Genomic DNA, 129,561 nt, shown 5'->3' with positions numbered 1-129,561 from the left:
TTGATTCCCTTGTGTCTTGCTGTTGGTGCTGTTGTTAGGACTATGTTGGGTATGGAGACATCGTTGTAATTTGAATCTGAACGCTGTTGTCTTCCAGTGAGTCCACGTATTATGTCATTATTGTATTTAGTCTAAAGTCTTTGATTGTCACCGTAATTCTCATGTCATAGTGAAGATATCATTTTCAACTGTTCTTTCTTTTCAAAGGAAGAAGATGAGGCGATGCCAGGGTGTAGATGGTATACAGTTGATAAGATTATAAATAGCTAGCACCTTCAAGCTGATAGGAAAAAGTGAAACCACATTGATAGGTAAGTGCATATGGTAGCGCCAATAGAATGTAGTTACTTGTGTGTTTGAGTTGTTTTCCTCATTTGAGAAGTAAGTCGTGTGTTTTGCTGTTTTTAAGGAGTTGGCTGGATCCAATAAGACATCAAAGTTCAACACTTGTGAACAATATGATTTAAGAGTTTAGGAGTCTCACTCAATAATTACAATTCTTTACAGGCCAAGATTCACTCTGAACAGATGAGTTTTCAGTCTGCGGCGATCTCTTTTTGATTATGCTTTCCTGCTAAAGATATTTTTTCCTTTGCTTCAAGAAGGAAGTCTCAAGTCCCTTCGAGCACATATTTAACATAATATCTTTGCTTCTGGTGATTGTTTAGAAGAAGGGATTAACCTTCAGTCATTTATACAAATGTCTTTCATTAGCAAGCTTGTTAGATACCTCTGTGTCTTGCTGGGCTTCCATTTGTACATGAAAGGCAATGTGAATGTAGCCTACATATAGATATAAATAAATCATTTATATTCACATCCTTCATTGAGTCAGTCAGTGAAATTATACATGAAATATAACAGTTTACACAAGTATATAAATTAATACAAGTTTTAAGATACATCTTGCACGGATCCTTCCAGATGTGGGCTGTCTAAATTAATCCTGACCGTTGTTTTCTTTTAAAACAGAGCATGAATTTAAGTTACATTGACTAAAGATATGCGTGTTCATTGGTCTTTGTTGATCAGCGTGCCTGTCTGTTGTTTTAGTACCATAGTCGAAACGTCCCAACGAAGGAAATGTATTAATCAATACAGAGCTTTTACGTTTACAATGACCTCCAAGTCATCAAAGGTATTTCTACAAACGCATTTCTACAAAGTGCCATCAAAACTATAGGCCTCCCTTGAGGTACTCACGTGAAGAATGCGGCGACAAAAGGAGTCTGATGGGTGTTGCCTTTATTATCTACACTTGTAGAAGACACCGCTCGCCCATTCAGTATTCATCCTTTGACCGCTTTCAAAGGTGAAACTTGATAATACTGTGCGACTGAAAGCCAGCTGACAACAAAATGCAAACAAAAGTGTCCTCTCCCCTTTATTATTATGACATGGACGACACCTGTTCTTTCTCCGAGGCGGAACAATGTGTAATGCATCCCGGCGGCACATTGGAGGTCCGAGCGAAGACTTAACGTTAGCAAACGCTACCATACGGGGGCGATTTTGGTTCCATGCAAATGTATCTGACTCACCAGGGCGGACTCATGCTACTTGGTGTCAATCTATTCAAACACGCACAGGGACAGTTTGGAATGAGTGTTCTCTAACCTTTTATGAATGTCCCCCTTTTCCCAAGATGAATCCCTTTCAAGTCAAATGGATGACTATGTCCTGTGCTACAGAGGACAATGTGGTTTTGCTTAGTAGTACAACTGTATATCTCTGAGCCAGGTTCCTGATTCAATTCTTAACGTCAATTAATTCCTTGATTACATTTTCTTGTGCCACACCCAAAACCGCTGTTAAACATTAAACAAACGTATCAACATTCCATCCGCTAGCCTTTTACTGCTAGGCTGTCGTGAGTTTTTTTGCACAGGTTACTCACCGATTCATAATTCATGTTGTTTCAGGATATCCAATATGTAACCAGTGCAAGGTGATTGGGAACGGGAGAGGAAATATTGATTCACTTTGCTATCTGATTACTAAATTAAGTGGTTCAACCTGTGTTTTATGCAGTAGGTGATGAAGCTTATTTCTTCGGTGTCCTGGTACCGTGGCATCGGGGCTATGCATGAATCGAAGAATGGTACAGGTCCGACATGTGGTTAACTCAGAAATCGAGGTAAACTGACAATCACTATGGAGGTGGTTCGTGCAGCATCTGCTGGCTCCAGGTAAATCACATGTCTTTTTTGGTATGGGCGGAATTTTAAAGATAACAGAAAAAGAAGTCAGATTTACCAATGTAAATCTTCAGTCTGTATCATTATGGGTGTGATGTTAAAGGTGCCAGATTAGTCAGATAAACAGATCAGATGTACCCATAATCCAATCAACACACATTAGGAACAGGTTCGTTCACAAAGAGGCAGCAAATCAAACCAAGACAGGAGTAGCAGGGTGGAGTCAAAAGTACATGGCAATCCAAAACAAACAGAAAAGCACATGACATCACCAACTGACCTACAAAATGTAAATAAAAGCACATGTTGCCGAAAAAACAGGAACTCAAATACCAGGATCCTTTACAATTTGTTGCATAGTAACTAAATCCTGCTTTCCCATGTTTCGTGTTTACTCTGGGGATAATAACGGATTGGTCTCAGAAGATCTTAGTAGTCTAGAAGGCTTATGTAGTGGAATCATATCAGTTAAATATTTTGGCCCTAAACCATTTAGGACCAAAACCCAGGTAAATCTTCAGTCTATATGTTATGGGTGGGGTTGTAAAGCTGCCACACCTATAGGCTGTACCTATGAAATGACATCACAAGTGGGCGTGTCCACCTAGATGTGCGCTGTCTACCAGCCTACCCAGTGGACTGTAGCAAACGTTTCTCATCTATCCGTCACACATCTAGGTGGACACGCCCACTCACATGGTGGCATGTCATTGGACCTTTAAGAGGGATGTTTCTTGCAACCATGGAGTATATGTATGTGTGTGTGTGTGTGTGTGTGTGTGTGTGTGTGTGTGTGTGTGTGTGTGTGTGTGTGTGTGTGTGTGTGTGGTGTGATCTGTGTGTGTGTGTGTGTGTGTGTGTGTGTGTGTGTGTGTGTGTGTGTGTGTGTGTCCGAAATGATATAATAGGTTTCATAGGTTTCAAATGTAGCCAACAAGGTGTGAGGTGTGGATATTTACACTTCAAATTTAAGGAAGATTTAAGCGATACAAAATATTTTTATGTATTCAAATATTTCCCTCCATCTCTGTTCATTTGAGAGAATGTGATACTTATCACACACACATGCAAAAACACACACACAAACATACATCCACAAACATTCCACTTTCAAAGAAATAATGTCGTAGCATGTGGTCCAATAAGCCCTTGGCGGTTTTTGATTTATGGCTATGCAAATTACTCTGACTTGACTGGACATGACACACACACACATACATGCGCGAGCACACGCGCACACACACACACACACACACACACACACACACACACACACACACACACACACACACACACACACTGGATCTCTCACTATAACGGACCCAAAGGAACTATGGCAGTAAGAGCGCCAGTTGAAAGATAATAGGGCTTCAATTCTCTGAATCACTTCCACCAACATTGGTGCTAGTGAACATCATAGCGAACATGCATTGGGTTCATGATAGTGAAGATACCAGGGAACATGCTAGTGAGTGTGCTGTGGGTTCATGATAGTGAACATACCAGGGAACCCGACAGTGAACAGGCGTTTTTCACTCTTTTTCATATCAAACCCTTGCGAGACATCCTGCGGCTAAGGGGCAGACAGCAGAGACTCCACATGCCTTGCTCCATTTCTTCAATGGGGCCTCTCGGTAACCTACTGGTTAAACAGGGACCGTTTCGGTAGGCCAGTGCCTCAGGCATGGGGTTTATCGGGTTCTCTCCCGTCACTCAAAGTGGCTTCTTCTAATCCCAGTTTAACAGCAATTGCGGGAGAGCATACTTGATTCAGATAACTCTGGTTCTCAAGCCGAATGCATGTGTGCAACCTACTGGTTAAACAGGGACTGTTTCGGTATGCCAGTGGCCTCGGGCATGGGGTTTATCGGGTTCTCTCCCGTCACTCAAAGTGGCTTCTTCCAATCATGGCTTAACAGCAATTGCGGGAGAACATACTTGATTCAGATAACTGGTTCTCAAGGCGAATGCATGTGTGTGTCGTTCACCACCGGCAAGTGCAGTAACTAGCTACTAAGAGTGTGTTTGTAGCTAGCACTTCACTTGTGTGTGCTTCTTACTGACACCTGCCATCGCATATACACAAAACATATTTTAGGAAACTGTTCCTCCTTGCACCTGCTGGGGGGAGAAGAGTAGGGCGTCTCAGGCTTTAACCTGTTGACTTATGATTTGACCCCAATCGACAGAGGTCCTCCCTTCTAGGGGACGTGAGTCCATCAGAGCCTTTCAGGAGGTGCTAAAAGAAGATGGCAATTCGAAGTCAGGTATATTCTCAAGTGACACGACCGTGATTTATATTCATGGTCAAATATTTGCTTTTGCAAATGTCTAGAGAAACAATTTTCTTGTCAAATTATATCCATGTCCGTAGTTGAAACCAAAATTGGTAAAAAAAAAAAAAAAAAGTGTACATTGCATAGAACACATAGCACTTAGGATGTGTAGCCTGTTAAATCCTAATTTCTCTGTCAGGACATTCATATGAACCACATAAGCCTCCCCGGAGCGATGAGCTGTACTTGAGCGCCTTCCAGCCGGGGCTGTATTTCCAACCCGGTATCACGCGATTGCGTGCTCCTGCGCACGAACGTTAATCTATTGAAGCGTGTTCCAGAGCACGATACTCCGACTTTTTGCGTGTAACACAGAACGAAATGTAAACCAATGCATTCTGAATGGGAGTGTTCTAAGACAATTAACGTGCTCCACAAAACGGTACGAGAGAGAGAGAAAGAGAGAGAGGGAGGGACAGAGAGAGAGAGAGGCTTCAGAAAGGGTGTGCGCAGATAGTACAGTGCACCCTAGTTATGTTTATGCCAAAACCACAAATGCTATATGTATATATATATATATATATATATATATATATATATTGCCTAATTATATATATTGCATATATATATGTATAGGCTATATATATAATTAGGCTATAATTATATTATTTAGCGTGTAATGAGACAATCTATAGCCAAATTGTCGAAGATGCCCGAGAATCTTCGGGGATATCAGCATGGGAAATCGGCGAATCAGACCCATGAACCTATAAAGAAAGACGTCATCTCAAGCGGGAGAGAACGTTTGCGGTGCTGGTTTGTGTCACGTAAGTACAGGGCTCTCATGTCTCATGCATTCGGCGTGAGACACACGCAATTCAACCCATGCACACGCTCGAACCTGTGCCGTGTTCCAATACCCGTACTGTCCGTACTTACTAGCCAAAATTTGAGTAAGATCCGGCGAAAAGAAGTATACTTCAAGGACCCGGATGCCGTACTCAAAACGGGCTAATCCTGAAGTGTGGATCGAAGGACACTCCCCGTACTCAACGGCAGCCATCTTAGCTACGTAGCGGAAGAGGCGGAGCCAGGCTGAGCCAAAGTCGGCGCATTTTCCACATAGCCTGCATTAATAGAGTCATTTTGTAGTTTTTATAGTTTTAGCTGCTAGGCGTAAAGAGTTCACCGTTCAAAGCGGGATGTTTATTGCGGGGGAGTAGCCACGGCGGCAGTCGTGATCGAAATTTCCGGTTAGTGCACCACGGAGTAGGCCTACTCGATTTGGAACAGCACTCACATCTGAAAAAATAACGTAGTAGATAGTGCGGATAGTATGCTTCCTTTAAGTATACTCATGGAAGTACGGGTATGGTCTCACGGAAATACGTGACACTGTGACGTTATTTAATCTATTGAAACGTGATCAGGGACACGTAGGCCTATTTTCTAAATTTTGTATTTCAATTGGAAGTAGGCTATTTGTCGTGTCACTAAGCATGACTTCCAAACTAAGGTTCTGTCCAGGAGCGTTCTCCCTAATGTCCCTTATGGAGCTCCGTACAGATCATTCATTGTTGAAAATTGTCTGTGATAACTAACAAATGACAGCTTTTGGCCACCCGTTTCTACTTAAAATTGTCTGTGATAACTAACAATATGACAGCTTTTGGCCACCCGTTTCTACTTTCACCTTTGATACTGAGAAATTGTGACAATACACGGATAGGCCTATATTAAATGCAGGTGCGCTGCTCTGTAGGCAAACCGCGAAGGAAAAAAGGGTAGCTGCTTCATCTGTTCTTTTTAGAATTGTATGTCTTGATGTTTATTTTATCTAGCCATCTATTCTCTTGTTTTTGGCTATGTGAATGAACGTCCGCGTCGATGCCTCGATCGCAAGTCCAGTGTCGCGAGCGGACGTTGCCATGACATCTAGAAATCATACCGTATTTAATGGGTTGCAGTGAGTGTAACATAATTCACCTACAGTATTTTGTTATGTGTTGTTCTTTCAATTGTGTTAGGCATGTCGTTTACTGTCTTGGTGGTTCAGGGATCGCTGTCCCTTTTAAGGATTACGAGCGTCTCATGACGTCAGAGCCCATGCGGGATTTGTTTACCTTCAGCACGTTTTGATTTCCCGTTTCTCTTACTAAATAAACGAGTCACACAACTGTGTGCTCAACGTGCGAAATTGTGTCTCTCACTTACGGCAATTTCCACAGGGTTATCATTAATATTGATGTGTATGGGTTGTTTATAACTCGTGAATAATATTGTTTAGACCACGGTCTGGGGGAATACTCTGATTCTGATTGGCTGCAGTGCGTGCATTAACTCCTGATATAGCCCTACAGACACCTGCTAAGTAGTTCCAGTCAGTGTTTAGATTCTCTGCCCGAGCCTGACGCGGGCCGGGTCGGGCCGATATTTCCCACCACTATACTCGGGCCGGGCCTTTGATCGAGCGTTTTTATTTTTATTTTACCATTGGTTTATTGGCCTAATCTGAGGAGAAATCTATGCCATAAACAGAAATATTATAGGCCTTTATTACACGGGTCTTCTCAATGCCGTGGAACGCTCCGTTCACTTGCATGGGTAGTAGTCATGGACATAATAAAGGATGGACCACAGACTGGAAAATGGCCGCCCATTCATTCCTATACAAACTGCTCAGTGGCGCAGGGTAACATACAGGAGCGATTTGCTTCCACGTTATGGGGCCAAGACACGTGACCTAGTCAGTGACGTCCTGGATGCAGAGATCTTCTAGTTTAGTGGAAGATCATAGTTTTTCCCCATATACCGCCACCTACTGGACTACTACACAGGAGTTTGTGACAAGGACGTTGGCAAACGATACTTTAAATCATAAAAATAAATTCAAAGAAAAAACCAAACTAACGAAACAAAATAAAACAAACTAACAAAAAGAAAATAAATAAATATATATAAGGTTAAATTCTTCTAATTAGGTTAGTATCTTTTAGCTAATTTATCAGCAATTTCATTGCCATATATTCCATGGTGGGCTGGAATCCAACAGAACTGAATAACTAAACCAAGGCTTATAATATTTAAAAGATGCTTTACCGCTATCACCAAATCTTCACGTATTGAATTATGTTATAAAACTTAGTATCTACAACCCAGCTAAGAGCGGTTATTATTATGGCCATCTCGATTGAGTATACTGATAAAGTCACCCACTCTATATCCATATCCTTTTTCAAATTCTGGAATATATATGCCAATACCACATTGTCCTTTGGGTAATCATTTACGTTTATCACACTGTTCATTCATTTCACTGTTCTTCCTCTCATTCCTTTCCTTACTTCTTCTTCTTCAGGCTACCTGTCTTTGTTTCCCCTTCCACTCTTCTGCCCCAGCCAAACAGCCAAAAAAAGTGTTTGGTTAAAATTTGGGGTGGGGGGTCTTGTAATAAAAGCTTTTTTTATTGTAACACTTGGTTCAAATCCTATTTCTTACACATGCAGCCATTTTGGACACCATTCTATGATAGCTGATAACCAAGGTACACACTGTAATACTATAATCAAGAGGACATACAGGCAGTTCAAATAAAAAGAGATAGAACTTTATTGATCTGGAAACTTCATAAATATGTAAGATTGCTCCATATAATACCATAGTAACATAGTAAACGTATGTAGGCCTACAAAATTCAGTTCAATGTTATTGCTTAAGAAACAGATTCCTTCCAACTAACTATTTACGAAAAATGCAATCAATAATTTATATAAAAGTAAATGTTTACATATCGACCAGCAACGAAGTTGGACTAGCCTACCCAAATAATGAATTGTAATACACCAACATCGTCAACTGTCATACATAGCTAACCATAACCCTGTCATACATAGCTAAACAAGCAAATGAAAACGAAATACCTACCAACGCAACTGAAATGTTAATATTAGACAATTAACAATATTATGAAAATTACGTAGGTCTCCCATAGTCATTCAGGTAATCAATACGTCCGTGCCTGTTACAGCTATTTCAATGATATGTGTGTTATATATCCGTGTTCAACGCCATTCATGTTAAGTAAAAGGACAAATCTCAGACTTTGGAAGTTAATGGAAGTTAATTCGGAATTTAGGAACAAGCCTCCATTGCCACAACCTCCAGATGGCTTACGACCTACGGCAACTCCTCGACTACTGCAAGCCAACAAATTGGCTCTTGCACACCAGACACGCATTTTGCTTTATTTTAGGTTTTCAAGCATCTTAAAATACCCAAATCGTCGCTCCAATACACAAGTCAGCTAATGGCCTACAAGGAAATGCTGAAGCTAGTGTTAGTGATGGCGATAGAAATGGACAAGCTCGCGTGTACAAATATGCAACTAGAATTGCAAGGTTCACAGCCCAGTTGCATAAGTGGTCACAACCGTTGGATTGTAAGCAAAGGTAAAAAAAAAAAAAAAAAAGGATGAATTCATAATGCGGATGAATTAAGCCAAATTGCATAAACATCCAATGATAAACAGTATACAAATGCAATCAAGGTTCTCACACTAGGCCATCTGGCCGTGACCGTCGCAACTGTGGCCTGGCCACGGTAGGCTCTTGTACATACGCCATCACGTCGCTAGCATCCAAACAATTCTACCAAACCTTAACCAACTAGTGAAAAATGGAACAAAACTTTAGCACACACCCAGTGACTAATCACCTTGTCCAGGGGTGTTCCAACGTGGTTTACCAGAGGGCCTTGTGGACTTAAAGTAAGCCACACATTTGACAGAGACAGCACGGAATGATGTTAAACTAAGCTAATCTACAGGTTACTAGTGCTAGTGCAATTACATGAGCATTTTGCACAATATTTGTACTCCAATGCTACGTAAAGCAGGCTCCTTCAGAAACCCATAGCCTGCTACATTGAAGGGCAACTGTAACAAATCCTGACCAAGACCGAAAGATGGCTCTGGAAGCCACTACGGCCCACGCAGCAGATTACTGCGTGGACCGTGGTGGCTTCCAGATCAACCCGTCGGTGGACCATTCATACACATGTATTCCGAGGATGTTTTGAAGACACTGGAGTCCCATGGCACTAGATTCCTTTGAAGACTAAGTTGGTATGGGGGGGCCCAAAGGGGGCCCCCCCATAGATCGTGTCAGTCATCTAACACCTGTTAAGAAAAAGACACACACACATCACAAGATACAAATCAGCAAAGCTAGGTTAACAAACAGCGGCGACATGCATGTCAAGGTGCAAAGAGCAGGGATACTGATGGCTTGTGTCTGAGGAGACAGCCCAAAAACATCAACATTTAATAAAGGAAAATAACTTTTACTCACTGCGGTGGTCTGTTTCGAAGTGCCATGTTGGTAGCAATATTTGTCTGGGCTGTTCAGTCAAATGCCCACAAAAACAAACACGCAACAACGCATACTTTCAGTTTGTATAAAGTGACAATAGTGATCTGCAATCTAGATCGAAAACTTTCAACCCTCACTACCTCAACCTCGATTGACACAGGCCGATGCAAAAAGTAAACCAAACCCATTGTGTTCACCTTTATAAAGGGGTGCGTCACAGGTGATCTCAATTAAGAGCTAATCAGAAAGAACACACTGATCGCCATGAGTGAGACGTTCAAAACGAGGACGAGGATTTAACGGAATTGTTACCATTCAAATTCAAATTTCTTTATTATTGGATAGGGTATGATATCAATGATTTGGGCTTTGAGTAGGCCTATATTTCTTAAATATATTTCTTAAATTTTTTCACCCCTTCGCCTTTTGAATATGAAATCTATAATCTCAGCCTCTCTATAATTTGCCCAACACATATTTTATTGTTCAAATAAAATCCCATCCTTATTTTGCCATTCATATTTATATGAATGTGAACAAATATGAACAAAACAAAACCTTTTGTTTTGTTTTGTCTTGTTTTATTTATTTCTTATTGCTTATGTTTATTTATTTATTTATTTTTTCCACAATGTCTTGTTTTTAAAAAAATGTATGATGACTATATGCTCTGTAAGGTGACCTTGGGTGTCTTGAAAGGCGCCTCTAAATGAAATGTATTATTATTATTATATTGAATCTTTACTGTCTTTCATTGTACAACACAATCATCTAATAATTATTCATAACGCACTTCCATCTCCTTGGCTGCATTAAGACGAGGCTCGGGTCAGAGCAAAGATCGGGATCCACACATGATAAGGGATAAAGTTATTTATTAGAATAAAGTAAGTATCATGAAATCTGTAAAGGGATTAGTGTAGCGTATGGAAGATTAGAAATGTGCGATGATATGGTTTAGACAGAAAACCAGTACCAAAATCACAAGGACCGACCTGAGACGTGGCCGATAGGTAATTTTTGTATTAGTATTGTATTAGTATTTATTTCAACTCATACTCTGGCTTATTATGTTAAGTGTAGGCATGTTACGATTTCCTTGACAAAAGAATAAAAAAAATTATTTTTGTAAAAAAAAAAATCTTTTTTTTTTCAAAATAGGCCTAACGACGTCCCTGCTGAACAGCAAACCAACATATGTGACCAACCAACTGAACTACTGACCAAACACACAATTCTTTCGACTAGCTTATGTATATGGGCAGTGGAAAGTGTGCTGTGGGGATGTTGAATAGTGTTAACATAAAACAAAACATGGAACCAATCCAAAGGTCCAAAACCTTAAGGAACCACCCTAAACAGAACCCAAGCCCACCTGCCTCTGTGGAAAGAGAGAGAGACTGGCTACAGCCTGCGTGGCAGACCTGCACAGGTGCACCTCATCAGCTGACAAGCCTCTCAGCCCCGCCCACTGGCTACCTGTAGCAGGTAGGCAAACACAGAGGACCCAGCAGACGAAGGAGAGAGAGAGCAGTCACAGCTGTCACATCTGTTGCCTGAAGATTCTTTGTTTGTCTCCAACAAAACCTTCCAAACAGATGAATCATTGGCTCATCCCAGAAGTGTCAAATTACTTTTGTGTGTCAAAACGGGCAGGGTGGTCGTGGACTCCTGAAAAATACTATGGTTGTTTTGTATGTAGAATAAAATGCCATTGTACATTTAAAAAAAAAAGGGAAGACTTTCACAATGCAGGATTCTGGGAATGCAGTGATGGAATCCCGATAACACCTGTTCCCTAATAAATGGGCTCAAGATTCTGAGTCTGCCTGCAAGAGGTTGTGTGTGTGTGTGTGTGTGTGCGTGTGGTTGCAACCTGGTATCACGCGATTGCGTGCTCCTGCGAACGTTAATCTATTGAAGCGTGTTCCAGAGCACGATAGTCCGACTTTTTGCGTGTTACACAGAACGAAATGTAAACCAATGCATTCTGAATGGGAGTGTTCTAAGACAATTATATCTGTACGGAGCTCCATAAGGGACATTAGGGAGAACGCTCCCGGACAGAACCTTAGTTTGGAAGTCATGCTTAGTGACACGACAAATAGCCTACTTCCAATTGAAATACAAAATTTAGAAAAAAGGCCTACGTGTCCCTGATCACGTTTCAATAGATTAAATAACGTCAGTGTCACGTATTTCCGTGAGACCATACCCGTACTTCCATGAGTATACTTAAAGGAAGTATACTATCCGCACTATCTACTACGTTATTTTTTCATATGTGAGTGCTGTTCCAAATCGAGTACTCCGTGGTGCACTAACCGGAAATTTCGATCACGACTGCCGCCGTGGCTCCTCCCCCGCAATAAACATCCCGCTTTGAACGGTGAACTCTTTACGCCTAGCAGCTATAAAAACTATAAAAACTACAAAATGACTCTATTATGTGGAAAATGCGCCGACTTTGGCTCAGCCTGGCTCCGCCTCTTCCGCTACGTAGCTAAGATGGCTGCCGTTGAGTACGGGGAGTGTCCTTCGATCCACACTTCAGGATTAGCCCGTTTTGAGTACGGCATCCGGGTCCTTGAAGTATACTTCTTTTCGCCGGATCTGAATTGGAACGTACTGCGTACTCAAATTTTGGCTAGTAAGTACGGACAGTACGGGTATTGGAACACGGCACAGGTTCGAGCGTGTGCATGGGTTGAATTGCGTGTGTCTCACGCCGAATGCATGAGACATGAGAGCCCTGTACTTATGTGACACAAACCAGCACCGCAAACGTTCTCTCCCGCTTGAGATGACGTCTTTCTTTATAGGTTCATGGGTCTGATTCGCCGATTTCCCATGCTGATATCCCCGGAGATTCTCGGGCATCTTCGACAATTTGGCTATAGATTGTCTCATTACACGCTACATAATATAATTATAGCCTAATTATATATAGCCTATACATATATATAGGCAATATATATAATTAGGCAATATATATATATACATATAGCATTTGTGGTTTTGGCATAAACATAACTAGGGTGCACTGTACTATCTGCGCACACCCTTTCTGAAGCCTCTCTCGCTCTCTCTCTTTCTCTCTCTCGTACCGTTTAGTTAATTGTCTTAGAACACTCCCATTCAGAATGCATTGGTTTACATTTCGTTCTGTGTAACACGCAAAAAGTCGGACTATCGTGCTCTGGAACACGCTTCAATAGATTAACGTTCGTGCGCAGGAGCACGCAACCGCGTGATGCCGGGTTGGTATTTCTGCAGTTGCGATCCTGATGCCTCTGGTTCCAAGCAAAATACAGATATTTGAAGTAACACTAGGACATTTAACAGCCCTGCCTGAACTTGAAATAGTTGGTTTTATTCTGAGTGACTTAACAGCATAAGTAGTGGTATTAGCCCCTTCTGTTCCCTGTGTGTGCACAGAAGACATGGCCCTGGAACACAGAACTAATCCGCCCCAGCAGTTTGGTGACCAAATAAAAACTCAAAGGCCATTCCCTAGGTGTCTGCTTGGCTTGTTTGAGTGCATGTGTGTATGTTTGCATGTGTATGGGTGTGCCAGTTGGTGCGTTCGCATGTGTGCAAATAATCAAATGCATATGCGTGCATGTGCGTTTTTGCGTGTTCGTGTGCCTGTGTCTGGATGTGTTTGTGAGTATGTGTGTGTGCATGCTCGTGTGTGTGTTTGTGTGTGTGCGTGGTCATGTGCGTGTGTGTGTGTCTGTGTGAGTGTGTGTGTCTGTGTGTGTGTGTGTGTGTGTGTGTGTGTGTGTGTGTGTGTGTGTGTGTGTGTGTGTGTGTGTGTGTGTGTGTGTGTGTGTGTGTGCTGTCCCTGACTTGAGGGGGTGGTGCTTGTGACAGGACTGTGAGGCCAACTGGGCCGAGATCCTCACATCAGATGTGGGGGAGAAGCTGGCATCTCGGCCATATTGGATTTCGGCGTGTCCATTGAGGGACACGGCAGCCTACTCTTGTTCTGAGGAACCAGTTATGTTCCTTTGCTAAGTGTCATTAAGAGGAAATTAAAGAATGACCGACTGACAATCTGTGTATCAAAGTGACACAGTAGAACTCATGAAGAGGGACACACACCACATGCAGATTTTTAGGTCATAAATACCTAACAATATACATAAATGAATACATAAACAGGAAAGGAATTGTAGTAAGAAAATGGTTTTGGGAATAAAAATGTCACACAACTTTGTGTTCGGGAATTAAAGTGGTGTGGCTCAACTGACTTTTGGTGAGCAGTTTGTTGCCAGAACTCTGAATTGTGTGTTCTTCTCACCTTGTGATTCCTATACTCGTCCACTCCTGTTTTTAGAAACCTTTTGTAGATTCTGCGATATTGATTGTTCTCAGCCTCTACCCAACCTACATGTGACTTGGAAGAATATGTCTGCCAAATAACTGTAAATGTACATCGTAAAAATAGCCCACGATAAAGCTTGGATCGTTTTGCAAGCCGTTTGTGCCTCTGCGCCCCAGTTACATACAAACTATCGAAATGGAGTATATTTCATATTCTGACTACGTTATTGTTGTTATTGAGGATCCATGCTCCACCTGACCAGTAGGTGTCCATAGACCATTCCCCTCACCTGAGTTTCCCTCTCTATCAAACCACCCGTCTATCATTCCCACATTAGTCTCTCCCAGTATACACCAGTTCACTTCCAGTGTCCTTGGGGTTCTTCAGTAGCCTCGCCAGTTCGTGGAATTAAGTTTCTTCATTAGAAGCCCTTTTGTTACATTTCCCGAGTACTAGTCTGCGTTTGGACCATATCCCTTTGGTTCCTGCTGCCCCACCAGCACTGATTGTGACAGAATCAAATCTATTTGAACTCTCATTTGGCTTGTGAGGGGGCGTTTGTGCATTTTACAAACACATAACAACCCTTATTTGTTGTGAACGGTCATAAGACACTTGTTGCTAATGTGAGTCACTAACACTGCACTGTTGTGTGTTTAGGTCAACTCTGAAAAAGTCCTTCCTTACAACGTCTGTGGGTTTCCCTTTTAATAGATGGCACTGGTTTATTAATCAAATTAGAAACATCCTTCTTTCAGAAATCTATTTAAAATATTGTCCTTGCCCATGCAGAGAACATCCATTGGCTCTACTTGGGCATTTGAATAGAGGTAACTGTAGTATAATTCTACTGTGATTATCACAAGATAGAAATTGCTCAAGAGATCACTACACAAGATCCTATTTACATATTACTTCCCATTTTAATTCTTGGGGTGTCAATGGCTGGAGCGTTGTCCACCAGACCAGAAAAATACATCAATAACTAAACAGTTAAAGTTATTTTCAATGCTCAAAAGGATGCAGATGAAAAAAAGATTTTCTGAAATATAAAATTACAATGGAGCCTAAACCACAGCATTTTGGTTATGAAATGCTTTTGTATCTTTGATTCACGTTCGCAGACTAAACTATAAATGTTATGCAACGTTATATCCGCTGCGCTAACATTGGAGCCTCTCCAGGAAACAGTTTTCCTCCATGCAGTTTACAAGAAGGATCCCGAAGAGGATATTCTAAGCCAATGCATTTGGTTTCTGTCGGCAGGAAACCCCATCTTCCTCTTTGTGCTGTGAAGGACTCTGCCTCTCACACATGTAAACAAACATATTCCTCACTAGCGTTTCCATTTCCACTTAGAGATTGTTTTTGTCACAGCTCAAGGATAAGGGATCCATTCATCAAAGTTGGTTAACTTTGGTGTAGTTGGCCAAGTATTTGCCTTAGCACATCCTGTGGGGAGATCTGCGCAATCCATTTGCTCCTTGCAGTCTGGTTGGGGTGTCTCTCCCTTTTTTCCCCTGGGCTTTGAGGAGCTTTGCTTTGCTCTTTTGAGGTCCTAGGGTTAGGACCGGGGTTGTCAGAGTGGGCCTGTGTAACCCTTTGAGATTTTATCTGTGATGAGGTGCTACACAAATAAACCTGACGTATTACCCTTGTGTTGATTTGACCAGCTTGTTCTTCTCGATGTAAGCCCTCATTGTACTTGTACTTCAAATGAAAGCTCATGGCAGGGGTTAAAGTATTGCTTAAACTATCAAATGTACAATTGACATCAGAAACCCAAATGTTTGATCAGGCCAAATCACAGGGTTTACAGAGTTAGACAATGTTGCTTTTGATCTTCAACTATATAGAAAGTGATCCTAGTAAACATCCCATAATGCTGATTCCACTCCGTCACCCCAACCAGAAATCCGTCCAAGGGTGGATCACATGACTTCCGCACCGCCGCCCTAAAAGGGTTATGGTTAGGGTTACTTCCACTGAGGAGGTGGCCTTCTCTCTGCAGATCCCACCCAAACGTGGATGTCGTTAGCCCTCTTCCAGGATATAAATTAATCCTGAGTTTGACGTTACTGTCATAACTGGTTCACAACGTCCTCGCGTCTAGTCGAGGCTGAGATGTCTAAACATTTCCGGTTGTAAACCTGGTTTATGTATGTGACGTTAATAGAGAGCATAAGCTTCTCTGGCCAGATGCATTGCATGCATTGCCTATCTAAATGTTTTAACATTGCTTTATTAAAATGGCATCAAAGGGCATTTGAATTATTTTTTCCGGTGTTCAGAGGTTATATTAATAACATTAGCATGTGTTGGCTTTGGCCACCGACGGAGAATTCCAATTCCGTCCAGACAGTTTCCAATACACATTCCAGGCACTCTGTCCAAAGCTAAAACAAAGAGTTGCTCTCAAAACTCCTTTCTAGTTCCACCCCTTGCTATTTTCCCCGGTGGTCCTGCTGAATGCAGAGATAGATATTCTAAGAAAAAAAAATAATAATCTCTGACCTGAAAACATTAAGCAAGAATTCGACATAAATGGTTTGGATAAATATCGCTTATAGATATTAATATGAACGCAGGATCAGAGAGGTGCGTATGTGTTTCCAATCTGGGGAAGGTTGCGTGTGACTTGTCATTGGCTGTGTTTGAATTGGCTCCCTTATTCCTTTGTTCTCTATTTAGTGAACACTACAAATTACACAATTTTGAGTAGAAGTGGGGAATCAAAACACTGACTATGCATCAGATGGTCACATAAGCAAGCCGGCATGTGTTTGAAGTCCACCCCTCTGACAGCTGACTTGCATACTGTAATGAACCTGTATGGGCGTAACCCTCTCTATTGGAGGTATCCCATGTCTATGAAAACCACTATGCTATCATGGGATATTGTGTGCAAATAAGGGTGCATCACTTCTTTAATGATGCATTATGGGTATTAAAAAATAAGTACACCCTAAACAGTACACAGAATAGGGCACAAGCGGACACATTTGAACAGAGCCATTGTTTTCGGGACATGGGCTTGGTATTCATACAGCCCCGCAGGCCTAAGGATGATTCTTAAAGGGCCAATGGTTGAACACCAGTTGTGATGTTAATTAGCCATTTAAAAATTCCCCTTTTAGGGACACCACACATGTGCCAACCCAAGTCTATCCATGATGGATAGATCAGCTAGCAGTCGGTGCAGTGTGATGCTGCTATGATCGATCTACCGTACATCTGGTACTCTAACATACTGGTAATCAACTCATGGTGAGTTCCACCATGAGCTGCGTTTCCTGTTTACGTGTTCAAATCATCTTCTTTCACAGCCATGCTTTTTTAAATAAACGAAAACGTTGAGAATAACTATTATGATCCTCAACTACTTTGTGGTTCGGTGTTTAGAAGACACAAGTCAGCAAAGCTGGCAGCCATCTGAAGGTCTCTCTGGAGAGAGCTCACCGTGAGAGATGGAGATCTGTCTCACAGCTGGCCTAGACGGGACACCTGCGTCGCGTTTATTCCTTCCCCTCTTTGACCGCGTTGGAAGAGCGGGGCTGCGGGGCCATTATCGCACATCAACCTGTCTTTATGTGGCCCAATTGTTTTGTTTTCTAAATACTGGAGCTAAAGGTAAACTGAGCTCGGTGACTGTGGAGTGTCCACTAGAGCCCTTATCTAATCTGGTCCGCCATCGGGTCGGTTCCCATGTGGTGAATGGATGCCGGGGAGCGACCTCAATCCACTCCTCCGGGCTAAGAATAGTGAGCCCTAAAAGACGCAGTCCAGCGCTGTCTCAGCCGTCCGAGGGGAAGCACGAAGCAGGGACGTCTCTTCCTGTTGGATCGCGGCTGGGATCCTTTTCCGCACTGAAAGGCTTAAGGAGGTCTTAACATTAGATAGGACGCATTTATTGATTTACCGAAATAATTAGGAAATGACCAATCCTAGGGTGTTTATTGACGGACAATTTCAATATGGTTTATGAGTTAGTAGGCGCTAAGCAAAGACAAAGTCCAGTGCTCACTCAGGCACCATCATTAATTCATTGATAATTTGTTAAGTTAGTATTAATTGTTATTTAATTCCTGACAGTTAGGTATTCTTCATGACAATTTATAAGTGAATCTATGAGTGAACCAAGTTTCGAATCAACATTGAGAACAAAATAAATTATGACCTGATTGGAGTAAACTATGAGTTCATTATGACCGCATTTGAGTTCATTATGATCTCATATGATTCATTTTGACCTAATATGAGTTCATTATGACCTCATTGGAGTTTATTCCTTCAGAGTTCATTATAACCTAAAATGAGCTCAGCCGGAACCCGGACATCTTCAGGGTTCACGAAGACATCTGTCACGGCTTTTAAACATGCAATGGGCATTAATGCATGAATCCGTGTCAAGGGATAGTAACCAAAGTGTATCAGGGACACAATGTCCTGATTCCGACGTTATGGTACAATGAGAAGCAGGTGATCAAAAGCAATGGGCTGTTAGTTAAAAAATAAATAAATAGAAAAGATGGAATATTATATAATTAACATTGATCGATTTAGGGGGTTACAGGGTAACAAGGCAAAATCATGCAATCATATTCTGTCGGTTTAAATCTCAGATTGTACAGCTTTACGTACAACTGTGATGCTGTGAAAGAAACGTTTAAAGACTAGAAACTTGGCTCTGTAGAGTGCATACCGTCCGCCAAGGATGGAGCCTGGTAGAAATGGCCCTGGTCTAGGGAGCCAGTTGGCTGCTCAGAATATTATGTAACTTATTAGTGGTAGAATCAGTAGTAGTGGTAATAGCAGTCATCATTTGTAGTAGTGCAACCATTTGATTTGGCCCAGAATGCCTACAGTAGAGACTTAAAAAAATCCAGCTACTTTTAGTGTGCTCTGTGTCTCATACTAACATGTTGCCTTATTTATTGGTACAGTGTTTTTGTGCTTAAGTGTTCAGATTCCGTGTTGTCTTTGTGTCCTTCTCTCCATGTTGCCGGTCCCAACATATAAAGCGTTGTCTCATAACATCGACAGCGAGGCGTATTGAAGGTCGCGTGATCAGCTATCGCTTCGAGCACAAGTCTGTGAGTGTGTTTGCTTGTGATATAAATACAAGCTGGTTCAATACTTTTCTTTCTGACTCTGAACAAACACCATTTTGTTGCGTCGGTGTTTGCGCACATGGACGGCTTCCTGTCCAGCCACAGATTTTAGTTCAATATCACGAGTATTGTATGAAAAGTTCAACACAAAAGCCCCCTCGGGTCTGTGTGTGACTGGCCCCACGGAGCTCCCTCAGGTCATCAGGGGATCGTCTCACAGTTCCCGGGGTTCCCACCTTCGGTGAAGCAGCTTTCAGTTTTGATGCACCACAGACCTGGAACTAACTTCCGGACATGTGAGGTCTGCCTCCACACTTTATAATCCAAAATCCGGGTTTAGGAGAAATTCTCTGTCGGCTGTAGCTTTTGATCAAGATTACATATCTATTTATCGTATCTTTTTATTTCAATTAAAGTATTTTATTATTTCTCTTTTTTTATATATTTCATATTTTCTTGTTTAATTCTCCTTTAATTATTGTCGTTTGACTGCGTTTACACGTGATTTCGACCTTTGTAAGGCACTATGATTGGCCGTGTGTTTGAATGTTGCTCTATATCAGATGGTAGCCTCATTTTTTTTCATTTAGATATTTTCCATGTCCCGGTTTTGCACAACCTAGAGGAGATCAGGAGCAGACTCTCTCTCTCTCTCTCTCTCTCTCTCTCTCTCTCTCTCTCTCTCTCTCTCTCTCTCTCCTCTCTCTCTCTCTCTCTCTCTCTCTCTCTCTCTCTCTCTCTCTCTCCTCTCTCTCTCTCTCTCTCCTCTCTCTCTCTCTCTCTCTCTCTCTCTCTCCTCCTCACTCTCTCCTCTCTCCTCTCTCTCTCACACACACACACACACACACACACACACACACACACAAACAAACATCAATTTCACACACTTCTTCCTTCCGCCCGCGGTCCCCATGGCGATGCAACGTCGGCCATAAAACCCCAGCCCGGCCTGTCCCACCACTGATGGATGACTCAGACGGTTGTCTGCCTGAGGGGGGGGGGGGGGGGGGCCTCAAGCTCACATTCCAAGGTGTGTGTGTGTGTGTGGTTGTGTGTGTCGGGGGGGGGGGGGTTCTTCATGTGTGTGTATGCACATAACCCTCAGGATGTGTAGCCTGTTAAATCCTAATTTCTCTGTCAGGACATTCATATGAACACATAAGCCTCCCCGGAGCGATGAGCTGTACTTGAGCGCCGTGTGTGTGTGTGTGTGTGTGTGTGTGTGTGTGTGTGTGTGTGTGTGTGTGTGTGTGTGTGTGTGTGCGCGAGTGCGAGTGCGAGTGTGAGGGCATTAATTTTTAGATTACTCTTTTAGATTTGCTAACAACCCCTCTTCATTGTCGTCAAACATAAACCTCATTCAGGAAGAAACCAGATCCAGTCCTTAAACGACTGCTCTCGGTTCTATAATGAGCTCCATTCACTTAACTAATTGCCTGCACCGCAAATCACCCAGAAACCCTGATTGAAGGCACAGAGAAGTGATAAAGGTTAGAGTGCAATAAGTAAAAATAATACATTTGAATGAAGTTACACCCATGCACACATCAGACAATTCTAATTATCTCACATATGTTGCCCTAAACAATGAAAGACTATACACACTCACACACACGCACACAGACGCACACAAGCACACACATACACGCATCCATATTTGACATAGAGAGAGTGAGAAATCCAATATGTATTCAAGAACAAGCATGAGAACGCAGTAAAAAAAAACATGTAATGTCTCCCAGCAGACTCCCAGCAGTCTCGACCCCCCCCCCCCCCCCCCCCCCCCAAACACCACTGAGTCAGCACAACCTAAAGGTCAGCTAGAGGTCATTAAGGGTTGGTCTGTGATTTCAGGCCTATCTAACGGAAATACCGGCTGTTTGAAATCGGGTTTGGCCTGAGAAAGCTCTTTGCCAATGTTGCTGTGATTAAGGGATATACTTAGAATTGGGTTGACCTTTTAACTTTTCTTTTTTTTAACTTCCATTTTTTGGGATCTTTTTAATGGTTTCCATCGTTGTTTCTGACATGGAAACGTTGTTCACTCTGTAAGAAAAAAAATATGTGGAAGAGTATAATTTTCCAATTTACATATTTTTACCCTCTTTTCTCTTGAAGTATCTAATTGTGGTGATTAAATCTGCATGGCTGTGATTGCAATAGTTTTTCCTACTGATTTGGTAGTGTGATGTAGGCCCAGCACCGAACGGGACTCTTCATCCTTCCACAGAACCCGATGCTTCGCGGCTGAACTCTTCCTCTGGGAACTTTTACTCTGTCGTGTGAAGACATGTTTCAGATCCGCTCTCTGCAGCCTTGTTTTTTTGGGTAGTAAACCACATCTGATTCAATGATAAGGTCATCAAAAATGTTTTCGCTAAAGCAATATCTGTGGCCTGAGTCACTTAGACAGCTAAACATCAAAAAGCTTTGAAGAACAGCTGCGCTGTGTGACCTGGCTGCCATTTCATTTCATTTTAATCAAATTCACTTTTTAAACGCTTTATTGATCCCAAAGGAAATTGAGGACTCTGCATTCACGCGTGCAGCGCCCGCGAGCCAACTCCAGGGCTACTGCCTAGTGCCTAGCTCAAGGGCACAGGCAGGAGTATCAAAGGTCCCATGACATGCCACCAGGTGTGAGTGTGATTAGCCTCACAAGCCGTTTGAAAACCGGCCTCTTATGACATTACAAGTGGGCATGTCCACTAGCAAGTCCCCCCCTCCCGAGGTTTGAACCAAGGACCTCCTCCTGCCACCTCCCCCCCCCCCCGTGCTCTGCCTCACGCCGAGCCACGTCAGCCGGCGTGCGGTTCCCTGCATTGGAATGATCCGCGGAGCGATGCCGAGCCCGGTCCCATGACCGCCGAGGCACCGGAGAGGGGCCTCAGGACTGCAGCGGGCAGCAGTGTGAAGCTTCCGGAGCGCCCTGGGAATCCCAAGAGGATGAATGAATCATCGGAGAACCTCCCGGCGGGAAGGCCGTCCCCAGGGGTGCTCTAAAAGCTATGTGTTTATCGAGAGCACAACATAGTCACATGAATTGATGCATAATTAATTCAGCGAATTAATTCGTTATAATCGACGCAACTCATCGCTGTGATGACCGCACAAAGCACAAACGCAAAGACAACGACTCAAACAACATGCAAGCGACGTGGTGCTAGGGGATGGCGGCGTTGATAGCAAACACCATAGCAGCACTAAGCATCTTTCAGTTTAAGTCTGTTTAAGTAACACTCAAGAAATAAATGACATTCACTGAACGACGTCTATGAAAATGAAGTTCACATTCGAAGGCCAAAACGATTCCTAAAACGATTCCAGAATAAAATAGAATGAAATAAATATCAGTTTTGGTTTTGCAGACGGTCACATGATGCACTGCTGGTTTCTTTGGCCAGCGAATGGGTGCGCTGCACCAGGGACAAAGCTCTTATTGGTTACATAGACAGACAACTTGTTCTGTCGTTCAGGTCGGTGATCACGTTGATTCTACGGATATCCTGCCTCATGGTAAGGGGATTGGTTAGCCTGAAAGGCTGTTATGTCATTTGTTTTGAAACCACAAATAAGCCTTTTCATTTTGGATCTTAATTAATCTTGACAAATGCATTTAGAGATCAGACTTTGATTTAAACAGCTTAGGGTGATTCTTAAATCCATCCAGCATGAGACTCTGAACTAGTTCACTATTCCCAAACTGTAAAGAACTCCATATTTTACATTGGTTCATCTGAACTCCATAAATTGTATGTTTGTATTTGATTTTTTCAGAAACTCATTATTTGTGACATTTTTTATCACTGCCAGCTTACCTATTTGAAACCTCATGCGCTGTTTTATATTCTTCTCATGCGATGACCCAATTCCATGCGATTCTGACCACATAACCCCATTTCAGATTTTATGACACAAGACACAAATTCGCTAACCTAATTTTACCGAACATTGGACTACCGCACGACCCGTGAAGTAATGAAGTAATTTAAATGCCACTTTTTTTTTTGTCCAACAGCTTCAATAACTTGTTTTTCCAATTTTCTTTTCCTAAACAAAATGTTTATTTTCCCAGCTCTTGGCGACATGTGCACGCACACACACACAAACTCAAACACACATACACACACACACACACACACATAAATACAGTTCCTACATGAGAAAGTAAAACATGAATGTTGTTAAAAAGTATTAGGACCTTTACATTTCTCACATGCAGGGGGGGGGGGGGGGGGGTTCAAGGAGCCGCATGGTGATGTGAGTTCTCCCCTGGAAGGGCCAAGGGAGCACCATCGACACAGTGGCAGCTTTACAGAGGAGGAGGTGAGGAGGAGTTAAAGGGTCATGTTTGTTGAAACCCTTGAAAGGGTGTTTTTCAGCTTCAGTTTCCAACACACCCAGTGTAGCACCGCCAGAATATTCCTGTCTGTTTTGTTTGGGTCGCCCAACCCCAGCCGGGTCATGAGATCTACAAAATCCAATGAAATAAAATGAATCTGATGGGCTTTGAGGCTTAAATACTGAGGTTTCCTGACCTGGACTCACCTAGAAGCAGCCTTTTCTTCTTAGATAGAACCAGAACATGAAGGGAGGGGATGTGTGCCATCTGTATTTTATTCCTTCAACATGAAGTTATTGCCATGGGTAGACCAAATCTGAAAACACTGAATGGACTGAGTGAAACGTGCTCTTGTCTTCAGTGTCGTTTGAAATCTCCCAAGGAACGGCAACCAGGCACGGGTTAAGTAGCAGGTCCGGGCCACATTTGAAGTGATCAATGATCCTTTTCTTTCTTACTTTTCTCTCTCTCTTCAAGAGAGAGAGAGAGAGAGAGACTTTGGCATTGCAAGAGGTTCGCACCGATCTGCTAAAAGGCAATCCCCAGTCCTGTTGAAAAGTTATATTATTTGGGGGAGGGGGTTTACTGGCAGCTAAAAGAATGGGTCAAGTGGGACCAATAGGGACTAAGAGATGTGATTCAAGTGGGAAGTGAGATCTGTCAATTCCCGTAATAAAAACACGTCTTGGATAACAGAGTTGTCAAACCATTCAGTATGAGAAACAATAACAGTGACCTAAACTTAAAATGCCTTCCAGGCTGCGTTCTTTGGATCACAACGCCTCACACAAACCACAGTCCTTCTTCATTTTGCGTGGGGAATTACATTTCGATAATAAGATAATAAACCGACAGACGTGCAGACGGACTTACAGGCAGGCAGACATACGGGCAGACATCCTATCAGTAACCAGATAAAGGAATCCGATACACTATCACTGTATATTGTGTTGCTATGTGCCCTTTATCCTTTCATACTGGCAAGGGCCTGTGGAGTCACAAGTTTTATTCGGGGTCATCTGACGAACTCGGTCGATATCTAGGATCATTTTATTACCAACCATTTTCCTCACAGCGTTTCTATCAAAGCGTCAATAGCAAGCTATTATGCCTGGCTCTAAGCATGCAGGGAGGGGATTCCCAGGCCATGGCCGACTGACCATTTGCACAGACTGCAAGGGTCTCCATGGTTCCCAAGTCATCGGAGGAAGACAGAGACACTTCCAGAGGGGCCCCTGGTGGCACCACAGCCCAGGACAACAAACAGGGGACACATTCCTGCCATGCAATCTCAGATCTGGTCACGGTTAGGGAAATGCCTCACCTCACGATAAATACCGTTGGAGCAATTCCCCAGAACACAGTATTGTGTTGAAATTGTGACAGAGGAGACAGAGGAGACATGGTAAAAAAAAAAAACTAAACCGAATCCAACAAGATTCAAGATAACAAGACGGCCGTTGGCAAAATACAAAGGGACCTCACCGATTAAAGGGGACGGAGTTTAGCCGTAGTTAGAAGCCCGCTTTAGGTAAAAGCTCCTGGAGCTGTCCCTTTAAGCATCCGCTTCCAGTGGTTTTTGATCTCCCACCGCCCCACTCGGCTCTTGTATTTGCCTTGTAGGATTAGCCGGAGCGAGTGTGTCAGGCCCTGTTGTGGGTCCTCATGGCTCCAGACACTGCCACCGGACAGCAGCCGGGAAGAAACCTTAGGTCAGTGGAGCCGAGATGCACAAGATGAGCGTTTTCCATACGGCGAGACGGATGGATGACTTGGTAATTACTCATTGGACGTTTTTTACTAGCGGCACACCTGTTCAACATGACAGAGGAGTAATCTGAAACATTATAAAAAGACAAATGGTGATCAGTCTGGTAGGAAGAGGTAAAAGTAGTAGAAAATATAAATAAGAAATGTGGCACTGTGCAAATTGTCGCTATATATGGGCCATCTCCTATTGGCTACTTTGAGGACCTGGGGACATGTCAGCGTGAATGACACATATATGCTTCAGATGTGTACTTTCAACATTTTATATAAGAGTTTTTCAGCTTGCATCCTTTAAAATGGGGTTCATAAAAAGTTAATGAAAAACATAACAAAAAAACGAACATGTCATCCTTCGTGGTGGTATTCCCTTAGCGGAGGTGATTTAAGCCCCTTTACTCCATGGAGTACCTCTTTGAGTTGACCATGCATACATCCTAAAGGCCTCGGCTAAACTCTCCCCTAGTAACTGCGACATCCTCCAAGTCATACAGACGGGATATCGGGATACCAAAAAAGGATAGCATGTGTGTTTATTTCCTGGATTAGGAAAGACAAAAGGCAAATATTTTAGCCGTGGCCTCAAACGAATTTCCAGGGTACTGCAAAACAGGTTATTTGTAATTGAAGCCTAACCAAGGCCAAGCGTGCGTAACTTAAGCCCAAACCAGCGTGCCAATCCGTTAAAGGAAAGATTGGAAAAGCTTCATAACGTCCTTCTCTTATCGCAGCACATTCCGGAGAGCGTTCCTACCAGGCTTATTACATTTACATTTAGGGCATTTAGCAGACGCTTTTATCCAAAGCGACTTACAATAAGTACATTTGTCATAAGAAGTGCAACAATATATCGCTGTCGGTACAGTAAGGATGTTCATAGAACCAAGTGCAAGTACAACAATCGCTGGGCCAACCAATTCCCCGTGTTACAGCCATGATAGCAGCTACTGCAGTTGCTACACAGTTAAGTACTTTGCTGGACGGCCTTTGCTAGCTCTTAGCGATGGCGGTGCCAGACGTCCAGCTGAGGTAGTTGAGCAGAGGGATCGAGCTGGGGTGTGTGGCTTTAGCAATGCTTGGAGGTAGGCAGAGGCAGTTCCATCGACTGCCTTGTATGCCAGTACTATTGTCTTAAATTTGATGCGAGCTACTACAGGGAGCCAGTGGAGGTCCCGGAAGAGGGGGGTCACATGGGAGAACTTTGGTAGGTTGAACACGAGGCGCGCTGCCGCATTCTGGATGCGCTGCCAAGGTTTAATCGCAGAGGCAGGAAGTCCAGCCAGGAGTGAGTTGCAGTAGTCGAGGCGGGAGATGACCAGTGATTGGACTAGAAGCTGAGCTGCTTCCCTTGTGAGGAAGGGCCGGATTCTGCGGATGATGTAAAGTGCAAATCTGCAGGATCGGGCCACCGCAGTCATGTTTGCGGTGCAGCATAACTGATTGTCCAATACCACCCCAAGGTTTCTGGCAGTTGGAGAAGGAGATACAGTGATGTTCTCAACGGTCTCCAAAATATGACATAGCCAAGTTAGGTTTAAACTTAATAGTCTGAAGAATGGAAGAGAGACGCAAGGTTCATCTGACACAAAAGATAATTTATTTATTTTCCTTCAATATAAAATACACAGTATAGCAAATCATGGATCCACAAGTATGCAAGTTGACTTCCTAATCTTATTTTATACCATCACAGGCTTCACAGAAAATGTCCATATCTTTGCATTCTGGGTATTACTGTTCTATATCTTTTCACTCTGGGTATTGCTGTTCTATATCTTTGCACTCAGTATTGCTGTTCTATATCTTTGCTAGGTATTTGTGTTCTATCTTTGCAAAATTCTGCTGAACAAAAACCGTTGTATGGTTGTCCCATAACTTTATGCCTTTCATTTTGGGATATGATATGATCATGTTTAATAAAAAAAAAAAAAATGATGCAGATTGACACACAGCAATTTTCCATTTCTTTATTTTAAAGTTTGAAATTCCCACAACCCACCCGGGTATTGCATTAAAAAAGATTTGTGAAATTGTAAAAAAAGAAACAAAATTAAAACAATCATTAAACATTTTTTAGTTAGACACAGGTTAATACAAGAACGCGTTTTGCACCCATTGTCGTTTCTGGCGAGTCGTACTAAATGTGGCAAACTGTAGTCAGTCAACTTTCCCAAATAAGGTACCTTGGCTTCAAACGATACTGTCAGTGGTTATATATATACTTTTTTTTTTTTTTTAAACAGTTTTTCTTGTACAGTGCATAATAACGAGATCAAACCTAAAATAAATAACATTGAATACATAGAAGCCGTGGTATATTTCACCCGACCTCTGTACCTGCCTCAAAGTACATCACCTCCTCATTTCGTCCCAAAGGGGTTTTTGTCTTAAAGGGTTAGCCCATCAGTCAAACTAACAACCCAAGGGAAAAACAAAAAATTTGCACATTTTTCAGCCAGCGCTTTACAGTGACACCCAAGAAAACAATCCTTCCCTTTTTAAGTCGGCCGTGAGAACCCCCAGAAGGCCAGATGAATCACAGGAGTGTAAACCCATCACTTCTGTGATTCATCTGGTAGGGGCCCTTACCCGACATGGCCTGCATGTAAAAAATAAAGACACCTGTTCCTAAATCAACATCCTGGCGACTTTAATGTACACTGCATAACACCGTGATGGAGTCCATCATCTAAAAAAATTTTATTGAGATTTTTTTACGTGGTCACAGCGTCGACGGGCGTTGTTCCAGCCGCTGCTCGCACCGGCCAAACTGACCGTGAAAGTAGCGCCGCTGCCGCTCACCGCCAAGTGTTTCCTGCGACAGGAAAAGGCCCGCGGAGTCCCCAAACCATAACTCATCACAAAGTTTACAGAATGCGACAAGTGGGTGCCTGTCTGTCGACGCCCGCAGTGCAAAAAGATGATTATATTAATAACACTGCGCATACCCCCCCAACACACATGACCAAATCAATTTACAATAAAAAAAAATAACCTAGAGGGTTGAACTAGTGTCAGCGCATAAAAAGGACAGGATCTGCTTTGTGCAAGTATGCTGAGAAATCACAGCTCGGGTGGTGATGGTGGTGGTGGTGATGGTGGTGGTGGTGGTGGTGGTTCTGAGGGTGGGCGGGGGGTGAGGGCCCCACAGAGCAGGCGTTGTTGATCTCTCGCCCGTGTGAGTGTCAGGGTGTATTTCCAGAGGCGTTACACACCAGCATCTCGCCCGGCGCGTGGGAAGAGGGGAAGCGCGTCACTTCCTGTCATTGTCAACGATACAATCATTCCAATTTTGTTTGGGAGGTTGAGGGGGGGGGGTGGGGGTGAGTCATGCTTTCGAAAAAAAATTAAAATATCCAGTGACTCACAGCGTCCTGGCTAAATCAATAACCCAGGAGAGGTGAAACTGCCGTTTGAACGAATGCCAACACACACACACACACGGGCATCATTTATAGGATTAAAAGTGACAGATGTCAAAGGGCCTCTGTGCCGTGCTCCCGCGCCTCGTGACTCATGTTGCCTTGTGCCGTTTTTGCGACGTGGCCGCCTCGACGAGCCGTGCCGTGCAGAGCCGACGAAACAACAAGAAGGTGACTAAGAACAACTAAAGCATGGAGCAACAAGTGTCGCCGTTACTGAACCCAGGGAACCGCGGCCTGAACCTGGTCGAGGGAGAGACGTCTGCCGACGCAGTCCTGGGAGTCACCTGGGCAGCACTCCCCCCCCCCCCCACTAAATCAGTCCCCGCTCAGTATGCGCTCTATCTCCTCCAGCCTCTGGAGGGCGGCTGCCCTCTTGGTCTCTATGTCTTTTATCTCCTCGGCGGACTTCCCTTTAGTCCGCTGTTCCGATTGGCCCACGCCCTTGAGCCGGGGCGCGGGGGATTTCCGCACATTCTTCTCCCCGGCCGACGCCGTTCCCAGGGCGGCGGCCGGGCGCTTCCCTTCCTCCCTTCCTTCGGCCTCCCCCGCCCCCGCCCCCACCCCCACCCCCGCCGTCGCCGTCGTCGTCGTCCCCCCACCCCCGGCCCCCTTCTCCTCCTGGAACGGCGCGGCGGCTCCCTCTGCCGCGCTCAGCGGCTGGCCCGCCGCGCTCATGGCCGCCATCTTGCCGCGCACGATGCTCAGGTGGCGGCGCACGTACTCCTCGTGCGGCGCCATGGCCAGCGTCTCCTCCAGGCAGCGCTCGGCGCGCGGCAGGTCGCGCTCCTCGAAGTACACCACGCACAGGTTGTGCTTGCCCTGCACGTTGCCCGGGTCCATGGCCAGGATGCGCTGGAAGCAGGCCTTGGCGCCCTGCGTGTCCTTCCTGTGGTTCATCAGGATGTCCCCCTTGAGGATCAACCCTTTGACGTGCTCGGGGTGGTAGCGGAGCAGCTCGTCCAGCACGGGCAGGGCGTCCAGCTCGCGGGCCGACTGCGAGTAGAGCAGCGCCAGGTTGAACAGGGCGCTGCGGAAGCCCGTCTGCAGGGAGATGGCGCGGCGCATCCAGCGTTCGGCCGCGGCGTTCTCGCTGGCGTCCATGGCCAGCATGCCCAGGTTGAAGTAGCCGTTGGCGTCCTCGGGCTCCTCCTCCACATACACCAGGAAGCGCCGGTTGGCCTCCGGGCGGAGCTTGGGCTCCCCTGCCGCGCGGGGGAAAACACGGGGGTTTGGTTAGCGTGGAGCCCGGTTGTTGCACCGGAGGCGTCAGTGTGGGTCGAGGCAGGGCGGTGCGATTAATCGAGTTTTGATCGCGATTTTTGCGTCAAACAATCAAAATACGAATATAATAGAGTTGAAGGGTTATTTTTTTTTATATATTTATTTATTAAATGTCAGCTGGAACAGAACAGCTGGATACATATTGATACAACCTTTTCGATTTGAACATGTTGTAATTGAACATTTAGTGTGTTTTTTTTAAGGGGAAATTTCGAAGTTCTCAGTTACAAAGAGTTTCTTTGGGGAGAAACGCTGAAAAAATGCATCATGTTTTCCAAATCTAAAATAATTGTCTGATTGCCCAAAAAATAATTAGTGATTATGATTTTTCCCCATAATCGAGCAGCCCTACGTCACAGTCGGGACCGGTTACCACGGCGCACGAGAGTGAGAGCTCTAGGGTGTCTGAAGGGTGGAGAGTCTGGCTGGAGCCAGAGCGTGTCGCTTTGCATTCCGCTCAAGCAGGCGTTATATTTTATAATGTCGGGAAGCAACGTCTGCAGGGGATTTGGGAGCGCTATGTCTTTAAATGCGTAAAGCTATGACTACTAAAACAATGCATGTCTTTGTATTTTGTATCCATTTTGGAACTGGGTGTCTCCCAACTATTCTGTCCTTGTAAATTGTAAGATGTCAAAGCCAATCAAAAACACATAAAAACGAAAAACAATAAAAAAAACACATGTATATAAATGTGAACTATATGTGAACTATAAAAAACACAGAGGGTGTGTAAGGCTTTGATAAATCCCCAACCGGACGAAACCATTGCATAAACAAGACTAATCTGTAGTAATTGGCTTCCCATAAGCTATGGAGAATAGGGCACCAACAAAGGGCGAATATCGATCATCAAACTGAATGCCTCATTGCAGATATCATCGTGTGCTTGTGTGCGGGACAACATCCCCACACACGCAGAGTAGATCCCTCACCTGCGTGATTCGGAATCGTTCGTTCTTTGATGTGACGACAAAATTAAAAAGGTTAACGTCGTGTTGACATCATTACTAAATCCTACCATCTCTCCTACTGAACCCTGGAGGCTTTTCCTTGCGTAACCCCTGAGGCGTTATAATCAGGCCTTCTGCCTGGAGCCTAACATCCACCCAACACGATGGGCCCGAGTGCGTGCCTTACAGGCCTGATCGTAACTTATGGTCCGCTCCACACAGAGATCCTGTGTATCATCTCCGGACTGATGTGCCGCGGCGCCATGTGTTTCCCCTTACGGTGAGTTCTGCTGGACGCACGGGCAGAGAGCATAGTTTGCAGGTCAGCGGCGGCGCGAGATCCTCGCTGCTTCTGCTATGCACCACATTCCAAAAAGGGAGAGGATTGGAGGGCTGGGAAACGACGGCGCGGGACAACTCTCTGACATGGTTGTTAAGAGCGGCATTCCTACCTAACGAGGGCGAGTTCACCAACATTCGGGGAAAGTTAATGATCACAGAACGCTCCGTCTGGGAGGCTTGGATAGGCCGACCCGGTGTGGGCATTCCTCCATAAAACGTTGGTTGAGAACTCTGGAACCTCGGGCGGAGCCGGTACGGGCCATTACAGGTGGTAGTCATTTTGCTTTCCACTCAAACTAAAAGCCCATTATATTTCTGTCAGGAGGCAATGCCTGCTGGGGATTTGTGAGCTATGTGTACAATAGTGAGTAAAGCAATGACGGACTACTAAATCAATGAATCTCTTTGTGTTTGGTTCAATGGTAACACCTTCCCTTTTCCATTCTAGAACTCTAGAAGTAGGATTTGATTTTGTTATTTGATTTCATGACAACGTTTCTATGTGAAGCACTTTGAGTCTGCCTCGTGTATGAAAAGTGATAAATAAAGTTGCCTTGCTAGAACAACAATCAATACCTGGGTGTCTCCCAACTACGGTGTCCGAGGAAATTGTTCCGGCATTACTTCTAGGTAGCGGGATATCGTTGGAGTGAGAGAGAGAGAGGCTCGTTTCCCCTTTTCCACGAGGGAAGAACAAGTTGTTTGCCCTGTAGCGGAGTCAATCAAAGGTGAGGGCATGAGAGAAAAACACCATGACGTGTTGAACCAAGGTTAAACCCCTCTGAGTGAATGACTCACCTTCCCTTTCTCCGACATGTTCACGGGAGCCGACGTTATGGACGGACGTGTGACAATGTTCTGTTGACATTCGACTGCTAAATGCCTCTGTGTTCACCCAGGTGCACCCGATCTAACCTTCGTCAGGAATGTGTGTCGCACACCAACGAGAAAGTGGTGTAGCGCTAAGGATTTAACTTAACAACTGATCCAACGGGGTTTCGAGGAACTAGTGAAACGCCGTGGACGTGAGTGAAGCCTTTCATTGTGTCGTTAAGGCGCGGATCGAGGGTGGTGAGTGACGGACGTTGACGTTTGAGGCCGGGGGCCACGAGGGAAAGTTATGCCATGTCAGAACCCTGTCAAACCCTAGAGGGGAATAATGAGGGCCGTCTTTGTCCCCCCCCATCCGTTGATCTCGGGGATCGCAGGTCACGGCACGACGGGCTCGCACAGAAGAAAAATAAAAAAATAACAAGCTTCTATATTATTACACGGCGGCAAAAAGACGGATGGCTTTCGCTTCGTTTTACCAACGAGTCGTTCAGTCATATGACCGGCGCTTTCATCCAAAGGGCCTCGTGGATCATGTGGCAAACGAGCAGGTTGGGGGAAAGGCGTCTTACCCAGACTACCTACCCAGACCGACCCCTTGTCTCTACAGCAGCCTTGCTTACCAGACACCTGGATCCTAATAACAGAATGCAGACTCTAGGGTCCATACCCAGGGTCGTTCAGCTGTGAGTCAGATCCCCCAAGGGCCTAGAACCATTAGACTACCTACCTCGACCGACCCCTTATCTCTACAGCGACCTTGCTTACCAGACACCTACATGAGGATCCTAATAACAGACTGCAGACACCAGGCCCGCTCTGCCTCCGGAGCTACCACCGCCCCCCCCTCGTCTCTACTGCGGCCTTGCTTACCAGACTCCTGCATGAGGAGGGCGGAGTTGAAGAGCGCCAGCTTGTGGCGCGGGTTGAGCTCCAGCGCGTGCTCAAAGTTCTTGAGGGCCTCGGTGGGCTCCTTCATCTCGATGTTGACGATGGCCAGGTTGTACCACAGGTCGGGGTTGGTGCGGTCGAGCTCCAGGGCCCGTAGGTAGGCGTCACGGGCCTCCGAGGGCTTGTTCATCTTCAGCAGGAGCTCCCCTCTGAGAAGGGGCGACAGAGGTGTGAGGGGGTGTGTTCACACTGTGAAAGGCTTTGTTATGGTTCAATGTTGACCCAACCACGCAGACGCCTCGAAGCGGTCGCAAACCCGTTTTGGTTCTGCATCGGGTTTATGTTAGCGGACCGATGTCCTCAACGCAAGGTTACACTTTTTGGGAGGCGCACGCCAGGTCCTTGCAGTGGATGCAAGGAGGGGCCGCAAGGACGTAATGGGTCGGTAAACCCCCTCGCGTTGGGTCAACGTGGAACCATAACTAAGCCTTAAGGCTGGATAACCACTGGGGAACATTCAGAGATTGTTTCAAATGTTTTTTTTTCCATTCATAATGCAGGTCTTTCCCTGCCCGAATTCAAGCTGGCCTGAGACTGCAGTTTAAAATGAACTGAACCGTTTTCCCTTCATCATTCCTACTGTGTTATCTAAAGAAGACGTAGGGACTGCTGCGTGGGCGTCAGCGGCCTTCAGGGCCACCCATTGATTGGCAGAGCTCCACTGCAGCCTTCAAGGACAGGCGCTGCTCCCCAAGGAGGGATCACACTGCCACGCTGGCTGTGACCTCTCATTTCTACGGCTGCAACCGAGGAGTGGGTGAATAAATTAATTAATATAATGGAATCAATATTATAATCATCCCAACAGGTTCGCTTCACGATATCGAAGTAGGAAGCCGGGAACGAGAACGAAACACAGATGGAGCATTGGTGTGTGTTATTACATTCTTTCGGCCGGCATTGGAAGCCGTCAACACGCTGTTTTCTGTGGTGGCTAGGATGCTGCTGAGCCACTGGCGGTTGGAATGTGGACGGAGAACAAAAGGGGATTTGCATGTAGTGTGGTGACTAATCTACCATATAATCAATCACTGATTTCAAACTGTCAACAGAGCCATGGGCCCACGGCCGCTGTTTGACTTGTGTTATTGAAGTTCTTGAGGCCTTCACGACTGTACCTATTAACAGTGTTATCCATCCATTATATTTTGTAACAATAATCACAATACTGTGCTGTTGTTATATGTTTCTGACAAACACCGAGAGGAGAGGATTGGGGGACATCACTTGGCGAGTCAGGGTGAGTTTTGCAAGTTCCCGGGTCACGGCGACACCAGCCGTTTAGAAGCCTGTTTCCTCCGATAACTTCGTTTACATCTTGCATGCCCCTATTAGGTCTGACAGAAGCCACATGTGGTACTCGTCTGCAACATGGAGAGGAAACACAGCGGTAAATGCAATCACAACACGGAAGCTTGGTTGTTTCAGCGGCCTCTAGAGCAAAGCCTCTGGATTCCAAGAGGCGGAGGCTAGAAATCCAAGCTGAGATGGCCTGTAGCTCCTTAACCCCAAAAATCCCTCTGAGGCCCAATCCCATTTCTACCACTTACCCCTTCCCCTTACCCCTCCCCCTTGTTTTGAAGGGGTAAAGGGAAGGGGTAAGGGGTAAGGGGTAGAAATGGGATTGGCCCCAGGATAAGGGGTAGAAATGGGATTGGGCCTTAGGCCTTACCCCTTCAAAACTAGGGGGAGGGGTAAGGGGAAGAGTTTTTGCGCTTTATACCTAAGGCAATAAGTAGCGATAGGGTGAATTCCCCCATTAACCCCCGATGTCCCAGCCCAGGGCCGAGCAGGTGCGATTCACCCTGCAGGGCTGGCCCAGCCAGTCCAGGAAGGCATGAGGGCACTCCTGAGGTGCCGCCAATGCAATATTAAACAAGTTCTTTCAACTGCTCCTGTCCCACCCCAATGATCTCACTGGCCACCTTCACCAGTCTACCTACTCGATTTCTGCTATTGAGAGTCAAGTTTCCAAACCAGTTTCAATAAAACAGATTAAGGATAGGCCTTGCAAAAAAGGGACATCTTAACAGTGTTGACGTCAAATCCTCTCATTTTGCGTAACACAACCACTGCTGCACCTTCTTGCAAATGGTTTCTTGGCCTCAGAAGCGTATCGTCGATTATAGTCCCATGGTAAGCGCCTAGAACCTCAGTGTCAGGGTCCCTGATAACAGGATTGTTAGCACTCCTCTCGATCACGATCAACACGCTACACTATGAGTCGGCAGACGTGCATAGAAACCGTTTACTTTAATCTGGATAGATGGATGTAGGCCCAGCTGTTGTCGGAGAGGGGTGGACCCATTAATGATCGCTCACCCTTGATAAGACTTGAAGCCTGCAGGGTCCTGGGCAGAGCGTGACCCGTTTAGCATGAGAAGAAACACCCAGATGGCCTAAGGAATAAACCATTAAGCTCAAACGAAAATAAAAAAAGTTGGCCGAGGAAATAAAACGAATCACTGAGACGACACGTCCCACAAGTGGTGGCTACAAAGAAGAAAAATGCATATTCATTTATTAATAAGGAATGAATGATGTTCCTTTACTAAATGAATAATCATCTAAAAGTGAATTTCACATTTGCCGGACGAGTTTTGTTTTTCACGATGAAGCCGCTCAATTCTGAGCTGAATCAGAGAGCAAAATGGGCTCTTTGTAGAAACCAGAGTGTCTCTATGACTGAAGCACGAGACTGACACGGTGGGCGGGGGGGGGGGGGGGGGGGGGGGGGGGTCCTTGCCTGCTGATGTAGGCCTGCTTGAAGTCAGGCCTCATGCTGATGGCCTGGCGGTAGAGCTGGTCAGCCTCCTCCAGACGCGACTCGTTGGTCCGGATCAGGTTGGCCAGGTTGATGTAGACGTTCAGGTGGTTGGGGGCCACCCGGGTGGCGTACTTCCTCCCGGGGATTACCTGAGAGAGACCAGACCGCTGATGAGATAGTACTGCAGGAAGTAAAGGACGATTTACGTAAGAGATAACAAAAACAACAATGGAACCGTGGATACCACTACCAGTTGGGCTGGTAGGCTGAAACTTCCATCAGATAAAATATTCCCTTCTGAGATTCCTGCTGCTTCTGCCACACCAAATATTTCCAAGGAAAAATGTTTTGGAGCGCGTTCTGGGAAGCGAAAGCCGCGGGACAACTGTGTTTGTTTTCGAGTACATGGTTTTTAAGAGCTGCATTCCTACCTACATTGGGGAAGTTAATGATCACAGAACGCTCTGTCTGGGAGACTTGGTTAGTCCGACTAGGTGTGGGCAAGTGCACCTCTACAACTTTACTTCAAGGTACCCACAATGAGAAATCGGGGTACAAGCGCCTGTAGGGACCACGACAGACCCCCTGGTGGCTTATTGATGATCCTTTATGGGCCATTTCAAAATCCACCCTTTAGTTATATGAGCAGGAATGTCCTACCAGATGTGTGATCAGTCAGATAGACCAGCCAACCAGTTGGTTCAGTTCACTCACTAGGCTGGTTGGTGGATTTATTTATCAAAGATCTGGATGGGAAATCAAATGTGCGTCACTAAAGGTTTGATTTTGAAATGGCTTGTCATGACGATTCAGCATGTGACCAGGTGGTAAAACAGTGGCCCTTTCACAATGTAGGTCACGCAGTGCAGTCATTATGGAGGCCTCGTCCCTGGGACGCGGATTGCGGTTACAGCTCAGAACCCTGAATACAGAAAATTACCCTTTTCATACTGATGTATGAGTACAGCTCTTCGTCAGAGATCCCTTTATCGAGAGGACCTTCCACTCTCTCACCACTTTAACCATCGAACTGAAGCAGATATCTCGCCCCGGAACGTCCCTCCCACTCGTCGGCCAATATGCGCAAATTCTCAGCCCCCCCCTCCCAGGCTTTCCGTCGGGTGTTGAGAACACATTGGAGCTAGGCTTGTGAGGTTCAGGATGACATAGTGGTTAACAGCTGACTGATTGTTTGATCCTCCAAATAGACCGCTGGCTGTCCCTTGCTAACCTGAACCAAGATCCCAGATAAAGAACGCACTCTGCTCCCTGATCAGTCCCACGTTTAAACCACACGCTCCTCTCCTTGTTTCACTGGGAAAGGGGTAGTCCAACTGCATGTCTTATCACTTAGTAGTCACAGTCAAACGGCAAAACACATTTGGCCGTTTGACTGTTTTGATCAGAAAGGGTGAACCATCAACCATAGCTGAATTTCACCTTTAATATTATACAGTTGCAGAATGGCAGAGTATCATATCGGTATGACTGTTTACTACTCACTTTTTGACTATTTTATCATCAACACCCTCAATGCAATAACACCAACAGACCAAAGACTTTGGGGCCTTACAAGAGGTTGCCAAACCCCTCCCTTCCCCTAAGGCTAGGGCTTAGTGAGGAAGGTGCATTTATTAAAAAAAAAAAGAAAAAAAAAGAAAAAAAAAAAGCTGCAGATCAATCCAAGAATGTTGACGGCTGTCAGACACCCGAGCAAGACGTTTCCTACAAAATCCTTAATTCATACTTCAGGGCTCACGGCGCACCTGGCATTCAAAAGGCGTTTTGAGGACATCTCTCCAAAAGAGTCTGTCACTCCCAGGTTAATGCTTGTTTTCTTTAAGGTTTCAGATGAAAAAGACTCAACATGACAACTAATAACAGACTTGCTGGCAGACAAGAAACTGGTTTTACTTTCCCATAAAACGATGTGCCTACCACATATATAAACAATTCTTATCCAAACAAAACGGATGCCATAACTATTCTTTGCAAACCACTGTATAGCAGGAGTGTCCTTGCAATGAACATTTAATTCCATGCCACACACACACACACACACACACACGCACACGTAGCAGGTACCTGTGGCATCAGGGATTTGGCGATCATGTAGGCTTCCTCAGCCTCTTTAGACATGTTCAGGTTCTTGTAGGTTCTCCCCACGTTCATATGGGCACCGATGTCATCTAGATGGACAACCAATCAGGAGAAAGGATAAGTATCGGATTGGAATTCAATAGATATGTGTTTGTTGACTAAATGACACCCTGTTTTACCCTCGGAATCGGATGTCACTAAAATGCGTACAACATCTAATTTACACCTGGCATTAGAATGCGCCTCCAGTGTCCACATAGGCATTCTATATGGCTCTTGCATGATAGAACTTGGTATTTTTTAAATAGGATGATGGCAGGCCCTAGTAAAATCAGAAATCATGTAGATTGACAGATCTGGTTACAAATCCGTCCTTGGTGAATTGACACCTTGAATTGTATGTTTTATGGCGACATCTGATTCATATCCGAATGGTTATATGGTTAGAGGGGCTATGAATAACCTTAAAACATGACTGTATTTCATAACGCTTGTAGTGCCTTTTGAACACAAAGTAGTCCCTTTTGAACACAAAGCGTGTCTCGAATGCAAAGCTGATGTGTGGTGATTAGAGAACCAGGAAATCCTCAATGGGAATAATGTGTTTTGATGGCGATCTCAAGGAAACAAGCAAAGAAAACCCCCTGCGTCTGAGCCATGCACAAGAGCCGGAAACTCAAGACAGAGGCTAAGCCGAGTGAACATGGGCGATGGGAAAGATTGAACCAGCTTGCCCAACCCAATTTAGAATGCATGATTCAAGTGACTGATAATCTGTGCAGTAATTCAAGAGGCCTCTCTTTTTTCAGACTCTTTCAGACTTGAATCAAGTGAATATCAACTACTCAGGGGGGAGTCATCCAACGGCCAGATTTTCAATTGATTAAATTATATATATTACATGTTATTTTGTACATTTTCATTTCATGTACTGGGAATCAGAGGGTATGTAGTAGGGATGTTGCACCAAACAGGCAAGATAGTGAGCTCACTAAAGCACACATTAGGTTCCATTATAATACTTCTCCAGTGCATACATTCTGAGAATGGGGGACTCCCAGAGGGAACTGGACCCCTAACCGCCATGTTAATCCCCAGTTCAGACGCAAATATACATAACCCTTATTCAAACTAGGGATGCACCGAAATGAAAATTCTTGGCCGAAACCGAAACCGAATATACTGAAACAGTTGGCCGAAAGCCGAAACCCAATACCGAATGTGGCTTTTACTGTTTTTCATTCATTTTGCTTTAATTTTTCACCATTGCACAAATCAAACAATTAAATGTCCTTTATAAACTTTTTTGTCTTGCTTTTCAATAAAAAAAGTCAATTACAAATTTGATACAAAATATTTATTTAATACTGAACGTTTTCTAACATTCCAGCAGACCTTATAGCAAGAATTTAAGAACAATGTACCTTTAAATAAATGAGTAAAACATTATTATTATTATTATTATTATTTTTTTATCAAAAATAAAAATGTCGGTGTATTATGTCCGGCCTTTTTACTCCTTCAGCCGAACCCAAACATTATGTTTTGGGCCATTTTCGGCCGAACATTTTCGGTGGCCGAATATTCGGTGCATCCCTAATTCAAACAGAATCTTGTGAACACCATCATCCTCTGAGGTTTAAAATGAACGAAATACCCGGGCTTCTGTTAGATTTCATTCCACCTGGTCTATTTGTTCAGCAGGGACATAAGTCAGCAGCTGAACTTTAGCCACGCAGGCAAGGAATTATATACCTCCACATGTTCCAACAACACCACCATGTTGCTGATGGGATTATTCACAGACAAAACCTATTAACCGATTAATAATTAACAATAAATTACCACTGGCAGAGGTGTTGGCGTAAAAGGCAGTTGTTAAGGTTAATATTTATTTAACAAGTGTTTGCAGAGGGAAATCTGTGCGATACACCGGATTTGGCCTAATAATTGTTTATAGCCCAGAGGATCAGATAGGATCAGTTTTCTTACCTGGCTGCACTCTGGTGGCCTGGAGGAAATAGCGGAGAGCTCTCTCGTAATTGTTTTGGTTTTCTAGTGCATGCCCAACATTGTTCCACAGTTTGGCATTGTTCTTGTTCACCTGAGGTGATAAAACAGAAGATTGTTATATTTAATCATGCGCAACGAAAACATACCTGAGGGGTATTTAATCAAGAACACAGAAATAAAGGCATATGCCTGATAACACATTTGATGAAATGACGTTTGCATGCTAACCATATCTTTTAATAAAAAATGCAACAATGTATTTTTTATTTATAATCAAATAGACCACGGTGTGCGGGTCTGTTTCTATCTTGGAACAGGGTACTGTGCCGGTCCGCCTTAGTCTTATACATTAATGGAAAACCCCGGTTCCAGTTTGGGCATTCTGGCAAGGAAGCTAAGGATCATTTAAATAAAAAATTAGCACATTTAAACTGGCGTCATTGGCCAAGTTGACTGGCGTACCTTCAGTGCAGAGGTGAACAGCGTGTACTCAGATTCCCAATCCAAGTTCCGGTTGAAGGTCTTCACGGCATGTGTGGCGAGGAGGACCCCGATGACCATCCACGACATCTTCTTCAGTTGTCTGGAGCAGAGGAATACATTCAATACCGTGCCCATGTACAAATGATCACCTAACTCCAACACTGGACGAGACCATCAATGCTCATTCCCTCACCATGTGGCGGGAACCCCATTTACATACAGCATGGATCACTAGCTTGAATATCATCAATTATTAAAAATGAACACTTCAGGCCAAAATCTCTTTGATACAACATGCTGGATGCCAGCTGCATCAACTTTTTATTTTATGGACCATGAATACATGAACAAATCTAGGGGACCCATTATTTGCAGCACTTAGGCTATTTCCTCACAAACGGTAAAATGCCCTTTGCGAGGAAGTACATCTTGACCAAAGGGAAGGTCAAGGTGTACTTTGGACAAGCACTCACCCTTTGCGCGAGACCACCCTGAAGCCGTGTGCCACTAGCACACAAAAGCCCATGCTGGGGACGTAGAGCACCCGCTCAGCCACCACGAAACCCACCGGGAAGAAGAGGTTGGACGCGGGCACGAAGGGGAGCACGATCAGGGAGAGAGCCTGGGGGAGAGAGACAGACAGAGAGTGAGAGACGGGTGGAGACAGGGAAACATTTGATTTGATTGCAGATACTAACTACGTACATTAGGAAAAGTCCCCCATGTTATATGAAACCAGCATGTTCAAATATAAGATAAAATCCCCGGTATGTAAACTTCCCTTCCCTTTCGTGAAAACCAAAAACGTTTCCTCCTGTACATCTTGATCAATGAAAAAAAATTTTGCTCAAAGGTACAACCTTTAAAAGATCAACATTCTCAAAGTAATTTGTAAATGTAGTAAAATAACTGAGAAATGTTAAGCATGTTAATTGCATTAAAATGCCTGCAAATAGAGACGCAAACCAAGAAGTGCAAATTTGTTGGTAGGCAATAGGTATGTGAGATACAAGTTCTTATTAATTATAGAACAATGGATAGTATTCGTCATTTCTGTGATTGCTGTTCAAAGCCAAACCCATGTTATTCAATTGTGTACCAAACACAATACATAACTCAGAGCAGTGATTCACCGTCATATTCCTCGCAAAATGTCACCTGTCTTTTGCAGTGTAACCACAAGCCACAAAGAATGGTTTATGTTGCAATTTCATAAATGTCTTCCTAGTCCAAATGAGAGATTAAGGGATTACATTGAACTCACAAAATGCCGTGCACTCTTCCAGCCCAAACCAGCCTGAGGCAGAGATCAAATTTTCCCACAAGAATTAAGAAGTAAAGAGGTGGCGGAAAGCTTCTGCTGAAACTGTACCTCACGTTGCACAACTCCCAGCCCTAGTTCACATAGTTTAACCGATGTTATCTTTCTTTTGATCCTGGGGAATAAAGACCTTATTTGTACGGATACTTAATGATTACACTCACACACATTACGGCTTGTAAAGAACAACATTGGATCGCAATACTTGTGAATAAAAACAAACTATCACCATCATAAATTATAAGGCTATAAGGATACCGTGCTGGCGACACATCCTACGGAAGTTGTTTGCACCCCCATAATTCAGTACAGTACATCACTTCACTGAATCGTCATGTGACCAAGACAGTATTCCCCCCCAGCCCCAATAAGCGTTTGGCACGAGTACAAAGATAACTTCGGTGGTCATTAAAACATGGGGCTTAAAATAAAGACAACTTTGACTTCAAGAAACAGATTCTGTCACTCCGGGACAGAGCTTCAAGCTAGAGATTATCGTGACAAGGACATAGAGTTTGGCTTTCTGTAATTAGAACTTGGAAAATCACAAGGCAATAACAGGCGACATCTATTAAATAGCACTAAGTGATTTAGTCAGAATAAGGTTTATATAATTATTTATACCCTGTGAAAGACATTGTGCTTTGGGGAACTTTGCAAGCAATGGGAAAGCCATACACAATGCTGAAGGGCTTTACAGTTTGGAACACATCTGACAGCACTGGATTAGACAGCGTTTTACATGTGCAGACAGAGTTGATGCGTTCAAATAAACATCAGATTACCATAACCCAGGCACGTTAAAGTGTGGCAAAGATTTTCTGGCCTTAAAGGATGAACAAGACACTACAAAACATCGGGCCTAATATTAAACCCTGTGGCACACCATGACATATGCTAAGCCAATTAAGCCCCATTTAAATGGACACACTTATCCAGAAATGGCTGCTGAGATATCCCTATGCTGGTCAAATTATTACATATCATGATGGTCCGGAATAGTGTGCAAGGTCCTGGACAAGTCAATAAATCCCAATGGAGATGCACCAATGATCGCCTTAATAAATTAATGTTAACACGCTTACAAACAAGACACATTGAACTGTAAATGGTATTTAAGGTTTGTCAGAGTTGTACTAAAGACTACAATTGTGTAAAATTGCCCTTGGCTCAATACTGCCTCACTCACCTAATCCTTAAATGATGGCTTCAGTCCATCCATTATATAGGCCCATGAAACTGGTCATTACATTTTCTTACTCAAAAGGGTCTAAGCAACAATTTCCTCTCAAGTTGTAACGAGGTTCAGTCCTCTCCCAGAGAAGCAAAATAAGAACGATTTTTTTGTGAATTGCCCTTCATAGCGTTAAAAATAGACACTATAGTTATCTTTTATATATTTACCATTATATGATAAGCAGAACTTTACATGTTATGGTTAAACGTAAACATGCAAAATGAACCAACCCAAAGTGCCCACACTCACAACTCAAGAGTATTTTGAGTTGCGGAAAGTCTGAGTTGGCTTCACTCTTTGTCAAATTATTGATACCACGATTGGCCCGTCCCCAACGTACTCCCACAATCTCACATGCCATCTGCAGGATCGGTGCTGAACTCTCCCACGTTCAATAAAGCCCTAAGATTCTGCTTCCCTTGGAAATGTATCATAATGCAGAAGTATGAATATCCCCATAAAGCCTCACAATTCCTCCGATCTGTAATTTGTTCCACAGGAGGCAATGGTCCAGAAAAACCTTAACCACACCACCACGTGGAACACATAAAGCTGGAACAGCACAATAAATAAAGCTTGCCAATATGACTTTCCTAATGGGTTGATGTTGGGATAATATTATGAAAACTGGTGGAAAAAGATCATTAGTGAAAGTGTTTTCACTGAGTTTACTGACCTCTTAGGAGGCCAGGGGACTCTTACACAAGCAACCTTACTTCAGCCACCAGCACCAAACCAAACAACAGCTTCCAACTAATGCCTTTGCTGACTGACAGCCTTTTTCATTTCCTCCCATCTTACTTTTGTAGCAATGCCCCATGTCCCATCCAATGAAAGATAAAATGTGTTAATATATAACATAGATAATATCTATCTTTGTGTTCTTTATTTGAGATATACTGTATGATAATATGACTTGCCCATACTGGAGGAGATATAACGTGCACACTTACTGTAGTGATGGTATGGTATGTCCAGCATTTTTTTAAGTATTCATTCAGTGAATGAATGAAATAACTGAGCGAGTAGTGTGGATGTCAACATTGACAATGAAAAGCTTTCAAGCTAACGTTTGTGCTTTTGTGGCTCCTTGTCAAACCTATTGGTGAGGAATGTAATGTTCACCATGCATCCTCTAATGCAACAATGTTGTTTGTCTTTGCTTTTCTTGCATGCTTCACGTCATCCGTCAAGTCCGCTTGCCAGATCCCATGAAAATAAGCCATTCGGGAAAGAAAGTGAAACCATTACTCCCATCTCCAAACCTCAGCGTTCAATGAGTCTGTTGCAAACCATCAAGCACCAAACTCCATCCCATCTGGCATGTTCTGATATGCTCTGGCACTGCCGTAGTTAAACGTTTTGTCCCCATTTGCTGCTCTCCACCACAATAGTTTAACTGGATTGTCAAGTCCAAATGTTGTAAAATTTACATTTGTTAATCAAACTTGTAAGATACCCAGCATCAAATAGACTTGTGTATCAGTATGCATGTATGTATGCATGCATGTCCATCCAATTCCATATACAAGTCCACACCCAGTTGGTAATAAGGAAACCAATGGATGGAATGGACAATTCACTTCATGAAAATCACCCACAACAGATGATGACTTTTGTGTACACCTGTGCTCCAGCCACATCTCAGTTCTCCCAATGATGTCCTTCAGATGCCGTAGGTTGTGTATAGTTTAGTTTTTTCACTGGGCCATTCTAGAGACCTTTCTCTGTCCCACGCCGATGCAAAATAAAGAAATGGGAACGGGAACGTTGGCTCACCATGATAACTGTTTTGGCGGAGCTGTGGCTATAGCGCAGGCTGTGGTAGGCCAGCAGGCCCAGCAGGCCGTAGAAGGCCAGGGTGGCCAGGTTGCGGGCGTCTAGGAAGGACTCCACCAGGGGGATGGTGCCCATGGTCCAGTCGCAGCAGAGCTCCGAGGGGTTGAGGAGGAGCCACGCGTTGACGGGCAGGAGGTAGTTGAACGTCAGCTGTTTGGTGGGCGCCGGGCTGACTGCCGCCGGGTTATCGAATCTACAGAGGAGAGGATTTGGGGGGGGGGGGGGGGGGGGGGGGGGAGGCAACAGTCAAAACAACAGCGATTGTGGGTGCAAGACTCCTGAGATAACGAGACCTTGACCTCAATTGGAATCAGCTGAAAAATGTGAAAGGCAAACTGAGCTGTAAAACATATCCAGAGTGAAACGACAAACAAATATGCAAAAAAATATAAACGTCTCAACTCTGAGGAACTCGGAATATAATTTTGAGAGCAGGTATAAATTGTTTTACCGCGATAAGGAGTTGACCGCAGTAAACTCATCCATAAACAGGAATCCCATAGGGGTTGAACATACATCTGACGCCAGCATCCAAGAGGAGCAAAGCCTCTTAAGCACTCTATGCAGCATTCCAAGGATTGGCGCTGAACATCAGATGCTGAACAGCTCAGATATTTCCTGAGAGCTAAGCTGCTCTGTTTGGTAAACCCACCACAGACTAAACAGTTCTGGGCCCACCATGTCAAAGACAGACCCCCCCCCCCCCTCTTCACGTCTTCCCGCCAAGACCAATCACTGCTCCGGGTCATTGTTATGGCTCAACCAGTGCTTTCTTTTTAATCATCCTAATTCTGCGATACAATCTGGAGACAGCCCATCATAACTGCAGGCAGATTAGGAGCATCTCGGCCAACCTCGTGTCATTTGATCTTTGAGATCCAGTGTCTTTGGGTTTCACTGCGGGGATAAAGTACATTTGATTTGTCTATGCTATAGGATTAACAATAGTTTGTGTTTGTGTTTCCGTCTTGTAGGAGCAGGACTGCTGTACGTAAACAGAGGGTTCCCTGGTTTCTTAGAGGATAAGAAATGCACAAATTTCACATTTGATATTTATCTTTGGGCAATGTGTTTTAAAGCAAAAATACTAAATGGATAATTTCAGGATAAAAAGTATAAAATTAAATATATTATAGAATATTTATATCAGTCTTTACTAGGAGATCTTTAACATTTCCTGTTGGATCGAAGCCAATGTAGACAGAAGAGGTTTCGTCTAGTGTTTCCACCAAAACGACACAGAGGTTAAAGGGAAGGCGAGGAGAGCTTTCACTAAAGCAAGTCTGTTTAAAGACGTTACATAAACCATTGCATAATTTGCGTTGAGAACCGAGGCAAAACTCATACAATGTGTTTAGATAACCCCCGTGGTCCAGTGATGATAAAAACGATGTCCGTTTGGTTTGGAACTCATCGTCAGTGGTCTCGCGCACATAAAACACACAGCAGCTGTGTTGTGTTCTGCTTTTGTCTCGTTTGTTCGTAGGAAGCTCATCAAGACACGAATAAACGGACCACATATACACACGCTTCTCCAACACTCGCAGCGTTTTGCAATCATTGTGACATTCACCCGTTCACACACACACACTCACACACCGTCTGCGGTGTCAACCGTGCGAGGCGACAGCCGGCTCGTCGGGAGCGGTATGGGCAAGGTGTCTTGACCAGGGACACCTCGAAACACCTCGATAACCGCCCTCCATCCTGAACCACTGCCAGCGGTAGGCCTTGATTTGAAAAAATCTACATTGTAAGAGGAGCGGTAGCCGTTTGAGGTTCGGGGAATAATCACTGAACTCAGCTCGCACTAAAACCATCTTGGCAATATTGACATGACGGTTAAGAGCTCAGGATAATTTTCACTTGATGTGTCAAGTCATTTTATTTTTATAGCCGATAACCACAGTTAGTTTTAAAGGGCTTCCTAGGCCACATTATACAACACGCACTCACCCTGAGCCCTCGGAAAGGAAAGGAAAGCCTTTAGGCACCCTGATTGTGAACAGAGCCAGTGTTTATTATGGAGGAACAGACCTTCTAAACCAACGAGCCTCGGAGAGATGGATGATGGGGACCCTGAAGAGCTGAAATCAGACCCCATGACACGAGTCTCTCCTTTTAATTTTCAGAATCCCGAGTCATGACATAAACATACGGTCTGAAGCAGACACTGCTATGCAAAGCAAATGACAGGGACTTTAGATGCACGATAATAACGAGCCAGTAGGGGTTACTACCGAGTGCCCAACGGTAGTCAGCATGTGCGTCAGTTTTGGATGGGTCGGTTCACCACACCGCACGGCGCGCGGTGACCCGCTCCGCATACCACCACAAAGAAGGCGCGCGTGTCGACGGCGGGACCCACCTGGTGAAGACGGGGAGCTGGGACTGGATGACCTGGACGCGGACGATCACCAGCAGCAGGGTGCTGATCACGAGGACCATGAGCTTGAGGAGAGTCTGCAGGACAGTGTAGGGGAAGCAGGCTTTATCCCGAAGCACCTGGAGGAAGGTGTCCCCCAGCATGGGCAACGTGAACTGTGTGGAGAGAGAGAGGGTGGACATTTATGGATTGCAAAAGGAAACTTGTTGCAGATGTGGGTTAGTTAGTTAGTTAGTTAGTTTGAGCAGAACACAATCTTTAAGCTATGTACCATTCTACAATATATTAACGCATTTTGTCGTCACAACTTGAATGGCGGGCCGGTCCATCATTGGCGCTGATCCAATGAAAGTATGGCGAGTGTTTCCCACGGACAGAAAGCAATGTTAGCGCTTATAAACGTTGAGTGCATAAGGGCTAACATTATCTTTTCTGAGTCCCGCTGCTTCGGGTTTTCCTTTGATAGGCGCTTTGAGAGGAGGAGTGGGTGAATCAGCTGTTTATAAGTGTACCCGCAACCCACTGGCATGAATGCGCGCTTGTCTCTGTGCGCGCGTGTTTGTGTGCGTATGCCCGTGTGAACGAGAATGTCAGGGAGAAAGAGTGCTATGAGGAGATGAATGAACGGAACAATATTTATATTTAAGAATGGCATTTCTTTTTTTTTTTTTAAAGAAGCGGATTCAATTTGTGGCGCGCTGTGTTTTTTTAAGCCTTGTGATCTTCTCATGCATACGCAAGCAAGCACCACTTTAGCTCTCGCTCCCTTTCCACAGAAGTGGCCTGGGGAGATAGCATCTGCAAACAAATTATAAAAAAAATGTAAGACGCAAGTGAACCGCTTGACAGGTGTCTCTCTGGGGGAGTTTAAATGTTTGGTTGATAAATTCACAACCCCAACTCATAAAAATAATCTAAACACATTCCAATACATTTATCATATATTTAACTAGGAAGGTGTTCTTTGAGGCTGACATGACACTCAATCACTTCAAGTCAGGCAAGTAATTGTCTTCTATTTTTAACGTCTGCTATTTGAACTCTGCCTTCTCTGGAAATATGAAATCATCAAAAGAGGGAGCGGGCACTGATAGGGAAGGGGTTTATCATTGAGGCTGATCTGGACTTTTGATGATTTCATATTTCCAGAGAAGGCAGAGTTCAAATAGCAGACGTTAAAAATAGAAGACAATTACTTGCCTGACTTGAAGTAATTGAGTGTCATGTCAGCCTCAAAGAACACCTTCCTAGTTAAATATATGATAAATGTATTGGAATGTGTTTAGACTCTTTCTATGAGTTGGGGTTGTGAATGTATCAACCAAACATTTAAACTCCCCCAACGAGACACCTGTTAAGCGGTTCACTTGCGTCTTGCATTTTTTAACCCTTTGTTTGCAGATGCTATCTCCCCACGACCACTTCTGCGGAAAGGGAGCGAGAGCTATAGTTTCAGGATATTCATGAGAAGATCACAAGACTTAAAAATACACAGAAAACACAGAGCGCCATCATCATTGATGATATGAAATCATCAAAAGAGGGAACGGGCACTGATAGGGAAGCGTTTATCATTGAGCCTGATCTGAACTTTTGTATTGAGATGTAAATTCATATCTGTAACAAACAGACATGAACGGCGTACAGCTGTAGTGTCCCAGAATGACCTCCGACCCTAGGCTCAACCCGATGGGGGATTGAGGGGAGACCACAGGGTTTAACCTGTCCTAAAATGTATTCCTCTATTTGATGGGGGCTGAGCACTTCAATGAGCGCACTTCAATCAGTAAGAAAATGCAATTTATAAGTTCAGCAAAAATACAGATTTACATCCATCGTCCCTAGGCAGGGAACAAAATCGGGAACATTTACATTACATTTAGGGCATTTAACCGATGCTTTTATCCAAATCGACTTACAATGTCTGGCACCTAATGTATGCACTTAATGTATTAAAAAACTTTGCACAAACTCTGCAGGCCAGGGCAATTCCTGACTTACTGAAGTGTAACACACACACACACACATCGCACTTTGTTGCCCGTTAGTTCAGTGAATTTACAACCGACCTAGTTTTGAGGACATTTTAGCGACCACATATTGTGTTGTGTATTCCCGACAAAGCCTCAGACTAGTACACAGAATTATGTATTATGTATGTCCACACACACACATACACGCACGCACACACACACACACACCTCATATTTTATTTGTACATCTTTAATGCAAGTGACATCGTTACTTTTGTCCACCGAGGAATTTGTCCTTCTAAAAAAAGGCCCCGTTTCACATGAGCACATCAATAATAGAAAAGTCGACATGGTGCGTGTGTGCTCGTGTAGGTTAACGGAGATTACAAGTTTGGACCAGGTGTGCAGGGGTGCTGCTGCAGTAGCAGTGGGGGGTTCTGGGCCGCACCCGTGTCAGGAGCCTTACCCCCTGGGCGACGAAGACCTCGTGGACACAGCAGATGCCCACCACGGTGATGCCCTGCTCCTTGCACAGGGTCGCCGCAGACACCAGGACCACCGTCACGCCGATCGGGGTCCACACTGCGGGACATGAAGGACAAACGCAGTGTCAGTGGGCAGGATACAACCCGCAGCTGGGCCTCATGGGAGTTTGATTCGTGAAACTGGACCGGCACACTATCCCCCCATCTCAGACTATGACCCATTGAGACGCACGCACGCACGCACGCACGCACGCACGCACGCACACGCACACACACACACACACACACACACACACACACACACACACACACACACACACACACACACACACCTCCTCGTCTCGCGAATTGTCTTTTTATTGCACTTTCTGCACTACATATTTATCTTATTAGTATATTTTTTAGAATATGGACCTTTTTACTCTGTGGACTGTTTACTATTATGTGCTATTTTTAGTTTAAAAATAATTGACTGGGTGGACCGTACAAGAATTCCAATGCCCCTGTGCACCTGTACTTGATTCTGTTTAGCCCAGGAGAAGCAAAGTGTTTGAATGGTAGTTTCAGGTTTTGATGTGACGCACGCACATCACAGTGAGACACGTTTATACACCTAGATGTGTCCCAGAAAAGGCAATGATGCTGAAGTGACTTGACTACTCTGCTTTATTCATTGAAAAGCATTTCCATCAGCTGACTAGTGGTAATAAAGAAACTGTCATTGGCGTGTTTTTTAGGTAGCAAAATTCCTGTGGCTGACTAATTATATTTTACAACATAATGAACATGGTAATCTCAATTAACCTACACAAGCATTATTTTAACTGAACCCGGAGGTTAACGATGATTGATGTCAACCAATCAATGATGACTTGCATACCGATGGTAAGAATCGGATGAATAAACGATATGGAAACCGCGACAACGTTCCTTACGAAGGCTTCCATTTTACAAGTTTGTAACCTGGAGGGTAACATACAGTATAAAAACAAAGAAGGCTTAGCCCTCGTGCCAGCGATGAAAGTGGCATTTACTTCCGCTGTGATGCACCGTAGGTGCGTGACGGACCAATGCACGGCCACGCGGTTTGCGGTCACCCTTGGTTCCGAAGCGTTGTCATGGACGCGCAGCTCGGGCACTACGCCTGCAGAGCTTCCACTTCTCAGAGGTGCGTGACAAGCAGCCAGTCACGGTATGAATGCCGAACGAATGCCAGGATTGCGCTCTGACTTACACGCGCAGTTCAAACACATGAATACACCCCCACATCTTCATCACAGGGAAATCGCCCATCAGGCGGGCCCTCTCCCTCCCTCCCTCCCTCCCTCCCTCCCTCCCCCTCCCTCTCTCTCCCTCTCTCTCCCTCCCTCTCTCTCCTCCCCCCCCCCCCCCCCCTCTCTCCCTCTCTCTCCCTCCCTCTCTCTCCTCCCCCCCCAGCCAACACATACAAATAAAGCACATGTAATGTCAGAATCTTTTGATCTGGCGGTCTGAGGTTCAAGTACAGTGTCTTGTACAGTAGAGACGGACGTGACAGCGTTTTGGAAGCTCAGGGGCGTTGGAATGTTACTTATTGTGTTATTTTGGTCATGGTTTAGCCAATAATCATGAGATTATTGTTCATTATAAGGATACATTGTGGTTCTGCATTTCTTACTTCAAGATGTGGCAGTATATTTCCGTGTTCGGATATTACACTACTAAAACTCTCTCGAGTCTTATAAATATGGCTAACAAAATAGCCCATGATGCATTGTGATGTACAAAACCCTGTTGATATTGCATAACTCACCTATGGAGTTGTCCCTGCCAGTAGACCTGGTGTACGCCAGAAACGCAGCCAGGAGGAAGATGGAAGACAGCAGTTCAGCCCTGCCAACCACACCTGCGACCTGATACAACAAAACAGCATTAGAATTTGCTGCAGCGCAGGCATCAAATTAATGGTGTTGAAAGATGTTGGAATGGAAATGCCAAGGAGAAAACATCACACAGATTAAGGGGGGGGGGGCCTGGACTAAGATTTTGCATGGTCAGCGTCGCAGACTAGGCTCAACGATGCCTAGTCTGTGACTCTCAGCGTATTCAACAAATGTGGCTCCATTTAATTCAGCAGAACATAGAAAATGCACTGGTGAGCCCTGAGGGAGAGAAACCTTTCCACCAGTGCAAGTGTGGGATGAAATGAGGCTGTGGACAGTTTGCATTAGACGTTTGTTTCCCTTCTTAAATGGTGTAACCTACCAAATGGCTTGGAAAGGAGAACGATTAGCAGGTGCCAATAAACAAAGTGGCTATCAACCAAACAAAAGGGGCTTTTATTGAAGGCAACACACAGTCACAGAGAAAATTGAGTGCCAATCCAACCCATGATCCCTACAAAAAAAACATTGCAAGAAGCGTGCAGGCTTTTGCTTCTAGGAGCCAAGCCATGCTGTGGTATCCCTCACGGAGCTATTCCATCCTCCCAAAGGAATGTCGGGCTGTAACACATGCACAATGTACCCAACATGATCGATTACACTATTAAGGACGACGTGGTGTTAATGTCTTCGAATTGTCAAAAAGAGATTCAAACACAATTAGACACATCTGTTTTAAAGCCTGTAGCATAGAATAAGATATTTTTGTCATGCACAAAGGAATGCCATTGAGTATTTAAATAATTTTCCTGTATCCAAGAATCTCGACTACACAATATATTTGAGGCTAAAACATCCTCACATATTACTAACAGTTCTGGAATCTTTGGTAACTGCAGGCCATGTGTTGAGGTCCCAAGTTCAAAGGAATATCTGAATAGACTTTGGAGGAGGGCAGCAGTGTGTGTGTGTGTGTGTGTGTGTGTGTGTGTGTGTGTGTGTGTGTGTGTGTGTGTGTGTGTGTGTGTGTGTGTGTGTGTGTGTGTGTGTGTGTGTGTGTGTGTGTGTGTGTGTGTGTGTGGTTCAGGTTATAAATCAGACAGTCCTGGGAGCTGCACGAGAAACTCCCGATTACAGACTTGTGTCAGACAAAAGCTTTTATGGCACCATAAACGATGACTGCCTCCTTGTGGAAGAGGCTGTGGTGATGGTTTCTTTCCTCTTCCTCCCTCCCTCCCTCTCCTATCATCTGCCCGAGTCACAGCTCGCTGGTGAGATACTGCACCTCATTGCAGAGCTTATTGTTTGATCTATACTTAATTTTTTTCACAATGCACAGATCAAAAGGGAAAGTTGCATATTTGTATTCTTCACAAAGATGTAGCCCTTATTCTGAGGGGGTTAAGGTTTGACTACGCAGAGCAAGTGATATTGGCGAAATAATAAATATTTGGATCACGCTTGACACATACACAAACACAGGTAAAGCTGTTTAAACATGGTTTGCTCGATTATTTGGTTGACCCACGAAACACCAAGCTATTTTCCAGATGTTAAGGAGAGATGGTCAGTTCATGACCATTTGGTTGCAGGGAGACACTATTCAGTATTTTGTTTTGTCTCCATTCATAAAAGGGAGACAGAAAAATGAAAGAGGTTCATGGGTTGTCAGGGTACACAGAAAGGCTTTGTTCGTAATAATCATGAAGAGAGCTCCAATGCTCCGGGCAGAACATGATAAACAAATGCTCTGTTGAAACAGAGATTCCAGACACAGATAAGATAAAGGCCATTGGCTGGGACGTCTTTCAGCTAAATCTATGAACTCTTTCTGAATATGGGAAATCCATCAAATGATGAACTACAGTATGCAACGCCACAAGACAATTAATTTACTGAAATCCCCAAAACACCCCCTGTGCTTTGCAAAAACAAAATGTAACATTTGACTGTGAATTGAATGGTACAATAAGTAACATTGACACTGAGCGTTTAAAACAGGTACTGCAGTCCAAATGCACAATATTGGTTGGAGTGGTCTCCCCCCAGGCCCCTCCTATCAAGACTCGAAGTTCACTCGCGTTGCCAGGTTGAGGTCTCTGAACGAACACAGGCGCAAGACGAGCCGAGTGCAACAGCATTCTCTGAAACGAGCGCCATTCTTCAATCTTGACAATGACAAGTGACGAAGAGTCCTACATTGTAAATTGGTTCAGCATGCCTTGCAATTTATTTATTGTTTGCAAATGATGTATCAGCTCACGTGGCATCCATTTTTAAGATCTGTCTCTAAGGCTCTAAGCTGCCTCCATCTTTCAAATGCAATGCCAAGATTCACCCTGTTGTAGCACGGCTCTGGTCTGGCTTTTTTAGGAGACAAGGAGGCTTTTTAGGTCGGCTAGAATCTAGTACAATCTCGGTGGATCCAGTTTTTTTGCTCACTTTCATGGCTGCAGCATGCTGCGTGTGTGCCAATGTGTGTTCTATCTGGCAATACAGGGTATTGGAGAAACGTCGATCTTAACACACTGGCCATAACAAAGACAGCCATTCCATCCACGGAACGGAGAGTTCAACAACATAATGGCTTTAGCATCGTTGTCGGAGAAGCCAGTATTTTGATTAATCAAGTTCCCTCAATCAATGGTGACTTATGATGGCTTCAGTAAAGTATTTTTGTTACATATTGTACCTTCAGTTGAATAGAACTCTACATTATGTTCCAACTGAGGAAATTAGCCCAGGAAACACAACTGGATTTGACAGGTTTCGGACTTGACACATGACTGAATTACAATTTGATCGTTCCAAGTACAATTGATACGTCAACAACCTTGAGATGGAGTATTTCGATCTTGGTAACCGCAGGCACTTTTTTCATTTTCATCAAAAATGTTCAAATGTAACCTTTAAAATCAAAAAAGTAAAAAAGTAAACTGCCCTGCCATGACCAACCCTTGCTATACAGATTCCTACATTGTTTTGATCAGGTTTATAGATACAAAAGCCTTGCCCATGTTTCAGTCGAGCGTTTAAAGGCATCAACAGTGAACTGAATCCCAGTCACACCTACTTTCAGTGTCCCTGCTATAATCTAAATCATTCACTGGCGCCATTTAGCACAAATACAAGTCATGCTGGTTTAATCACAGCCGGAGAGGCTGTGACTCAATCATCTTGGCACCATCATCATCTTGAGATATTTGCGGATATCCCTGTGACACAGATTCAACTTTATTAATCCCCCGTAGGAGAAATCCGTTGTCAATTATGAACTATAACGATCATCAGAACTATGTAAGAAATGGTTGAGTTTTAGTTCTGCGGTAAGAGATGGTTAACGAGCCGGAAGAAATACAGGGGGACAAAACAGACTCACAGCTTCTGTGTGGATGGGGTGCACGGCAAACAGCAGCGCCGCTACCAGGCTGGACGTCCTGTCCAGGAAGGTGCGACACACGCGCAGGAACAGCACACACACCACAGCGTGCAGCACCACGTTGAGCAGGTGGTAGGAGGGAGCGCTCAGCTCGCTGAGCAGGTAGTTCAGCCGAAAGGTGAGCACTGTCAGCGGGCGGTAGGATTTATGGCTCCGCTCCTGAGGTATGGTACAGGTACAGAGTTGTTGTGGATTAGTGTTACAGAGTCCCGATTTTAAAACCAGTAGCAAGGCTTATTCCTCATCATAAGCCAATGGAGTTTACCCACATTTGCATGATGGTCAAACATATACAACTCCAGCTTAATAGTTGGTACAGTCCTGGGAGTGCAACCAGGGGGATCTATCCCCTATATATCGGGTTGGACCCTTCCACTTCTTATGTCACCAATTGATGGATTTTAAAACGGCCTGTAGTAATGAATAAACCACCCCACACCAAAGTGGTATAATAGGGGAGCCTTTAAAAAAGTTGGGAGGATTTACTGTAGAGCAAGTGAGCCCTGTGAGAACATCGACCCATCACATTCGGGGTTCCGTCTCACCTCGGCCATGGGGGTGCCCCAGAAGTCGTTCTGGAACAGGTTTCGGAGAGGGGTGGCTGGCCGCAAGTCCTTGTTGTCCAGGATGGCAGACACATCGTCAAACACGAAGCCGCACCACAGAGTGTTCCAGTAGCATCCTACCACCAGCGCTGAGAGAAGGAGGACCTCCTTCCAAGAGACGACCGCCATCGCAGACTGAAGACCTCATCTACCACTGTCGGGAGGAGAAACGCTTACTAGATGTGGCGTTTAACAATATACGTACAACAGACTGATATTGAGAGTTGCTCCCAAACTTGGCTACGCGCTTCAATGTAGTGATATTATTGACCAGTATTGGTATTCCGGTATATATTGAATACATAGCTCTGCTCAACTTTAAAATAATCTCCATGTCATTTATATCTCCCATGATACTAGATTGAGTTGGATATTGCAAAATGACACGTTTAGTAATGAAACCTTAATTAACAAAAGAGACTAACTTCAACCACCTACCTGTATTAGAAACCAGAACCCACTCACACCATCCAACAAGTATTAGAAACCAGAACACACTCCTACCACTAATATTAGGAGCCTGAACCCACTCCCATACAAGTATTAGAAACCAGAACACACTCCTACCACTAGTATTAGAAACCGGAACCCACTCCCACCCACCTAAGTACTAGCATTAGAAATCCAGGACCCATTCACACCATCCTATTAGTATTAGGAACCAGAACCCCGTCACACCATCCAACTAGTATTAGAAACCCCAACCCACTCACACCCAAAAACTAGTATTAGAAACCAGAACCCACCAACTATAAGTACAATAATCCAGAACCACTCCCACCCATTAGAAACCATATCCCAAAGGGAGTAACCGACCGTAGACTATTGACATAAACGTCACACCTAGCGGGCGTCGTTTACTTAGACGGACACAGTAATCTTGTATTGACGCTAGATATAAAATCAAACTCCAAAACGTGATCAGATGTACATTGGTCAGCAAGCTAACGGCGGCATAACGGCACTTTTAGCATGTGAGGTAAAGTCAAGCCATAACATATTCAGTATGAACGCTTGCCTTTTGCAGTCGCTTTCAATTTGAGATTATACAATGAATGAACTAAAAGCGTTATGAAAGACAAGTAGTTCAACGAAACATGCGATGAGAGACGTACGTTAATCACAATTCAGCACTCAACATTCCAGTGTGTAGGGTACAGCTAGCGGTGCAGCTAACAACTTCCGGTGTAGATTGCAGAGTACCCTACACTATGGGCATTGCTCAATACCAATGCCCTTGTTTGATTAGTGACCTATTCAAATGTCTCTATTATAATTAAAATATGTTTAAAAAAAAAAAAAGATTGAAGGTACGTTGCAAACGTGTAATTATTATATTACTGAACGTGTTCAATAAATGAAGGCGTTTGTTTGGTTTTCACCCCATTTTCACGACGGCCGTAAAGTGATGACGGTCGAACTGCTTAACGTTTGTTGTCAACCGTAACCTAGCAGCATGCCAGCCATGGATGTCAGCAAGCCGCCGTTTGACCATGGAAGTTCGCGTATTGTGCTATCTGTGAATTGCACTGCTACGATATAGAATTCCGGGATACTTATAGCTGGATTAAAAAACGCAACGATCGTTCCCCTCATCTGGTGGGAGAGAACCGCAGCGTCTGTGGCGCTGAAACAAGTCAGATAGCAATGTGTGTGTTAACGCTGTGGGCTTTAACAAGTTAATGTTAGACCAAGATCACTGTCTCACTGTCTAACATCAACAAGTAGCGTCTCATCTAATGTAACTCATATTTAACATTACAATAGCGCGGGAATTTGGCCCCCTTCACAAACATCCCACTGTCAAGATGCCTGCTGTTCTTGACTGGAAGCGAGTGATGAGGGCAGACCCTGAGACTCTTCCGGAGGGGGAAGAAACAGAGTCAGACACGCTCTTCGATATGCTGTTGATGGTAATGCAAATAACAATCCAATCTTCGTGCGTTAAGACAGTTAAAATGCTGACGGTGCACTCATAGGCCTAACTTACCCAATTAATTATCCAAATCAATCCTAAGCTAAATTGTGTTTATCCCCTATTCGGATCATTTCCTTTCGCGCAAGAAGGGTTTCACATTTACTAGATGTAGCTTTTCAAAACTGAAAAAAGTAGGATTCTGAATATATATATATATGAATGAATATATAATTAATGAATGAATGAATACATATGAATATACTAATGCAGCTGTGTCCTGTCATATGATGAATATTCTTGGTTGAGAGAACACATAGTTGTTGTATTGATGTAGTCATACCCATGCAGGTGGATGGCCACGAGCTGAAGGACAACTCCCCAGAGCGGATGGTCCAGCTCTTTAGAGTATCTCAGGCCCTGCTAAAGGTCTGTGTCTTCCAGTGTCCCTCTTCTGTCTGACCTATCCCCAAATGTGTTCCAATGCTCCATAATATGCTATGTTACAGGGTCCCTTTCACAGGGTGATCCCATTTCATGTTTCAGCTTCTGTCCAGGCTCGGATGAGGTCTTTGATGATGTGTTGTGTTGCGCATTTTCTGCATGGTTGTTCTTATCTTAGCTAGATCGTCCATTTGTTTAGCCGTGTGGAAACACACACATCGACCCACCAAAAACCTTTTCTCATTTTGAGAACTAGAATGATGCCAACTTCAGACAGAGTATGCATATATCAGCCTATAAAAGTGGAAGAGACCCGCCATATTTGAAGTCAAATTAGCATTGATTGTTTTTTGAGGATTTCAACATTGTTTTTACCTGGTTAAACAAAGTCTGCTGGGATACAATTTAAAGTGTGCTTTCTACCTTAATGTTTTTGAAGGAATCGATTCCATATTTTGGTTGTAGACTACTAATTTGCTAAATTTGGTTACTCTAACCTCCATGCCTTTTTATTGAGTTTGTTCTCACTCTTGTTCTCAGAAGAAGGACAGAGAACTTGTGCTTGCTTACGATCTCATCGACAAAACCGGTTCAGAACAAGCTAAAACTGGCAAGTCTCCATTCTTTACAACAAATATATCTTCTCGTTTCATCAACAACACAAATAATGTTTTGTTATTCTCTTGTAGAAAATGACTTGCTTGGCAAGATTGGGAAGTTGGAACAGGACCTTGAGGTAGGACTATTTTTTTTTCATTCATAACCTACGGCTATGTCACACACTTGGTTAATAGTTTTTGGGGTCTCGTACGGTCAAGTTGAACTTTTAAAAACTATTTTTTTTAAAAAAGCTTTAATGGGTTTTGAGCCATAACTGTTAACACGGTTATGTATGTTTTAATTTGGATATCATCGTTTAATCTCTTAATTTTTTCAGACAAAACGGTTGCATTTAATTATAATGTGATGAATACGTCATATATGTCAGGTTATGTTAATGTTTTGAGCCGGATGGAGATAAAGTCAAAGCGTGTAAGCCGTGTATGATTCAGTTAGTAGGCAAGAGAATTTCAGCATCCCAAATAACTCGATAGCATATTTCTATCCACTCTTACGTAGCTAGTGAGAAGGATTTTCAGAGTGTTGATAGGAAGATTTTTGTAAGCAAAGATGGAGGAACGTGTTGGCCAGCATTTTTTATTTTAACTAGTTTAAATATTGCATATTGCAAGTTTAAGATTAGGTTAGGGTTGCGGTTCCCAACAAAAAACACATTTGTCAATTTTCTACTATAGTCACATTTGACAAGCTTACAAAATATGTCAGATAATGATTCTAACACAAAAAATGCACACTTAAATGCCAACATTTAAAAAAATTATGGAAAAAATGCATCAATGGCAGTACTAGCCAGTGGCTATAGAATAGAAAGACACCATTTGTCTCCCGTGAATGAAATGTTTTCCCCACGGTGCTGTCTGCAGAAGACTCTAAGCTCCTTTAAACCTCCCTAATTCCGCTCTTCAGTCGACTTCCGGAGGTGCTTTGCCCTTGGGGTTTTCTTTCACCTTTCAATATTGAAAATATGCGTCAAACCATAACTGTTTCTGAGCTATTTCCCCTGCCCTCAAGGGAAATACAATGGGGAGTTTTCTATCTTTCTGGCCAAGAGCGCATCACTTGCAATCGATAGAGGGAGGGAGGCTTATTCGCGAAAGGGATTGTATGTACCTATCGCTAAAGGATGCCACTTAAGAGGATTAGAGCTAACTCCTTGTGTGCTCGGGGACATTGTTATTCTGGTGTCACAATTCTATTGTTTGCTTTTTGTTTTTTTAGAGAAAGGAAGGAAGGCATTATGTCTTGTGTTTCCATATCTTGAGCACCAAGCACGTTTTGTTAAAGCATGTGCATGCATGAGTTGCAATCAAAACGTTCTGCAAAGGTACATTTGACTGACAAGCTGTCCTGGGATTGGGGTGTTGGGTGACGGGGTGTGTGTGTGTGTGTGTGTATGTGTTGTGTGCGTGTTTTTGTTTGCTGTCCAGATGGCCCAACACTCAACCACCGGCAGAGACACCCGCTTCATGCGAGATGAGCTTAATCAGCTGGAGAATCAGTTGGAGCAGCGGGAGAAGGACTTCTCTCAGCTGCAGAGGGAGATGAGCAAGGAAAAGAAGACCAGCGAGGAGGTGTGTGTGTGTGTGTGTGTGTGTGTGTGTGTGTGTGTGTGTGTGTGTGTTTGCTGGCTGTGAGTGATCCTTATCGCCCTTTGTAGGCTCTCAAAAATACTGTAGTTCATAGTCTAGTGGGGTGCATTAGTAAAATACTTTGCAGGCCATAGTAGATCGGTGGTGGAGGGGCAGAATCATGGACTAGGCTGGGGACTTCAAAAAGCTGCAGAGTAGAAGCCCTCTCTTGCTTGTTAATAACATGCAGCTGCATTCACTTTGAGTCACTCTGAATCTGAGCCTCTGCTCAATAGCTTAACTGCGATGGTGTTATTGTCTCTTGAGAGTGTGCTGTGTCCAAAGCAAAAATCTGGATTTCTTTTTGCATAGTTAATATTGTCTTAGTTGTATAACGCCTGCTATTTGTCAGCTATAAAATGTCCTTATCGTTGAGACGTTGTTCCATAGCCCCCGTGGCTTTGTGTGAGCGCAGAGAAAGATTGGACAGAACATTCCTCGGAAATAGGCTTACTTTGGCAGTCGGCTGCAAGAAAAATCATCTTGCATCCAAAATAACCATCTTTGGAGTTTTCTCAAAGAACGCAGAGCGCTTGCGATACCCACCGGTGACGAGGTGCGCTGCGTTGCCTTGTGTTCCCTCAGCTGGCGGCGCGGGCAGAAGAGGCGGAGGAGAGCTTGAGGAAGCTCCGCAGAGAGGTGCGTGTGTGTTTTCGGAGAACCTTCACATCCATCTCGTCTTTCCCTCACACCAATCAACACTGTTTCAGTCATCAATCCTGTTTATCTCTCCCGGATAGACCCGTCACACTTTCTCCTTCACAAAGGGCCGAGTCTGAAGCCCGTATCGCGTGTGTTTCTTCACAAAGGCTCGCCCTATTTCACCGGCCGTCACTCATGGCATGCTTTCTCCATAACCGTCCTTCTTTTGTTTTGTTCCATGCGTTATTGCCGTAGCTGAAGAAGCTTAAGAAGAAGGTAAGAGACAGAGAGAGGCAGTGTAGAAACGTCCTTTGTTTAGACACTAGTCATTTAAGAGCAACCCATTTTAGAACTACCCAGTTTCAGACCTCCTATTTTAGAACTAGTCATTTTAGAACATCCTATTAATAACTATCCTATTAATAGAAATATATTATTTCTATTAAGGTGAGTGAGGGTTTAAGGGAGCCAAGGTGATCAAAGGGTTTGAATAAAGTTGTTATTGTGGTTTTCCATTTCCCCGCCTTCATACCTACGTGCGTCTTTGTGTCACTTATTCACCTGTGTGTGTGTGTGTGTGTGTGTGTGTGTGTGTGTGTGTGTGTGTGTGTGTGTGTGTGTGTGTGTGTGTGTGTGTGTGTGTGTGTGTGTGTGTGTGTGTGTGTGTGTGTGTGTGTGTGTGTGTGTGTCAGTTATATTCTCATGCGACTGCATTGCATTATTATGTGACCCTGTCGTTCTGTGATGGGTCCCCAGAACGAGCAGGTCCAGCAAGATGTGGACTTCTACCGCCGGGAGCTGGAGCAGAAGGTGGCGGCGGGCCCCGTTGACAAGAGCCAGGAGGCCCAGCGCAAAATCAACACAATCAACCGGGAGTACTGCCAGTGCATGGACGACCTGCAGGTGGGGCACGGCGAGGAATCAAATTTTGATTGCGATTTCGTTTGATTGCGTCAAACGATAACAAAACAGATTTATAATCGAGTTTCGAACATTTTTTCTAGAACTGCTGGATTTACTGTACGTTATTTTAGATTTGAACATTTTCTATTTGACCATTTGCTGTATTTTTTTAAGGCGAAATTTCTCAGTTACATTGTTCTCAGTTACAAAGTGTTTTTTGGTAGAGACACACTGAATAATACATCATGTTTTCAAACTCAAAAATAATCGTTTGAATAATCGTGATTTCAATATTGACCGAAATAATCGGCATTATGATTTTTTTCCATAATCGAGCAGCCCTACCTGAAGGTGGCTTCAGGCCACGTTTATACGTAGCAGGGTATTTATAGAAACAAATATCCCCCCCCCTCCGTTTTCAAAAATAACATTGTGAACACAACATCGTTTTCAAAAAAGTTGTCGTTTACATCAAAACGCATAAATACGCCGTCGAGCGCCATTATACCTATGCCAGACCTATGGGCGGCAGTGTAGGGAGAAGGATAAAGCCATTCAAGCCAATCAGAATCCTCAGAATCAAGCCAAACAAACTGTAAACATAGGGCGCTCATATGACGTTAAGCATTTCCTGGCGCATAATGTGACGCTTCAGAACCTAAAACCCCGTTTCTGCCCGTTGACACGACAACATAACCGGCGTTTTCAGAAATCTCCACTTTGGCCGGAGTTTTTAGAAATGACCGTTTTCTGTAAACAAGAGACCCAACCGCGTGGAAATATCTGCGTTTTCCCTTCATGTAAACGGGGCCTCAGTCCCAGGGGCTGAAGTAGAGCCCGGCAGGGCAACACCATGCAAAGCAGAACCCTCTCGACTGTAGCTTGACACAGCTGATGTACAACGTCACATGACACGGACACAGACATGAAAAATGCAAGGCAGAATGCTCATTCGGCCTTAAAACCTACTTCTACTCCCCATTATTAAAATTTGAATCTGCCAAACATAACGCGGCGAAGCGTGCATCCAACAACCTCGACACAGCTTGATACCTTACATAAACCCCAGCACAATAACATTATTACCGGCTATGGTTAATAGCCGTCCAAGTTCACACCTCATATCTCCAGGATGGGGGCCCCGACTACATGTTATAAGAGAACACATGAGAAACTAACAACATGGTTCCAAAGCGGCATAGAGTTTCCAGATGGGCAGAGCCACTGACTGGCTGTGGGGTTGTTAATATACCCCCTGTTTTTGAAAACATTCAGTATGTCTCTCCCCATTGGCCAGAGTTTGGTTCATCCCTGTCCCCCGGAGATGGGTAGTGTGGGAATCTCTGGGATAACCTTCTCCTTCCTCTGTCTCGGTTGTCTAATAGACAAAGAACCCCGTCTGTTAAATAGGGATATACTGAAAAGTACTCTTTGTTGATAAGCCTTAGATTATATTATAATTGCCAGGTATATCGGCAAAAGGCCGCAATGGGTTTTTAGAGAGCCGGTGAATCCAAAATTGGGTTTATTTAGTTTAAAAGTCTTGAGCTGACCATGTGGGCAATGATAACAATAACCTTAATAAACCTTAATTTGTCTTATTATTAACCTGTATTTATTATGAACCTATTAATTGTAAGTACTTGCCACTTGTTTCTATGAACATCTTTACTGTAGCGACAGCGATATATTGGGGTTTCTCTTTCCTCAGACAAATGTACTTATTGTAAGTCTCGTCAGCCATTTACGGATAAACCGCTGTTGTCCAACCAACCTAACCTACCGCTTCTAACTCGGTTGGTGGTGGCTCGTCCTAGCGTTCGGAGGAAGACAGGGCCCACCTGCGCACGGACAACGAGCAGCTGCGGCAGGACTTGACGGACTCGGTGAGGGAGATGGAGGCCATGACGGACGAGTACAACAAGATGAAGATCGTGGTGCAGCAGACGGACGGCATCATGGACCAGCTGAGGAGGGAGCGGGACCACGGCAACCTGCAGGTGCTCGGCAACGCGGGAAAAAACGTTCAGTGCGGCCGGACCGCTTCATAGCAGCGCACCGAGTTTTTTTTGGCTGAACCCCATCAGGGTCAGAGTATTGTCGCCTGAAAGACACTTCCTGTGGGATGGCCTCAACGTGTTGCTGCCTAAGGTGTTGCCGCTAAGGTGTGGTTGCTAAGGTGCTGTTGCCGTTGGTCCCAGGTTCGAGCGCTGACGGAGCAGCTCCAGCGGCAGGCGGACGAGGAAGACCCCGTCATGGCCGCCGTCAACGCCAAAGTGGAGGAGTGGAAGGTGAGCCGCCGGTTTCCCGCCGTGTGACGTTGGGTCTGAACCGGGACTGAAGGTCACGAATCCTCTTGCTGTTCTCGTAATAGCCGTCGTATCCACACTTAACTGGGGTCAACTTCCCTAGGACGCAAAAAACGTTCAAGTGAAACCTTGTAAAGGGGTGAAAAGGAAGACGACCTCTATGTAACACGGTGATAAATAAAGGCAAAACTTTCATTCATAATTATACCCATTGAAAATACTTCGTAGTGAATTCAGAGACGGATATGTGTCATTTGAGGAGCAAGTGCAGGTAGGGGGGGTACGACCTCTTGCTCAAACACGGCGTAACATGACGTGGACTCCAGAAATCTAGGTTCAAACCCAGAACCTTTTGCCTGGGAGTCGGACCCCTTAGCAATTACACCGTCACTACACCAACTTACCCCTGTTGATACAAGAACAGAAGCAGGCGCGGCCGGCGACCCAGTGGCGTCTGCTCCAAGCAGGCTTGCTGCTCTGTGTCTGCGTTGTGCTCCCTTTAATGGGGAATGACACTCCAAAGCCATAACCCCCTCTCTAAAGATGGAAGACCAAGGTAGTTAGTGGTGCTAAAAGCAACCCTCCAACAAAGTTAACCCAGTGTAATTGATTTGGTGCGTGTGTGTGTTCTTCCCTGCTCTCCCGTTTCTCACGGGACGTTTCGAAGAGAGTGCTCTCTGCGAAGGATGACGAGATCCTGGAGTACCAGCACATGATCCGCGACCTGCGGGACAAGCTTCGGTCGGCCCAGGGCGACTCGGACAAGACCAACATCATCGCCCTGCAACAGGTGTGTGGGCCTCGCATCTACAAAGATGGGTCTTTCGATCTTTTGTTTTGAATACTTCCTTAATTGTTCCATTGCATTGTATTATTTATTTGTATTGAAATGTTGTTCTGGTGGTTTGAGCGACTGTTTATATCTATTGCACATTTGTTTTTCGGTTTTTATTTGTATGTTGTAATCAGGGCCTCATCGAAAAAGAGAGCCTGCTCTCAATGGTCTTCCCTGAATAAATAAGGGTTTAATAAAATAAAAAAAGATAGATCTATATGTTATGTATCTACGATACAGAAGGATACCCGCCCAGTTCTCAGTATCAAAATGAATACACGCATGTTAAAATATTTTCAACTCAATGAAAGCCTTTTAGACGATACAATTCTACAAAATGGCTATGCTTTCCAACGTGACGTGACGCCATTATTGTCTCATCTCATCACATTTTCCATGTCTCCAGTGATGGCTAGTTGCAGCGTTTCCTGTGGCCTTCACATAAGTTTCTGTCTCTTTTGTTCTTCTTCTTTTGTTTACTTTGCTTTCGTTTTTTTTCCACGCTTCTCTTCATATTTTGCCATCACTCCCTCCGCCACCTACGCTCCTGGCTAGGTGGTATACGAGCTCTGCGTCGTAAGTGTCTGCCATACGCTCTGTTTGACCTCATTCCTCCCGTTTCCTTTTCTCTTCTCCCTGCCCGTAGACTCTCCCCATCTCCCTTCACCCCCTGCCTATCTCTCCCAATGCCCCCGTAAAAAACCTTTATGACTGAAGGTCACCATGTGTGAACTCCATTCAGTGATTTGTCACAGGGCGCGTTACCCTGCAAATAGGAATCACTGCAAGGAGTGTGCAAAAGTGGTGCAACGTTGGGGCCAATGTTTGACAATGGCTAATGCTATGCCCGCACTTGGACTGACCTCGCACTCCACAAACGGTGCATCACGGCGACCATGCGTTCCATTTCACTTAAGCCCCCCCAACCCCATTATGCCCCCCCCCAACACCCGCCCTGTCCTCTGATTTGTGGCGCTGTGATTTGACGCATTGGGGTTGGATGTCTCCGAAGGCCGTGCAGGAGAGGGACAACCAGGTGAAGCTGCTGAGTGAACAAGTGGAGCAGTACACCGGAGAGATGGAGAGGAACGCCCGGCTCATCCAGGACCTCAAGAAGCCGCTGAAGAAAGGTGATCTCACATGCGCAACGCACACACGGCGCACATTTTCACGCACACATTCTCAGACACGCACGCACATTGATACAGACAGACATAAACACACGCGGACAGACACTAATGCAAACACATGGACTGAAAGACAAACAGACAGACATGGACTTAGACGTACCCACAGATAGACAGACACACATTCACAGACACGCATGTACATTAAGAAAGACAGACATGCACATAAACACACAGACAGACAGACAGACAGAAAAGCAGAAAAGCACACACATGGACGGACAGACAGACAGACATGGACTCTGACAGACAGACAGACAGACAGACAGACAGACAGACACATAAACACACAGACAGACAGACATGCACATAAACACACAGACAGACAGACATGCACATAAACACACAGACAGACAGACAGACAGACAGACAGACAGACAGACAGACAGACAGACAGACAGACATGCACATAAACACACAGACACACAGACAGACAGACAGACAGACAGACAGACAGACAGACAGACAGACAGACAGACAGACATGCACATAAACACACAGACAGACAGACAGACAGACATGCACATAAACACACAGACAGACAGACAGACAGACAGACAGACAGACAGACATGCACATAAACACACAGACAGACAGACAGACAGACAGACAGACAGACAGACAGACAGACAGACAGACAGACAGACAGACAGACAGACAGACAGACATGCACATAAACACACAGACAGACAGACAGACAGACATGCACATAAACACACAGACAGACAGACAGACAGACAGACAGACAGACAGACATGCAGACATGCACATAAACACACAGACAGACAGAAAAGCACACAAGACAGACAGACAGACAGACAGACAGACATGCACATAAACACACAGACAGACAGAAAAGCACACAAGACAGACAGACAGACAGACAGACAGACAGACAGACATGCACATAAACACACAGACAGACAGAAAAGCACACAAGACAGACAGACAGACAGACAGACAGACAGACAGACATGCACATAAACACACAGACAGACAGACAGACAGACAGACAGACAGACATGCACATAAACACACAGACAGACAGACAGACAGACAGACAGACATGCACATAAACACACAGACAGACAGAAAAGCACACAAGACAGACAGACAGACAGACAGACAGACAGACAGACAGACAGACAGACAGACATGCACATAAACACACAGACAGACAGAAAAGCACAGACAGACAGACAGACAGACAGACAGACAGACAGACAGACAGACAGACAGACAGACAGACAGACAGACATGCACATAAACACACAGACAGACAGACAGACAGACAGACATGCACATAAACACACAGACAGACAGACAGACATGCACATAAACACACAGACAGACAGACAGACAGACATGCACATAAACACACAGACAGACAGACAGACAGACAGACAGACAGACATGCACATAAACACACACACAGACAGACAGACAGACAGACATGCACATAAACACACAGACAGACAGAAAAGCACACAAATGGATGGACAGGCAGACAGACACGGCCTTAGACATACCCACAGACAGACACACACACACACACACTAGGTTCTCTCCGTGGTCAGGGCCACAGCTCCTCCGGCTCAGTCTTCATGTTATTGCTACATCCCCGTAGCGCCTCACCATAGGCGATGACGTTCAACATTTACGGACAACCCTTTACGAGCCAGAGCGGCCATCGTTTATGACCGGAGGATGATTTTTACTGTGCGTCGGCCCCGGACACAAGCGTGTCAATTTAAGCGATAAAAGTCCGAATGTTAACGGGTTTGTGTGTCGGCGGCGGGGCCGTGGCAGGCCCGTCCTCGGCCGCCCACCGCCGGGTGGAGGAGCTGGAGGCCAAGGTGGCGGCGGCGGAGCGAAGCGCCCTGGAGGACCGCCGCGGCGCAGAGCTGGCCGAGCGCGACGCCGCCGACAAGGACCGCGAGCTGAGCGAGACGCTGACCCGCGTCCGGCTCTACGAGTCTGTGAGTCTGACGCTACCGCACACTACGCTACACAACACGATGTTACTACACACTAGGCTACACAACATGACGCTAACGCACACTACGCTACACAACATGACGCTACCGCACACTACGCTACACAACACGATGTTACTACACACTAGGCTACACAACATGACGCTACCGCACACTACGCTACACAACACGACGCTACCGCACACTACGCTACACAACACGATGTTACTACACACTAGGCTACACAACATGACGCTACCGCACACTACGCTACACAACATGACGCTACCGCACACTACGCTACACAACACGACGCTACCGCACACTACGCTACACAACACGATGTTACTACACACTACGCTACACAACATGACGCTACTACACACTCCACTACACAACACGATGTTACTACACACTAGACTACACAACATGATGTTACTACACACTACGCTACACAACACGATGTTACTACACACTACACAACATGATGTTTCTACACACTAGACTACACAACATGACGTTACTACACACTACGCTACACAACACGATGTTACTACACACTACGCTACACAACATGACGCTACTACACACTACACAATGTTACTACACACTACACTCCATAACATGATGTTACTACACACTACACTACGTGACATTACGCCTTGCACACACTACACATCACATGAGTCTAAAAAACACACAATACACAAAATAACATCACAGTAGCACAAACTCCACCCCGTAACATTACGCTATGCACACACCACACTACACAACATGACGCTATTCACACACTGCATAACATAACGTAACGCTATGCACAGACTACACCGCACAGTACAACGCTGACCCTACACTACATAGAGGTGAAGCTATGGACACATTGTACTGCACCACGCTATGCTGCACAACTACACACACACACACACACACACACGATGCAGCGTCTACTAGCCCCTTCCGAGTATCTCCCCAGCCACCATACATTTGACTCCTTTTTAACGAGCATCTGTCTGCCCGGGGAAGAGGAGCAGAGGGCAGGAGGGGGACCGCTAATGGTGTCACTCTGTGGTTTATGAAGATGGAATGAGAATTGACAGACGAGCGCAACCAGCACTCTCTTTATAAAACCACAGGGGACCGACGGACTGGAAGCAGCCATCGCGGAGATCAAAGAGGGCAAGCGCCAGATGAGAATGAAAGACCGTGAGACGGAGGCTCTCGCGCGGGAAATTAACGGCCTGACGCTCGGGAACAACGAGCTCCAGGACGAAAACGAGGCGTTCAGAGAACGGCTAGGTGAGCGTTTTAGGATGTACACACGTAAATTGACAAGGCCATTCAACTTTTATTTTGAAAAGTCCTGAATGGCAGCTGCAGTCTCAAAGAACCCTTGAATAAGAACACAGATGATTGGTTGGATGCTTAGGGGATCAATAGAGCAAAATGGGGAGACCCAGTGGGAGAATAAACAGGCGAACAAAAGTTGGAAAATAGTGGATTAGTTAAGCGTTCTAAATGAAAGTAGCCAAGTAACCCTAATTCAGGGATGGGCAACTTTCATGATAAAGAGGGCCACATTTTTCATCATAACCATCGGAGGGCCACATGACTGCACACTTCAACTAAACGAGAGCTGAGAGAAGCTACACAATTTTGAATTTGGTAGATATGATTTCCTGTATTCTGGTGCATTTTTGGGATGGCCACTACCTAAAAAATCATCCAGAATCATAACCTATGTACGGTATGTTAATTGAACCAACATACATTCATTTCATGTTTTCCATGCTCAAACAGCCACATGAATGGTCAGTATTTTTATCAGTGCAAAGGGCTCACATACATCATCATTCAATGAAGTCAAAAAACTGAATAACAGTGGCCCAACATTAAGTGCAACAACTCAATGAACTCAAACCCAACAAGCAGTTGTAGTAGTTGTAGTGGCGACTTAAGTGTATATCTTTAATGACTGATATCGCTTCTAAGCAAACTAGACGCATGGGTTTGCCTTCGAATTCTATGAATTCTTCTCATCTTTCTTGACCGAGTTTTCTGTAACTCTATCAATTATTATTATTCTTTATTTTTTCTTTTTTTAAAATTATTATTCTTTTTTTTTATTATTATGTACGGAGAGACAACCTGACTGAGTGAGGATGCGGGCCGCATGCGGCCCGCGGGCCGCCAGTTGCCCATCCCTGCCCTAATTCATGATTTATTTTGAACTCTACTGAACCCTATCTTTGGATACCCAAGGAGCTTAAATCAGGGGGGATAGATGACAAAAACGACAGCCTGTGCTTTTGTGTCTATAAAAGGTCTGAGCCCCAAGGAGGAAGTGGATCTGTCTGAGTTCCTTCACGCCAAGAGCCTCCGACAGCGGCAGTACAAAGCTGAGAACCAGGTCCTCACCAAAGAGGTTTGGACCTGCGCCACACTATTATCAGCATTATTCTCCAGGGGAGCTTTCGGTTTGTTTCTTTATGGCGTTGGCTGACCGTGGACCTTTTTTGTTCAGATCGAGCGACTTGAAGAGGAGCGGCTGGAGCTGAAGAAGCAGATCCGTCGCATGGTGACGGGCCGAGGTGAACTCTGCGGCCTGACCGTCGCCGTTAACGTTGACCCCAGACACGGATGGGTCCCCGGTCTCGAGTCTTAGGTTCTGATGTGTAACGCAGCGTGTTGCGTCACCGCGAGAGCCTGGCCAGCGTACCATCCCTGTCCTCGTTTTCCCGACTCCTTACTTTTGTTTTATATTTGTCATGAGTGATTTGTATTCATGAAGAGTTATGTATACAAATCACTTATTCATATAGAAGACGAACTTCTGGTGGAAGTGAGTAAGGAGTTGGGAAAACAAGGACTCGTGGTTTAGAGTAGAGTAATAACGTACGATGAAAAGATAACGGCAGAGTTGGTTTGGCCGATTTCATTAACTTGAACACCAACAACATCTAAATCAACAACATTATCAACCCCTTGTCAATATGTTTAAATGGCAGCTGTGACTAAGATCGTCGGTTGAACAAACAATCTTGTTCAACCTACAATCCCAGATGGTTTAACGTGTCTAATCTCCGTGCTAACCATCCATATGCATCCAGAGCTGGGGGGATCCACCACCGCCCAGCTGGACCAGAACGACGCAGGGCCGAGTAAACTGCTGCTCCTTGACCTCCAGGAGGGCGCAGACAAGATGAAACGGAAGGTCAACCCCTCTAAACTACAGGAAGCCTGGGGTTCCTAGCAGGGGTCTTTACAAGCATGAGTCTAGAGTAAGAGGCCTCTAGGGACAGGGGCCTTTACTACCAGGGGCCTTTACTACCAGGGGCCTTTACAACCTACAACCAGGGGCCTTTACAACCAGGGGCCTGTAGAACCAGAGCTCTGTAGAACCAGGGGCCTGTAGAACCAGGGATCTGTAGAACCAGGGGCCTGTAGAACCAGGGGCCTGTATAACCAGGGGCCTGTAGAACCAGGGGCCTGTAGAACCAGGGATCTGTAGAACCAGGGGCCTGTAGAATCAGGGGCCTGTAGAACCAGGGGCCTGTAGAACCAGGGGCCTGTAGAACCAGGGGCCCTGTAGAACCAGGGGCCTTTACAACCAGGGCTCTGTAGAACCAGGGCTCTGTAGAACCAGGGGCCTGTAGAACCAGGGGCCTGTAGAACCAGGGGCCTTTACAACCAGGGGCCTGTAGAACCAGGGGCCTTTTCAACCAGGGGCCTTTACAACCAGGGGCCTTTACAACCAGGGGCCGGTACAACCAGGGGCCTGTAGAACCAGGGATCTTTAGAACCTGGGGTCTTAAGAGAAAGGGACCTCTAGATCCAGGGGTCTAACACACAGCCTCAGACTGGAATGACCAAAATATGAATAGCAATCTATCTCAGATGAAGTCTCCGATCTCACAGCTATTGGAGGCGAGGGGTGTCAAAGGGCAGTGTGATGATGCTTCTGTTGTGTTTTATAGACTGAACACTTGCAGAAGGAGCTGAGTGACAAGGAGAGAGATCTTGAGCAACACAAGACCCAGTCCAACCAGCTCCGAGTCAAATGTAAGAAGGCGGTTCTTTAACCGACGGAAAACTAACGTTGGGGTTTATGGGTTGCTTGTTGAACTCGCAGCCCTAAGTATTTTGACCCCCATCGTCCAAAACATATATGTTCCTATGTAAGCCTCCCAAAGCTAGATAACCCCTAGCCCCTACCTGCTTCTCCATAGCATGTTTCTTCATTCACCATGAAATATATATATTGTCTAGGCCGCTGTTTTTCGGGTTGGAAAAAAAGCTCCTCTTAATTGTATATACCGTAGATATATGTTCTGTATGACATTTTTTGTAGCATTGCATTTTTTTTGTCTTTTATATTTTTTGTCTCTTTGTTAATTCATGGTGCTGTCATAGTACAATACTTGCCGCTTTGACACAGGAATCTCCCATCTGGGAGAAATACAATATCTCATGTGAACGTTCCCCTTTCGACATTCAACAACGTGTGGCATTGAAGTTCATGTGCAGGCTTTCCCTCCCATTGAACCTCCTCTTCAGTGGAGGAGGTGTCCAGGGTCAAGAGCGACCTCGAGGCCACGCTGACAGAAGTCCTCACAGCCATGAGGGCCAATCAAGAGCTGGGGGCTCAGGTTGCTGTCGCCGCCCCCTCCTTGGAGGGACTGCTCAGAGTACGTGAACCACGTCAAAAGACGTCCATGCGCGTAGTCCCACCACATCAACCGCAGCAATACTAACGCACGACACAGCCCGACCACACGACGACTTGGTCAGTTAGGACGAAAGTTTCAACATTAAAGGGCACATATTATACCACCAGGTGTGAGTGGGATTAGCCATTACAAGCCGTTTCGAAAATCGGCCTCTTCTGACGTCATAGGTGGGCGTGTCCACCTAGATGTATGACAGATAGATGAGCAACGTTTGCTACAGAAGGCTGGTAGACTGATCTATCAAGCATTGGTGGACACGCCCACTTGGGATGTCAGAAGAGGCCGATTTTCGAAACTGCTTCTCATACTCACACCTGGTGGACTAATACGTGTGTCCCCTTTTAACTATGTCAATTCGTCCATCCTCAAAATGAGGTCAATGGGCCTTAATGGGTTAGAGGGCTTTGTTCTGGGACACCACGTTACATGGACCCCGCTCAGAACAACACGATACATTGACCCGGCGGCGGGTGCAGCACAGTAACTGGTCATTCACAATCCGAACCTTCCCCACCATCCCAGGTCATGGAGGGCATGGGTTCACCCGCCTCTGGCAAGCCCGAGGCGGTCTCCCACCTGCAGGCCCAGCTGGACCAGATGACGGGCCGGAACCAGGAGCTCAGGCAGGAGCTGCGCCTGGCCCGGGAGGAGGCCGGCGAGGCACTCAGTGGGCTGGCCAAGGCTCAAGTAAAGGTACTGGTCGGCTTGTCTGTCCGGGAACGTATCCCTTGTTTTATTTTATTTTATTCCCCTTTTTTCCACGTGCTGTGTGTTTGTGCTCCATGTTTTAGTCCATGTGTTGTTTCTCCCTTTCCCATCTAAAGGACCACAATGGAAACAAGCCTTTGGGCTTCATTGTGTTTTTTTAATCCTTTTGAACACTTCTGTTCATTGTTGTCCAATATAGTTTTCAATCAAAAATCAATCAACACTGGGATGACCCGGAACTGGTGGCACTGAGATGACGAACCACAGCATTTATATCTCTCGGACAATGTGCTCAGAGTTTCCCTGTTCAGCCGATGTGTTGTGTTCTGTTGTCCTATCCACGAATTCCTGCCCTCGTGAACACGTAGCTGATCACACTACTAGCGCTGTTTTGTTACTTTATTGATCGTACTTGATCCTGGATCAGATTGTGTTGGAGACATGATGTAGTACACTACGGATCGTATTGGTCATGTGACTGTGTTGCACTCCCTGTCTGTGCGGCGGTCAGGTGACTCAACTGGAGTCCGACGCGGAGATCCCGAAGCAATCCCCTAGCGAGTCCCCGGCGTTCCGACCTTTGACCCTGCCCGCGGATTTGGCTCCCTCGAGTGCGGAGATAATCAGCACCCTGAACGAATACGCCATTCGCCTCCTCCAGGTCACTTCAGTTTACCCTCCTTTGTTTGTTTGTGTCTCTGATTGAGAAATGCTACGGGTATGGCCCATGTCACTGTGCTATGTAATCATTTCGACAAATGTATGATTATATGGAATAAAGTATAATTATATAAATATATGAATGTGTAAAATATTTTTTTTTTTCAAAATGTGCAATATTTTGTGCAATAATGTGTCTGCCACCACAGCTGTATAACAGTATGTGTTTATTTTTTGCTAGGAGGTTAAAAACAAAGAAGAGTCAGCCGAACAGCTCACGGCCGCTCTGGAGAAGTACAAAAGCAAAGTGGGGGTCATCTTCCACAGGCAGGGTCTGCTGTACAAAGAGCATCTCAGGTGGGTCCAACGAACGCCCGGTCCACCGGAGCCCCCCGTGTCACCACGCTCCATCTTACCGGCGTCCTCCCTCACAACTTCTGCTGTCGAGCCATCGGGTCGGCTTAGCTCAGGAGGTAGAGCAAGTTGCCTTGTAACCGAGAGGTTGCTAGTTCGATTCCCCGGCTCCTCCTAGCCGAGTGTCGACGTGTCCCTCAGCGAGACACTGAACCCTAACTGCTCCCGACGAGCTGGCTGTCGCCTTGCATGGTCGACTCTGCCGTCGGTGTGTTAATGTGTATTAACTGTTGTAAGTCGCTTTGGATAAAAGCGTCTGCTAAATGCCCTAATAATCTCTCTTGTTGTTTTTGTTGCCACAGTGACAAGGAGGCGTGGCAGAAAGAGAGGGAAACGTTTGCAGAGCTGAAGAACAAGATGGAGGAGCAGAGGGATGTGGATAACGTGAGGGTCCAGGAATTCAACGTGAGTCGAACCCACCAAAAATAGGGTGGAATTATGGGTACTGGATATGCAAGGGACCCAATGGTCCAGGATATTAAAACGTCAATATCAACCGCAATAAACTAATAGAAATAATATTATAACTGGATTACCAGATGACTCAGAATATTTAAGCCTTCTAGCCTCTCCGGAATTACAATAATCAGAATTTGCTTTTTGATAGAAGCTGTTTGCTCGAATCAAAATGCCCGCATCTTTGAACCAGAGCCTGCTGGAGAAGCTACGGAAAGATCCGGAAGAGTTGCGGCGGCAGTTGGCGGAGACGGTGAGGCAGGTGACGGTGCTGCGGGTGAACGAGAAGACGCTGTCGCGGCGCTACACCCTCCTCTCGGAGCAGGAGCAGCAACTCCGCAAGGACAACGGCAAGCTGAGGGTCGACAGCGGGCACATGCAGGTCGCCGTGACCGAGAGGATGGGCTACCTGCAGAGATACAAGGTACAAGTAGCCAGGACTCGTAGAGGTACAAGTTACCATGACCTGCAGAGATACAAGGTACAAGTAGCCAGGACTCGTAGAGGTACAAGTTACCATGACCTGCAGAGATACAAGGTACAAGTAGCCAGGACTCGTAGAGGTACAAGTTACCATGACCTGCAGAGATACAAGGTACAAGTAGCCAGGACTCGTAGAGGTACAAGTTACCATGACCTGCAGAGATACAAGGTACAAGTAGCCAGGACTCGTAGAGGTACAAGTTACCATGACCTGCAGAGATACAAGGTACAAGTAGCCAGGACTCGTAGAGGTACAAGTAGCCATGACTTGTAGAGGTACAAGTAGCCATGACTTGTAGAGGTACAAGTTCCCATGCCCTGCAGAGATACAAGGTACAAGTAGCCATGACTTGTAGAGATACAAGTAGCCATGACCTGTGGATGTACAAGTAACCATGACTTGTAGAGGTACAGGTTAACATGAGCTGTACAGGGGAAAGTTACCATGACCTCTACAGTTACAAGTTAACATAATCTGTAGAGGTTAAAAGTACAAGTTACCATGACCTGCAGAGCTACCAGTTAGCATGACCTGTAGCGGTACAAGTTAGCATGACCTGTATAGTTACAAGTTAGCATGACCTGCAGAGATGTAAGTTAGCATGACTTGCAGAGATATAAGGTACAAGTTATCATGATGACCTCCAGATATACAAGGTACAAGTTAACAGGACCTGTAGAATTACAAGGTGCCGAATGACCTGATTTGTATAGATACAAGGTTCAAGTTAGCATGACATATACACTGATACAAGGTGCAATTCACAATTAGAGAGCAACTTAACATAGTTGACAACTTTGTGACTTCACGTGGAAAACCACAGCCTACTCCACAGATTTCCAAGGCCCGTTTAAATTTAGAGATATGATATCCATATCTGCATTAGCCTAAAAACAACATTCTCTTATTCCAAGGAATGGTGGACATTTTCTTGAAACATAATCGAACATGTAAGTATTCCGTTGGACGACGGGTATGTCACATTGTCGATTCTTGCCAACATTCCCATGCTCTGATTAAACAGACATGTTGTTTGATAGGGTTAGGGTTATCAAAGTTTGCAATGTTGGCAGTCTGGGAATTTAGTTTCATGGGAGAATCATTTCACAACCGTCCATGACATGATGAAAGGATGAAAGGAACAATATAGGATGAAAAGGATATATTTGGGCCCCTTTTATGGACAGGAGAGGGAACAGACAGACCCGCCGTTCCCTATGCGCAGAGTATGCAGAGTGCGTAGGGCACCAAGTACCTGAAAAAGGGCAAAAGGAATAAACAAATAAACGGCATTTCATTTGTGTTTGTGTTTTTTAAACCCAAAACAGAAAAACAAAAATAGCCTAGATACATTTGTAGGCTACACCAGAAGGCAGAACGCAGCGAGCGAAGAAAAAAGAGCCTACCACCTAAACCAGGAATAGACTGTCCAATTATATTTAGCCTTAGTTATGGCCGCACTTGAACTATATGGGGATTTTATTCGTGAACTATTTGACAATGGAAAGATCTCGTAGCGCTTTAGAGCGCTACGAGATCAGTAGCGCTCTAAAGCAATCTGGTGCACCGAAGTGCTCCGTTATGACGGTGAGGAGGTTCTGTGTGGAGCACAACCTTCGAAGAAGAAATCTAGTTTCTTTCTTCTTCTATGTAGCCTATTGTACAATAGCCTATGTAGGCTACTTGTCATTGAGATGTATTTGAATTAGAGCTGTCAAGCGATTAAAATATTTAATCGTGATTAATCGCATTAATGTCATAGTTAACTCACATTAATCGCGATTAATCGCAAATTCGTTTTCTATGCTAGATATCCCTTGATTTCTTTGTCCCATTAATTCTTCTCGTTTTAATTCTCTTATCAACATGGTGAAGTGCATCGGCTTGCCTTGTGCAAATGATTTTTTATTGATAACAACATTGGCATATACTGATCAAAACAGGAAGATACAAAAAAAGAGCCTATAGTGCAATTAAAATCTAAGCAGTCGTTTAGACTGCTTTGAACAAATGTCATTTGAACATAGCAGTCAGGCTACTGCTTCTTTGTTTTGAGCCAAAGAAAAAAAAAAAAATTCTCCACGGTCATATCGTCCACTCGCAGACTAAGTCGCCGGCTCCCATGCACGGAAAACAATAAAGCTGGCCATTGTAGAATGCGAGACTCAATGGAAAGTTTGAAACGTCTTTATATGTATTTTTTTAAAACCACGTTCCCTTTTCCCGGCATTGTGGTTTTATCTAAATATCACAGAAACAAAACAAGCAAATGGATTATTCAATATTCCCGTTTTGATTTAAAAAACAGAAAAATGCCGTTTATTTGTTTATTTCTTTTGCCCTTTTTCCGTTTCAAAACCAAATCAGAAAAACCAAAAAACTACTCTGTTATTTGGTTTTTCTGATTTTGTTTTAAATCGGAATATTCAAAGAACGAACCATACACGGATTGAAGAGGCCCACCGTTGTTTTTTTCTTAATTGTATAACCTATCACTCAGGGCCGGTGCCCCCCCCCCCCCCCCCCCCCCCACACACACACACACACACATAATTTAATGTCGAGGCGCCTAGGGCACCGAAACGGCCAGCGTCGGCCCTGGGAACACATGCAAGAAAGAGAGCGGTAATAGCCTTTGTATTCAAACAGGTGTGTCTTGTTGAGATGGAGAAAGTCTCATGCTACAGAGGTCTGGACAAGGCAACCGCAGAACCCAGGAGTTTTGTTTAAAAAAAACAGCAGGGCATTGAAAACAGCCGTACATCTAAATCTACATCAGATTTACATCAAAAACACAACTGCTTAGAATGAAAGACAACAGTACATTAAAAACACCAGAAGGCCTCAATTTAAAACACACAAACATGTAAAGCACTCCAGTACATGAAAGACACAACAGTTCATTGGAACACAGGTTAACAGTATACAGCAGCAACACTGCTTTGCTTTAGGGTATTCCCCAAACAACACTTCAAACCAGGAGGATGGTCTGCATTCGGAGTCAAAGCAGTGACACCCTAACCCTACCAGCCTAAGGCCCAATCCCATTTCTACCCCTTACCCCTTAGGGGGGGGAGGGGGAAGGGGAAGGGGTGAGGGGTAGAAATGGGATTGGGCCCAACCCTACCACAAAGCATTTACAGGGATTGAATGCATGGCCGAGTTGAAACATCGGTCTTTCCCTGTTGTTTCCAGGAAATGGCAGCGTACAGGATCACGGCCCTGCAGAAGGCTTTGGATGAGAGCATTCCGTCCTCCGACCTCGACCGGGCCAACAAGCAGTACACGGAGTTAACCGTCAAATACAGAGACACGCTGCAGAGAGACAACCACATGGTGCAGAGGACTTCCAGTCTGGAACATCTGGAGGTACTCTCGCACGTTCCGTTTCAAAGATTTCTCGTTTTTGGGAGCATCTGTTTCCTTTTTCAAACTCTTTGTCCGGGAAAGGGACAACAGCAACACCGACAACGGCACTACAATCGAAACTTGAATTAATCCGGCTGGAGAGAGAGGGGGGCTTTTCTCTGTGCCAGCGGGGTTTCTGATTGTTCAGGACGGACAGGGAGACGGGACAGAAAACGAAAGTGGGTTGAAAGAGGGACGCAGTGAGGTGGAAGAGCACTGAACGGGATGGGGGCTTCTCGGCGGGGGGGGGGGGGGGGGGGGCTGTGTTCTAGGTCAACCCTGTGCATTTTCCCAAGTTCCGTGTGCTCGTACTGAGCTGGGAAAAAAACATTTTAAGTATGTCTCCCCATCTGCTTGGAACAACCTCCAGAAAGACTTAAAACTATCAGAACTGATCTTACTTGATGCCTTTGGCTTATTACTTGGGGACTTATTTTGTGGAAATATTGGACGTTGTACCTGTGATTAATTCCTCACTTGAATTCCCAAAACGGTCTTTAATTTGTGTGAAAATTGTGCGTTTTTGTTTGCATGAAACATGTATGTATCGTCTGTTCCACGCTGCCCACTTTGCCAGGTCTCTCTTGAAAAAATAGATCTTAGGCCCGATCCCATTTCTACCCCTTACCCCTTCCTCTTACCCCTCCTTGTTTTGAAGGGGTAAGGGGAAGGGGGGAGGTGTAAGGGGTAGAAATGGGATTGGGCCTTAATCTCAATGAGACTTTTACCTGGTAAAAATAAAGGTGAAACAAAAAGAAAGCATTGATAGTAACGTGCAGCGCGATGCCTCCACGCAGCAGGAGAACGCCTCGCTCCGGGAGCAGATCTCTGAGCTGGTGACGGAGCTGGAGAGCGCCAAGGAGAAGCTCAACACCCTGGAGCAGGCCTGGGAACACTGCAGCATCGTGGGTAAGCAGACCGCCAAGGGCCGTGCGAGACGGCCTCATCGACCGCTTTTATCGCTTTGACCGAACGCCACCTCCAATCATCACATCCAGGCGTGGGACTCGTCGATAACTCCATCCTAGAAAAATATTTTAATGCGTTCGATATTTTATTATGGTTCCAAGCGCTGGCCAAGTCTTGCAGGGCATGAGTTACAGAGAAGGGAGTCTGTGTGCGGGTCACCAGCTGTTCAGGCCTTCAGGCGGCTCAGTTGTGACTAGGACGCTGGAGTGGTTATCTTTAAAGGAATTCATGATGTGTCATGGAGTTATAAACTGTGAGCTTTATGGGCTGTGATCAGGTAAATGGTATGGCAATGAGAGCCAAGACCGTTCGGCCGGTAAACTGTTTGATCATTTTTTTCCCGTGCTATTATTAATGTCTATTGTTATCTATTCTAAAAATAGGTGGGTTGACACTGTCTTATTGCAATGATAATGTATCGGGTACAAAATGTACGCTCATCCAGCTCAGGTTGTGTTGATGCTGCGCCCTGGTTCAACTCTGGCTCCAGGGTGGGATATGCTCGCAATAACAGCCCTTACGATAAATCGCAACGTGAGCGCGAGGGAAAAAGAGTCGTCCAAGCCAAGAGAAGCATACTTTCGACGCGCCTTCCAGCGGCATTCATCTTCCGACGTTCTGCGGTGGGGGGGGGGGTGTTGAAATTTCTTCAAAAAATGCCTTCTTTTATTTATGCATTCCTCTTCACTCTTGGTGGAAAGCAGCAGGTGACGTCAGGGGCGTGGACAAGGTGAGCAAAGCACTGGCCAACCGCGAGACGGCGTCCGCATCCAGACGCATCACCACGCTGGAGATGAAGGAGCTGAATGAGCGGCAGAGGGCCGAGCACGCGCACAAGATGTGCGAGCACGCCAGGAACTCCCTCCGGCACGCAGAAGAGCGCAACGCAGAGCTGGAGGCCAAGTTTGCAGAGGTAAACTCTCTCTCGCTCTTGCCCACGTCATCTCTCTCTCTCTCTCTCTCTCGCTCTCGCTCTCTCTCTCTCTCTCTCTCTCTCTCTCTCTCTCTCTCTCTCTCTCTCTCTCTCTTTCTCTCTTTCTCTCTCTCTCTCTCTCTCACGCACTCTCTCTCTCTCTCTCTCTCTCTCTCTCTCACGTTCTCTCTCTCTCTCTCTCTCTCTCTCTCTCTCTCTCTCTCGCCCCCCCCCTCCTGCCTGTCACTTTGACCCAAGGCCAAAGAAAGCTCTTGGATGATGATTGCTCTCTCACACACTGAGACTTTGGTGTGGTTGTTTATGCTCAGGGTTCCATAGCTACAGTGCTGGTCTTGTTTGACCTTGAAGTTTTAACATTCAAGTCATTATAGTCAAGGTTACCAGGCAAACATCTCCAATTCAGGCTATTTTGGTCGGCTATTTTGGTCGAGTTGAGTAAATATTTTAGAAACGTAGATACTTCGATGTTATGAATCATTAACGAACAGAAATGGGTGAAGGGATCTTGCTTCAAAAGCCAGTGAAACAAAATCCTATTTATTTTTAAACGCCTTAGAATGTCTTCTTGAACATAGTAATTATGTCTCCATTATTAATAAAAGTGTAATTTTAAGACACCCTTTCGGGAGGATGACACATCAGTAGAGCAGGAAAAAAAAACACATTTAAGAAAGCCTTGTTTGGCTCCGTGACCCTCCGCCCGTCCCCTGCCCGTCCCCTGTCCGTCCGTCCCGCAGCTGACCAAGCTGCACCTGGAGGCCCAGCGCGTGGAGCGGGAGCTCAGGGACCAGCTGGCGGACAGCGTGAGCCGGGCCACCAGCGACGCCGACCGCGCCCGCGTGGCAGAGCTGGAGAAGGCGGAGGCGGAGCTCCGCGTGGAGGCCTCGAGGTGAACCACCGCACGCCGGCCGCTAGTCCCAGTCGTGTGGGCTTGTATTGCCCCCTCCACAAACCCAGTTGTGATGAGGGACTCGGGTTCTCTCCGCAGGCTCCGAGAGGTGTCTGACGTGGCCAAGATGCAGGTGTCTGTGATGGAGGCCCGGCAGCAGTCCAGGGATAAGGAGACCGAGTCCTTCAGGAGGCAGGTTCTGGACCTTCAGGTGAGGAGATAACCCGAGGAGCTCTGTGTGCACAGACGATCCCCCAATCGGCAGATGTTACGCTACGTGAGGAGGCCAAAATCCATGGCATCCATTCATTTATTTTTGTCTGCAATGTAGAAAAAAAGTAGCTCGTTTGCCACCTACCGCAAAGGAAAAACGTACACCTAGTTCCGCTCCTCAGAACGCATAGCAGTGCTCTGCGGAACGCCTAGTAGCGATCCGCAAAACACCTGGTACCGCACGGTGTGCGTGTGTGGAAGGCAATCGTTTGCACACGTTGCATTGAAGCACATGGCAGCTGTCCTTTTTTTGGAGACATGAAACCGATGGATGATTGGCGGTAGGATGGCAGCGTCTCTCTGCATCAAACGGAGTCATTGGCGGGGCAACCCGCTGGTTCATTAACCACGAGCAACAGGCCTCCCAGTCACGCAGCCAGGGTGGCCAACAGTCCTTCGCTGTCAAGGCTATCAAATGTAGGCTTGTTAAGCGATATCATACCAGACGGAGTGCTGTTCTACTGAGTATCAGCACAGCTGTGATTCGGTCGAACTGAAGTGCTGGGCACTGGAGATAATCACAGCCGTGCTGATATTCATTTGAACAGAACCGCCGCAAGCGGGATTTTCTCTTTAATGCAACCGTTTTAAAAGCGTTATGTAAGAGTTGACAGAAATAAGCGACAACAGATGAAGATTTTTTTTCTTTCTTTTGTTTACTAAATGAATTGGCTCCGCGAACGCAAATGGTTCCGAAACTGGGACCGGTTGTTCAAGATTCAAACGTGACAGCATAAGTGCTTACTCTTACTTTCAGACGTCACTCAATAATCATTACAGGGTGCACCACAAAACAACTTATTATTTAGCTACTAATTACAAAATAACTGCTGAAAAATTACACAATAATTACAGGCGTTAACCGGTGTAATCAATGCTAATGGTGGCAGTTGGGGATAATAAGTAAACTACACCGGTTGAATTTAACTGGCGGAATTTACTGTTGTAATCTGTAATACTGTAATCTGTGACCTAAACAAATGCATAAAAAAACGCTTTCTCCGGCTGACAGGGGTCATCCAGGAGTCAGGAAATGACCCCTGACAGGGGGTCACGGGGTCAGAATCACATTCCACATCGAATACAACGAGGCCCCTGACTCGCCTTAAATGCTGGAGCTTTATGTGCTTTATCGCCGGTCTGGGGCGGTCTGGAGCTGATGTTCTCCCAGAAACGTTTTTCTTTTAACGGCGCCCTTAGTGTGCTGGCGGGAGACTATTAGGAGCACAGTGAGAGGGAGCAAACACACACTCAAATAAAACCTGAGCAGCAGCCCGTCCGTGGCGGAAGCCTCTGATGTTCAGCGCCTGATTGTGGTGTTTGTGGAGTGGGTGAAATGAGTGCCAGATGACGGTCCGACCGCGCGTCCCGGCGTTTTGGAATCGGCGCGCCCGCCAACTCTTTAGTGTCGGTACGTGCGTGAAAATGGAACACAGGACAAATAGAACACGCTGAACAGCAGTCAATTAATCACGGCAATTATTTATATCGTTATTGTTTTTTTTTTTTTATCGTTTTCTTTTAGGATTCTTTTGAAGAGCAGTCAATTAATCACGTCCATTATTTATATCGTTATTGACTTTTGTTCTTTATCGTTTCTTTTATGATTTTTTGAGCTTTGCCGGGAGAATATAACATCGGAATGGGAGAGAGACACTTGATAGGTGCATTCAACCTGAAAACACAGATTAAGGGTCTAGATCTCCCTACGACCCCCCCCTCCCCCTCTCTGCCCCCCCCCCACCCCCCCCCCCCCCCCCCGCAGTCCCAGTCGGACGAGAAGGCCCTCCTGGGCCGGCTCCACCAGCAGGTGGTGTCGCTGCAGCTCAGCGAGGCGGCGGCCCTGGGCCGCGCGGAGGCCCTGACGGCCCGCCTGCGCGCCCTGGAGGCCTACCAGCTCCGGGCCGAGCAGCGCCTGGACGCCGGCCAGCGCGCCCTCTACCTGGCCCGGCAGGACGGCCGCGGCCGCGCCCGCCACCTGCGGCAGACGGTGCACGCGCTGCGGCGGCAGTGCGCCGGCGCGCTGCCCCTGGCGCGGCAGGAGCAGCTCTCCCTGGCGCTGGCGGAGCTGCAGGGGGAGCGCGCCGCGGCGCAGCGGGAGAGGGGGGAGGCGCGGGAGCAGCGGAGGAGGGCGGAGGGCCGGGCGGAGGAGCTGGAGGGGAAGCTGGCCGGTCTGGAGGAGCTGGTCGCCGCGCTGGGGGACGCCAAGGGAGCGCGGAAGGTGGGGAGAGGGGAGAGAGGGAGAGAGGGGGGAGGGGGAGAGGCGACGGCGTGGGGGGGGGCTCTCACGTCGCTCGCTCTATCTGTGACCTCTCCCTCTCTCTTGCTATCCGTCTCTATCGATCTGTCTCTACCCTTCTATCCATATCCATCTATCTCTCTCTATACATTTATCCATATCCATCTATCTCTCTCTATACATTTATCCATATCCATCTATCTCTCTCTATACATTTATCCATATCCATCTATCTATCTCTATACATTTATCCATATCCATCTATCTATCTCTATACATTTATCTCTCTCTATACATTTATCCATATCCATCTATCTATCTCTATACATTTATCTCTCTATACATTTATCCATATCTCTCATCTCATCTCATCAATCTCTCTATTGACCTATCTGTACCATTGTGGTAGAAATTAGTGAGTATATTCTATAGTAAACCATGATTATTAATAGGCTTAATAATTTAAATAGTGGAAAACACATGACGCCTGAGTCAGGTTTCACACCAGATGGTAGGTACGCAGAAATGCCCTGGGAACTGCAGGGTCAAGTCATGTTGACCTCCACCTTTCAGGCGTGGGTCATTTTGACTGACAAGCCTAATCCCTGCGTACCTCAGACCGGGGCACGGTTGATAACATGCTGAGATGAAGAGACAAGGCGGAAAACCTCATTAGGGACAAAGGGAACCTCCATTGGATTTCGAAGTTCCTGTATGTGTATAAAGGAGGGCTGGGACCGAAGTCCAGCCAGTGACTTTGCAAACTTACTCAGGCTGTTGTCGATGTTGTTTTTCTGCACGATAAAGTCTTTTGTCAATTCTTGCTCCGGACCCCTCGATTTCTTTTGCACTCTCTCTCTTGAATTAGTCTAAGTGTTTTAAATCTCGGTTAATCTCCGTTACCATCTCTCTGTCTTGCTATCGATCTATCTGTATCGACTCTCTATCCTTCTATCCATATCCATACATCTATCTCTATACATCTATCTGTACCATCTGTCTATCCTTTTATCCATAATGCAACGATCTATCTCTATACATCTATCTGTACCATCTGTCTATCCTTTTATCCATAATGCAACGATCCATCTCTATACATCTATCTGTACCATCTGTCTATCCTTTTATCCATAATGCAACGCTCTATCTCTATACATCTATCCAAATCGATCCATCTCTCTATTGATACATCTGTACCGTCTCTCTATCCGTCTTCCATATCAAATGATCTATCTACACATCTATCCTTATCCATCTTTCTCTATACATCTATCCTTATCTATCCATATATCGGTACCATCTCTTTATCCTTCAATCCATATCCCTCTATCTTTCTCTATGCGTCCATCCAGATACATCTATCCATCTCTATCGTCCAATTCTGCACTCTATCAATCTTTCCATCTCTATCCTTCTATCCGTGTCCATCCATCTATTGCCAGCCATCCATCCATCCATCTATCGCCATCCCTCCCTCCATCCACCCCGTGTCCGTCTCTCTGCCTCCAGGTGATGGAGTGGCACCGGCGGGCGGAGGAGGTGCGCCTGCAGGACATGCGCCGCGGCAGGGAGCTGGAGACGCAGAGGGAGGAGATCCTCTACCTGAAGGGCCTGGGAGAGGGCCGCGAGCGCGCCCTGCGTGCCCTGGAGGAGGAGCTGGTGACGGAGCGCACGGTGAGACACGCACATCCACACACACACACACACAGGCACACGCACGCACACGCACGCGCACACAATCACCGTGCTTTTGTCCCAACGGTCTGTCTTTCATAAGCAGACGGGGGCTAGGGTTGCTTGCTCAGCCTCGCTCAAGGCTGTGGACACGGGGATTGACCCGAGCACATTTCGGCTGGGAGTCAAACCATATGTCTAGGAGTAGGCATGTGGTTTGACTGAGTACACATACCGATGCTGACGACTATGTGTGTGCAAAACACACTCCTCAGAAGAATTCAGCCAGCATATTCCTCTCCCTCAAATATTTTGTCATGTTATAACCGGAGTAGTCCCAATTGAAATGACTAATGAAATATGACCGGCTCCACTTTTACAAGGGAATGTAAAAAATATTCAATAGAGCGTGAAGCATTCAGACAAAGCCCCGCTTTGATCTCCTACGATAGAGGAAGCTTTTTCCCTGTGCGATGGCAGCCCGGTGTCTCCCAGCTCGGCAGGGGGGGTCCCAGGAACCGCGGGTGTTCATGAAACCCACAGAAGCATGCTGCGTGGTTTGGGGTTTCCGAGCTTGCTCAGGAAGAATCCATATCGTTAAATAAAAGTGGAACACGGCGTGGAACGACGCCTCGTAACTCCCGTTATAAAGAGAGGCGGTGTGTGCTCGCCCCCCCAGCTCTGGGAAGAGCGGCAGGTTTCTTGGGAGCAGCGGGAGGTGGACCTGGAGCGCCGGCTGGACGCCTTCGAGACGCGGCAGCAGCAGCAGGTGGTCCCGGGAGCCTCCCAACAGGTGCGGACGCCCCTCTGTGTCCTTATTGTTATTGTTTTTGTCGACGATGGATCTAGCGTCGTATCGGTTGCTCAGCGCTCCCGATGAACGCACGCAAGGAACACGTGAGAACACGTGTTGATGGCCCGATAGCACACGCAGTTGTTTTGGCGTGTTATTTATATAAATAATGCATCATCGGCCCCAGTTTGGCCCCACTGTCGCTGGTGGAAGCAAGGAGGGGCGCCTGTTGGAACACATCGCGCACGCTGGTCGGTTAAGAGATCACTTTTCTGACACGTCGCGGGTGGAAGCGTGAAGAACTTTTAATGTAAATTATTCCTCCATGATCATATCAGTTGCCAACCGCATGTTTCCACGCCAAGATCATGTTCCTGGTTGAAGAATTATTGTGAAATGAAAGATGTTAGGCTTTTCAGATTATTTTTTTGATGCAATATGCATTTTATCGCCGCCATTTTGGTTCAGGTAGGTGCTTTAATGGAGGATAGGGGGAGAGTTTTCTGTATATTATTTAAGCGCACTAGCAGCAAGTGTCATGTGGTATTTCTGAAAGTTTGTGTGTGTGTGTGTGTGTGTGTGTGTGTGTGTGCGTGTGTGTGTGTGTGTGTGTGTGTGTGTGTGTGTGTGTGTGTGTGTGCGTGTGCGTGTGCGTGCGCACGGTGGTTATACAGGCTGAGCAGCAGGACTTGCTACCAGACCCCAGCTGGCCGGTGGCTCGGCAGCTGGAGTTCGCCCTGAGGAAACTGGGGGAGCACGGCCGCACCATCCTGGAGACGCAGGCCTCGTGCAGAGCTCTGGAGGAGGTACCCCCACTACCTAGACCGGGTACCCCCACTACCTAGACCGGGTACCCCCACTACCTAGACCGGGTACCCCCACTACCTAGACCGGGTACCCCCAGCCCGCTCTGCCGGCGATTTGAGTTCGCCCTGCAGAAGCGTCGGGAGAAGGGCAATGCATTTCTTTCTGCTTCCGATACGTTTTTGAGGGAGCCAATCCACAGGCTGGCTTTCCCCCCTGGCGCGCTATTGGCTGGTTTAACACAATGACGACAGGGAAGCGACGGCAAGCAGCCAATCGCGTACAGAGTCGTTTGAATTAGGCCCGTTGATCACGCCTCTCGTGCTGAAGGAAATGACAGCAGCCTCCCCAGACCAACGTGCAATGCAATCTACGATTGAGCTTGGTCTGGTAATAGCAAGGCTAGCCACTACCAGTACCAGGACTAGTACTCATACCATCACAACCTCGTGATTATTCGATAACCATTAGAGCTAAGAACCCAGAACACCTCAGCTGGGAGTCAAACATAAAAATATATATTTTTTGCAATATGCGTCTGAACGCCGCCATTTTGGTTAAAATAGGTGCTTTAATAAAGGATAGGTTGGAGCATTTGCTAGACCGCCCTGCCACCCTGTTCGATGTTCTATTCAACCATTTCTTATGTTTAACGTTGGATGTGTAACGCATTGATTGATTTCGGAGCTGTTAAAAGGCTGGGTGCCCGTTAGCGAAACCCAACTCACGTCCTTGATCGGAACACTTGCGACCAATCAGGATCCAGTATTCACCCCGGGCCGCGTGTCTAACCCCGCGTCGCGGCGTGTCTCCCCTCCGGCTGCCCCTAGAGGTCCAAGGGGAGCGAGGAGGCACTGCGCAGCGCCCAGCAGAACGTGCTCTCCAGGGACCGGGTCATCAACGAGCTCAGGCTCCGCCTCCCCGCCACGGCCGGCCGGGAGAGGCTGCTGGCCGACCTGGGCCGGGCGGCGACGGCGGCGGCGGCGGGGGAGGAGGAGGGCGGTGCGGAGAGCCAGCCGGCCCTCCAGGTGGCGCACCACACCATCGGGAGCCTGCAGGGGCGGCTGAAGCAGAAGGAGGAGGTGGTGAAGAAGTACCAGGAGCTGCTGGCCCGAGCCAGACGGGTGAGCGGGCTCAGAGCGGTTCGGTTTAACGTTCATCGTCCTTAAAGGGAAGCTTGTCTTGCAGTCAGGTGGTGGACATGAATAGCACGTGATACACAAGGACACACAACAAAGAGATAGACACAGGCTAATATAAGTTAAAAAACGGTCACACTTATCTAGTCATCAGATTCAAATACAAAGAATTGTGCAAATTGAACAAACGTATTGCGCTATGAATAAAAGAGTTCTTTGTCCTACTGGACTTAAAAAAAAAGGGACTCTTAGGCCCAATCCCATTTCTACCCCTTCCCCCTTCCCCTTACCCCTCCCCCCTTCCCCTTACCCCTTCAAAACAAGGGGGAGGGGTAAGGGGTAGACATGGGATTGGGCCTTAGTCTCCAGCCTGAGGGTAGGGAATCAAATGAACCATGACGGGGGTGATTACGAGAGAGAGCGGGGGGCTCACTGCGGTGTCGGGGGGACGTGTTTACAGGCTGTGTCGTGTTCAGGCAGAGGAGAAGAGGGATGCGTGGATGGAGAAGCTTTTTTGAGTGAGAATTGAGTTGATGTTCAGTGATGTCTGTTCGAAAAGTGATGCTCAGAAGTAACTTGTCAGGGCCTATGTACAGCAAGGGGACGTTTCTACTGTTTCTCTCTCAAAAACGAATTTGGGAGTCAAAACAGAAAGTCGATACAGAAGACAGACGGCTGGACGGATCCCGTAACAAAGTCCTTGTTGTTGTCCTGTGATCTCCCCGTTCATTGTGTCAGGTCTCCTCAGATATCCTTTAGAGCAGTCTATCCCAAAGACTGGGTCAATTAAAATCTTAAAAAGATTTTAATCTTAAAAAGATTTTAATTGGGTCGCCAAATTAATGTATATTAAAATAATAAAAGAATAACAATTATATATATTTTTTACAGAAATACTTTTGGCATCTATCTCTACAGTTTCTTGACTGTTCTACTTCTTGCTTCTGAAACACCCGAATTTATCTCCCGGGGGATTAAAAAAAGTTTGATCTTATCTTATCTTATGTGGTTAACGAATTGATTAATGCTGTTCAAATTGATTGATTGATTGACTGTTTGATAACAATAGCTGCCCTTAAACACACGCCTACCTGTTTGGCATGAGCATTTAAAAAACTTTAAACAAGAAGCATGTTTTTCATAGTACTGTACTATTTTTGATATTGGGTCATGGTGGTTTGTAATTAAAAAAAATGGGTCCCTACAAAATAAGTTTGGGAAACAAACATGGCTTCAGAGACCGACAGGATACCATGGAGGAAGGTACTTCTCGCCATGCACTTAAAGCTTAAACTATACTGATCCCTGGTTCTGAATGTTTTGTTCTCCCAGGAGCAGGAGGAGGTGAACAGGAGGCATGAGGAGGAGGTGAAGGCTCTGCATCAGAAGCTGGACCTCTACTCGGACAGCTCACTGGACCGCTTCAAACAGAACACACTGGTAAGTGTGTGTGTGTGTGTGTGTGTCTGTGTGCAATCCAACTGTTCCGTTTATTAACAATGGTTACATTAGCAGCCAGTCAGCAACACCTATTCAATGCTGCAGCCGCCAGAATTGTTTGTTGGGGACAAATTAGTTTTCAACAAAGTTAGGGGGTTGACAAGCTATGTGCAATCACCCAAAAACGTTGTTACCAGAGTGAAAATAATTCAGATAAATTTGAAAGCGTCTCCTTGTAGCATCGTCTACTTTCAAATACAACGGATAAAGATGGTGCTTTCACCTTTACTTCCTTTCCATCCATGAGTACGGGGGGGGGGGGGGGGACAAACATTTTTTCGTCTCAGCAACACATTTCGTCACGTTTTCATATTGCGATATTTCGTGGCACGAAATACCGTCGCACCCCGAATTATTATTGAATTAAATTATTCTCGCCTTGCCTTGCCTACGCTCAGTTTGAACGGTACCTTAGCGTTAGCGGCTAACGGCGGCTAGCTGCCCTCTTCCAGGACCTGCTGAAGAAGCCGTCCCTCAGCGTGCCCACCTCCAAGCACCTGGTGCGGCTGGCGGAGGTGGAGCAGACCGTGGTGGAGCAGGACCACTCCCTCTCCGCCCTCAACGAGAGGCTGAGGGCGGCCGTCGCCGATGCCGACCGACAGAGGGTTTCCGTGGCGACGCAGGCCAAGAAACACCAGGAGGAAGTGTCAAAGTAAGAGCTGGCTTTTTAGTTTTTAATGTAGTGCCCATAGTCCACCCTTCCGAAACACTTTGTTCCCCAGTCGAAAAGCGTCCTGTTTGGGTCTCACAAAGGGTTAACGAACATAAAAATAACTTAAAGGTGACATATTACACCACCGGGTTGGGGTTGTTAAGGGTTGTTATATTACATTATAACAACGCATTGCAATTGTTATATTACAATGTTTATGTATAACACGACGCAAGGGTCGAACAGAAGGGACAGCCAGAGCTCCATCTCTGGTGATGTGTCGCTGTGTTATTTGTCTTGACTGGACCCCACTTAAGGGGCAGTGCTCCCTCCCAGCTGTTCCAGTAGATTATCGTCAGGGAGCCATAGCCAACCGGGTTGTCAAGTCAAGCATTGGATTGAGTGGAACAAAAAACCTATTTATCTGCCGCATAAGACACACAGACACAACCGCGTAAACACTCTCGCACACACACACACACACACACACACGCAAACACACACACACACACAGATCCGCACACACACATACACGGACACACACATACACACACACATCCGCACAAACACACACACACACACGGGGTATTTTGAAGGATTATGATAGGTGCTTGGAAGTGAGATTGTTAAACCGTGAAGGCGCTGTGTAAACACGTCATGTCATTTTTTTTCATTTTTATCTTTCATGACAATTTTTGATTGTTGGCTTTCTTTTGAAAACTAATCGAATTACTATCATGTGAATACTATGATTCCGCTGAAAATTGAGATTTAGGTTTCACGGTCTGTCCAGTCGCCTCGTAAGACATTCCTGATCGAGGTATTTCCCGTACGGCTCTCTGCAGATTAGCCTGGGTTTTCGATTCCTGTTGAAAGCCTTTTCCAAACTTTTCAAATTGTAGCAATCTTCGTTTCAACAGCTTTTCTCCCTGAGAACGATATGTTTTGCTTTACTTCCGACCAGATTCGACGAGAGAAAAAACGAGCAAGAGTCGCTAGTTTTTACTAGAGTTTCTTTAACAACTGTGGCCACATTGGGAAAACAATAGCGGCCAAGCCACGGCCACAACTGATTGCCAAACACAAACTTGAAAACCTGGATAATCTCACAAGGCTATCTCTCTTCAATCACTGAATCTAAATTCTAGAAAAACTTTTAAATGAAAGGGTAACCAGACACAAAAAACAAACCATATGGACCGTACTATGCGTACAAATAATTCACAACAACATCATGGCAGATTTGTGTTGGCAGCCGACTAAAACAGGGATGTCACATTGAACCAATCAGAAAATGTGGTTGCAGTAATTGGTTGATTGTGTTTGGTTCTGTGCCTGGGGGAATGGGTTTCCTCTTTGGTCGGATACTCTTTACCTGATCTTACCTTGCCAAATATCATCCAGCTAGCCTGGAAATTCTCCTGGCTCAGAATGATTGGTGATAACAAGACTTGAAGTCATGTCTAGCTCAACGGGTAGTTTGCCAGGGTTAAGGGGTCAGAAGGCTTGAGAGATTAACGTGTCAAGTATCATAAATAGTTTTGTGTTTCAAGTTCAAAATTTAAGCAAATAGAAATGTTGACTAAAGTAACCAGCTAACACTATTCAACAACACGCTAACAGAATAAAGTAACCAGCTAAGACCATTCAACCATACGCTAACCGCATTAAAGGGGACATATTACACCACCAGGTTTCCACCTAGATGTGTGCTGGATAGATGAGCAACGTTTGCTTCAGTCCACTGGGTAGGCTGGTAGACCAATCTATCCAGCCCACATCTAGGTGGACACGGCCACTAGTGATGTCAGAAGACGCAGATTTTACAATTACAATTACAATTAGGGCATTTAGCAGACGCTTTTATCCAAAGCGACTTACATCAGTTAATACACACATTGACACACCGACGGCAGAGTCAACCATGCAAGGCGACAGCCAGCTCGTCGGGAGCAGTTAGGGTTAAGTGTCTTGCTCAGGGACACATCAACACTCGGCTAGGAGGAGCTGGGGATCGAACTAGCAACCTTTCGGTTACAAGACAACTGCTCTACCTCCTGAGCTAAGCCGACCCATTTTCAACTACTAATCACACTCACACCTGGTGGTATAATATGTCCCCTTTAAGAACACAAAAAAAAGAAGACACAATTCAACAAAAAGCAAACAGCGTAGCGCAACAAGCTTGCAGTACGACGCCTGAGGCTAACAGGAATGCGCGGACGATGTGTTTCTCCCCAGGCTGGAGGAGCAGCACGCGGGCAGGGTGAAGGCGCTGGCCGGGGACGGTGAGGAGCTGAGGGCCCAGGCCGCCCACACAGAGAAGCAGCTGCAGTACCTCCAGAGCGAGCTGGAGGCCCAGAAGGAGGCCAACGTCCGCTCGCCCAGCAACACCATGAAGAGCCTGGTGGAGCGGCTCAAGGCCCAGCTCGCCCAGAAAGAGAAGCAGCTCAAGGTTCGCCTTGTCCCACACCATTACTGTAGGATCAATGGATCACGAGCGTAATCCCAGTGCTGAGCTAAGCACGTATTTTTAATACAGTTACGGTATCGTACGAGAAACAGATGGGGGGCCGGGACACTGGGGCGTCTTGACTGTTTTAGGAGGGTTCAATATGTGTGATCTGAAGTTACATCAAATAATATCAAGCCCGCCCCTCTTGGTTCCCCTTGGAACCAAGCAACTGGTTGTTATTATTCAATATTTATTATAAAAGCACGAAGAAAGAAAGAAAAAGAAAGAGTAACGAAATGGCAGCTTGGAATGTGCGTGACGTCAGCTCAGATGATACCCTTTTTTTTGATATTCACTGTGTCATCGCCTAGAACTGCGTCCAACATCGCCAGAACAAAGCGGCAAAGGCAAACGGATGCGGGCAGAAAATTCCCCCCTGTGCCTCAACACCACACCCTTCAGTCACGCTGAGGTCAAAGGTCAAGGGAATGTGAATCGCGGCGTACTAATCAATAGAGCGGGGATGGCTGGCAACTGCAAGGTTGCTAGTTCGATCCCCGGCTCCTCCTAGCTGAGTGACGAGGTGTCCCCGAGCAAGGCACCTAACCCTAACTGCTCCCGACGAGCTGGCTGTCGCCTTGCATGGCGCTGTCGTCGGTGTGTGCCTGAATGGGTGAATGTTAGGCAACGTTAAAGGGCTTTGGGTAAAAGCGCTTCATAAATGCAGTCCATTTACCATTTAGAAAACGTGCCCCTGTGCAGTTACCATTGTCTCTTCCTGTTTGTTCCTGTCTATCACCACACCCTTGCATCAGGTCAAAGGTCAGGGAATGTAAAACGCGGGGTACTGATCGAATCTATCTGTCCTCCACCCTCCACCTCCACCCTCCACCCTCTCACCAGGCCCTGGGCAAGGCGCTGCTAGAGCTGCGGTCGGAGATGACGGGCCTGGCGGAACAGCAGATCATCTCGGGCGCGGCGCAGAGAGAGGAGAGCCTCAACGTCCAGACGCTGGTGGACAAGCACACCAAGGAGCTGAAGGTGAGCGAGAGGAACTACCTCTCCCCCCCCCCCCCCACACAGACATATGGAACATCGCACCCGGAGCTCCGCGGCGCAACGCGTCTCTATTAAGGACGTGAACCTATCGTCTTACTCCCCTTTGTTCAGACACAGGTAAAATAAACATTGTGTTAAGAAAATGAACGTTGGAGAAGCGGTGTGTGTTGTCTGAAGGGCTTTACGTTACGCCTGCGGGCTAAGATCCCGATGACGGATGGTTGACATGCAGAAGGCCGAGACCTCAATGAAGGAAACCTCTTGCTACAACTGTAAATCAACGGGAAAACAATATGCCGACGCGCAGTATGTCACGTCTTGGCGCAACGAAAGCGTTGTATGCCTTTTAAAGAGATATCTGTAAGTTGCCGTTTGACGGCTAGATGCAGACGAGTTGTTTAATCCCAAACGTGTCGTTTGTGCAGCCGGTTCCCTAGGTTAGCATTTGATTCATGTCAGCCGCATACATTGACTCGCACAGTAGCCTAGCTTCTGTTGATTTAAAGGGAATGCGCTCACAAAACATACGCATCATATGATGATGAGTCCTTTTATCGGCTGAGGGAAACCCCATCTAGTTATCGTTCCGTCTGCGTTGCCGCTCAGCTGCGGCTGCAGGAGCTGAGCAAGGAGCTGCAGTCTGCGAAGGAGTCGGTCAGGGGGGCCCGCTGCCGCGAAGAGGCCCTGAAGGAGGAGGTGGAGGAGCTGAGGGGCGACCTGCAGCGGAACCACAAGAGCCAGGGTCGGCTGCAGGGGGAGAAGGAGCAGAGAGACCACGAGCTCCAGGAACTCCGGCAGCGCGTCAAGAGGCTGAGCAGCGGGCTACAGGTACGCCCAACCATCCAACAACCACCCCTTAGGTTAAGTTATCCTTTATTGTCCCCTTATGGGGGAAGTTCTCCGGTGAACACACAAGGGGCACAACAAAACACCCGGAGCAGTGGGCCGCCGCAGGGCAGCGCCCGGGGAGCAGGTGGGGGTTTCAGGTGCCTGGTTCAAGGGTAACCTTCCCCTTGAACCAGGGCGGGCTGAATGGGAGGCAGAGGAGTGTCAAGTAATGAGGCCGTGTAGAACCGTAAGACTGACTGCAGGCTGTTAGGGCTGTAACAACACAATGGACTTGACTTACGCACCACAGCCACGTACGCACGCGCACGCGCACACGCCTCCCACACATAGCAGCTCTGATATAACAACAGCAGAGAAAGGCCAAAGTAAACCACCGTTATGGGACACTGAATGTGTTTTGTTTCCCCTCTGGAAAACACACGGAAATAACGAAACAAGCGCACAGATCACATTAATCATTTTTAACGAATTAGTTCTATAAATGTAGAGGGGTTGTTGTAACAACAGTCTACAACAGGAGCACTTAAATGGGCATGAAACCCATTTGGAATTCTTCCTCATAGTTATAAACTCTACACGTCTTCTAAATGATTGTGCTTAAATGATGATACACGCCTCTACTAAGGTCTTTGGTGGCACGGTGGCTCAGAGGTTAGCACTGTTGCCTCAGCTAGGCTCTGGGTTCGACGCTGGCATTTGCCAATCAGGAAACCTTTCCACTCTGGCCTTTCTGTGTAGAGCTGCATGTTTTACCCTTTGCCCATGTCGGTTTTTCCCTGGGTGCTCTGGTTTCCCCCCCCCCACACCACAAAACATGCGAAGTAACACTCCGGCATGGCCCACAAGCAAGGCAAGGGGATTACAGACTGGAGCTGGTTCCGAGACACTCGAGTGTGTGAGGCTGCCCACTGTTCTTAGCGGGCTAGGATGGTTCAAATGCAGAGGCTGAACTTTTCCCAAGGGGATTAATCAACTACACCTTATTATCTTCCATGATCATGCAGAGAATAAGGTGTACTACTTTGTAACTTAACGCTGAATCCCATTTCGACTGATGCAATGGAACCCTCAGAACCAACAGGAGGCTGACGACCGGGGCTCCACAGTGGAGAACCTCCAGAGGAAGGTCAGGAGGTTGGAGTTGGAGCTGGAGAAGAGGCCGTCGTCCCCAGAGAGGAGCGCCAACACCACCACCAACAAGGAGGACAACAAGGTCCAAGCTGAAACCTCCCCTCACGGGCCTTATTCTCCTATAGCGGCCATTTTATAAAGCGTCTTAGAGTACCATATTAAGCGCTATATAAATTTAATTTATTATTATTATTATTATTATTTTGGCTCCGAATGCAAGCTGGGTGGGGAAACTGAGTCATGAAATCCGCGTTCACGTCCCCCAAACCAGCTACTGTTTAGAACCAAAATGGAACCAAGATGGCAGCAAGGTGGTATAAGGCACATTCTTCCATTAATAAGCCATTGTCCATTTTTTATAGCGAGACTATACAACTTGTGTTTCTAGCTAGCGCTGTTGGAATGGGATGATTTATGATGACGCAAGTCCAGCACGAATCTAAAACGCATGCCGCTTACTTTGAGATTAACCATTCAAAATAAGGCACTAAAAACTGTTTGGGGCAATTACTGCGACACGATCTCAGCCACTTCCTAATTTGTATGGCAGACCCAAGTTGACCCTGGGGTTCATTTTAAACTCTTTGCCTTTGTCGATGTATACGTAGATAATCAAGGTTCAGTTTTTTTCTCTCTCTCTCCGACAGTCCAAGGAAGAGGTCGTGCGCTGGGAAGAGGGGAAGAAATGGCAGACGAGGATGGAGAAAGTACGGAACGGACTCAAGGAGAAAGAGGGGGAGGTGGAGGCTCTTTCCAGACAGCTTGGCACTCTCAAAGACCTCTACGCCAGGTGAGCGCGAAGCCCGAAGGCCGGAACACAGTCGGGGCGCAAGCGTAGAGCGCCAACGGAAGCTGCTCGCTCCTTGGCTTCACACCGCGGGCACATTAAATAGATTATCATGAGAGCGGATTGAAGGCAGATGCTCTCCACGCTATGGTTTCGGTGGGTTTCAGCCTTGAGACATGCAGGGGGTTGACAGAGCAGCAGACTTTGCAGCTTTGGCGGCTCATTCCGCTTTTCACGGTCTGTAGTCAAAGACACATAAAGCCTCTAGAGAAAGGCAGCGGACAATCGGATTCCTTCTCCTATTTGTCAGATATCGCCAGATATTCCCACAAAGTCCCACATTAGCTTGGAATGACACGGTTCAAAAACAGGTCCCTCACCGGTGGAACCCAGTGAGCAGTCAACGTGACAGAGATAGCATGGCGACCTAGCCTGGCTATTGCCAGACCAAGCTCAATCGTAGACTGAGCTTGGTCTGGGGAGGCTGCTGTCATTTTCTTCAGCGTAAGAGGCCTGATCAACAGGCGTAGTTCAAATGACTCGATTCAAATGTCGCAATTGGATAGTCCTCCAACCAAACAGACCCAGGATCAAAAAGCTGCTTGCCATCACTTCCCTGTCGTCGTTGTATTAAACCAGCCAATAGCGCGCCAGGGGAAAAAGCCAGCTTGGTGATTGTCTCCAGTAAAAGCGGATCAGAAGCAGCTCCTCTCTGGACCCTGCTGCCGGGCGAATTCAAATCGCCGGCAGAACGACCTGGGGGTCACCCAGTCGGATGGCGACCCGCACATGGGGGTAAAGCTTGTTCCCGTGTGCTTGATGAGCGCAGACTGGAGCAGGAGAACAAGGGCCTGCTGAGGAAGGCCAAGGGGCGCGGTGTGACCGCCGACCACGTGGTGGGCGTGCGGAGTGCCGAGACGGAGAAGGAGCTGGAGGAGCTGAGGAGGAGGAACAGCGAGCTGGAGAAGCAGATCCTCAGCATCAGGTAGTAAAGTCAAGTTCATTCATCCGTCTCCCTAGGGAGAAATCTGGTTTAGAGACAGGGTACTGCTGCATAGACAAGCATGGAACATAGAGAGACAAGGATGCATAAAGACAGTAAAACATCCAACATAGAAAGAAAGTACAAATCTGGTAACCAGATAGGGACCCAGGGTGTCCGCGCATCCTTAAAAAGTCTTAAATTCATGTTTCTAAATTTAAGACCTTTGAAAGTCTTAAATTCGTTACAAATGTCATATGGTGGTCTTAAATTTGTCGGGGCAGGACTTTTTATTTTTTTATTTTTCTCGTGGGACTTTTCAGGAAAGACATGTAGAGAGGCTTCTTTCTTGCTAGCTGCATATATAAACGATTATCTGCGTGCTTGCTAGCTAGTCTGCGACAATGGGTAGGTGAATGAGTCTCATTGAGTGACACACATGCTATGCTTGGGTTATAATACAGCGGGATCCCCCCACCATCGTGTGTTTTAGGTCTTAAATTTCCTTAAAGGTGGTATTAAAAAGGTCTTAAAAAGTCTTAAATTTGACTTGCTGAAACCTGCAGATACCCTGGGGACCAAAGTGCAAGAAGTATGAGCTGTGCAATTTGCCCTACCTACCAGTCAAAAGTACAGTGCTAATACACGTTTAAAGTGCAGTGCACAATAAAGTGCTGGTGCATATTAGAGTGCTAGAACATAGTAAAGAACATAGTAAAGGTACTAGGATCGTGTGGTCGTCTACCTCAAGTCCGACCATGAGAGAGAGATGGAGAAATGTTCTAGATCCCCCTCACCAGTGACTTCTGTGAGTCTCATTGAGATTTAAACATCTTTTCCAAGAGCAACCTGGGAAAGAAGGCAGCAAAAATAAGCAATTTACAGACGAAGACAACATAAATAAGGCCATAACACACTCGCAATAATACATTCAAAGTCAAGTGCATTGACAACGAACCAGAATGTCCAGTTCTATGCAATTCAAAATGAACTGATTTGTCCATAGAGAATATACTGATATATATATCAGTCTCCGTCTTCAGACACGCTGAAACCCCTCATCCCTCACTCTGTCCTGACCCGAGGAACATTAAAGGTTAAGCTGGGGAAATCGTACATTTCCCTGAAGTAGGCTCCTGAGAAACCGCTCGAGAAATGGTATAAATCCATCAAACAGGGTCATGCCAAAGATCAATAGAAACATGTGCCTAAGCTCCATCGCCGATGGGAACCTCAGGGGACCCACTATACCTTAGTGCAGATCTTGCGAAAGAGTCACTGGGATGCCTCTCAAAGCATGTGGTAGCCATATTGGATCAGCGGACCAGCCGGATAGATGTTTATGATGCCTCCATAGCACTATCCCACAGCCCAATACTTAATGGTGCAATGTGTAGGATTTAGAGGCAACTAGCAGTGAGGTTAGATGATCCCCCCCCCTCTGCCCTCCGCTCACCTAACCCTATCCGACAACATCGGCTCATTCTAACGTTTGTAACCTTGTGCACCTTTTTCAAATAGAACCTTTTAATAAGCTCTTTCACGACCCTTCAACACTGCTCCCCGGGCAGCACTTCATCACCGCCTGTATCATCCAAAACCCATCGTTATGAACGGAGACGTCACCTTGTCACCCTTAGCCCTGTGCACCGACACACGCAGGCAGACCCAGAGCTCATGATCTCGTGATCGATCTAACGCGGCCCCCGCCCCCATGCTGCGGTGTTGAAACCTTCCAGGAGCCAGCAGGCCCTGCCCAGGGACGCAGCTGTGGATGACCTCACCCAGAGGAACCGCTGGCTGGAGGAGAGACTTCACACCATGGAGTCCCAGATGTCCAAGGAGCCTCCTTCCAGGCCTTCTGTAAGTATCCCCATATGCTTCCATAAGCACATGGGGATATGTGCTTATTTCTCATATGGAGCCACAACCATTACTGTCACGCATGTGGTAATAGCCGAGTGGGGGTGTTTGAGAACTCGGTCGGTAACTCTGAATGGCAGCGAGTACTGAGCCGGTCAGAGACCTGTCAAGGCTTGGACCACAGAGATATACCGTACAAAGAGATATATGACTGTGTATTTCATCGCATGTCATCAGCATAGCCCACAGAGACCGCCGCTTCAGAGTAATCCTTTGGGTTCACCTATGATGAAATGACGGAGGTTAGCATACACATGTGTTCATTTGTACCACATTTCATCTTCACAAATAAAGATCAAGGGCCCAGATGAATAAGACGAAACGAGCCCCAGAAACATGCATATTCGGGTTTCAATACCGAATTTCAGATGTGTAAAGTCAACCTGTGAAAATCATCCTGGACACACCAGGTGCACAGGGTTAGGGCGTCCGTGTGAAATGGTGACGAAGTGAGAGAAAGGCAGAGAGAGCATGTAAGAAGACACACTTTTAAGGGGATAATGGGAATGACGGACTGAATATGGGAGATGACCTTGTGGATGGTATTATCGGCCTAACTCTGTTTCTACTACACTGCAGTTAAACAGGCCTAACATTAAAACATATTTTGCAGTGGCAGCTGGTTTCCCATATATAATGGGCGCAATCGACTTATTCACCACTTTCGCCTTTTTTTTTTTCACTGCCCTTTGTACTATAATTTTTTTTATCAAACACTCGATTCTGAATGAGCGATCAGATGCAGAATTACAGGTCAATTTAAGAGTTCCCAGGACCATGTTTGGTTAATTATGGGTTAGGGTAACCCTGAGCTCACGGTCTGATTTCAAAGCTTGTTCACTTGCGAACAATCTTTGGAAAATTAGAGTGTATAAAGTGAAACCCTGTGCCGTCGTGCGTGCCATGCACTTTTTAAACATTTCGGAAAATCTCTGCACACACACATCAATGCTTTATCCCTGAGCATTAATTTGATATTGATGCATCTTAGCCAATATGTCTCTGACTTTGTCACTTTTGGCAGATTAAGCCTTAACACTTCCCTATTGTTGCGTGCCTTATGTGATAAATTAATCCACAATCTGATTGTAAAATGTTCATCTCCTTTTCTCTGCTGAGTCGAGACGCCAACTTAACAACTATTGTATTTCCTCCTCGAACTCGATTGTCGTCTTGTCGTCTTGTCTTGGCATCTTTCTGCTCACATATGCGTCCTGATCTTGTCTGGTTGACACAAATTCAATGCAGAGCTACCTTCCACCCATGGTTTCTACGGAGGCAACATCTGCAGTAGATTAAACTTTATTTTGAAAAATGTGAGCAATGTTCCCCATAGGGAGAAAAACAGATAATCACAAAGTTCGGTGGGAGAATGAAGGAAGGTGTTGATAGAGCGATAGCTTGTATATACGCCAGATTGACCTGGCTATTTAATGAGGCAATAAAACAGCAGTGGACTGCAAGCTCTACATTTGTATCAGTTTCTGGCGCTGAATGTGGATTACCAAGGTAGACACTGCGTTCTGGCCTTCAATAGTCGGAGCCCATCAGCCTGCAAATAATAAGCCCATATTATGATATTTGGAACTATTGTGTGGCTTGTGTCCTTGATGTGGCCTTTTATTTTTTTACATTCTTTCAATTTCTCTATGCTTGTTCCCACGTATCTATCGCTTCCGTTCTCCTTCAACGGACTTCAATCATTCTATTGCCGACATGTGAAGGAAGGGGGCAAACCCACCGCATCTCCAAGAGCGAAACGCGCCCCTCGTTTTGAAGTCGGGCAGGGGACAGACCGAGAGAACCCAGAACCGCACAGCGAATTACTTTCTCAAGAGCAATCGTTCCCTCATCCGTCTGAAGAGGAAGCAGATGCCGATTCTGATATTATCAAGGAGGAAGAGGAGCAGGTCGAAGGCGGCGGAGACGATGAGGGTCCGAGCGGACAGGAGAGCGGGCCCTGTGCTACCGAAGTCGTCGCCAGCGAACCCGACGGAGATCCCGCCATGACCCCAAACTTGGCGAGCGCAGAGGGGATGGATCCAGAGGTCGAGGCTGAGGAGAATCCGTCGGGAGCGGCCAACCCGTGCGACCTGGGCGTGGCAGGGGATTTGACGGACGAGGACAGAGTAACGCTGGGCGAAGAGACGGGTCCAACCATTATGGAGATGGAAACGGGTGACGAACCGGAGCGACACAGTACAGCTCAGGAAGATGCAGACCCGCAAGACGAACCCAACGCTGATACGCTCACAGACACTGTGACCGCCGAATTGGCAGGAAGGGGCTGCGTTGAGCCGGGGTCTGAGGTCTTAAGCCACATGGGCGTACCAAAGAGAGAGAGCCAATCTGACAGACGCCGCCTGAAGGTACAGTCAGGCCCTGTGGTGTCCCTTTGGTGTTGGTAGTTGCTGTAGTAGTGATGGAGGTGCAGTAGCCTGGTGAAGCACTGGCGTGATATTTCCTTAGTTTGTTGTTGTTGTTATTTCCCCCCCACCCCAACCCGACAGTCAAAGACCCCCAAAGCCCTAACCCTATCCAACAGTGAGGCCTAGATGGTTGTCTCGAGTTCACCTGTGACAACGTAGTGGAAAACTTGCTGAACTGCGACCTTGCGAGTGCTTTGCCCAGTGGCTCATGTGGTCACTGAGTTATTTGCAATTCATGAGGGCAGGACTCATGAATACACTTAGAACCCTGCTTATAGATTGTTTTGTTTTTTATCTCTTCATCGCTCACCTTTCCTCTTCGTCAGGGGGTTCCACTCTCTTTGATCCTTTTCATGATCTGTGTCCACACTTGGATTTAATAATATTTCCTTCCGGCCCCTTCCTCTAGACGTCCGGGCGGGGCACAGGCACGCCATCGCAGAAAGACCAGGATGTCCAGAAAGAAAACCTGAAGCTCTCCTCGGAAAACCTGGAGCTCCGCCTTCAGTTGGCACAAGCTAATGTTGAGCTGCCTGGTCTAAAGGTACGCTAGTCATGGAGCAGAGTACTTGAAGAGAAGTTTGGCGAAGTCGCAAGAACAAAATTACTGGACCAAAGAATTTGCATTTTGGCACTGCCTCGCAGACAACAGAGATGCAGATATTGTTTGCGATTCGTCAGACATTTAAGACAAGCGTGACTTATTTTGTTTTAGTTCCACAAATGGAAATCAGATTTCCCGTTTCCATGGGAATCCCACTGACTTAACTGAGGGAACATGTATGAATCAAACCCGAAACCGCATTGGTTATAAAATGTGTTTATCAGCTAAGAAAATGAAAGTCTTAGGCTACTCGCCTTAGACTGCCTTAGGCGAGTAGCATACTTTCAAAATCTCTGGTTCCTAAACATCTAATCCAGAGGAAAACCTATAATTGTTCCTATTAAAGGAAAGCCAGTTGACTGAGACAAGCTGACAAGTTAATAATAAAATATATTTAAGCAAGCAAATAAATATCGGGAGGAAATAAAGATTTGAAGTCAATGTCAATAACGGTAGAAATCATATAAATAATTTTGTACTAACGAAAGAATCGATTTTCACGGTCCTTCTGTTTTGGCAGCGAGAAGTCGCAGACCTCAAAGAGATGTGCCGAGTCGTGAGGAAGGAAAGAGCCGAGGCAGAGAAGAAGCTGTCCCACTTGCGTGGGGTAAGTGGGACAGAACCACGTCTAGAACCACTTTACACCATCTCACTTTAAACTGTAAAACAATGCGCTGGAAGCATATAAAGTCAGTGCTGATTACCTCTACTCATAATGTTTCCATTCAGTGTTTGTCTCTCATTGTATTCTATGACTCCTATTGTGCGAATCGATTTTATTTTTACATTTTTGTATGGTAGCTTATTGCATATTTTTGCATTTATTCTCTATTGCGATGTTACTATGTTATTGTGCTGTCCTTCTGCTGCTCCTATGCACACTATTCCTGTCCGGGAGTAACAAAGTTGATTTTTAAAGGTCCCATGAAATGCCACCAAGTGCGAATAGCCATTACGAGCTGTTTTGAAAATCGACCCCTTATGACATCACAAGTGTCCAGCTAGATGTGTGACGGATAGATGAGCAACGTTTGCTACAGTCCACTGGGTAGGTTGGTAGACTGATCTATCCAGCACCAATCTAGGTGGAAACGCCCACTTGTGATGTCATAAGGGGCTGATTTTCAAAAAGGCTTGTAACGGCTGATCACACTCACACCTGGTGACATGTCATGGGACCTTTAAAAAAAAAAATCGTATCTTGGAACCCGCTATGACATTTTCACAGACAAGAACTCAGCGAGAAGGGAGTGCTTGTCTACCCGAGTGTCCTAACGATGATAGATGATTTAAGAACCACTTGGCTGTGTCTTTGTTCTGTGGAGCAGGCGGGCACCAGCGGTAAGACGGTGGGCGACCTGGAGAAGACGGTGGGGCTGATGAAGAAGGTGGTGGAGAGGGTGCAGAAGGAGAACGACGCCCTCAAGAGAACCTCCGGAACGGCCAATCAGGACAAGCTCGCGTCTCTGCAGCAGCAGCACGAGACCCTCAAGGTTTCAACCACCCTGTTGACACGTTGCATAATCATTAACATTACATTGACATTGACATTTAGGGCATTTAGCAGACACTTTTATCCAAAGCAACTTAACAATAATTACATTTGTCAGAAGAAGGTGAAACAACAATATATCGCTGTCGGTACAGTAAGGTTGTTCATAGAACCAAGTGCAAAGCACGAACAATCGCTAGGTTAACCCATTCCCCGTAAACAACAAAGATAGCTAGGATTAAATGCTTCACAACTAGGTACTATAACTAAGTACGACATAAAACAGGTGCGTACATTAAGTGCCATAAGTGTGACTTGTGCCATAGTAGTGTTTGATAAGATGTGGCACTTTCAAGTCAAGCGTGAAATGTTGAGACCTAACCGCCTCCATCATCTTTCTTCCTCCATGGAAGACGGACTATGAAAAGCTGAAGCAGGAGGCGGACACCGAACTGAACGCCAGACTGGAATCCAAAACCAGAGGGATGGAAAAGATAGTGATGGAGAGCGAACGGCTACGGAGAGAGATTAAAAGGGTCATTTGTTTAGTCGAAATCGAACAACAACTGCAATTAAAATCTATCTGTTGACAGCTGAAGACGCAAGACTCATGTTTCAAATGCCGTTTCCTGTTTGCACAGGAAAAGGAAGCGACAGAGAGGCTGCGAGTGACCAGGAGCGGCCTAGAAGTGACCATCGAGAAGCTGGAGTCAGAGCTGGAGGAGACCAGGCGCAAACTACACACCGCTCTGTCAAGAGCCATCCCCGAGGGAGCGGACAGCAAGACCTGGAAGGCCTCAGTGGTGACGAGGTCAGCCGCTGTGCCTTCACTCGTTTAACCTCGATCCAGGCCGCGGCACCCGTGTTCAGACGGGACTATTTGCAGTAAAGGGTAGATTGACCCATGATGGGTTCATCCAGAATCGTTTTTTTCCTTGTCTTAATCTTAATATGAAATCCTTCAATATTTCTGCAACTGATCAGTTGGATCTTGCTTTGGGTGTACGGTAATGGTGGCTTGTAGCAGGGGGGGGGGGGGGAAAGCAGATAATTTAATTGTTTGGTTTGAAAGGACCCGAGCCAGGCTCTCTGTTTTTCATCATACTCCTACCCCAATGCATATGCAGTTATTAGAATGTGATCTTCCACTGTGGTCTGGCGCTACTCCAGAATGTATGAAAACAAGATGAAAGAGCTGGAGAGGGAAGGAGAGAAGGAGCGGGCCGAGCGCACCGAGCTCAAGAGGAAACTGAAGGAGGCGGCCGAGCGGGAGGAGAAAGCCCTGCGCGCCATCCACGCACTCGAGGATCAGGTGCCCCGTCTCCATTCATACCAACCCACTCCATTATGTTCCAGGACACGACCGCACCGCACCGACAAATGACCCCCCAGGCCTGTTAAGTGTGGTTCAATAAAGATAATGAAAACAAAACCCCCCTTTCAGGCGGTACAGCATGTCGCGCTGCCGTGCGATGGATTCACCTGACTGCAGTTTTTAATCAAGAGCCCGTCAGCAACGAGTGTCTGGCTTCAATAAGCTCATATTTTCGTCAATCTTTCATCAGGTGAAAGGCGGCACCAGGATTGACGCAACTACAACCAAAGATGTGGCAGCGCTAAGGTTTGTGCCGGTTACACGGAAAGAAACGATGATTATACAGGCACAGTTCATCTGAGGTGCCCTCACCGTGGGATTGATTCTGTGGTTGCATGACGCTGAAGACTGTGTGTGTGTGTGTGTGTGTGTGTGTGTGTGTGTGTGTGTGTGTGTGTGTGTGTGTGTGTGTGTGTGTGTGTGTGTGTGTGTGTGTGTGTGTGTGTGTGTGTGTGTGTTGGTTCTCCAGGCGGGCCAACGAGGAGCTGGAACAGGAGCGGTGTAAGCTGATGAAGGAGCTGCAGGAGCTCCGGGAGGGGTCCGGACAAACATCCACTCTTCAAGGTGAGGTCTCTTAAAGGGGACATATTATACCACCAGGTGGGAGTGTGATTAGCCGTGGCCGTGTCCACCTAGATGCGTGCTGGATAGCAAAGGTTGGCCATCTATCCGTCCAACATCTAGGTGGACACGTCCGCCTGTGATGTCAGAAGCTGCAGTTTCAAAACGGCTTGTAAAGGCTAATCACACCCACACCTGGGGGTATAATATGTCCCCTTTAAAGGTGGGCGGGCCTCAAGCCACTTCCCATAGGGTGAAACTTCTCTCGGATTTCGACTGGTGGCATTTTTCAGCAAAACAGCCCGATGGTGCGTTTCTAGGTTCGATTCCCAGTGTCCACAGACTGCCTGAGTGCATTCTTCAGCAGGATTCCCTAACCCCTACCTGCTCATGAATCATTAACAAATCACTGCAAGTCCTTGGCACAAAGAGTTGCGGTTATACCACATTCACACACACCCAAGAAGGAATCTAAACACGGCCACACCTCCTAGTCAAACACCCCACAAAAGTACCCGTGGTAACATAAGTTGACAATAGTTTGATTGGTGTTGTTAATTCTACTCCATGGCGCTGAATTTCATCTTGCTTTAGGCTCCAAGGAGCTGAGGAACCTTCTGAAAGCATCAGAGACCGAGAAGAAACGTTTACAAGGGGAGGTGAAGAAGCTGAGTCGAGCCCTGGAGAACTTTGACCCAAAGTTTTTCGATGAGATTGAAGACCTGAAGTTCAACTACAATTTGGAGGTGAAGAAGAACATTCTGCTGGAAGAAGAGCTGAGGAAGGTTTGCACTCAGTTTGGCGTGCCAGCTAATATTCCCAGTGTGTCAATCAGCTAAGCCATTACAAACCACAAGAGGGCTGTTAAAAGTAACCCAACACTGTAATGAAACCACAGGCCCAAAGCCCATAGGGTGGTTCAGATCAGATAACAGCTACTGATATTACCTGTTCCAATGGTTTGATAACGCTATAAAAAAAACTGTAAAATATATCATCTGTAAATGAGTTGATTATGGCAAATAGAAGCAGGTTTGTACATTCCAATTATTCCTGATACAAAACAGCGTGAGAGATCTGCTTCATACAGTCCACCACTTTATTTCTTCGTAAATAGTGCTAATAAATCCTTCATTATGAACTACGTTACCGTGCAGATGTTTATTTTTTTTACCCACTGCCAATAAAAGACAATACATGTCATGTTTGGATCTTTTAAATAGCATGTTACCCAACATCTGGTATATATTTACATAATCGTTCTAAGTATTAAATTCGACAAAAAAAAAAAGCTGCGAACGATTGTGGCAAATGGGTCTCCGCTTCTCCACTGATTGCGAGGTCATCCAATGCGGTGCGATAGCGCCCCTTGGTGGTCGGCGAGTGCACTGACTTGACGATTGGTTCATTATATATATGGTATAACATTTTATTTGTTACTCGTTTCTGATAATATAACCATGCGTCACCTTGCCAAACTCCCCATTGGGATGAAGTACCTCTTCAGCACAAAGCTTTCAATCTTCATTATGGGTAATGTCAAGCAGCTGTGGCAATTGGCTCGAGAGTTTGGCATCTCATCAAATGTTGTAAAGGAAAGTATAGAGTCTAGGGCTGGACGTCGCTACGTGTCGAAGCGGACGTCCTGTAGCCGGCTGAAGCGCTACGTGTCGAAGCGGACGTCCTGTAGCCGGCTGAAGCGCTACGTGTCGAAGCGGACGTCCTGTAGCCGGCTGAAGCGCTACGTGTCGAAGCGGACGTCCTGTAGCCGGCTGAAGCGCTGTCCGTCCAGCCGGGAGAGGGAGGCGAACAGATCCTTGGTGTGGAGGCGGTAGTCATGGTCCGCCGTCCAGTCGACGCGCACCTCCACGGGCCTCGAGCTGAAGGAGCAGTCGCCGTCCGGCCAGCCCAGACCCAGGTGGTGGCGGTGGACCTGAGGACCGACACCAGGGAGACGTCACCTCCTCGGTCCAGGATATCATGTTAAACCCACAGCAAATAACGTGGAAACCCCAGGCGGTAACGTAACAAGTCTCTGAGCTCATAATATAACATTTTGCCTATAATCTTTCAACGTGAAACATCTATTACGTAATGAAGCGAGCATAATAATTTCCTCCTTACATTATGAGGCAAGCATAATAACTTTTCTACTTATAAGCCGTTTTCACACATTTTTGGGCATTTGTACATCAGGAGGTTCGACCCTGGGGGAGATTCAGGAAGGCTGGAAGGCTGAGAGCTGGGGCTCAGACTTGGGGGGGGGGGGGGGGGGCTCACTCACCTTGACCAGGGTGCCGTCGTCACAGTGCCACACGATGCCCTCCACCCCCCCCTCGCGGCTCTCCTGGAACCAGGAGGTCAGGCCCTGGAGGTCCAGTGGGGGGGGGGAGGAGGGCCCCCCGACCCCCACGCTGCCGTGGGACACCAGGGCGTGAAGGGGCTGCTTCTTGGCCCCCATCCCTGGAGGCGAGGACGAGCAACAAGCCACGCTTTACGGCGCGCTCACAGCGATGGGGGTTACGGGGGAAACATTTTCCCCATGACGCTCTTGTGATTCTACTTCCGTTCGGCCACTGGGGCGGGATTTTGATGACGGAGTTGCCCAGTTGGTGACGTATGGTTTACTAGTGACGCGCATCAACATGGCGGAACATGAAAGTTTTGCTCACTATAAAAGAATCAACCATCATATCATATCACATACTTTACTATTGATTGACGTTGTAACAGTCTGTTGGCATCGACTTTAAACGTTGCGTACTGGTAAACCAGCTCTAGATAAGGGCAAGTGTAGCCTTCCAAACAGTGGCAATACAATGTGCTTCTCATAAATAAAAGCAAAAGGATAGTAGGTGACAGGCTGCAAGGAAATAAAGGCGTGCAAACCTGAAACTGATCCTACTAAGTTCTGTTTAGTTCTAGACTGTTTTTTATTGGATAAAAAAAAAAAAATGCTGTGAAAAACTTTTAGATTCCCAACGCGGTGCACATGAACGGTCGCTGTCGGGAATGAGAGGATGAGAGCCATGGACCATGGAGCATGAGCACACCTTAGTCTCACATGCAACCGGGGATTAAGTCTCAAGCGGGACATCAAAGAAGGAGGATTTTCATCTGTCTTTTAAATGTATGTGCCATACTTTATCTGTGGTGCCTGAAGATGAAACTTGTGTTGTCTGAAGACGAAAGCTTAAGTCTTATCTGGCCTTTAATCCAAGTTCCCTGTCTGTGCTCTCTCAAGCTGAGTGCTAGTACATGACCTTTTCAAAATACAGAAAGCGTTTTATTTTTTTCATTTTCAAAAAGAACATTTCCTTTGTGGTGAATGGAGAACTTGTTTAATCTCCTACTCGGTCTCCGTTAGCCCGAATAACAAATGTATAACTAAGATGAGTCATTTGTATAGGTCTGAAAAGAAGCTGAAGCAAAACATTGCGATGTGATGAAAAGCAGACAGCCCTGTTGGTAAACACGCTAATGAGAAAATTGTTTTAATATCAGATCTGATTATATATATCCCATTCTGAGATTAAAACGTTTGCACCCCTGTATGATAGGACCTTTAAGGCCCTCGGGTCTTGAAATCGCAATGCGTTCGATAGTGCCCCAACCTTTTAGTAGGCGGGAGACTTTCTGAATTAAATAAACTCAATAACAGCGTCCTGCCCGTTCTACTTGGGTATCTGCTCTGAGGGACGTGAACTAGTGTAGCTCAGATGGCAGATGTTGATGGTAAGAGTATCGTAAACAAAGAGTGAAAAGGCTAGCAAGCCATTTACAGTTCTACATTTAGGGCTTTTATCCAAAGCGACTTAATAATTACATTACTATACAAAGAACGGCAATTTATCGCTGTCAGAACAGTATGGAAATTCATAGAAACAAGTGCTAGGTTACCTTGCAAGACTAGCCTTTTTTTATATGGAAAATATGTCAGTTATAGGATGTGATTTTATTGAAAACATTGTTTACATCACTATCGATCAGCATATGTATGATACATACGGATATGTCCAGGTCATTTTAAGCAAGTTGAAATGTTACTAACCGCAACTTTAAAGAGGACCTACTTTTCTGGTCTTAATTTCTTATAAATGACTCCTATAGCGCAACCTGACACGAATCAGAGCACAAAAAACGATGTAGATTTTCGGGAAACTCTTCCTCTCATCTGGGCGCTTTCAGCATTCTCCGTCAACGCTCGGTTTCGTCCTTCTCCGCCCCCTCGCCCCCCTCCTGCCAACCCAACCCCGTTGTGATTGGTCACCTTCCTTGAAGCGTGCGCGCGGGCAGATTTGACCAGGCATATGGGGCCGTGGCAGGAGTGCCTCTACGTAAATGATTTCCCGGAAATGTGAACAAGTGAATCGCAAACGTTGTCCCGAATGCACAGCCACCCCAGACTGTCAGCAGGGAATACGTTGAAATGCATGTACGTCATTATTTGACAGTCACTTTAGTATGGTTAAACATGACTATCAATCATTATAACAACGTTTATAGGTCATAAAAGTCGAAAAAGCATAATAGGTCCCCTTTAAGGGTGAACCCCTTAACCAGTATGATGGTTAAGGGTCACGGTAGAGGGGAAGCCTGGAGCCCGGGGGTCCCGGCCCGACTCACCGTACGGGTTCCCGTTGACGTTGGTGCCGATGAGCTCCAGTGTTTGCTCCATCAGGTCGACCAGGGGGACCAGGGCCAGCTCCAGCAGGTCGGGGCTCTGGTCTCCGGGCCGTAGGACCAGGGCGACCCCGGCGTCGTAGTCCACGGTGGAGGAGTGCCAGCAGTACTGCTTGTTGTCCGTCTGCACCGGAACCCAGCCTACAAATTAGGGATCGGTCGATATTAGATATTTTTCCGTCAGCCGATGACCGAGACACCGATGTCGATTTTCTTGAGCCGATAGTTGGAGTCGATACTGCTTCTGCTCCCTCAATTCATAAAAATTACACAATGATAACATAACAAATGTTACAATTTGAAAAAAGGAACATTTGTTGAACTGTCTGTAAATCATGCCAGGAATTAAAAAATATAATAATAATCGGCCGATGCTGATACACGTAAAAAAAAGCTAATTTCGGCCGATAGTGTCAGCCGGCTGATATATCAGTTGATCACTACTACACATATGACATAAAGACAGAGAGCCCGTCTGGGGGTACCGTCCGCAGAGATCTATCTGTGTCCTCTCCAACAAGACATCAAGGCATGAGAAGCATTGCAGAACTGTAGTATCTGTTTCCCCTTTCCCTGAGGTAGTTTTTGCAGGAGTTAGTGATTAGTTATCCATAGCGACTTCCAGTGAATTCAGATACAGATCATGAAAGGAGCAGGTTGGGGTTAGGGCTTTTTCTCGAGGATGACTACAGGGGGCCCTTGGGGGGGGAATAGGGCTGGAGCCTATCCCCTTTCAGCTGAGAGTCATACTAGCCAGTACAATATCCCACCCGCCCGAAGGAACGATGAAGAGAACTCAAGACTTGAAAATCTGGTTTGTTGCTAAAGTATCTCTAGTCTAGGACCTAGAATGATCAACGCAGTGTCATCATCTGCATGTGTGGGCGGGGAATGGTGGACGAATTGTGGGTCCTTTAGCCCCGAAAAGCCTGCTTTGACTCGGCTTCAATGGGCACAGTTGCCCATAAGTTTTGGAAGCTTCATGAAATCTGTTCATGTTGCATCAGGGCACATGAACAGTGCCAACAATGGGGTTGAACCCAGTAACGTTTGGCTGGGAGTCCAACACCCTTACCACTAGACTATCCATCGCTCTATTGAGAAGAAGTCTTGGAGAACCTGGAATATGTCCGTGATCGTCGGGGACTGGTGTTCCCTCGTGATGTTTGACACCGTGAGCGGGGATCCAAGCCTCTGGAACGGTCCTGAAGTCCTCCTCTACCTTCCATGTGAAACCTGGTCGACGAGAATAACACACACAAACAACCCACCGCAATCATAAGTCAGTTCCTAGTCGTTATGGATTTGATTTAAGCCATAACAATTGGCATTAAAACATGACAGTTTACATACGACATTTCTGTCACAACCCGAGCAGCGCAATGCTCCAAATATCCGTGACCTACAACGCTTACAATACGATTATTGAATAATCGTGACCAATTGGAGGAAAGTCATCCATCTGGGTTTCATTTAGACTAATCACATTGGGGTGAATCTAAACTGGCAAGACATATATTGTATGCTCTTGTTTGGACTACTCTCAATGACGTCAACGACTATAACAGTACTTCCTTAACCAACCTCAATATGTAAAGGGTTTTCAGTCTCAAGTGGTATGAAGATTTGTGATTCATCCTTTTTTTGTTTGCTACAACTGAAATTGCAGCATTCCCCAGATGTCATTACTGCTCACCAGCTACAGTCGCATCAGTACCGAGCCCACTGATGAGGACACATCAGGCTTAAAAGTATGCTTGCTTAAGTAAGAGAACACTTACAATACCTTTAGAACTTTTGTGAGAATGCTGATATTTTTTGAAGCTCTTGTCGGCTAGTTTGGTAGGCTTTCGGTCCAGTCGAGCCCAGAGATATGGTTGCCCTGTAAAAACCCAAGGAATAACAAGAGTGGTTATTTGGCTTTCAGTTTAGTGAAACAACCAATGGAGAACAGCTGCAAGAGAATTTAGACAACATTTTGTGATTTGAGTACACCCAATATTAGTGCCATATCCAACCTTTCTGGGGTTGCATAGCGAACCTTTACCTTCATAATATGTCACATAGCAGCAGGTGCCATCCAGTTTTTCTGTGGCCAGCGCACTCTCCACGTTAGATTCTAACGCCAAGGGGTTGAGGTGTTCAGTGGCAATAACCTGAAACGGCTACAGAAAGAAAAGTACTGGGATAAATATGGAAGATAATTAATCAGGATTAATGAATGATATTCCATATCTAGCTCTGTAGTAAGTTGGCTGACTGTATAATAAAAGGGCCGACAGAGAAAAGGGGTCGAGAAGCCCATGATGACTATGTTTTGATTTGGGATTCAAGTTTTTCTAAGCTAAACACAGACCTGGCCAAGCCGTTTTCTGGATTGTTCCTGTTTCACTTCCGTCAAAAATAAACATGGCACCTTCTGTTGAACTGAACTGAGACGTGACATGTCTTATTCGCGTTGTTATTACAGTAGGAGGACAGCTAAGTGCTGATGTTGCTCAGAAAATGTTTGTTAGCATCAGCAGGTCCATGCGCTTGCTAGTGACAGCTGAGTCCTCTACGCATGCGCGAGGAATTGTGGGTATCGTAGTTCTAGGGAACATTTTTGTAGGAACGTTTAGGCTACCGATTGAGGATTTAAGAAGTGGATACAATAAATTGTATATTGAGCCACCAATCGAATTCAAGTATAAAAATATATAAAATATTTTTTTGGAATAAATGAAACACGACTTGAACCATGAATGTTTTTATTATTTTATTTTATAAAACAATGTGAATACATTTAATGATACACTTTTCCTCACCAGAAAATAGAACATGAATAATGAACCAACCCTCTTTTTCTGAAAAGAACTCACACACACAGTCCCTCACACAAACACACAAGTAAACGCTCAAAAAAACTGTTCCAAGGCTTTTACCGCTTTACAGAAACTGCTGTAAAAAGCAGCCGCTCCACCTACAACGCGGCGATGGTGTTGTTGTCTGATGGACGGACGAATGGTTTGGCCTCGCTGGCGTTCTTGCCTTCGGTCTTTGCCTCCTCTGACAGTTGGGTCTGCAGGTGCGTATCACTCTCTTGCTTCGACATCTCGGTCTCCGCCTCATCCCTAGTCTGCTGGGGTCGGGCCCACGGCGGGGGAAATAAAAACCTTTGCCTGAGGGGACCAGAACAAACGACCAATGGACCAATGAAAAACCCTTACCATTTTTGGGTTGAATTGATATGGAAATAAGCATTCAAAAACACCTTAAATACTTTATATATTTACAGACAGACAGACAGACAGACAGACAGACAGACAGACAGACAGACAGACAGACAGGGAGGGAGGGAGACAGACAGGGAGACTGCGAGACAGACAGACAGGGAGACTGAGAGACAGACAGACAGGGAGACTGAGAGACAGACAGACAGGGAGAGAGAGAGACTGATAGACAGACAGACAGACAGACAGACATCTATATAATCTTAAATTACATTTTCTTATTGTATTAAGGGAGGGAGGGATGGGGGGCTACCATATTTTCTGCTGATCTTACTCACAGTTTGCAGTACCAGGAGGCAGCGGCAATCGAGACCACCAGAACAACAAGTCCCACCACAATAAGAGCCACCTGGAGGCCTGGGGGAGAAACGCCACAACACAGAGGCTCTGATCAACATCTGCCACAAAAACGTGGAGAGACACCAATCCCCCTGTATCCAAGCAGCAAATGTGTCCAGGTTTGCTAAATGCGGCAGGGACTTTATAGGTTATATATTTATTCATACCTTTCGAAATTGCGGCACCTTGTCATGTGGATTAAAAAAAGGAGACATTAATGTTATCACTTTATTAACAAAGGCTATGGGCTTGGAAACTAGGAAGCGGGAAATATCTTGTGGAAGGTCGACGGTGCATCTCGTTAAAAGTTAAAGTCTATCGTAGGCCAGAAGTTGAGACAAATATTTATCTAAATACATCACCCATACAGAAATAATCGTACGGTAGTAAGAAAAAGCTAGTAATAAGAAAATAACAAGGATAATTATTTGGAACGGAAGAACACAGAGTGGTCAAAATCCATACTCCTTGTCTGAATTGTTCTCTGTTATGCTGTAATGGTGCTGTGCCGGAGGTTTAATTTGACACTTTGTTGATGTGTGGTTCATGTGTTTGTGTATTTTTTGGGGGGGGGGGGGGGGGGGTTATTTACCTCCTAAAGATCCATTGGAGGAGTGGAGGAGCGTGTTCTCAGAGGGGCTTCTCGTGGTGGTTGTTTTGGTGGTGGTGGTGGTGGTGGTGGTGGGGCTGGTGGAGGAGGAGGGGTGTAGAAGGAAGCTAGATAAGCTGGAGGCCCGCACAGGGGTAGCAGGGGTGGATTTCCGCTTCCTGGCGGGGGTCCTCGAGGTCACCACGCGATGCGTACCACGAGGAGCCGTCGAGGGGAGCGGGAGTGAGGAGGTGCTGGACGTAGCGAGGGAAGAAGGGGAGGAGGAAGAGGAAGAATACCAAGGGGAACGCCCAGTCGGTTTTGGCGAACGAACGGGATCACGAGGAGCGGGTCTCGGGGGGGATCTCCGTCGTGGTTTGGTTAAGGGTGGAGTCTGGGTGTGTCTGGGTACTTGGGTGGGGGAGGCGGTGGGCCAGGCATAACGCTTCCTCGTTGCCGTAGCCGTTGGCTTGAAGGCCGCAGCGATGGCGGTTGTGGTGGGTGCATCTGCGTTTGAACAAGACAGCTTCATAGTTATTGACAGAATATAAAATGCAATATTTAAATGCATAACTTACATTTCTTGACCAAACATAACCCCAACATATTTCCATGTAGAGAGAGAGAGAGAGAGAGAGAGAGAGAGAGAGAGAGAGAGAGAGAGAGAGAGAGAGAGAGAGAGAGAGAGAGAGAGAGAGAGAGAGAGAGAGAGAGAGAGAGAGAGATTAAAAAAATAACACAAATATTTGGCTGTCTTGCGGCAGGAAAACTGAATTTGACGATTCCAATAGAGAGATAGATAGATAGATACTTTACCTTCTGGTTTGAAGCAGAAAGCGGCAAAGTGATGGCTTTCCAGCACACTCCAAGTACCCAACCCTACTACGCTCTTCCCACAATTCAGTTCTGAGGTTATGCGTGGGATGATCCCTTTCTTCACATCATCCGTCCATCCAAAGCTGTTCACAGAAAAGCGGCACAGAGGCTTGGTATGATTTATTTGCTTTCTCACTGAAATGTATCGTCCAGCGTCAACCAAGGATGTATATTTTAATATTTTAATTAGAATGACTAAATGTCATGTTATTATGATATTTGTCCCAATCCTAACCACTGTAATGGTTAAGATTAATGCAAATATATCGTTACATTTTGTGGTTTTAATATTTAATAATTCTTGATACTGGTGTATACAGAGCTAATCTGGATCATCTTTTCATATACTGCAGGCTACTGTGTTTTATTTCATTTTCTATCTTGCAGTGGCAAAGCTAGACCTTTTTTGGGTGGGCTCAAGCCCACCCAGAAGTTTTACTTAGCCCACCCTATCGTTTCGGCCTCAAATCTAATATTCTACTGTTTTTTTTTTACACAAGCAATGAGAGGATGGATGTTGTACACTAATGAACAGGCTCAAATGGGCTAGTGAAATCGAGCGCAACCTTCCTGCAGGAATCTCTAACCTCTGATTGGTGGGTGAGCCTCTCCTGTTTGACAAAACCAAAAATGCAATTTCCAGCTGTGTTATAACATGACCTGGTAATAATAATAATAATCATTTTAAAACCTTGACATAATCTGTCAGATGACTATTAAATGACAAGGCGATTCTATCTATGCCTCTTCTTAAATTGCTTCATGTTTTTGTCGGCAGAGCCTTGTAAGGCTGCGTAGTACGATAAGCATGATAATGAGCAAGGAGCAGAAAAAGTTGACATGGGGGCTAATTTTTAGTTGAAAAAAAACACAGGCATTATTTTATCAGCTGAGGGCGTATTCCTTGCCATAACAACATGAGCTAATCAACAAGTACAACATGGTCTGATACTATGAAACTCAGGAGAACTCTGATTAAAGGTGTCAGGGGGGGCATGAGTGGCAGAGGGGACTTAGTGTCCTATTTATTTATTTATTTTAATAAGTTACTTCTTTTATTTTAAATAAACATAATACCAAGGGTCAGAAGTTTTACCAGAATTTTGATCTTACAAAGTCATGACAGAGGGCCTTGGTGTCTAGATTCATGATTGAAAGATGAATATATATTTTTTTTTAAAGGGAAGAAGCTGATGAAGCTGACAAGTCACCAATGTTTACTGTTTAAAAATATTTTTAATAAAAAAAAATAAAAAATTTTTTTAAAGCAAATCAATTGCTCTTGTTACTCTGTTTTGGGATTCACACAGACTTAGCAGTCTTGTTTAAATGTTAAAAATTGAGTTAATAAACTGAACCTCGAAATTGTTTTAAGTTGTTGCAGATGTAATCTCCGCTAATTTTATTAATCTAAATAAATAAATATTAGCAGGTTCTCAATAGTAGGCTATTTCAATTCAGGGAGGGCGTGAAAACCATCTCCTAGGGGGGGAATGACAGAAAATAATTGAGGATCACTGGTCTAGAAAATGTTGTAATTGTTGATTAGCTCACGTTGAAAATGTCCTCAACTGATAAAATAAGGCCAGCGGGTTTTTTTTAAACTGAAAATTAGCACCCTTTTTTTTTTGCATCAGAACAGCAAGATTTTTTGTCATCAGAAGTTTTATAAAAATGTATGGGTCCCTGAAAGTGAGACAACATAGTTTAGCGCTCCCGAAATAGTGATCTGTTTCTCATTTTATTCAGCTAGTACATGTTGTACCAACGTGTTTCAGTAACATATTCAGGAAAATATGGTCATTTTTGAGTGAAACTTACACAAAGGAAATTTAATATACCTCAAATTTGTTATTACAGTTCACATCCATTTGATTATTACATACAACAACATAGTAAGTAAGAAAATAAAGGTTGTTGAAAAAAAAATCTTGGACAGGATTTTTTATATACTCCATATACCCCTGTGGCTTCCTGAGGTTGAGCCACCCCAAAAGTCAGAACCTAGATTCGCCCCTGTGTGACAGCAAGAACCATGGATTTCGGAAGTCGCTTTGTGAAACGTTCACGTGATGAATCGTCATTACCTGCACGTTTCAAATCCACTCTGCAGCGCCACCACCATTTGCTCTCTGGTCGCTATGGTAGCGTTCAGCCTGAGACAAGCATCCCTCGCTTCGGCGGCGGTGAACTGGTATCTACCGGTTTCAGGGATCATGAAAACCCCAGCGATCCTTGCGCTAATGGGATCGGCTGGACGCATGAAAATATGTCAGGTGAGGTCATTGGATTTAAAAAAAAATTGAAAAATCTATAAATAGATAGTAATAGATAGTTAATAAGTAATTTCTTTCAGAAACTTTTATTTCAATATCTAATTTAATATAACCTAACAAATGACACTAAGTGAATATAAGTCAATAAACAATCCAATTAAAAAAGCTTTGAAACAAGGACGTTTGCTTAATGAAAGAAAGAAACATTTCCACATGCAAAGATTTTTTTTTAAAATTTAAGTAAACTACATAATGCAAATAATAGAATTACATTTCCATGTAGAACTATTTTCTACTATCTTGAGAAAAACATTGGGCATAGCCCCAAACATTTTATCATTATATTTTTGCAATCCATCCTGTTTCTTATCCAATATCCATAACCTGGTACTCACACACACCAAGAGACCAAGAGAAAATCCTGATTACATACCTTTTAATTGCCCTTGATTAAAAGCAATGTGGATGGATAGAGAGAGAAAAATCACTGGAGAGTAAAACCAAAGGTTTGCCATGACTCCAGATGAACCAGAAATATAACTGAAGAGAAGCAACTGGGAGGCTCGACAAAATAAATCAAGAGAAGACGACGACGACGCATGTGATGAGTGTGTTGAGAGGAAACAGGAAGTGAAGGTCAAATCTGCTTGATGCCCCTCTATCAGATCACCGTTGCTGGAGGTAGGACAGCCATAAAACTGCATCGAAAAATGTCAGTGGGAGGTCACATTGGTTTGCCATACGATGAAACCTGTATTTCACCTTTTAAATTCTACCAGTGATAAACGACTAAGGATTTCCTGCACCCTGGTAACCCTAGATTACGACCGACGAACAATTCGAAAGGATATTTTTATGGCTAAAAGTCTAGATAGTGTATCTAGCTTTGATGAACTTGACACCGATGAGCACCAATTTGTTTAGGGTCCATTCCCACACTTCCCCATGAATAAAATCCTGTGGAGCGATTTGGGGACATTGTTGAAAAACACTACACAGGAAGATAGCAGCCATTGAGGTGCGAGAACGTCCAACTCGCGGTTCATGATGGATTCCACTGCTCTGTTTAGTTTCTGCTTAGCAAGCATAGCTCCTCTGATGTCATAGCTGACAGAACTGGCCAGCGCCAGGAGGGAACCCTCTTCCTCCATTCTTCCGGCGCTCCCTTCCCCCCTCTGTCTCTCTCTCTGACTCTCTCTCTCTCTCTCCCTGGTTCCCTCTGTTGTTTTGTCATTTTCCCACCCAGTGATAATAACTTGTTCTTCCTGTCCGTCCCTATGTCCAGCCAGCCATCCATCTATCCATCGGTCTGTTGTTCCTCTGTCTGTCTGTTCCTCCATCCCCCTGTCTGTCTATCTATCTGGTCAGTGTTTGATACTGTTCCTGAGATCATAGTTTAATGCTACTATTAAAATGACACAATTCTCTCTCTCTCTCTCTCTCTCTCTCTCTCTCTCTCTCTCTCTCTCTCTCTCTCTCTCTCTCTCTCTCTCTCTCTCTCTCTCTCTCTCTCTCTCTCTCTCTCTCTCTCTCTCTCTCTCTCTCTCTCTCTCTCTCGTATTAGCCATAGTTTCCTGTTCTGTGCGACTATCTCCCTCTCTCTCACTATCTCTCATCGGTCAGTTTCCTCTTCTGTGCGACCGTAATGTTTCTTTCTCTCTTATTTCCTCCCCTCTATCCTCTTCCTCTCTATCCTCTTCCTCTTTATCTCCCAGGCAGACAGAGAGGTTAACTCATGCTGTATAGCGTTGCAGATTTACAACACCACCTACACAGAAACATGTTGTATGCCATTGCATGTCAAAACATCATACATGTAGGTATTCATCGTCCCAGAGCAGCACTGTAGAATACATTGGGTCAAACCAGGGTTGGACTGGGACAATGTCATTTTATCACACATATAGTATGTTTCTTCACATAAACCTTTAAACATACACATATTGCATTCCTCTCACCACATGAAATAGTCATCACCTCAGTAAAGAAATATATGAATTGAAAGATTACAATAAATTCAATGGCAAATATTGCAAATTAAACTAATTATTTCCTATAGGTTTACTTGTTTTTTGTGCTAAAATTCAAAGTATCTTATCTTTTTATTTACAATACAGCTTGATTCTGCATCTCTATTTACAGCTCATTAGTCCATGTCAATGTTTACTGTTGCTATGGCAGACTGCTGACATTAGCAGCTGTTAGCTAGTTTAGCCAAATCATCTGAACAATAATAACCCATAACATCTCAATTCGGCATATTTAAACAAAATCAACCAAAACTACCGACAGTCACAGCCCTTCAACTCTGGGATAATACGTTTTCACAAGTATGCCGTTAATAAGGTCACATCACATTGAATGTAAAAACGTTTTCTACTTTGTTTTGGACATGTCTCAAAATGTAGCCTAGCTAGCAGGCTAACTTTACTTAGCATATATGCCTCCCCTCGCTCGTCTCCCGGCGCAGCAGCACCTGCTGCGGACCGGACCGGCCCATATTGGGTTAACGGCCCCCCGGGGCGATGCCCGGCATGCCAGATGGCCAGTCCACCCCTGGGTCAAACCCAGCCTCACCCAGCCCCAGAGTCCAATCAGCCTAACTCGGGCCAGATGAGGCTGCTTAAACCAGCCATCATCTACACACACTCAGGTGCTCGATTCCTGTATGCTTCTCCGGGCCAAGAACACAAACCAACATAGACTCTTTGAGACTTTAATAGCAACGTCTTGTGTTGTCGAAGGTTTTCAACATGAAATTCTTACTCTATGATGGCACTGACCGATTAAAGCCAGCTGTTATTCATCCAACCCTCCACTCACTCTTGCATCTATCCATCGATCCATCCATTCATCCAACCATCAATCAATCAATCCTTTGTCAGTGAATACTTCCTGAACCAAATCATGACTGTTAGTCCATGGGCCTGAGCAAAATTTGGTAACACGAAAGGTGACAAAATCTCACTTGTTGGGAGAGTGGGGTAAAGTGAGATTTTTTACATTTTCTCCCCTCTAAGCAAGCTAAAATGACATCAGTAAAATGAACACATTTCTCATTAATTCAGGATGTTTCCTAAAATGGAAATTATCCGAATGTATTCAGGACGAAGGGCAGTGAAAATATGATTTTTTTTTTTAAAGTGATCTTGTGTCTCACTTTACCCCATTTTAGTAGTAAACTGAGTCAGACTAGATAAATCAAGGGGGTAAAGTGAATCAGCTGGGGGTAAACTGATCCACTTACTGTATCCACTCTAAAACTACCATAACACCACATGTAAGAGTTAGAATCCTGACAGCTAGCTTGACAACCACACATTCCAGAACTAATTTCAGACTAGTAACAGAATCATGGGGATTGGTCAATTAAGCACTTTTTTTTTTTTCTTCTAAACACTTGAAAGTAACTCTGAACAAAATCAAATACAACATAGTATAATTCAAAATGTTTTAATTAACAATCAAATGACGGATAGAACCAGATAGATTAGAACACAATCTGGGGGTCAGAACACAAAAAAGAAACAGCTAGAACAGCCTGGGACTCAGAACACAGGACTAGATCCACCTGGATTAGAACGTCAGCCTACTGTCCTACTCTACATTCCAGCCCTGAAGGTTACAGGGAAAGATGAGGATGCTCTCTCCGTGTGGTTCCTCCGGGCCTGTTTAGGTTGAGGCAGCTTCTTCACCACATCACTTTTATGAACATGTGCCAAATCATTTTCCTTTATAGCAAACGTGGGTCTCTCCCACTCTTTCGTGTTTCCCTGGATTCTTCTGAGAAATTGTGCAAGTATTTCGTCATCCTTCAGCCACTCAGTATCCGTCTGGTGCTCTCTAGTGTATCATGTGTAGCTTACCTGCTGTGGCTTTTGTACTGTAAAGACGCCCGTTTCATCCCCATTGTAAATCATGTGTGGAGGGAATGTATGCCTGCAGGGACGCGGGAAGTCAGTCCGAGGGGGGGGTGCTGAGAGAGAATCTATATAATGACGTCATAATAAATGCTGCGCAACATCCGTTGTTTACAGAGACGAGATGAGGGGTGACGTCACATTCAGGGATCCGCTCTGATAAACACTCTACTGGTGTGTAAAAAGAGTTCTGCCAACTAGCCACTGTTATTCACAAACGTTAGCAAATAAACAATGTGGAAATTAGAGTCAACTCGGCTGATACTGGGCTGAATTTCACACACTAACAACATGCCGACAAACTGTTGCGGTCCGGGATTATACACAGCGTTATAACAAGGATTCAAGAGGTTATTTCTAAAGGTTTACAAAGGAAAGTGACAATAATAGAAAGCCTTAATTTTCATCCAGACTTACGAGTTGTCTGATATGAGGAAGGTGACGATTTCTCCGTCAAGTGAACCGCCCGTCTTTGCTCTTTTTTTGCCAACCAGTTTACGTGCGGGATTCCAGAATCAAAACGATAACATTCAACGTGTCTATTAATATGTGTGGCATCCCGCCACGTGGTCCTCGGCCTGGACGGGCTCGGGGTACCGTGAAGGACGGGGTGTACCACCCCCACCCACCAGCCGGCGATGGAGAGCAGCCCTTTCGGCACCCCAATCAGGGTGATTGGGGGACACCTGGCCGAAAGCACGGGAGCCATTTTAAAAGGAGGCACAGCACTGCACAGCACGGGTCGGGTGCAGGAAGGAAGGGCTTGTGGCAGCAAGAGAGCCTAGAGGCCCACGGAGGCCCTAGAGACCGCGTCTCCGTCATTGTTGGTTTGATTTGAAGTGAGTGTTAATAAATGCCTGAAATGGCTTATACTTCACACCAAAGTGTCGTTTGTCCGTGGAACCCGGTCCAACCGAGGGCCGGGTCACCACATATGGCATCAACATTTTACACCAGTTTTAGAATGTTCACTACAACAGATGTTGAACACCAACATGCTTATGTAAAATCAGCATAGTACCGATAATATGATAAATATCATAAAAAGGGTGGATGTCAATAATTTTATGAAAAATCATGTTGTATGATAAAATTATACAACAAAAAAAAAGTATTGATTTGTTCAGAAAACTATCTCACTTGCAGTTACAGCCAGGGACCGCTGCAGCACCCTAAGCACCCCCACTTCCCGTGTCCCTGGGTAACACTGTTGTTTTTTTTGGTCGTCATGAAAAAAAACATAAGGGAAATAATAGAAACACACACATACATTTTGATGTCATGTATATCCTCTTTATTGATGATTGATTATTGTGTATTGTCATCGCCTCAGTGGTGCAGTGGGGTGCACTCTGCCTAAACCCCTGGAGACTGGGGTTCAAGTCCGGTTGATGACCTCTGTTGGAAGTGTCTTTTCTCTATTTCATGCGAATTATAAAGTCAAGTATAACCTTTGTGATGACTTTAACCGGTGTCTTGATGGTGCATTGTTAAGTTCGGAGGTTAACACTCTAAACAGCTTATGTTCCGATCCCTGCAAAATCGTCGACCCGGGTGCCACTGTCTTTTTTTATTGGTCAACATGGAAAAAACATGAGGGGTAACTGTTGTTTTTTATCGGCCGTCATGAAATAAATATAAGGGGAAAACACTGTCGATATTTATCAAATAAAACATAGGGGGTGACACTGTTGTTTTTCTTTGGTCGTCATGAAAAAAACCATAAGGGGTAACACTGTTGTTTTTTATTGGTCGTCATGAAAGAAAACATAAGGGGTAACACTGTTGTTTTTTATTGGTCGTCATGAAAAAAAACATAAGGGGTAACACTGTCGTTTTTATCAAATGAAACATGAGGGGTAACACTGTCGTTTTTATCAAATGAAACATAAGGGGTAACACTGTCGTTTTTCTTTGGTCGTCATGAAAAAAACCATAAGGGGTAACACTGTTGTTTTTTATTGGTCGTCATGAAAGAAAACATAAGGGGTAACACTGTTGTTTTTTATTGGTCGTCATGAAAAAAAACATAAGGGGTAACACTGTTGTCTTTGTCAAATAAAATATAAGGGGTAACACTGTCGTTTTTTATCAGTCATCATGAAAAAAACAAGGGGTAACACTGTCGTTTTTTTTCATGACGATCAATAAAAAACGACAGTGTTACCCCTTGTGGTTTTTTTCATGGCGACCAAAGAAAAACAACAGTGTTACCCCCTATGTTTTATTTGACAAATATCGACAGTGTTACCCCTTATGTTTATTTCATGACGACCAATAAAAAACAGCAGTCTTACCCCTTATGTTTTTTTTCATGACGACCAATAAAAACGACAGTGTTACCCCTTATGTTTTTTTTCATGACGGCCAATAAAAAACGACAGTGTAACACTGTCGTTTTTACCAAATGAAACATGAGGGGTGACACTGTCGTTTTTCTTTGGTAGTCACAAAAAAAACCATAAGGGGTAACACTGTTCCTTTTTTTATTGGTCGTCATGAAAAAAAACATAAGGGGTAACATTGTTGTTTTTTATTGGTCGTCATAAAAAAAAACATAAGGGGTAACCGTATTGTTTTTTATTGGTCGTCATGAAAAAAAACATAAAGGGAAATAATAGAAATACACGCATACATTTTAATGTCATGTATATCCTCTTTATTGATGATTGATTATTGTGTATTGTCATCGCCTCAGTGGTGCAGTGGGGTGCACTCTGCCTAAACCCCTGGAGACCGGGGTTCAAATCCGGTTAATGACCTCTGTTGGAAGTTTCTTATCTCTATTTCATGCGAATTATAAAGTCAAGTATAACCTTTGTGATGACTTTAACCGGTGCCTTGATGGTGCATTGTTAAGTTCGGAGGTTAACACTCTAAACAGCTCATGTTCCGATCCCTGCAAAAACGTCGACAGGGGTGCCACTGTTGTTTTTTATTGGTCAACATGGAAAAAACATGAGGGGTAACTCTGTCGTTTTTTATCGGCCGTCATGAAATAAATATAAGGGGAAAACACTGTCGATATTTATCAAATAAAACATAGGGGGTGACACTGTTGTTTTTCTTTGGTCGTCATGAAAAAAAACACAAGGGGTAACACTGTCGTTTTTATCAAATGAAACATGAGGGGTAACACTGTCGTTTTTAAAATAAAAAAAATAAGGGGTAACACTGTCGTTTTTCTTTGGTCGTCATGAAAAAAACCATAAGGGGTAACACTGTTGTTTTTTATTGGTCGTCATGAAAGGAAACATAAGGGGTAACACTGTTGTTTTTTATTGGTCGTCATGAAAGAAAACATAAGGGGTAACACTGTTGTTTTTTATTGGTCATCATGAAAAAAAACATAAGGGGTAACACTGTTGTCTTTGTCAAATAAAATATAAGGGGTAACACTGTCGTTTTTTATCAGTCATCAAGAAAAAAACAAGGGGTAACACTGTCGTTTTTTTTCATGACGACCAATAAAAAACGACAGTGCTACCCCTTATGTTTTTTTTCATGACGACCAATAAAAAACGACAGTGTAACACTGTCGTTTTTATCAAATGAAACATGAGGGGTGACACTGTCGTTTTTCTTTGGTAGTCACGAAAAAAACCATAAAACCACTGTTCCTTTTTTTATTGGTCGTCATGAAAAAAAACATAAGGGGTAACACTGTTCCTTTTTTTATTGGTCGTCATGAAAAAAAACATAAGGGGTAACACTGTTGTTTTTTATTGGTCGTCATGAATAAAAACATAAGGGGTAACACTGTTGTTTTTTATTGGTCGTCATGAATAAAAACATAAAGGGGATAACACTGTTGTTTTTTATTGGTCGTCATGAATAAAAACTATCGTTTTTATCAAATGAAACGTAAAAAAAACTGTCGTTTTTTATCTGTGGTCATGAAAAACCCATAAGGGGTAACACTGTTGAAAAGTATTGAATAAAACATAGGGGGTAACACCAGGGACGCGGGAAGTCAGTCCAAGGGCGGGGGGGTGCTGAGAGAGAGTCTGTATAATGACGTCATAATAAATGCTGCGCAACATTCAGGGCTCCGCTCTGATAAACACTCTACTGGTGTGTAAAAAGAGTTCTGCCAACTAGCCACTGTTATTCACAAACGTCAGCAAGTAAACAATGTGGAAATTAGAGTCAACTCGGCTGATACTGTGCTGAATTTCACACTATAACATGCCGACAAGCTGTTGCGGTCCGGGATTATACACAGCGTTATAACAAGGATTTAGGAGGTTATTTCTAAAGGTTTAAAAGGAGAGTGACAATAAAAGAAAGCCTTTATTTTCATCCAGAGTTACGAGTTGTCTGATATGAGGAAAGTGACGGTTTCTCCGTCAAGTTAACCGTCCGTCTTTGCTCTTTTTTTGCCAACCAGTTTACGTGCAGGATTCCAGAATCATAACGATAACATTCAACGTGTCTATTAATATGGCAGCAACATTTGACACCAGTTTTAGAATGTTCACTACAACAGATGTTGAACACCAACATGCTTATGTAAAATCAGCATAGTACGATATTCAGCGATCGACAGTTCTGCGTTGTGCGTCATAGCCTACGTCAGCCTACTCAGACAATGTTCTAAATAAATTGAAATGATAATATGATAAATATCATAAAAAGGGTGGATGTCAATAATTAAATGAAAAATCATGTTGTATGATAAAATTCAAAAAAAAAAAAAAAAAGTATTGATTTGTTCATAAAACCTTCTCAGTTGCAGTTACAGCCAGAGGCCGCCAGGGGGGGGGGTGCTGCAGCACCCTAAGCACCCCCACTTCCCGCGTCCCTGTATGCCTGTTAAAGAGGAGACGCAAGGGAAGAACCTTATCAGAATCAAAACCAAATCTTACAGGTATCACTAGCCCATCACTACAGCCAGATTGTCAAAGAACTCCCCGACTGCAGTTTTATTGAAGGCTGTAGCCCTTCCCAGGTATGTTGCCTCTGGACTTCGGACAGAGAGATGGCGACGTGCTAGGAAGCTGCCAAACCAATCTGCATGTTACGGCCCATGATAGGCGCTGAACAAGAATTAATGGACCAAGAGACGGTATTACCAAAAGCAGGGGTGTTTATTATCAACCAGTCAATTAATCCGAGGCCAAAAAAAAAAAGGCCAAAAAGGGCCAACAATCATGATCCCAACGCAGAGGATGATAAAGGTGAAATCACGGAAGGCGGTGGCGAAGCAAGGTGCCGGTTGCACGATCCTTCGGGTTTCAGGATGTGGAAGAGAGAGAGCGTGCTACCGCAGATGGATCTCCTGAAGTAGGGAGGTATCAGGTGCCTGCAATCACTCGTTAGCCTGTGACCACAGGGAGAAAGGGTGAAACAGAAATACCTGCCCCAGAAGGGGGTGCCAAAAACGAATACCAACTTAGTGTGACCCCCAGGGGTACTTGAATCTATAGTTTAGAGAATGATTAAACTAGACTATCAAACTATATCCAGGTGTGTCCAATGAAGGCACAGAAATGGGACTGATGCAATCAATAAACATTTATTATACAATAATCAATGAACATGCTGGTTAGCAACAAGTGCAAATAAAACCCATGCAGTTAGCAGCAAATGAAAATCAAACACTAAAACACTGAAACCAAATACTGTTCCCACAAGAGATGATGTAAAAATGCCCATGGGCCACACAAGAAAGATATAATAAACAAAACAAACAAAAGACAAAACAATTTGGGTTAAAGGGCTACCACTAGTCGGCCTTCCCCCTAGTCTCCCAATTAGCCCACGATACGGGTGGCAGATGTTTATAGCACTCGTAGGTTACATTCAAATAGATACAAGTAGACAAATTCAAGCTCCTCCTCCATCTCATCTGTGAATATTCTCTTCAGCTACTGCACCCCAGGCTACTGATTTTACTTCCCCTTTCTCTTTTTTCTTCATGAATCTTAGGAGGCTTAATTGACTTGTCAATATTTCGACCCCTGGCAGCTGCTCTTATAGACAACTTCCCTTCCTTGACCTCAGCGGCTGCACTCTGCATCTCCTCGAGGGGTGTTTTGCCCCAGGTTGTCTTCCTAATGTATTGCCTTGGCATGATGGCTTTTCTACAATGTTTATGTCATTAAAAATAAAAAATCTGCAATGTAATATTACATTAAAATATGCTTAAGACTAAACTTAACTTGTGCCTCATGGTGGGATGAGACACTGTCTCACTTTACCCCACAGCATTTGTCTCACTTTACCCCACCACCACCATTTTAGAAAAAACAACCTCTCTTAGTAATTCAGGCTCATCTTCAGCTAGCATCATCACATGGTTTTATATTTTGCTAGTTCATCAACATGTATGATAGAAGTGTTTCTACCTGAATCAATTTGCTTTCGCACAACAGTTGATTAAGTTGACAGCAAGAAAAATGTACTTTTACATTTTTTTGTGTGAAAAAAACATGCTTACCACAGCAACATGAGGTCCTCTCCTCCATGGCCAAGGGGAAATGGGAGGGGCTTGAAACTATGTTGTCCACTTGTTGTTTGTCCTATTCATTAGACTGCGTATGGACGTGCACTTGAGGAGAGAGAGCCGGGCCTGGCTCCATGCCCTTGATCAAACCGTTAGGTTCCTCCCTGGGCTGTGGTTACTCACAGCAGGATACAATACCACACGTGGCACATCCCTGGGCCGATTCAAAGAGATCAGGAGGACAATGCAGAAGGGCTGATGACCGGTCATGATCCAGTTCCCTTGCTGGATGCAGAGCCAATGTTTTATTACATTCCCAGTGTCCATTAGGAGAGAAGGGTTCCTGGAGTATGTTCACAACAAAGACTCACAGACAATTACAAACAGCCACTCAGGAAAGGTTTATGGGATCATACCACACCCGTTCTGCGTCACAGAGGTTGATTCGTCTTCCACTAAAGTGCCTCCAAGCCCACAGGATGAAATAGGTTGTACGAAGGACAATACCCAAGTGGGGCCTCTTGGGAGTGTGTTTGGGAGTGTCGTGTGTGCCTACATGCGTGTGTGTGTGTGTGTGTGTGTGTGTGTGTGTGTGTGTGTGTGGGTGTGTCATGATACTTGGTGTGAAAAACAGAAGTT

General features: G+C 45.3%; 4 protein-coding genes across 10 annotated transcripts; 1 reads left to right on the top strand and 3 right to left on the bottom strand.

The window, feature by feature from the left end:
• Positions 1–27,339: 27,339 nt before the first annotated feature.
• Positions 27,340–56,959, bottom strand: tmtc3 (transmembrane O-mannosyltransferase targeting cadherins 3). Its single transcript, XM_060060270.1, has 14 exons — positions 56,802–56,959; positions 55,627–55,840; positions 55,022–55,240; positions 51,573–51,672; positions 49,762–49,877; positions 47,305–47,477; positions 44,877–45,129; positions 41,013–41,161; positions 40,519–40,639; positions 40,036–40,147; positions 38,029–38,132; positions 35,923–36,092; positions 33,099–33,325; positions 27,340–30,020 (listed from the first exon to the last, which is right to left on the bottom strand). Exons 2-14 carry the CDS (start codon positions 55,813–55,815, stop codon positions 29,134–29,136), a joined length of 2,820 nt encoding a protein of 939 aa, XP_059916253.1. The 5' UTR covers positions 55,816–55,840; positions 56,802–56,959; the 3' UTR covers positions 27,340–29,133.
• Positions 56,960–57,129: 170 nt separating this feature from the next.
• Positions 57,130–107,846, top strand: cep290 (centrosomal protein 290). 6 transcript variants are annotated; one of them, XM_060060269.1, is made up of 52 exons: positions 57,130–57,599; positions 57,953–58,030; positions 58,586–58,655; positions 58,735–58,781; positions 60,094–60,237; positions 60,880–60,933; positions 61,192–61,212; positions 61,693–61,839; positions 63,657–63,839; positions 64,041–64,130; positions 64,816–64,938; positions 65,996–66,113; positions 67,980–68,149; positions 69,283–69,445; positions 70,471–70,571; positions 70,671–70,737; positions 71,257–71,360; positions 72,124–72,208; positions 72,704–72,834; positions 73,399–73,569; positions 74,096–74,245; positions 74,486–74,601; positions 74,961–75,063; positions 75,308–75,538; positions 78,794–78,967; positions 79,804–79,915; positions 80,680–80,888; positions 81,647–81,798; positions 81,898–82,009; positions 83,837–84,292; positions 85,820–85,984; positions 86,664–86,777; positions 87,452–87,583; positions 88,412–88,705; positions 90,053–90,160; positions 90,673–90,872; positions 93,114–93,327; positions 94,231–94,368; positions 94,993–95,214; positions 96,308–96,448; positions 97,014–97,156; positions 97,983–98,138; positions 99,875–99,998; positions 102,897–103,031; positions 103,612–103,698; positions 104,420–104,584; positions 104,997–105,119; positions 105,225–105,394; positions 105,754–105,895; positions 106,149–106,204; positions 106,428–106,522; positions 107,114–107,846. In XM_060060269.1, exons 1-52 carry the CDS (start codon positions 57,495–57,497, stop codon positions 107,356–107,358), a joined length of 7,356 nt encoding a protein of 2,451 aa, XP_059916252.1. In that variant the 5' UTR covers positions 57,130–57,494; the 3' UTR covers positions 107,359–107,846. The 6 variants fall into 6 exon arrangements, with proteins under 6 accessions (XP_059916252.1, XP_059916247.1, XP_059916249.1 ...); XM_060060264.1 differs by lacking the exons at positions 57,130–57,599; positions 57,953–58,030; positions 58,586–58,655 and adding exons at positions 65,539–65,559; positions 101,783–102,427 and having other exon boundaries at positions 58,698–58,781; XM_060060266.1 differs by lacking the exons at positions 57,130–57,599; positions 57,953–58,030; positions 58,586–58,655; positions 61,192–61,212 and adding exons at positions 65,539–65,559; positions 101,783–102,427 and having other exon boundaries at positions 58,698–58,781.
• A 168-nt stretch (positions 107,847–108,014) lies between these two features.
• rlig1 (RNA 5'-phosphate and 3'-OH ligase 1) lies at positions 108,015–113,784 on the bottom strand. Its single transcript, XM_060060273.1, has 7 exons — positions 113,559–113,784; positions 113,250–113,367; positions 112,989–113,084; positions 112,322–112,438; positions 111,146–111,343; positions 108,804–108,982; positions 108,015–108,452 (listed from the first exon to the last, which is right to left on the bottom strand). Exons 1-7 carry the CDS (start codon positions 113,646–113,648, stop codon positions 108,261–108,263), a joined length of 990 nt encoding a protein of 329 aa, XP_059916256.1. The 5' UTR covers positions 113,649–113,784; the 3' UTR covers positions 108,015–108,260.
• A 163-nt stretch (positions 113,785–113,947) lies between these two features.
• On the bottom strand, positions 113,948–119,586 carry lyve1b (lymphatic vessel endothelial hyaluronic receptor 1b). 2 transcript variants are annotated; one of them, XM_060060271.1, is made up of 7 exons: positions 118,988–119,586; positions 118,366–118,531; positions 116,219–116,361; positions 115,406–115,909; positions 114,981–114,998; positions 114,753–114,831; positions 113,948–114,363 (listed from the first exon to the last, which is right to left on the bottom strand). In XM_060060271.1, the coding sequence occupies exons 1-7, from the start codon at positions 119,256–119,258 to the stop codon at positions 114,165–114,167; spliced, it is 1,380 nt and encodes a 459-aa protein (XP_059916254.1). In that variant the 5' UTR covers positions 119,259–119,586; the 3' UTR covers positions 113,948–114,164. The 2 variants fall into 2 exon arrangements, with proteins under 2 accessions (XP_059916254.1, XP_059916255.1); XM_060060272.1 differs by lacking the exon at positions 114,981–114,998 and having other exon boundaries at positions 118,988–119,583.
• Positions 119,587–129,561: the final 9,975 nt, after the last annotated feature.

Source organism: Gadus macrocephalus, chromosome 9, assembly GCF_031168955.1.
Source record: "Gadus macrocephalus chromosome 9, ASM3116895v1".
Taxonomy (NCBI): domain Eukaryota; kingdom Metazoa; phylum Chordata; class Actinopteri; order Gadiformes; family Gadidae; genus Gadus; species Gadus macrocephalus.
Note: the sequence above shows the minus strand (reverse complement) of the source record. Positions and strands in the feature narration are given on the sequence as shown.

Excerpts from the sequence above, each read along its gene's own strand:
- cep290 (XM_060060264.1), top strand. The coding sequence starts at position 58,713 with ATGTTTTGTTATTCTCTTGTAGAAAATGACTTGCTTGGCAAGATTGGG. Across the intron at positions 63,840-64,040 it reads GGGACCACGGCAACCTGCAG|GTTCGAGCGCTGACGGAGCA; the intron begins GTGCTCGGCAAC and ends CGTTGGTCCCAG. Across the intron at positions 90,161-90,672 it reads GCTTCAAACAGAACACACTG|GACCTGCTGAAGAAGCCGTC; the intron begins GTAAGTGTGTGT and ends GCCCTCTTCCAG.
- lyve1b (XM_060060271.1), bottom strand. The coding sequence starts at position 119,258 with ATGCAGTTTTATGGCTGTCCTACCTCCAGCAACGGTGATCTGATAGAG. Across the intron at positions 115,910-116,218 it reads TTTCTGCTTCAAACCAGAAG|ATGCACCCACCACAACCGCC; the intron begins GTAAAGTATCTA and ends GTTCAAACGCAG. Across the intron at positions 114,364-114,752 it reads GCCTCCTGGTACTGCAAACT|GCAAAGGTTTTTATTTCCCC; the intron begins GTGAGTAAGATC and ends TGGTCCCCTCAG.
- rlig1 (XM_060060273.1), bottom strand. The coding sequence starts at position 113,648 with ATGTCACGTCTCAGTTCAGTTCAACAGAAGGTGCCATGTTTATTTTTG. Across the intron at positions 113,368-113,558 it reads CCAGAAAACGGCTTGGCCAG|CCGTTTCAGGTTATTGCCAC; the intron begins GTCTGTGTTTAG and ends TTCTTTCTGTAG. Across the intron at positions 111,344-112,321 it reads CGATCACGGACATATTCCAG|GCTGGGTTCCGGTGCAGACG; the intron begins GTTCTCCAAGAC and ends CCTAATTTGTAG.
- tmtc3 (XM_060060270.1), bottom strand. The coding sequence starts at position 55,815 with ATGGCGGTCGTCTCTTGGAAGGAGGTCCTCCTTCTCTCAGCGCTGGTG. Across the intron at positions 45,130-47,304 it reads CAGCTCCCCGTCTTCACCAG|ATTCGATAACCCGGCGGCAG; the intron begins GTGGGTCCCGCC and ends TCTCCTCTGTAG. Across the intron at positions 40,148-40,518 it reads TGTTCACCTCTGCACTGAAG|GTGAACAAGAACAATGCCAA; the intron begins GTACGCCAGTCA and ends TTATCACCTCAG.